This window comes from Onychomys torridus, chromosome 13, assembly GCF_903995425.1.
Source record: "Onychomys torridus chromosome 13, mOncTor1.1, whole genome shotgun sequence".
NCBI classification, from domain to species: Eukaryota; Metazoa; Chordata; class Mammalia; order Rodentia; family Cricetidae; genus Onychomys; species Onychomys torridus.
In genome coordinates, this window is record NC_050455.1 from 5,326,100 (window position 1) to 5,435,644 (window position 109,545).

Below are 109,545 nucleotides of genomic sequence, written 5' to 3' on the forward strand. Positions count from 1 at the left end.
ATGGGCAAGAGAAATGCGCAGGTCTGGATGGCTTCCAGGGTTTTGGCTGGGTTCCATTGACTCAGTAGCAGCTTAAAAAAAGAGGAATTAAAAAGAAAAAGAATGGAAGGAACATCCTAGTACATCTTGTTGCAATCAGAATTGGATAAAGATAATGTCATTCCTTGTAGTTTTTCTTGTATAGTGACCAAATTAGAGCAGCCTGGAACACCAGCTGTCAGTCACCTGAATAAAGCAGTGAGGTCATAGTTGTTAGCCGGGGGCAATTTAACATGGCACAAGCCATTATCTCAGAATACCAACCATTGAAAACATGTGAAGAAATTACCAAATAAATACGAAAACTCAACCTTCAGCATGTCGCCATGCAGAGTCATCCCTTTAAGGACCATTTAAATTGTCCATATTAAAACATAATGGCTGCCTGGCAGTCACTAGCTGAAATTCATTTCTTAACATTTTCTTCAGTGATGTAGCCACTGATAATGTTCCCACGCTCCTGTGAACAACCCTAACCCTTGCTCCTATAAGCAACCCTAATTGAATTCATGAGATAACACACACCAAAAAGCAGAGAGTAGAACATCTCATTGGGAATAAGGGGATGAGCAGATGAACAGATGAAAATATGTCATATACATTATGAAAAGGTCACAGTTGATATCCATTATTACATACAATCAATACAGGCTCATTTAAGAATTTTTTTAATTCAGCCTTTGAAACAATCTCATGGGCATTATCCTGGATCTTGTTGGAAATGCTGACTCTTAGAACTCACCCAAACTTACTGACTCAGAATGCACACACACTTCAGGAGACCCTGGAAGGATTCATGGCGTATTTGAGTTTTGGTGGTGGTAGGAAAAAATGATTTCACCAAGTAAAGGCCTCAGAATCATCCTCAGAAGGGAAGTTTCTGGCCTCTTTTTGCCCACCTCTCAGTTCCACTCTCCACTGAGGCAAGCCAAAGAATCTCAAAATCCTCCTCCCCAAGGCACAGCACTGGAACCAGAGCACCTATCCCAATCCAAAGCCCACCACAAACCTTGAAATAGTCCTCTTCCCTTGCCTGCACGCTTCTGTGTGGCAGTGGCCATAAAGAATTACAATCCTTATTCCAGAAATGCCTTGTCCCATTCCCAGGAAATGGGGGGTCTGGGAAGAATCTGAACACTGGGCATTGCTGGATCCACCCCACTTTGTTATTATATCAGACCCTTCGGTCCAATCGTATTTCTATACGGCTGTTCATGCCTGATAGAAACAAAACGTAAAAATGGACAGTTTTCCCTGAGTCTTTGATGTGAAATCTAAAGGCTCCCGAGTCTTACACTTTTCTCCTGCTACTCTGTCATTTGTTTAGGGTGTGGAGCACAGCCCTTTAGGATAGGCTAAAAAGATCATCTACTTTTTCAGCCCTACAGTTGAAGAGCTCTGAACCAGACCCCTTTCTCCCTGCCACACTTAACGGAGCATTTGCTCAAAAGCACTGACTCCTCCCTTGGGCCCACAAAGTGACTGAAAGCAGGTTAAAAGCCTGCACCTCCACCTTCATTCTGTGTCTGTCTCCTTTAAGTACCTTAGTTTTTATAGCCTGTATCCAGCTTCCAAAACACAGGCCGGAAGATGTCCAGTCATTTCCTCTAAATCTGCAGCCATTTTGCCCTCCAGGAAAACAGGATCGATTGAAAAATATCTTTACAAGTTGAGTGTGGTGACCCATGCCTTTAATCTCAGCACTTGGGAGACAGAGGCAGGCCTATCTCTGAGTTCAAGGCCAGCCAGATCGAGTTCCAGGACAGCCAAGGCTACACAGAGAAACCTTGAAAAACCAAAAGAGAAAGAGGAGGAGGGAGGGAGGGAGGGAGGGAGGGAGGGAGGGAGGGAGGGAGGGAAGAAGAGAGAGAAAAAAGCAAAGGAAAGGAAGGGATAGGAGGGGAGGGGAAGGGAGGGGAGGGGAAGGGAGGAGAAGGGAAGGAAGGGGAGGGGAAGGGAAGGGAAGGGAGGGGAGGGGAAGGGAAGGGAAGGGAAGGGAAGGGAAGGGAAGGGAAGGGAAGGGAAGGGGAAGGGAAGGGAAGGGAAGGGAAGGGAAGGGAAAAACATCTTTATGATAAGGAACTAAAACCACCCCCAGGCTGTGGTGTGGAATATAGGACAGTCCACACCCTAGAGGAGAGCAGTCGTTGGTGATAAGCAGGCCACACTGTTGAGTAGGAGCCCTCAAGCAATAAGGACTTCCTTGAACCACCTTGCAAAATCAGAACCCAGATAACAATCAGATCAGTCAGACATCTGGACTAGTATCTTCATTATACTGTTGTTCCCTGCCCTAATCCTTCCTTGACTTAAACTAAAGCATTTGAGGTGGGCTGAAGATGTACTTGGGGTCACCGAGCCTCTCCAAGTGGGCTTCCCATTGTGGTCACCTTGACTAATCTCCTTTCTCTCCTCTTCACCATTACTGGTCTCTTTGATTGACATGTTGGGACAAGTGGTTCAGCCTAGTCAATGAGGAATCCCAGAACCTAGCTGTGCTCTAAACCTGTTACAGGTACATAAATTGGTATAATTTTGAAAAGTCTCGAGTCACTGAAAAGCAATATCTATATTGTGTCCCCTCTCAACTCTTACAAGTGGCTCACCTTCTGCTTTCACAATGTCTGATCCCCCAAAAGCCACACACCATTTTGTCAGCTTTCCAGAATTCTCCACTAACACCCTCTGGACCAGGATTGTACAGCTCCACACTCCTCTCCAAGAGCGGCCTCTTGGAGCAGTGTTGACAAGATATTGATGCTGTGCATTTTCAGCCTACTGCTTGGACTGGCCCTCTTGCTTGTTGGATGGATGGCTTTCCTCTGCACACCTGACATTTGTCTCCCATCCTCTGGGTTTGCTGTCTTCTGACAGCCCAAGCTGATGAAGGTTCCTATTTTTCATTCAGTTTTTCTTCTCCACTCACTATTTTATTTTTCTCATTCATTGGCCTGAGTTTAATCCATTTTGAAGTGCTGGTCTTTACACAAGGGAAACGCTTGTAAAGGAACATTTATAAAATGTTGTAAATGTATAAACATGGCCATCTTATAAATGGAGCCCATCAGTAACGTGTCTTCCCTAGAATAATTCCACACACTTTCTTCCTCTGTGGCGTCTACTTTTTCATTCTTCTCTATCAAGGTGATGGGAATATGTCTCACACTCTTCGATTCTCTTGGAAGACTAAAAAGGACTTCAGCATATTAAGACATAGAGCAGGCATGATGACTCATCAGTAAAGGTGCTTGCTGGTCTGAGTTCAATCCCCAGGATCCACACAGTAGAAGAGCACCAACTCTAGCAAGTTGTCCTCTGACCTCCACACACACACCATGTATAAACATGTGTGCGCACACACAGAGAGACATAAATAACTAAGGGGATGGAGAGTTGGCGCCACAGTTAAGAGCATTTATTGATTCCCAGACCTCACATGGCGGCTCACAATCATCTGTAACTCCAGTCCCAGGGGACCTGACACCCTCTTCTGACCGTGTATCAGGCATGCACAAAGCATACATACATACATGCATACATACATACATACATGCTGGCAAAATACACATACACATAAAATAATAAAAAAATTAAAATAAACAAGAGTGTAGTTAAAAGTTTAAAAAGTATATAAACATGTGTGAGGCATGTCTCCTGCGGTGATCTTTAAGACAAAGGACAAGAAAACACAGGCTTAGCTACAAAGGTCTTCAGCACATAAGGACAGCTGTGGACACTACTGCGTGAACAGAAAGGTCACAGTGGGCTTTGAACTCAAGGCCCATTGTTGAGGTAGATATCAAACAGATGCTGTTTCTACTCACTGAACAGGCTTGCAAGTCAGTAACCGCCTCAGTTCTACTCAATTCAAGATTTTGCTTTACACAGACTTGGCTTTTCTTTCCACCTGGTAGTTTCAAGGTAGCTGTGACTTCCACAGGCTAAAGATCATGAATCACTTAAGCAAATAATGGCTCAGAAGGCTCCATCTCAGGGAAAATCCACTCGCTCTGGATGGTAACTCTACTCTCACTCAGTCAAGAGTTTCTTGTCATAAGACAATCGTCTAGAAATATCTGGCCATACTCACTGCTTTCAAGTTGCTTATCATTTCATTATGGTAGAACAAACATCCTTGGATGAAGAAAATAGTATTGAGTATCTACTACCTGCCAGAACAAAAACTTCCAAGCATTTCCTGGGACGTTTTCTTCCTTTTTCCAAGTTTTTCTCCTCAAAATGTATCACAAGAGCTTCTCACGCAGGTGAAAGTTCCCTGTGGCTCGCTCCACCCTTGAACAGTTCACAGCAGCCCAGGGAACACTATTGCTTCAGGAGCGGCCTCAGACACAGCTTTTCATCTCCCCACAGAGGCATTCTCCTATGCACCTGAAAGAGTGGAGCTCTTGATGGCAAATCAAACATCATTTTAGCTTAATATGTTTCTCAGTCAACTCAGCTTAATTTTTGTCCTCCCTCCACACAAACCGTTTTTCATACAACTTCCAAAGGCAGGAACGGTTTCCTGGCCTCTTGAAACTCAGCGTGCTCGGCACTGTGGGATTTAATCAAGTTTTCTGAGCAGCTCCACGCTGAGCCTGCAGCACTGGGTGGTAAGGGAAGACGGTTCGCAAAATGAACCGGGAGAAAATACGATTTTTCCCTTTCTATTTCCAAGTCTATATTTAGCTCTCAACGTTTGCTTCTGCTCTGTAGCCAGTCCTAAAGGGTGATCATCCCACTGAGAACCACTGTCCCCAAGATTCCACTAGAGACGCTGACAGACATGTGGGGCCAGACAGGGATCCACAAGGACGAGGACGGGAGTCTCTGTGCTGAGCGCTCGTTTGGAATTGCGTTGACTGAACATAGAAAATTGCACGCTGGGACTCCAGTGATGGCTCGGTTGGTAAGGCACTTGCCATGCCAGCATGAGGTCCTGAGGCTGGGTCCTCAGAACCCGGGAAAAACTTGGCACTGTGGTGCACATCTATAGGCCAGTGTGGGGCCAGGAGCAGCAGGCAGATCCCTGGATCTTGCGGGCCTGCCAGTCTGGTCAACTGGTGAGTTCCAGATTCAGTGAGGGACCTTGTCACTAAAAATAAGACAAAGAACAACTGAGATGCCCAAAATTAACCTTCCAACGTGTACATGCACATACATGTACACCTGTATGTTCACAAGGAAATACATGAACACATGTACACACATGCACACACAACTGCATATTGCAATGTATTTCAGCTTAGACTCTGCCCAAGTGTCAGGAGGCTTTTAAATAGGATTTCTCTTCAGTCTAGTCCCCTAAATGTTCCCTGGTAAATTCTCTTTTGCATGTGGCAAAGATCTTTTGTTTGTGTATTTGTTCCTGGGACCTTTCCTTGTGAGCTGGCCTGCAGCTCCCACAACCTCCTTTAGACAGGAAATACCGTGAGAGACTAAGCAAACAGAATTATAAAGCACAGACAAATGGTGCCTGATTCTGAAACTCAAAGCAAGTCAGATTTGACCATCACCCTCCAGGAAAACGAAGCTTATCAATAATAATACGTGGCTCCACTTTATACTTTGCAAATTAGTCTGCCAGTCTCACCAGCCACCCCTCAGGGTTGGCAAGAAGAACTGGCGCCCCAGGTAATATTTTTTTGGCAACCCCTCCCCAAAACAACAAAGCCAGTCTCCCACTGCTCTCTCCTCTCCGTTCCTCAGGTTGCCCTATCTCTCTAATTGGTATTCATCCAACGCTGAACAGTAGCTCTCAGTACTTGTGATTAACAGCCTTGTGAGACCTTGTGCAAGCAGCGAGAGTTGGCTCTTGTACCCACCATTTAAAAAGGACGCTGGAATATGAGACTCTTGTTTCAAAGAGGTGCAGATGGATGGCACTGTGTTCCCACCATCTGAATGGGTCACAACAGCAAGGGATATGTGGCTCAGTCAAGTGGAGGGGATGTCTGAGTCCCTCTGCAGGGCTGCTCCCAGCATCTCTCTGCACTGGGAAACTTTGAAAGCTGCATCTGGGCCTCCATCACTCCACATAAATAAATCACCTGCTTGTTTAGTGTTGAGATTCCCTTTGCTTGTCATTTTTATTTTAATGTGTGTGTGTGTGTGTGTGTGTGTGTGTGTGTGGCCTGTGTGCCTGGGTGAGTGAATGACACCCGTGTATGAGTACCCTCAGAAGCTAGAAGAGGGTGTTGGATCTCCTAGAGATGGCGTTACAGGTAGTTGGGAGCATCCTTAAGTAAGTGCTGGGGACCTAACTCCAGAGTTCAGGAAATCAGGGCAGCAAGCATTCCCACACACTTTTGTCTTTCAAGAGCCCTGGGATATTCACTCCATTTGCTTTTCTTCCTATATTCTGGTCTGTGAAGCACCCCTTTCACCACCACCTTATGGCAGCTTCTGTGGGTCATAGAAAGCTGCATACTCTTGTGTATTCATAGTCTTGCTAGAGAGTAGCCAGGTTTCATGCACAACCCTCTACACTAAGTGGCCCAAAAGGTCTGTCGCTAGGAAGAATTTTGCATGTCAGAGTCTGATCCCACCATATGGGGCTCTTTGCTCTGTACTGGAGCTGGGCATGGGATTTCAGAAACATGTTTGGAGTCTCATGGAACCACCAAGTATGTTTGGATTGCACCAGATTTTACAAGCCGTGGAGCAAATTGTAAATACTTTTTGGATACTGCTGCACATTTTATAAATAATTCTGGCAGAGTTTTAATTCTCTAGGACCTCAGGGGTCTGTTATATTCAATTTTTCATTATTTGTTCATTTCCATGTGGCCTTATTTCTGCAAACATGATTTCTTGAAAAATGGAATTAGGTCCAGATTTAGCAAATACAAAAGGATGGTTTGTAGCATCTCTCTCATCAACTGGTTCTGAGCAGAGGCAGAATGAACTCATCTGTACTTAGTGAAGCATAATTGAGAATTTACACGTAGGCACTGAAGGGAGATTGAGATTCCTAATCGCACCCAGATTCGCAGCTGCTGTCCTAGCTTAGGGTAACTGGGTCTCTCTCCCTCTCCCTCCCCTTCATTCTCCCTCCTCTTCCTCTCCCTCCTCCTCCCGCTTTTTCTCTTCCTCTCTAGTCCTACTCAAAGTCACCATCCTCACCCTGCCCAACCCAAGCACACTTGATAAGAGAGATCAACAACAAGTGGCCCCAGTGACAAGTTCGCTCATTGCTTTGCAGAGCGTTTTGTGCTTAGCTGCACTGGTCCTTAGCTGTGCTGGTCCTGTCCCTGATCCAAGGAGAAAGAAACAGCTCTACCACCTGCCATGATCATTCTTCTCAGCTGTGAGCAAATACCCAATAAGAAGCAGCTTAGGAGCCTGGGGAACCAGCTCAGTCAGTAGGTGTTCTTTGCAATGAAAGTGCGAAAACCTGAGTTTGATCCTCAGCACCCATGGTGTGTGTGCTCTGTAAAGGGAAGACTGGGACAAACAGGTCACTGGGGTTTACTGGCTGGCCAGCCTAGTTAGCAAGTTCACACACACACACACACACACACACACACACACACACACACACACGAGAGAGAGAGAGAGAGAGAGAGAGAGAGAGAGAGAGAGAGACAGACAGACAGACAGACAGACAGACAGACAGACAGACGGAGACAGAGAGAATGGAAAAGAAGTCTGGACACGAAACTGCTATGATGCTTACCTTCCCTGGGGTAATTGTGGAGCTCTTGAGACCCACTTTTCTTCCTCATACTTCTGAGCTCCAGGTACATCAGCTGGCTCCAAACTCCCAGAGGCATTTCCATGGGATTCAATGGCTGTGGAAGTCCTGGCTCAGTGTAATTTTAAGTTCAAGTCTTGTCAGCACATGTGTACACAGGACTCTTAAGAGAACCAATGTCCTGACAGGCCCAGGTCTATGATCTTCCCTTCCTCTCAAAGCTGAGCATTAAGTCAGCTCCATGAGGCTTGCCACAGACAAGAGCTGGATGTTTTTCCAAAAGTAAAACTCATCTTATAGTTAGAATAAGAAGACATAGTAACTAACACAGAATAAACAACCCATAGCATCCAAACTGCAGATCATTCCCTGAACCCTTCATTTTTACAGTTCTAGTAACTAACGCTCATGGAAATAAAACCCTTGGCTAGCTAGGCTAGCTGGCTTTGGAACAGGTGCTGTCTAGCGCCTCTCTGGGTCCTTCAGCGGTCTTGTCTCCTCAGCTGTCTAACTCCAAACTGTTCTGCACCACCGCTGAAGTGTCCCTTGCCTTTGGAAGCCTGTATGCTTGCACTGCCCCCCTCTACCACACTGATGAAGCAGTATCACATAGAATGAACCTTGCACGCCCTAACTTCCTGTGATCTTTCCACCAGCCTCCATTCACCGTCTTTACCGGCAAACTGTATTGTCCATGCACCCCAGTGCCACACAATCCTCCATAAATCTGATGAATAAAACTGAGCCAACAAAATGCTTGAATTTCACAAACCACTTGGTCAGTTTTATATATGATGAGGAAACCCACCTCTGGTACTTTGTAGACAGCTCCCATCCTCAGAAGAGTGAGGCCATCGTGGACACAGGTCACCAAAGGTTGGTGCCAAGGCCAGAGGGCTTAACTTTAAAAAAGCAAAATAAAGGGCAAGAGTAACTCTGAGTAGCATGGATGTGATCCCAAATGTAAGCCCTGATGAATGTGGGGACTGAACTAGAAACAAGGCAGAAAAATAGGAGGCTTGGGCGTCAGGAAGCATAGACAAGGGCAGTTCTAGATCCTGTTCATGTGCCAGAGAACATAGTTATGCAAAATACAGGGACAGTACGATGGCTCAGACTTGAATTCAGTCGCTGGAACCCATAGTGGAGAGAACAATTCCGGAAAGTTGACCTCTGACCTTCACATAGATGCCATTATGCACATCAGCACCAACATTCACACCACACATATACAAAATAATAGTAATAATCATAATAATATGATGGTCATAGAGTAGGATGACCTGGAAATGTTGATGCCAGGACACAGGTTGAGATCGACCCCCCCTCAAAGTCAAATATTGTTTACATTGGGAGTTTTGTTAATTTGCTTTTAGATTTTTAATTTTTTATTTAAAATTTTCCATACAGTATAGTTTGATCATGTTTCCCCTCCTCCAACTCCTCCTAGGTCCACCCCACCTCCCTACCTACCCAACTTCATGTTCTCTCTCTCTCTCTCTCTCTCTCTCTCTCTCTCTCTCTCACACACACACACACACACACACACACACACACACACACTTTGCTTTCTCCCTCTCTTGCCCTCCCTCCAGGACTTATGTACGAATCAATTCATAAACTCTGTGGCTGTACACATAGGATTTGTACAGGTTCAAGCCAGACAGGGTCCCAGTCCTGAGAGGGGGAAATGGGCAGCAGGCTCCACCAGTAACCAGAAGCTATTTGCTCTTGAGACCTGTTGTCAAAGAGAACATCAATTTTTTACAATGCAGTGTCACTGAATTTACATTTTTAAAGGTATAAACCTTCTCTTGTTTCTTTAATCAACTCTAATAAATTGTAGATGTTATTCTCATGTAAAAATTTAACAGTAACTTTCATGTGTAACACAATGTTGGAAAAGGATTTGAAATCAATGGAAATACAGTACCCACTGAAGTAAGCTGTCTGCATTGTGTTAGTGGCGAAGGACTGGGAAGCCGCAGAGAACTGGGAACAGCATCGCTTCTAACACCAGGCTGACAGAGTGCGCCTTGGATTTACTCTCTGCAATCCAGCAGAGGCATCCCTGCTGCCAGGTCTAGCTGGGGATGGGGGAAGCCAGGACTTGGAGATCTCCTGGAGACCTAGCAGTCAGGGTCACCTCATTTCTATTCACCTTTCGGGAAGGAGCTGACACTATGAGCAAGAATTTGCCTTTCAAAAGGTGGAGTTGAGCAGGGGGAATGATATTGGGAGAAAGTAAAAATTGTTCCCTTGGGTTCCATGTAACTGTTCTATCTAACCCAATCATAATGTTTGACCTATTGAGCATATGATTTGGAGGGCTTTTTATATATATATATATATATATATATATATATATATATATATATATATATATATATATATAAAATTCTCATTGGGGAAACTATTTTCAAATCTTTTTTCCCAATATAGACCTAGTATCTTTCGCTAGACTGATTCATAACACAAATAGCCAGCAGGAATAGTATATCCAGATTACTAAAGTTGATGAACAGCAATGCAATTAATCTCTGAGTACTTCGGAGAATGTGCTCTCTCCCCACTTGTACCTCACTGTAGTTTTACCCCTGCACATGACCCCAGAAACAGAGCTTCCATTCGCAGGCCCCTGGCTTCTCTGTAAAACAGATAGATACCTTTGAAAACCAAGCTCAAAGGTCGGAGTCCAGTCTGTAGTGTCGCAAACATCGTGAGATTCACTGAAACTCTGACCCTGGTTTAGACTTGGAAAGGGTCCTCCTAGGGATGCCACCATTGCCATTCTGCTGAAATCTGGTTTTCCTCATGGATTTAGCCTGAGACTAGCACCCTCATGCAGGTCAAAGCTGATTGAGCACACATGTATACACTCACACATATTTTAGTATCACATTTCATTAGTGACTTTAACATTCAGTTGAACACTATTTATAAAGACTAGGAGACTCTTAGGCCCTCAGAGATGATAAAGATGAATTAATTATAGTCCTTGCCCCCAAGAAGTTTAAAATCCAGCATGAAGATAAGACAGTAGTCTGATAACTTACATGAGAGAGCTTCAAACAAAATAGAGTGTGGATTCAAAAGAAAAAGATAGGTAAGGAGATAGAAGTTGCTGCCACTGCAAAGGGCCTTGAAGGGTTTCTAACAGGAATCTATTAAGCAGGGAGGGAGGAAAAGAAAGCTGTGGAGACACCCAAGGGTAAGAACACAGAGACTCACAGCTTATCTTCTGTGCAAATTTACACCGAATATTAAACTGCAATGTAGGTTTTTAAAACTTGGCTTGGTCTTCATCATCGCTGATAATGATCACTCACCAGCAAAGAAATTCTTAAATATTGAATGCAGCACGAAAAGAACTGAAATAATTCACTCTAGTTTAATGGCTAGTGTGGAGGTGCAGGGTCGTCCATCAGTCATTCAGTCTGTTTGCGAGTGGGGGCTCCAGGGATAACCAGTGGGAAAGGAATCCTCAGAGGTGGAACTTCCCCAGTCCCTGCAACTGTGTTCTCACATAATAGTAATAGATGCCTGCCTACTGGGTATCTCCCCACACCATCTACCCTCAGAGACAGTTGCACAGTGACATTGTGGAATTTCCTCACTGGTCATGTATCCCTTATTTCTCATCAATGTCCTCCCTTTGAGAAGAAAGCATAATATAGTACACATTATAATAACTCAGTAGGGACTAGAGGGATGGCTCAGCAGGTAAAGGTGATCTCTGTGCAAGCCTGATGACCTGAGTTGAGTCCCTGGAACCCACTCATGGTAAAAGGAAAGAACTGACACCTGAAATGACCTCCACAGATGTGCCAGGGCACACACACACCACCACCCACAACGATAATAATAAATGTTTTTAAAACACTCGGCAGAACTAACTACACCCCACATCAAGGTTGCACATCCTCAAGTGGCTCTCTGTAGGTTGTCCTGCTTGCAAAACGAGGCCAATTCAAGTCACCTAGATAACTTAAAGACGGAGAAGAGTAATCATTCAGGGTTCATCAAGTGCTTTTATATGAAAAGCACGGTGTATGTCATAAACAGGGCTGTGACTTCGGGGGACACAATAACAACAGGCAGAAATGAACTTCTAAAACAAAAGCCCCATTCTCATGTAAATGCTCAATAATAAAGGCTATGGGAGAAAGCTGCAGGAAATGTTAAAATATAAACAAGTATTTTCCATGAGGAGTCAGCAGATTTTATCAAGTTAATAAATTATCACAATAGTTTGTATAAAATCAGATTCATGCAGAACCAGCCCTGAGAATAGAGTGTGTGGCTCCTGGCATTATCTGGCAGGAAAATTTTATTGATTTTTGGAGAACATGGGATCTGGGAGATTTTTGAATTAGGCAAGGGTGATGACCCAGTTTGGGAGGGAAGGCTTAAAAACAATCCCAAAGAAGAATAAAGCCCAAGGAAAGGTCTCTGAATGTTGCTATTTTTAACCATTCAGGCCTATATGACAGAAAGAGAATTCCAGAAACTGAATGCAACAGGAAACGTGCGTGTGTGTGTGTGTGTGTGTGTGTGTGTGTGTGTGTGTGTGTGTATGCGCACATGTAGGTGCACACATATCCATGTGGACTCCCAAAGGTATCTTTCTCAGTTGCTCATGACTTTATTCCCTTGAATCAGTAAATAAGCAACCTGAACTCACCCTTTTGGCTCAGCTGGCTGGCCAAGAAGCTCCCATGATCCACCTGTCTCTGCCCCACCCCCCAACAGTGCTAGAGTTACAGGCACCCCGCTGACCATGCCTGGCTGGCTGGGGTGCTTCCCTTTCCCCCTTTTTTCTTTCTCGAGTTGGCTGGAGATCCACACTCAGGTCCTCATGTGTGCACAGGAAGTGCTGAGCCATCTCCCCAGCCCCCCAAAGAAAACTTAAGAACTCCACTATCCCCCTCTTTATCATAAACTTAGCATCAAATGTAAATGGACAAAGTTTATTTATAATTAAATATAAGTTTGAGGAAAATAAATGCATTCTGATTTTTATTAGTGTATGAGAGAATCAAGCTGTTATATTTTTTCTAGGGTTATGGTTTGACTTAAAAAATCCTTATATGAAATAAAGACCCCAGCATTGAGTTATAATATATTAGAAGCAGATGTGCTGAACTTAAAGATTGGTGTGACATTTGTACAGTCACTAAGAATCCCAAGGGGGAAAATATGTATCAATTAGCTATTGCTAAAATAACATTGTATAAATAACCACAAAATAGTGTCACACAGAGAGAAGTGCTTGTCTTCATCATCTTGGGAATCCGCTGGAGTATTTCTGGTTTGCATGTGACATTTTACCTGATCTGTGCGTCTATGTCCTCCTTAGACCACTAGCCTAGCCAGAACTTCCATTCACTTACAGCAGTCAGAGCAGAAAATGTGGCTAAGACCAAAATTATGATCCTCACTCGTGCCAGCCAGATCCAGTGAAGGGTGCTGCAAAAGAGGAGGAACTGATCCAAGAAACAGACGTAGTTTTGTTTCAATGTTACAGATCAGAAGGGGTTGTGGCAGGAGTGGACCACAGATAGACAGAGGGAAGGAAAGCCGACGTCTTTGAGATGCAGCTCACACTTCTAACAGAGTATGTGGTATAAAGAAGTGGAGACAGAGCGGCTCTTCCTAAGGCTGTTCAGTGTGGGGTCAAGCATCCCCCTAAACCCTGTTTAAGACTGCTAATGGCAAGTCTCATTGTAAGCATACCTTTATGTATTCTCCTTTCAAGCATGGTAAGCTGTGAGGAACCAAGCTGATTTGACATTTTATTTTATTTTTTATTTTGTTACATTTGTGAATATGTCTGTGTTTGTGTGGGTGTGTCCACATGGAAATTGGAGGACAACTTGGAGGAGTCAGCTTTTTCCTTCTCTTATGTTAGTCCTGAGGATAGACCCAGGTCACCAGGCCCAGCTTAAAGCACCTTCTTCTGCAGAGCCATCTCACCAGCCCTAATTTAACTTTTTCTTTCTTTCTTTCTTTCTTTCTTTCTTTCTTTCTTTCTTTCTTTTCTTTCTTTCTTTCTTTCTTTCTTTCTTTCTTTCTTTCTTTCTTTCTTTCTTTTCTTCCTTGCTTTCTTTTTGGTTTTTCGAGACAGGGTTTCTCTGTGTAGCTTTTGTGCCTTTCCTGGAACTCACTTTGGAGACCAGGCTGGCCTCAAACTCACAGAGATCTGCCTGGCTCTGCATCCCGAGTGCTGGGATTAAAGGCGTGCTCCACCACCGCCTGGCTTAACTTTTTAAAAAAGATTTTCATTTCAAGTATGTATGGGGAGGTTGACGTCTTGTGGACTTGAATGAAGGTACCCAGGGAGGTCAGAAGAGAGAACTAGATACCCCAGAGCTGAAGTTCCACATGGTTGTGAGCCACATGTTGTGAGTGATGGCAGTCTAACTCTGCAAGAATGGTGTGTACTCTTAGGACTCTGTAGATAACTCAGTGATAAAAGCACTTGTTCTCACCGGGGACCTAGGTTTGATTTCCAGCACCCAAATCGTGGCTCACAACCATCTATAACTCCAGTTCCAGGAGATCCAACACCTTCTTCTGAACTCCATAGGCACCAGTCACACGCATAGTATATATACATACATGTAGGCAAAACACTCATACACATAAAATAAAATAAATCTTTAAAAATGTAAAGCAAATAGTACAGCTCTTAACCACAGGCACTTTGACAGCCCTGGTTTGACTTTTTAAATGATAGCTATCAGGCACTTCTGTGGAGCTGACTTGAGCAGCTCCTGTTTGGGTGACTCATCACCCTGTCTTTCTGCAGTCCCGTTGTGCTTTCCAATTCCTGAATGACTTGGTGTTCCACCACAGCAGCGGGGAACAGCTCCCACTCCGGACTCCACTCCAGCCATGACTGCATCAGACAGCTTGCCCTGGCTCCAGACATTAGGAGTCTCAGTGACTTCCTAACGACCCAGATTACTCCCAGGTGCCTCACAGCAAACTTCCTGTTGGTGCAATGAGAGGCCTGTTGATTTTACTGGGGCTTGTGACTGGAACAATGAGAAGCTTTGTTGTGATTGGTCACTTCGTCCTGGCTACATACTCCAGCTACTCAGTTCACTTTTTAAGCCAGCTAAGAAACACAACCTCGGCTGCCTCCTCATGGTGTCCAATAGCCCAGGAAAGGGGTTTGCCCAGTAGTCTTCTTTCTTCATTCTAGTGATCTTTACAATGGTGGAGCAAGCTGGGCTGCTACAAAGGAGACAGCACAGGCAGTAAGCAGCGGCCGAGGTTGCTGCAGCAGCACGGGTGAGATAGGGATGAAAGAGTCCCAGAGAGCAACTGGGGCAGGAACTTCAGGGAGCAAAGGCAGAGAGGGTGATTGACAGTTGTAGATACAGAAAGAGATCAAAGAAAGAGAAACAAGGTAGGCAGCCATAAAAAAGGATGGCAGGCCCCAGTTGCTAGAATGATTTCAGGGATTGGTTGATGGCAACTCTGGTCTGGTAAACAAGCATTCCTCTACATTGGATAACTATGTGCCATTCCTCAAGCACCACTTTTTTCCCAGAGATAAGGTCTCTCACTGGACTGGGCTTCACCAAGTAGGTTAGACTCTATCACCTGTCTTAACTTTCCCAGCGCTGGGATTGCAAACACACACCATCACGCCCAGCTTTTTATACAGGTGTTTGGGGGGAAGATTTAACTCAGGCCCCCATGCTAGCAAGGCAAAGACTTTACCAACTCCTCTATCTCCCAGTCCCCAGGAAGCAAATTGCGTTTGTTTTTCTTCTGTTCCTGTAAGAAAGAACTCTGACAAAAGCACTTGTGGGAACAGGTCTTGTTCCAGCACAGACCAAAGGTCCACCATGGAACCAAAGCATCAGGAGCCTCACGCAGCAGGCTCCATAGCATCCATAGTCGAGGAGCAGAGAGTGGGGGATGCACAAGCTTGTTTAGCTTCCTGTCTCTTCCACAGTCCCAGGTCTCATCCAGGGAACAAGGCCGGCCATGATGAGTGGATCTTTTAATATCAATCAATGAAATCAAAATAACCCCCTCCAGGCATGCCCATCTCCCAGATGACTCTAGAGCCTGTCAAATTGACAATTAGCACTAACCATTATATTTATACAAAATTTTAGAAGGCCCTCTATATATGTCAGTTAGTTAACTGGTGTTTAAAAGTACTATACATTCTGACTCAGTAACTCTATTTCTGAAAACATGAAATAATGTGTACACATTATATTTTTTAATGATCGTAAGGAAGAATGTGGTTCCTTATGCTATCTTCACACATGCAGCATGTACTTTGTAAATATATATATATTTTGTTTTTGTTTTTGTTTTTCGAGACAGGGTTTCTCTGTGTAGCTTTGCACTTTTCCTTGAACTCGCTTTGGAGACCAGGCTGGCCTCGAACTCACAGAGATCTGCCTGGCTCTGCCTCCCAAGTACTGGGATTAAAAGTGTGCACCACCACCACCCGGCCAATATTTATAATTTTAATATTTTTTCCAGCTAAAATTTACCCTTTCAGTTGTTTTTGCTTTCTCTGTCAAATCATTTAAAAAACTCCTCCTTACCCAAATCCTACATTTATAGAAACCAAACATTCGATCAAGTAAAATATATTATTATAAAATCAAAGAAAGTTTGAGGGAGTCTGCAGAGCTTGCCAAAAATAGTTCTGGGGCAGATGCCAGATCCAAACATGGTTTGGTTGTGGCTTGTTTGTCTATGAGTGGTGTGTGGACTCCGATTTAAATATTATCATTGATAATTCTGGGCTCCTTGGCTGGCTGAGACTTTAAAGGCAGTGCCAATAAACCCACTTACTTCCTGGTTAATTGGCGTGCATTTCACAGATATGGGGACAGTCTGGAGGTTGGCAGGAATGCAGTAAAATGCTTTTGCCTTCCTGCTTCCCAAGATGGACACACCTGGCCCTTCTCAGGCCAGACTGCCATTGCAATCCACAGCCACCCTTCTGGGCCAATAGAAGCTCAGCTTCCTATCACTTGGAAACAGGGGTTGAGCAAGGCTGAGAGGTAATGCTGACCATTCTGCCTTATTTTATTCACTTCAGTGCGTCATGGTAGGGTTTGCTTTCATGTGTCTTCTCCCTTCTCCTTCATATTCTCCAGTGAGTTCCTTTTTCTCCCATGCCTGGCTCTTCAAGGGACAGTTCAAATAGAGCCTCCACATGAAGTCCTAGAGACATCTCTCCTCTACCCTGAGAAAGGGCTTGGCTCTCTTCCCTCGAGTTCCCATTGCTTTGTACTTACACCACTGCACTAAGTACACACTGTGTTTTGTTGTGTTTCTGCCTTCATTCCCAAAATGAATTCAGACACTTCAGCAAGTGTCCCACCATATGTCTTTTTTGGTGACCCTATACAACTGAGCAAAACTTCAGGACTGGGTCAGCCAACCAACTTCATTTCCCTACTACACTGGGACTATTGAAGGATATTTGACTAGGAATACAGGTTTCTGCCATTACCTGCTTCATAGCAGCTAAACACTAAACACTTCCTTCCCATTCTCTACTTACAACAGAGCTGTCCCAAGCCTTCTTGCCCTAGTCACTCTCAGTAACCACCACTTTGTTCCTCCCTAGATTCTGCAGTTAGTTTGGATTTCTTCTTTGGGAGAGAAAGACCATTCTTCTAGAACTGTATCAACTCCTTCTCCTCATTACATGATCCATTTGTGATGAGTGATCATCATTGTCAGTTTGACTGGATTTTAAATCACCTAGGAGACACACCTCTGCATGTATCTGTAACGGTGTTCCAGAGTGACTTGACTGAGGAGGGAAGACCCACTCTGAATATGAATAATCCCATCGTGGACTGAATGAAATGGGAAAAGGGAACAAGCCAACTGAGTCCCAGCATGCATCTCTGTCTGCTTCCCAATTGGTCGGTGAATTATGACTAATCACCTGCCACCATGACTCCCCACCATGATGGTCTATACCCTTGAACTATGAGCCAAAATAAACACTTCCTTCCCAAGTTGTTTTCCATTAGGTATTTTAGCAGACACAGGTAGCTATTTATACGCTAAGACTTAGCTATGTAGTATCCAGACTACCGTGGATACTGCTACTGTCCACTCGGATCCTATTGAGGGGCAGACACACTGTCTCAGCTGCTCTGCTTAAACTTCATGGCTCTTCCCTGTGCTGGAGCCTGGTCCTCAGCCAAACAGTTCCAGCCCACCTAGCTAGACGTCTATATGCACTCCCTTGGAGGGCCAGCTTCAGCAAATGAGTGACCAGCACAGGTGGAATGCCTTGTCTCAAGGTGGAAATACACTTGTGTTGTGGTTCAGGATTCAGCAGCACCTTTCAGAAAATTCCAATCAGGGTCATGCTCAGCTCTCCTCTCTTCCTAGCCTACTTCCTCATTCCCAGAAGCATGTTCTCCACAATCAATTTAATAAAAATCTCAGAGCCAGAAATGGCAGCACAATCTGTAATCCTAGCTACTTGGGGGAGTTGAGACAGGAAGATCGTAAGGTCAATAGTAGCCTGGACTACATCGCAAGTTCAAGTTCAACCTGGCCTTCATAATCTCATCTTTAAAAAAAATCTGTTCCAGGCTCCCCTCCCAGGGAACTCATACTGTGGTTATAGGGAGAGGTCTGAGTCCAGAGAATGCCTCTTCCAGGTCCTTATGTTTCTGAACAACAATCTGGATAGAGACACATTGATGGCAGCAGGAACAGAGATGGATAAGCTAGGAAATAAGTCAGAGATGGAGTCCTGTATAGGCTACAAAGGAGGTCCAGGGCCCTGTGACCTTTCATGTTCATGATGCACTCTCTGCATTCTGAATTATACATGCGGGTAGTAGTTGGATTCTCTAGTCCTTCTCTGTCTTTGACTTCTTTCATGTTGATATTGGAGCCTTTCCAGGCTCCCTTTGCATGCTATTCTGCTTCACTAGGACACAGGTGTCAGGGTGCAGGTGACTCCTCTTTGTCCATAGCCAAGGCCCTCTGAGACCCTGTCTCCCACCTCATCAGCAATCTAGCCTATGACCAGTAACCCTCTTCTCCCCTGAGTGTCTCATTAAGTTCATTGCTCTCTGTCATAGATGAGTCTGTGCAAGGCACTCTTTTAACTAAACCAACAAACAGCCTCACTCATCCAGGATCCTCCACGTACCTCCTTTGTGGCCTCCATAGAAAAGTCCTAATGCCGAAGTAATCTGCAATTGCAGTTCCCACTCTCTCACCTCCTTAGAGTAGTGTAATTCTTCAAGATCCAGTAGACCAGAAGAGGAAGAAATGTAGGAGAAAACACACTCCATTTATGACGTGTCTGAGATACCTATCGTTTTAAATGCAAATTTTCTGTTAAGGAGTTGGTAATGAGGGTCTCAAGCCATGGTGTGGTGGTAAATATTTACCTGGCTCTCTGCTGGAAGCTGGATGCTTTAGTGTATATGTGTATCTAGTTTTGCACTTATCACTTACATGAAGGATATAATTTATAATAGCCAATTATACAACACTTTTATGGCAAATTGCATTCTACCGATAGATTCTCAAAGTGTGTTTTCATTGACTTTTGCTACGCTCTTGTATCCATAAAAAACCCTGTGGTTGTAGGTGATGAATGAGTCTGATAACAGAACTTTTGAGGGCAATGGACTGACCTTTTTTGGGCTAGATGTGTTTGACCACAGGGCCTAAGGTGTCAGACTCTCACCATTGTTAAAGATCAACCAAGGGCGAGGGTATCAAGTACATTGTCTTACACCAGGAAAGGTAAAAAAGACACAGACTCCCATGAGTATATGTAAAGCAGAAACAAATTTTATTTAAAAAAATAAAAAATTTTAAAATTTTATTTTTAAAAAATTACAGAAAAAAATGAGAAAGTAAAAGTTGAGAAATTAAAGAAAGAGAGAGAGGGGTTTCCAAGAGAGGAAAAGGACATAGACGTTCCTTGTCCAGGATTTTTATAGGGCCATGGAAGAGCCTGGACAGAGGCTAAAGTAATTGCTGTGAGATTAAGTCTCTGGACTATTCAGAGATACTAGAAGGCCATATGCACTGTGCCTGCCCATCTACTCCATCCAGGGAGGTGTCCATGCTCTATCCACATGCTGACCACATAGCTAGGACTAGTCACTGTCTCCTGTTGCTACCTCCAACTTTGCATGTGTTTCAAGTGGTGCTGATTATACTGAATTCTCTTAGTTCCCACGGCTTCCACGGAGGACTCCCAGTGGTGCTGGTGAGTGACCCCTTGCCTGTACCATTGTCTGGGATCTCTTTCCTGGAATGGGAGGAAGCTTTTAGAAGCCATTCTTACAATTTATTCTGTTATATTAGCTGCATTAGAAGCAAGGATATGTGAAGGGGCAATGGCTTCTAGCATGTGTTCCCTAAGGGGTCTTGTGGATGCTGTCTGGCTGACCCCCCAACACTGGCCAAGCTTGCTTCCTAGGGTCTGTGCCAGCCTCTTATAGGGTCCACTCAGCTATCTCATACCCAACTGTGGCTCTTTGTTTCTCATCCCTGGTGTTCCTAGCCTACTGACAGCTTGTGGTTTTCCCCCATGGGCCCTTCTTCCTTGCCGTCTCCTGTGAGATAGCTCCTGCCTCAAGCTCAGGTAGAACATCCATGTTGGCTGATGTCTGTGTTAATGAATAAAGGAGAGTAAATCAATGAAGATGTAACCAGAACTTCCCTTGTTCACTGAAGACACAGTCTTTCCGCTGTTGTTGTTGGCTGAATCATGCAGGTAGATTTTTTTTTAAATATTATAATACTTCCTTAATTTTTCCTATTAACCACAGGATAATACACTATTCAGCTTAATCTGCATTGTCAACATTTATACATTGATTTCTAAACTCGAAGCAATCAGTATCTAAATCGAGCCCTGGTTTGTAGCATTTCCCAATTCCCCAGGTATAAATGTTCCCACTATGGCAGTTAGCTTTTTGTTTTTGTTTTTTTAGATTTATTTATTTATTATGTATACAGTGTTCTACCTACATGTCAGAAGAGGGCACCAGATCAATTATAGATGGTTGTGAGCCACCATGTGGTTGCTAGGAATTGAACTCAGGACCTCTGGAAGAGCAGCAGTGCTCTTAACCATCTCTCCAGCCCAGCAGTTAGTTTTTAAGCCTTCAGTAACAGCATCACTTGGTTGAGATGGAAGTAGCAAACTCTTATAATGAATTTCTACTATTCAGATATGACAAACACACATCATCACCTCAACAGCATAGATATAAAGGAATGTAGTAAAAGAAAGTGATACATTTTAAGTATGTATTATCTTTAAAATCCTAAATTTAGCAATGCCTAGATTTGGCTCACAAAATTCTTGAAAATGCGCAGACTGGTTTTCACGAGCTGGTTCACTATCCTACTGGTTTAAAGTAAAATGAGGAGCTCTGGGGTGGAACGGTGAATGGATCAACATTCGTCAAAACAGAGCTTATGCGTAGTTAAGTTCCTGCAGGAAGAATACAATTACAACAGTTAGTAACAGAAGGTAGCTGAGGGTGAAATCTTGAAGGGTACCAACATATAAAAGTAGGCAGTTTAAAAAGAAAGCAATAGGGGCTGGAGAGATGGCTCAGACGTTAAGAGCACTGGCTGTTCTTCCAGAGGTCCTGAGTTCAATTCCCAGCACCCACATGGTGGCTCACAACCATCTATAATGAGATCTGGTGCCCTCTTCTGGCCTGTGGGGATACATGCTGTATACATAATAAATAAATAAATCTTTTTTAAAAAAGAGAAAGCAATAATATGAGAACTAGCAGGTGGAGACGTAGGAGCAGAATTAGAAGAGAAGGTGCTCAGAGCGGCTGCTGGTAAGAAGGAACTTGGGGAAGGGGAGGTAAGCAGTGTCAATAATAATGAGGGGTGATGACATCAAGGACATCAACAAATGACCCATTCCTTCAGGAGGTCATTTATTCATTCATGCGCCATATTGGATGAGTATTCTTATGTTATTGTTTGAATATGAACTGTGCCCTGCATGATAGACACTTGGTCCCCCGGCTGATGGTACTGTTTTTAGAGGAACCAGGTCACTGGGGGCAATGCCTTTAAAGGTTATACCTGGTTCCCATCGCTTTACCATCCTCTGCTTCATGTCTACCATAATAAACTTTTCCTGGGGAGATGTAAATAAACTTCTCTTCCACACAGATGTTGTTACAGACCAAAGTAACAATTCTATTAATCTCCAACTTGGTGAACCAATGAATATATTGGGATTACATATAAATCATGAACAAGAAGTTTCTTATAGGAGCATAGTGATCCCAAAACAGTTGCAAGGTCCTACCCCAGCCTAGATGACAACCCAGTGGGAGCTGAGACCCCTTTCATTTAACTATCTATTTCTTACAGACTCCAAATCTCCCAAGGCCACTTGCAGCTGGAGGGGAGGGGACAGGGGAAAAAAATAACTACAGTCTCAGCTCAGGATAATGTGACCCTCTTTCCCTCCTACCACTAAGGGTCAACAGCTGCATTGCCATTGCCATACCTCGGTCAGTGGCTACTGGGCCAAGGAAACCGCTATTCCAAAGTGAGGATGGGATGGTCCTGTTATGCCTTGGCGGGGGGGGGGATGGCGGGGGGGAGCTACATGAGGAGAGAAACCTCATTTACCTGCTGCTACCATGCTGCTCTGCCCAAGACACAGCTAAGCTCACATGGGCCAAGCCCTCTGAAACTGTGGGAAGATCAAACCTATCCTCCTCCAAGTTGTTCTCTTAGGCGTTTTGGTCATAGCTATGCAAAACTGACTAACATGCCGGATTTCTTGTCAATCAAGTGTATTAATTTTTGTTTAAGTGTTTTGCCTGCAAGTATGCCTGTGCATCATAAGTGTGTATCATAAGTGTACCTGGTGTCCATTGAAACCTGAAGAGGGCATTGGATCCCCTGCGACTAGAGTTACAGACAGTTGTGAGCCACCATATGGGTCCTGGGAACAGAACCTGGATCCTCTGGAAGAACAGTCAGGACTCACTACCATCTCTCCAGCCCCAAGGAAATCAAGTATTGTATATAAGGAGTCCATGAGTTCAAAGCTGGCTAGGACTCTAACGTCTATCCCAAGAACATAAGGGAGCAAAAGCCAAAGTGATGTGGTGAGAACTTTGAAAATTTAGGAGGCTGTATAAGACAGTCTCATGTCATTCTGCTTTATCCAAGCCCAGGACGTCACCAAAAACTCCTTGGAACACCCCCCCCCCCCGAGGTTTCTGGAATGCTGAGAAACACTACATAGGTGTTTGGTCATTGCAGAAAACAAGAAACACCCCACATGGTGTGACAGATAGCCTCAGAGTAGAAGGCAATGTCTGAGAAGTCACTGGGTCACTCTAGCAGGAAGCATAACCTAAGGGATTTGTGATGGACACTGATTAAAAGAGTTCTGAATGTCTGGGTCACCTCTGTGGTAAGGCTGCAGGTACAAGTCTGTATGTTCACACTGAGGAAGAGAAGAGTCAAAGAAGGAGTTCCCAGGCCTGGACTCGGACACAGCTGCCCACTTGCTGCATTAAATTATCTTCCAAAGAGCCAGGTGTGGTGGCACACTCTTGAAATCCCAAGTAGGGAAGCAAACCCAGCTTAGCCTGCTTGGTAAGTTCCAAGCAACTGAGAGACATTGACAGGCAATTTGTTACAGCTACTAAAGGTCTAACACAATAAATACCAGAGCATGCTTTTGACGTGTAAGTTTTCAATTGAAGTTTTTAAAATTTAGGTTGTTTTAGACTCTAAACAAACAGTTTTCTAAGACAAAAATGAAAGCTTTTTTTTTTTTTTTTTTTTTTTTGAGACAGAGTCTCACTATGTAGACCTGGCTGGCTTTGAACTCACGGAGATCTGCCTGACTCAACCTCCAGAGTGCTGGGACTAAAGGCATGTGACACCACGCCTAGCCAATAGTTTTGGGGGTTTTTGTTTTTGTTTTATGACAATGACCTACTTCATCTAGTCTAAAGCACTACTTAGTACAGGAGTAAGACATCAGTATTTCATGTTACAAAGGAAAAATCCCTCCCAATGTCAGAAATATTTAAGTGTGAGCAAAAATCAGCCTCAGATCATGAATATATCTTATTCTGTCTTCCTGAAGATAGCATGTGGGGGGGAGGAGTGTAGGCCAGAGGCTGATATGTGGTGTTTTCCCCTACCATTCTCCACTTTATTTTTTAAAAATACATTTGTACTAAATTTTTGAGAATTTCATACATGCATATAATGTATTATTTAAGATCTTATTTATTTAATTTATTTTTTGGCTTTTTGAGACAAGGTTTCTCTGTGTAGCCCTGGCTATCCTGGAACTCACTTTGGAGACCAGGCTGGCTTCTAATCTGGAGATTCATCTGCTTCTGCCTCCCAGGTGCTGGGATTAAAGGTGTGCACTACTACCACTCAGCTATTTGTTTTTATTTGTATGTGTGTTGCTTGCATGTATTCACACCACACACGTCTTGCAAGAAGAGGGCATCAGATCCCCTGGAATGGACGTTGCAGAGGGTTGTGAGCTGCCTTGTGCGTGCTAGAAACTGAACCCAGGTCCTTTGGAAAAGCAGCAAGTGCTCTTGAACAGAGACATCTCTCCAGTGCCCAGATGACGTCTTCTGATGACATTGACCCCAGCTCGCCCTCTAACTCTTTCAAGATCTACCTCCTCCTGGCTCTGTGTCCTTTATAACCTTTCCTTTCCTTATACCATCCACTGACTCCAATTCATGCTTCCCATATACTTTTGAGTGTGGGGCTCCCCACTGGAGCATGGTCTACCTACATAGGGTGAAAATCATAAAGAAAACTGACTCCTCAGCAAGGAGCGGGCATCATGAGCCCCTCTCTCCATGCTGGGATGCTGACTGGCTTGTTCTAGCTCAGAAAGGCGTGGCTGCCGGGAGTTCATGAATGCTACTGTCCTGCCATGTCTAGAAAAACTGTTTTAGTGGTCCACCCTGACCTCTGCCTCTTACAGTCTCTTTGACCCTACTTCCACTATGTTCCCTGAGCATAGGGGACAGGAGCTACCTTATTTTTGAGTCAAGTTCTCTCAGTGAACCTGGAGCTCACTGAATTGGTAAGGCTAACTTGCCAGCTGGCTCCAGGAATCCATCTGTCTCTGTCTCCCCAGCCCCGGGATTACAGGTGGGTATCATTGTGCCTGGCTTTCCTGTGGGTGCTGGGGATCTGAACTCAGATCTTGATGCTTGCACATTAAGCATTCTCCCGATGAGCCACCTCCCCATGCCCTGAAGATAACTTTTAATTTTTAGTTCCAACTGTGAGTTGATGTAACATGGCTAATCTTTCTCCGCCTGAATTTTTGTTCATTTTCCCACACCATGGCAACGTCATCAAGTCATTAGCATAGAGGACGGTAAAATTCCTCACACACTAAACAATGAACTCCTGCTGTTTGTTCTGTGGAGAAAAGGAGAAAATGTTGCTAACAATCACACATGCCAGACTGGAAGCCTATCACCCTGAATGTCTACTACAGGAACGTGGAAATTCTTAAAAGCCATAAAATGTTTAAAAAGGGACCAGTTTAACAGGTAGCTTGATTGAACATGGTTGAGTGAGTATTAGGCAGTAAAGAAAGCCATTTGAAATCTAACAATGTGTGGGGAGGATTCTATAAAGGGCTGAGAAGCGGGACAGCCACAGCCATGACGTGAAAGTGTGTGACAAGGGAAAGCACAGAGCGGCACACATAGGTTGGTGGAGCACCTTGACGGTTCAGTTCCAGTGCTAGACACAGTACCAAACTACAACCAGACATAGCAAGAGATGGGGCTGCAGCCAGGAAAGCCAGCAGGACAGGCTGGCCACCCGGAAACCGGGGGGCCCCAGTCACTGCTCTGGAATATGTGGAACTTCAAGTGGATTATCCTGTTGGGCTTTAAAGCTGCTTGGCACTGTGGGCTTCCTTTTATCCCCTTTATTTCCACCTTTGGAAGGGAAGCATCTCTCTGCCTGTCCCATCATTCTTTTGGAGGCAGTTGATTTATTTGATCACAGGCACACAGCTGGGGAGCAACTGACATCCTAATGAACTGTAACTTGAGTCCCACCCACATCCCATTTAGATGACACCCAGTTGACACTCAGGGTTTGAATTAATGCTGGGATGACTCTAGGGGCCTTTGAGACGTACTCCGGGTCAGGAGGCATGTGTTCGGGCAGCACTGAACAGGATAGACTCTGAATGTCTGTGCCCCTGCCCCAGTTCATGTTGAATCCTGGTCCTGGGTGACCCATTAGAAAGCAGTGACTAGGCCACCTTTAATCCCATCACTCAGGAGGCAGAGGCAGGTGGATCTCTGTGAGTTCAAGGACAGAGTGAGAGAGAGAGAGAGAGAGAGAGAGAGAGAGAGAGAGAGAGAGAGAGAGAAAGGAAGGGAGAGAGAGAGAGAGAGAGAGAGAGAGAGAGAGAGAAAGAAAGAAAGAAAGAAAGAAAGAAAGAAAGAAAGAAAGAAAGAAAGAAAGAAAGAAAGAAAGAAAGAAAGAAAGAGAAAGAAAGCAGTGGGGTTGGGGATTTAGCTCAGTGGTAGAGCGCTTGCCTAGTCCTCAGCTCCAGAAAAAAAAAGAAAGCAAGCAGTGACTAGGTCATGAAGGTGCCTGGGATTTCTGCTTGGATTGTGGTCTTCTAAAATGAACCTCAGAGAGCTCCCTTACCCCTTCCACCATGTGATGGCAAAAGATGCTGTCTATGAAGCAGACACCTCATCTACCTATGCATTACCTGGGACTTTGTGCTTGCAGAACGTGGGGAAAAATTTCTGTTGTTTCTAAGACACCCGGTTTCTGTATTTTGTTTGGGGACTCAAGGCTTTGTGCTGCAACGCTTTTGTGTTCGTTTAAAACACAAAACTGCTTTTGGCTCTTTTGTGATTCTTTCTGTAGAGCAGGCTAGCCTTCACATTTCAGTCTTCCTGCCTTCATCTCCTGAGTGCAGGGACTATAGGTATACACCATCACACCTAACATTATCCTTTTTTAAAAAATAAAAATATTACAAGTATGTATGTGTGTTTACGTGGTGTGCACTTGCCATAGCATGTGTGCACATGTGAGGTTAGAAAACAACTTTTGTGAACTTGTTCTTTCCACCGTGTGGGTCCTCAGACTTAGCTGCACTGAACCATCTTCCTGGTCCTTGTTTGGTTTTAATGCTTGTTAATTCCTGTGTGTTCGTGTTATGTGTGTACACACATGCCATGGCATGATTGTGGACATCAGAGGACTAGCCGGAATGTCTTCACCTTCTACCATGTGGGCTCCAGTAAGTGAACTCGAGTTGCCAGGCAAGGCAGTAACCACCTTTATCTTCTGAGCCATCTTACCAGTTCATGATCCTCCACTTTTTAAATTGCTTTATTATTCTTATCTCCTCAAAAATATCTCCAAATATTCCTAACTATCTGAATTTAACTTCCTCATGTACACTCACAAATTGAATTTCAGGCCCTTTTGATTTTTATGTGTGCTTTGCCGGCATGTATGTGTGTACAACACATGAACACCTTGGATCCCTTAGAACTGGAGTTATGGATGACTGTGAGTGCCAAGCAGGTGCTGGGGACCAAATCCAGGTCCTCTTCAAGAGCATGTGCTCTTAACCAGAGCCATCTCTCCAGCCCTTTTCTGTTTCAATAAAGGCGTTTAAAAGCTATCAATTCCCTGAGTTCAATTCCCAGCAACCACATGGTGGCTCACAACCACCTGTAATGAGATCTGGTGCCCTCTTCTGGCCTGCAGACATGCAGACAGAGCACTGTATACATAATTACATAATAAGTAAATCTTAAAAAAAAAAAAAAAAAAGCTATCAATCCATTTTTACTATCATCTCACTTTTCCGCTCTGTCTCTCTGTCTCTGTCTCACACACACAGTGTATGTGTATTGTCTATCTGTGTGTTCCATGTACGGGGGCATGTGTATGCATGCCTGTAGAGGCCAGAGTTTGCCACTGGGTGTCGTCCTTGTCATCTCCTGAAGTAGTGTTTCTTGTTGAACCCCAAGCCTGTGTATCTGGCTAGTCTCATTAACCAACCTGCCCTGCCCACCTGGCTTTTTAGACCCAACTCCCAATTCTCACATTGGCACAGCAAACACTTTATCCACAGAACCATCTCCCCATCCTCTCCCTCTTAAAATTTTAAGTGTGCAGTACATTATCCTTGCCTACAAGTGTAGGTTTTGACCAAGAACTTTCACTGTAGCTCATTTCCAAATTTTCTAAATTCTTGATTTTTCTTTAAGTATAGGCTGCTGAATAATACATTTTTAAAATTCCTGGCATGTGTATTATTATCAGAGAAAGTGGCTTATATCCTACTGAGCCTTTGAATTGTGATCAGGCAGCTTTTATGTCAGCAAGAGGTCAGTTTAAAAACTATGCTCTCTATACTTGAGAAGGCTGTGCAAGTGCAGGTTTCTGCTTGACCCAGAAGATTTTCCAAATCACCCTCTCCCATATGCCACACCCACTGGCCAGATGTGGCTGCGGAGCACCTCAGCTTTGGCTAAAGACACCGTAAGAAGAAAATACTGATGGGACTTAAATCACACAAAGACAAAACAATGTTTCATAAATTTACATGTTGAACTAGCACTGTGACTATACTAGATAAAATATATCAAAATAGAATGTTTCCTACATTTTAAATGTAGTTCCTAAAAATTTAAAAATTCCATCAGCATGAGATGTGATTTTTTTTTTCCTTCCCTCAGTTCCAGGGTCTGAACCTGGGGCCTCACAAGTGGTCTGCAAAAGGTACACCTGAGTGTGAGTGCACACACACACATGCAAATAGACACACACACACACATACACACACACACTTTTCTAAAATTTTGAGATAGGGTCTCAGTTGCTCAGACCTTGTGATCCCCCTGCCTCAGCTTCCAGCACACCACCAGGCCCAACTGATGTATTTCTATTAGAACCACCCTATGCTGTCATGATGTTTCATCTGAGTTGAATTCCACCATACGTGGGTTCATCCCCCCCCCCCCCCCCGCCCAGTTTCATGCTCTTGCGTTATGTGACAGTCACATCTCAGTGGGCATGTTGACTGGGCTCCCTCTTTACTCCTCTAAGGAGGTTGCTCTAGATCACACTTGAGCACTGGAAGGCCTGATGCTCTTTTCTGCAGTTTTGCTGCATTATTTTAGGAATCTCAATAAAAAGTCTTCCCTGCTCCAAAGCCTTTCAGTGAATGAGTTCAACCTGGCTACAGTTGTGCCTACTGATGTATATGAATAGAATTCTATTATTTTTATTAGTGTTTTCACTTAATTTTGAGACAGGGTGTAATTATCCCAGGCTGACCTTGAAAGTCTAACCCTCCTGCCTCTACTGTGGAAGGCTGGAATGACAGAGTATATACTATCATGACACTTCTCAATATGGGAATCAAACCCAGGGCTTTGTGTATGCCAGATGAGCACTCTACCCACTGAGCTACAATCAGCCTTCTGTATCTTTAAAGATCCTTCTACCACTTCCCATCATTCATGGCTTCCACTGGACGAGTACATTTTCTTTATTTCTTCTTTTCTTCTGACTCTAACTTTCTGAATTTGCCTTTTAATGATAATTCTTACATTTACATTTCAACATTACTCACACTCTCACCTGAAAAACTGCAAGAAAAACCAAAAATTTTCAGTGATTGTTCTGCTCACAAATACAGTTTACCCGTCATACTCCAAACTTGTCACTGTACCGTTTCAACGTTATTTATTCCTACAATAATGCTGCAAAATGAAGAGACACGCTCACAGTTCAGTGGCTTGTACAACACACGACGCATAGGAGCCTGCAGAATCCAGTGAGGCTAGGAAGGCTGGCCAGTGCATCTTTGGTACGTTTGGCTGAGTGGTGGCAGCTTTTGGTAGGGAGTTGACTTCTTCTGGCTGTGTCCAGTTGTGTCCACTGGCTTCAACCTGTGTGTCTGTCTAGTCTACTCCCCTCCCACACTAGCCTGAGCAGATTGCCATGGCAACGGCAGAGTAACAAGTGGAAACAGAACTTGGACAAGCTTCAGCTGGCATCTGCCAACATCCCACTGGCCACAGCGAGTCACACCCAAATGTGCCTGTAAAGAGCAGAACCCCCAGCTGTTCCCTCCGGTCAAGGGGACTGGAAGAGGTCCACCCAAGGGGCGTGGCCTCAGAGGGATGAAAACATGAAGCCATTAGGGTGACCAGCTTCTCACACTTAATGCTACCATTTTTTCAAACCTAAAATAGTATCCTACTAAGAAATTATATTTTACCAATTTCATATAATCTCTAGTTCTAAAGTTCTACACCTTCCCTCTGGATAACCTTCAATTTAACTTAAGTTCACCTTCCATGTATGAATGAGGTATCCTCATCACTAAGCCCAAGATGTCTTTGTCCTCACTGCAGAATCCTAACAGCTGAGCTGACAAGCTTTTCTCTTCTGTTTGCTGACAGTTCTTATCCAGGTTTTAGTTCATGGGTAATACACTCTTTGAGGTAAAGGCTTTCCCTCTCAAACACAACATAATGTCTGCACCTAAACCAAATTCATTTTTATTTGACCCCAATTGAACCACAGCAAGCTTACTTGTGTTCTTGGACTCATTTGTAGGAAACCATCAGCTTTTCTTCATGTCTTGCTTTTACCAACCCCCTCTGGAGGTTTTGTATCAACACTCTGCACTCAGCTTTCCTATGTCTGAAATGTTCCTTCATATTTTTTATAAGAATGTTTCCTGGTGCTCTGGAACAGGACAATTTCTCATACTATCATCTAACACCCAAATTTTCTCCCCACGTTCGATTTGTAATTCACACCAATTGGGCATTTTTGTAATGATTGTATTTTTTACTTACAAGATTTCCAAGTGGAGTTCCTATGTAACTATGTGTTCTGTCTTGTAACTCCTGTCTATTTGAAGACTTGTGTGCACTGATTCCACACCGTGTGGCCGTATGTTTTGGGTCTGACACAATCTGAAGATGCTCATCTGTGTAATAAGGTTGTACTTCACACTTCTCCAGTTTCCTTCCATGCTTGCATCTGTCTCATTCACCCCGACACCAAGTGCAGACTCAAACCTTCGAGAACTTATTCCCTAATGACTTTTAGGAATTACTGCACCCTCCCCCCATACCATCAATACAAATGTTCACGCTTTCTGAATGAAGAGCAAGACACAATGGCAGCTATGGTTACTACTTTGCACTACTATCACTCAACTCAAAGACATCCCAGTTCTTGCCGACACCTCACAGCAACACCCAAGGCCCAGGACAGCTTGCTTGCATCCCAGATCTCCACCTTCTACCATCACTATGCTCCACTTCCTCGAAACAAAGCTCCAGGTATTGACAACTACTTCCTCCTTTGAAGGGTTAGAACGCTGGAGAGCCACAGGGCAGCCCCAGCCTTAGTGCAGCAGCCCTGGCCCCAGCATCAGACCCCAAACAAGGATTTCAGTTTCTATCCAGCTATAGAGGACAACTTCCCAAGTGCCACCAGCTTCATACCCCAGGAGGATGACTATGGCATGACGTTCTCGCTGTTTCCATCTCCATGCCTCTCTGGGCCACAGGTGCTGAGCTTTAGTTACACACTGTGTTAGAAGGCACACACCAATACAAGAACATGTTCTCAACCAACACCTCCATGAAAAATTCACATAATTATATACATATCCCTAGACAAGCCAAAACATGGCTGCAGGCTTCTTGTTCTGTCTATAAATTAAGCCCAAAGGTGAAAAGTGCATTTTTGGTGACAGAGATTACTGAACATAAACTGGAATCACCTAATGAGCAGACTCTGTTCAAAGGCATTTCATCACCAGCGCATTTACGTGCCATCGAACCAGAGCTAAGGGTTTCGGATCTGCCTGAATGTGACTGTTTTCTATGAAAACCCAGTTATGTCTTATTAAAACTCCAGCTTTTTAAGGGGGTGGCGTTTGTGAAGAGGATGAATGATTTTGAGAAGAGCCTGAGCGTCGTGAATAAAGAAAAACATCGAGTGTTTATTTAGAGAGTATTACCCCTCGGAGCCAGCCTTGGTACTAATGCGTTCTACATTAACGTGCCGCATCAGGAAATCCTGACTTTTTGGTGCCAAGGGGGTAATTAATATCAGTTCATGTTTTCAAAATGGCTGTTTATGTGGGAATGAGGACTGAGGACTAACGTGGAGGCTTCACGTATGAAAGGCTTGCTGTGAAGCGAGGTCTTGGGAGGGAAAGGAGGACTGAAATTTGTGAAGAGAAACAGTGTGACTGGATGATATCAGGGCAGGCACAGTTCCTCAGTACAGCCACAAGGAGAGGAGAGAAGGGAAAGATGTGGTAACCACGAACAGTAAGACTCTTAAGTCTTAAAACGTTGTAAAACTTAATCATGTGTATAAAAGAGTGTATGAAAAATGATACTATTTCAAAGTGTTTTTCTACCTTAAGACACCCCCCCCCCCCCAGCTACATAGACAAGGCCTCTTTCAAAGTTGGGATCCTCCTGCCTCAACTTTATAATTTTTCAGACCTTAAGCACCTCACCCAGCTATAAAATTAAGTGTTAGTAATCTGTTTTTTTTTTTTTAACCAAAGAAAAATTAGCGTGTGCTCTACAATCAATCAAAACATGCACACCAATAGGAAAGCCAAAAAGTTAAAAAACAAACAAGACGACATGGAAGAGACTAAGAGTGTAACAGAAGCAAAAGTAAAATGGAAAACTTGACAGGTTTGAAGGTCTCGCACAAATCTCCAAAGAAAAACAGACTGCTCACGAAGTTATATCAAGTTACCAAACATCCTGTAACTATTAAGTATACTATCAGTATTATATCAGTGTGGGTAGTGTGTGTGTGTAGGGGTTAGTTGTGGGGGGGAGTATATTGTGGTGTGTGGGGGTATGGTTTTTCAAGACACAATTTCTCTGTGTAGTGCCTGGCTGTCCTGGAACTTACTCTGTAGAAGGCTGACTCTGAACTCAGAGAGATCACCTGCCTCTACCTCCCAAGTGCTTTTTAAATTGAGTGCACCAATGAAGTGAGGCATCTTTCTCTCTCAGATGACGGAGAGCACAGGATGGTCTTAGAAGGCACTACAGGGCTCTGCCCTCTTTGATGGTCCACACTATGAACTTCAAGACTATGAAGCACACAATACATGTCAACTTGTCATTCTTAAAAAATAATTCTATAAATAAAGAGCATGTCATAGGGAAGTATGATGGTCATTGTACTGCACAACCCTGCACTGGGGACTGTATAGTAAAAGTGCTTAGTAACTGAAGTGTCATTTCCTCCTGTCACAGTCTCAGCCGTGAGCTGGAGAGAAGGCATCACAGAGTCCATTCTGGGGACCTGACCTGACTCTGCCTCTCAATGCTGCCCCCCCACCTACACACACACACACACACACACACACACACACACACACACACACACACACACCATGCATCAGGTTCCAACCAAGGAAAAACTGAAACGAGAAAATGGGAGAGCACATTCACACATGTGCTCAGCTTACATCCTACAGGCCTGAGTCACATGATGATGAGCGGAAATAATGGGGCAATCTTGTTAAAGATGAGAAAATAATAGTGGGAAGTCAATATTCTCTAGCAGGAACATGAATGATGGTAAGTCAGAATATTCTGGATTTCTTACTCACCTGTTAAAGCAATAATTTTATTTTGAAATGTACTGCCATGAAATGCCTCACAGTACGCTAACACAGTTAGTGATGCCATCTTACAAACAGAGCATTTCTGTCTCAGGACTTTCTCTGCCATAACCACAAGCAAAAGCAACTTGAGGAGGAAAGGGTTTGCTTCCCCTTCAACCAGCTGGCCACCATCCAGGGAAGTCAGAGAAAAACTTAATTCAGGGACCTGGAGGCAGGAGCTGATGCAGAGGCCGTGGAGGGTGCTGCTTGCTGGCTTGTGCCCGCCTGGCTCGCTCAGCCTGCTGTCTTACAGAACCCAGGACCACCAGCCGGGGTCATAGAGGCAGTTTCTCCGAGAGTCCCTCTTCCCAAACAACCCTAGCTTTATAACTCTATCACAATTACCCACATTCTCCAAATTCATAAATTATGGGGCTTTTCAGGAAAACATCACAATTCTTCAAAGACTAGTTTTTATTATGATTAGTTTTTTTAAGCGTATGTGTGCATGTCTGTATGAGTGAATGCCCTGTGCATATCGGTACACACTGAGACCAGACGACGTCAGATCCCTTAGAGTCAGTGATACAGACAGGTGGTTATGAACCACACGACAGGGAGGTTGGGAACCAAACCTGGGTCCTTTGGAAGAGCAGCAAGTGTTCTTGTTAAGCAGCCTTTCTGGCCCCAAAACATTAAAATTTTAAAACTTATTTACCCATAGAGGAACATGTGCACATTCATAACACAGGCATACACATGTGTTTATATAAATATATGTATATATGTAAAACAGTCCCCCTCACCCTGCTTACTGGATTCCACTGAACTAATAGAAATTATATTCTATCATCTTCTTTTGAGACTCGAACCAATAAACAATAAAACAAGATTTTCTATCTCAGACTAGGACTAATAAACAATAAAAAAGGATTTTCTATTGATTTCTTAATTTTTCCCCATGTAATTCAATAGAGGGCAGGTACAAAAAAAAAAAAAATCAAAGTGCTTCTCAATTTCAACAAGTAATACATTAATTAACATGTTCTAGACAGTCCATAGTAAATATCTGAATGATTCTTACTATAAGAAGCCAGTAACTTTTATCCAATAAAAAAATTCGGAGGAAAAGAAGACCTCCTCTCTGTGGCAATTAAGTAGTTCTATTTAAATGACTCTATTTAGTCTTTGAAATGGAATATTTAACATACCATACATATAATTAAATTATTAACAAAAGCAATAAAATGGAACCCAAATCACAAGACAATGACTTTTTTAATGAATGGCTAAACAGTTGGCTACTTGTATAGGAAAAAAAGTTAATGCCCTAAATCATAGCAAGTAAATTTTTAAGATGCAAGCAAATAGGATTACTTAATAAATTTGCTACAGGAAACCTTTAATATGGTGAAAGACATCATAATGCAAAGTTTTGAAAGTGACAGATAAAAAGATCTGTAAGACACCGAAGAGACAAAAGACCAACATATGCACAGAGCTAATGCCCAAGACATGAAGTGTGCATAGGCAGCCCAGAAGCACATACAAAGAACTCTGCTGCGCATTTTATGACAATTGTTTCTATAATAGTAAAAAAAAAAAATGAAAAGGAAAAGTAACTTAGAAAGGAGCATCCTAAATTCAAAACCAAGAAAGAGAAAAAAGACATTACAAAATGGCAAAGCACAATTCTTCTCTTGTTGAAAAGAAAATGAGAATATGTACTATGTATCTGCTGACTATGTCAAAACTCAAGCAGGGAAAACCTACCAGATCCTTAAAGATTATTTTTTATGGGATAAAGTTATATAAAACATCCACTGTTTGTAATTTGCTTGTTAATTTTTTATTTAATGTGGAAGGAAAGGCAGCCATCTGAACATACAGGTTCTGAGATGGTGTCTAACTGAACACTGCTATTGAAAGTAAAGAATTTCAGGAACAGAAGATTCCTCCAAATCGAGAAGTCACTCAGGTCCTTACTGAACTATTTATGAGCTACATAACAGTGTTTGCCTCTGCTTGTGAGATGGGGTACAGACATCGGAAGACCAGCCCTGACTGCGAGGTGGATAAACTAACTGGGTTACTGCACACAGGAGCACATGACCCCGCTCTGCAATCTGACTTGAACATTTATTAAAGCTCCAACAGTGTACCACCAAATGAAGCTACAGAATAATGCTAACAGTTGCACACAACAGAACTAGCACACTTGATTATTCTGAAAAGCCTTATCAATAACCACACTACTCCTGTTAGGATTTTATGGGATGCTATAATATTTATTCATTAGAATTCATTTGCTAACATGAAAATTTTACTTTTTTTCTGTATGAAAATGTCAACTTTGGTAGAAAAGCTACCGGTGAAGTTATTGTTCTTACTAGGTACCAAAGGAGTAAGGTAATCTTTGTCACCACCAATTAAAAACTTTTACGAAATAGGACTGTTATAAAACAATTAAACCTTGCAAATGCACCAGTCTCCAGGAGGAAAGTCCTGGAGGAAATTCTGCTTATTAAAATTGCAATTTTAGTTTCCATTAAAGGAGAATAAGACAACAGAAGATGGGATGGCAAGACAAATTATTTCTTAATGTCAGCTGAGCTCATTTCAAATGAGATAACGTATATCCACCAGGTTGGGATCAGCACAATTTTGTCTCCTCAACTCATTTATCTAATTCAGTCATCTTGATTATAGCCTCATGGACTTCATTTTCAGAGAAAGAATTCTGCAACAAACAGCCTACACAACACGCTGATTACTGAACAGTTAATTCTAATTAACTTGGGCATGGCAGGAGAATTTTGATCAAGTCCTAGAATACAAATATAGTCTATTCGTACTGGACGAACTTACATAAAAACCCAGAGTATGGTCTCCAGACAAAACAGTAGAGTCAAAGAGATCTAATTTAAAGAAACAAATGAGAAAATTAAAATCACAAATAATTTATTCTTTCGTTACAGTTGATACAGTTTTAAATAGCAACAAAGTACCCAGTGGTGGGGAGAACCTGGTACAGAAGCTATAAGCATTTCCATCACTGTAAGGCTTCCCATGCCTCAACTGTTCAGACTTGATGCCTACGTTCTGTGGACCAAGTTATTCTGACCTTAAAACACACACTCTCGCTTACACAGACACACGAGCCCCTCCTTTGATTACAGTATGTTGAGAACAGTGTGCTTTGCTTCTTGAATTTACAGCACCCTTCTGTTCTGTTTCCAGCTAGAAGTGGCAAAAACTAAGTCAATTACAGAGTATGTCATAGTCCCTGGACACAGACAACTGTGAGGACACAGCAACTTTGGGCTAGGTGTTTTCAAAGGATGCGTAAATAGATGTGTTTAGTAATCTCTCAGTGCATGCTTTCCTGACCAGTGCAATAGCCCAAATTTAGCTAAAATAACAAGTCTCAAATAATCATTATGTACGACATGCTTAAAAACAAGGAACCATAAAATGCAACCTCAAGGCTTTCCATACAGATGAAAAATGCCCCATCAAAAGCATTTTCGTGTTATAGTAACTAAGATGGAGAGAGGAACATGAAGGAGCCCCTTTACTTATATCCAATTAAGAAAGTTAAAATACAAGTGTGTAAAGTCTCCTGGACTTCTCTGAACCAATTTATTTACTGCTTATTTATTTATTGGTTCCATGAACCAATTATACTAACGTTAAAAAAAATAATATGATGAGATCACCACTGAGTCCTCTTTGGTGTGGTTCAAATGTGCTGACGGAACTCACTAAGCTCCCTGATTGCTCAACCAAGGTAAAAGCCAGTGCCTTTTTTCCTCTGCAGTTACTGCTGTATGAGAGAGAGGCTTCACACATCATCTACACAAACCTGCACATTCACAGACGCAACATAATTATTGCCTGCGTTTGAAAACAGTATAGAAATCATCTTTACAAAAAGGCTTTAATGCACAAAACTGGAAGGCTTTTAAAAAATGTCTTTGTACTCAAAAACTGTATCACAGTGCCCTTGCTAACCTGGTAGGTAAGAGAGATGTGACTTTCCTCTACGAACTAACAGTGCATGCGGTGTGCTTCTGTCCTCCCCTCACCCGGGTCTTCACAGAACACAACCACCAAGCATCTACCACACTCCACATTTACAGGGTTCTTGATTCTGCCCAGCGCGAAGTGTGCCGCCTTGCATATTCATCACATGAAATAAACATAATATACAAAATATTGCTGCTGTAAAAAGTGTACATTCCCCCCTTCCCCTTACAAAATAATCTGTGGAAAAGTATGAACCCCCTCAACCTTCGTAAACATACAAAGCTGCTGACACCTCTCAGTCTGTGACAGTCCATTTGGAACACAGTTCCGAAATCGCTGCAAATTACTTCCTGTCAATGCATTTTCTGTCCAATGTTGCCATCTAGAGTAGAACTTTGAAATCAGGTATATTTGGTAGCTACTGAGCCTTTAGAAACTAACCCACAAAGACTGCTGATAAAGCAGCCACTTATCCAAACATTTTCCCAAAAACCAGGCGGAATGGAAGGAGTCTTCACAAGGAGGTGTCCACAGTGCAGAAGTTGTGACAATATGGCTACTAATAGACACTGGCTATTGGAATGTAAGGACATTTTCACTGCTGGTAATTTCCATATTGTCCCTAAAAAAGAAATTTAAAAACAGAATTAGTTAAGAGCTTGACCTAAGTCAGTTTAAGACAGAAAATTACAAATGTAATTTGTAATGTCATGATATCAGGAAAGCAACTATACATCCAATAAGTTCAAATGTTTATGTATTAGGTATTATCACTCTAATTTTCCTGGTATTATATTCAATTGCAAATACACCTTACAGCCTAAATTATAGAAAGGATTAGTACTTCAGAGCTAGACCTGGTATCACATGCCTGTAACCCTAGGATTTGGGGGAGAGAGCGGGGGCAGAGTGAGCAGGTAGATCTAATGGCCAGTGTAGTCAAAATAAAGAGTTCTCGGTTCTATGAGAAACCCATGCACAGACCCCCACAGACTTGCATGCATATATATATATAACTAAAACATAAACATTTTTTAAATGTAACTGTTGGTCTCCCGTAGTTAACTGCCCCATGTTACAGAACCTAAGCTCAACACTGAACTCAAGTTCTAACTGCTGCTACCTTTATCCTTGCCTAAAAACAGAGACTTAGTTCCCTTCACCAAGGCAGGACATGAGAGAGTTTTCATAATGAGCAGGTGCCACGGTTTGTCTGCAAAAGCCACTGTGGAGGCCGAAGAGAACTGCTTCAGCCTAGAAGTCTGAGACCAAGACTATGGCGAAACCTTGTCTCAAAATAAGTGAGTTACCTTATTAATTGATTAACTGTAACACACCTAGTTTCAACATTGATGGGAAACATTCCCCTGTGCAGGTGTGATGTGAGATGCTAATGAAGAGAGTATATTGCACACAGTTGCTGGAAAGGAGACTGGTGAGAAGGCTCAGCTGACTTGCCAGGAAGCCTGAAGACTGAGTTCAGGATCCAAAGTTAGGAAAAGAAAATCACTCCCGCAATGGTCTGACTGCTACTGGTGCGCCATGGTGCTGGTGTGCACATGTGGGTGTGTACACACCAGTAAACGTTTAACAAGGTTTTTGTTTACACTTATCTTTAGGGAGTTCCTTTTCTATCTAGGAAAAGACCTTATTCATTTATTTCTGCTACATTCACTAACAGTTTCCAAAGGGCTCACCTAATTTGATTTTCATATCTGAGACTGCTGTCCTGTGTTGCCTGTGCAGTGGTCCTGAATACAACCCTTCTTGCATCTTGTGTGCCTGGTGTGTACAGGCCTGGTGTGTTTCAGGCCAGGAGGCAAACCTATCTATCTCCAATGGAAAAGCGCTCGGCTTTTTCCAACTGTTCCCAATGTCCTCTACTGCCCTCAGGGCGAACTCTGGAAAGGCATCACTTGGTCTGTTTTGTCACACTGAGTTGCCATCACCTACAAAGCAATGACACCTAGTAACTATCTAGAATTCCAGGACGCAGATGCAGGAGGGCAACAGTCCACCCCATCATGTGACCTCACACCTACCATGTGACCTCACACCTACCATGTGACTTCACACCTACCATGTGACTTCACACCTACCCTGTGACTTCACACCTACCGTGTGACTTCACACCTACCATGTGACCTCCACCCCATTATGTGACTTCACACCCACCATGTGACTTCACCCCACCATGTGACTTCACACCTAGGTATTTAGATGGAAAAAATAATAATAAATGTCTGTGTCCACAGGCTTAGAATTGGCTGTTCAGATACTTGAACTGAAACTGGATAAAAAGCCTTATCACAGAATACTTGTTAACTATAAAGAATTGTTTATAATCATAATATGAGCAAATACTAAAACAATCATGGCCAATAAAAGAAGACCAAGCTGAGTGAAGAAGGCCGGACCCACAGACAGAAGAACCGACTACCACAAGCTGTCCTCTGACCGCCACACATATGTGCACATACACACACGCAAAATAAATAAATAAAGTATGTAAAAAAGTAAAGGACAGCCGGGCAGTGGTAGAGCACGCCTGTGATCCCAGCTCTTGGAAGGCAGAGGCAGGGGGATCTCTGTGAGTTCCAGGCCAGCCTGGGCTACAGAGTGAGTTCCAGGAAAGGTGCAAAGCTACACAGAGAAACCCTGTGTAAAAAAAGAAAAAAAGAAAGAAAAAAAAAAAGTAAAGGAATCAGATACATGTAACTCTTCTACAGAGGCAAGAAGCCTATCGCCAGATGTCTGGGGGGTGGGTGCATCAGATGACACATAACTCTTCTCAGGGGGATGGAGGCAGCAGGTGGTTTTAAAGGCAGCACAGGAACTTTGGGGCACATTGAATATTTTGGTTTTGATGATGATTTCATAGGCATATACAGTTAAAATATATTAAACTGTACAATTTTAATGCGCGGTTTGTTAGATGTATACTATGTAAATTAAGCCACAAGAAAGCTTTTCTGTTTGTGTTTTTTGACACAGTCTGATGTAGATCAGGCATCCAACTTACTATGTACCCAAGGATGACCTTGAATTCCTGTCTCAATCTCCCAGTGCTCAGATAATAGCCATCAGTCACTACCCCTGGCTATTTCAAAATATAGAAAGGAAGACCACCTAATCCAACGACGAACATTCACAACTGCAGCCATCTGACAAAGCCAGTTGGGAGGGACTGCAGGTAGAGAGGAGAGTTCCAGGAGGAGGGGGCTGCAAACAAAATGGCTGTGAGGTAGCCAGGTGTGTATCAGAAAAAGCAAGAGGCCCATGTGATCCAAGAGGAAGGAGAGGGAGCAACTGGTGGTGTAAATACACAGTGCTGACCTGTGCAGCAGGGGACTGGAAACAAGTCATCCTTCCTGGGACCAATGCGAGGTGGAGCCTTAAACCTGTGATACTGAAGCCACCCCCGAGGGAAGGGCTCAGAATCTGGCTGCGGCTGCTGCTATCAAAAGATCACTCCAGGTCCTGTGGACAACAGCAGGATGGAGTCAGCTAAACTCAGGGGGCAAATGGGTGACAGCTGGGTACTGACTTGAGAAAGAGAAGGTTTTGAAAAACAGCTAGCTACTGGATATATTATTAAGAAAAACGTTATGAGATTTGTTACTTGGCTCAATGTTCAAATTACCAAAAGAGGGGTCTATAAGCTAAGGACGATTCAAGGTTGTCAACTCAAGGAACTGGTTACAGAGATGGAGACCATGAACCCACCATGAAGAAGTGTTCGTTCTCAGTTCACTGTAAATCTATCTGTCTGAACTACATAAACTGCCGGGACAATTCCGTCACTAATGGGCTGAGGATTTGCTTTGGTTCTCCTTCCTTCTTCCACCCTCGAAGATAAAAATAAAAATAAAGATAAAAATAAAAAAATCAGAGGCTGGACAGGCACAGCAGCCCACCTGGAACCCCAGAGCCAGAGGAACAGACATGGGATCCTACAGCGAGCTGGGTTTAAGTGAGAGACCCTGCCTCAGTGTAACAGCACACACGACTACACACCACACAAATTTTAAAATCCCAACAGACAACAAGTATAACACTGCTCAGTAACTTCCTCAAACACCTAAGCTCTCTGATCTGCAGGTCACAGATCAGCAGGTGTTGTGTGTGGCTTGTTCAATGACTTACTAAACAAACACCTACACTCTCTGATCCAGCAAGTCAGCTAGACTAAGAAGGAAGAGAAGTAGGTGAGTGATGTAGATGCACACTAATGACCCCAAAGTGTGAGATGGGAGCATGAGCCAAAGCTGAAAGAAGGAAGAGGGAGTCAGCCACTCGTCAGCCTCAGCATCCGGCTCCCTGCCCAGCATGTGGAGAACAACAACCACATGACTAGAGTCTCACCTTTTAACATGTGAATGTAGAGTTTAGAATCAATCAAGTTATATAACCAGATTTTTAGTTTTTAAAAAACTATCTTAAATGATGCGTGTGTTTCTGTGTGTGGGTCTCGGCACATGCATGCAGGGCCTGTGTGGCAGTGGGAAGGAATGCCCTGGAGCTGGAACACAGCTGGCGGTGAGCCATTGACTGGGTCCTCTGCCATTGCAGCAAGTGCTTCCACAGCTGAGTCATCTCCTAGTCCCTCGGCAGACCTTAACTAGTCAAGAGTAATTCTACTTTCCATACTCTGCTCGGCAGGTAAGAACACTGGCTGCTCTTCCAGAGGACCTGGGTTCAATCCCCGTGCTAACATGGCAGCTCCCAGCAGTCTTTAACTCAAGTTCCAGGGAACTGAGTGCATTCTTCTGACCTTCACAGGTACTGCACACACAGTGTGCACAGACACACACATGGGCGTGACACAATATAAGCCAAACAAATAAAGTGAAACATAATTTCTGTCTTCTCCTCCAACTCTGCTCGTCTTAAAAGCAGGCAGAGCTTACACCCCCTTCCCCATTCTGGGCTAGTCTCTGCACTCTGCACCTCACTAAAGAGAGAGTGTAAGCACAAGGGGGCTGGGGGTGTGACGGACGGACGGACGGACGGATGGACGGACAGATGGCAGGAAGTGCTGCCGGTGGCTCCACCACCAGCTAATGCAGCACCTGGGCTGTCCCTCAAATAAGAACATCCTCTCCAGTGGCCTCAGATCCCGCATTTAAAATATACACAGTGCCATGTTCAAAACTCCCCACTGTAGTACCTTACAAGTTGTAAAAATATCAAAATGTCCTTACCGCACAAACCTGAAACAGTCCGTGGCCAATAAACTATTCCTGTAACAAGTGAGTGAGAACAGGGGCATGCATGCCTAAGTGCCTAAGACACACACTGCAAGGCTGAGAAGTTTGGTTAAAAAGAAAAAAAATGTAGATGAGTACTACTAGGTCTCAGGGACCCTTATCTCAGGATAAGATACACTTCAACATTTGAAATCTAAGGGCAGAGAGAAACACTTGGTGACAGACACGTGGGGAAAGCTCACGTGCAGGGCAGTTCAACGCAAAGAGCTCTGACAGCAAGGGTACACGTGCCAGGTGAGCTCACTGGGAGCGAGAAGAGCGCAGGCCAGGAGCACTCTCAACAAACAGGAGGGCAGCAGAGAAACACAGGCGGACCCAAGGACGAGCAACTGTGACTGAACTGTCAGATGACATTCTAAATACTTTAAAGTATTTGTACTGTTTGGAGTGGGATATTGGCTAGCAAACAAGATGGGGTGGGGTATGTGTAATGGCCTATGCCTGAAATTCCAGTTCCTGGTGGCTGGATCTGGAGTTGAAAACCAGTTTGGGCAACATAGTGAAATCTTAACTGAAAAATCAGTAAAACAAATGCAAGAGTCCATGCACATGAAGAACAATGTGGTGAAGCCACAGTGGCACCCACTCACCTGGTCGTACCCATAAGGCCTCTGCTGGGGTGGCTGGGGTGGTCCCGGCTGTGCTGCTCTGTAGCCTCCATACTGCTGACCTTGACCCTGAGGATAATTAGGATACTGAGGACCTGGACCGCCCTGAGAAGGACCTGCAAGATAGTTAATACCAGCAAACGCTCAGGTAAAGCTATACTGAGTCTTCACAATTTCACAAGGATTTCAAATGAGATGTCACATCTTGTGTCTAAACTAAAAAGGACAGTTTAGTTTGACTTTCTCAGGATGTGTTGTGAAATAAATGTTAATGGTTGTAGAAGTGAAAACACTGGAATGCTGCTTCAATGAAATAAGTATGCTAAATGTACACATTGGGGGCTGGTAACACAGACTCAAGAAGCAATAAACCAGAGCAACTCCATGATAATAACAAAGTTAATCTCTGCATCTATCTGTGTTTAACCAGTATAACTAAGAAGCTGGTCCAAATAATGACATAATTTCTGAATAAGTTGGGGAACTAATGACATTTCTAACTGTGTGCCTAAATTCACATTTGAAATCATCAAAATGGTAGGATTACAACAGCATCAACAAACTTATCTCCACAGTATTTTAAAACAAAAACAAAGACTCAAAAAGCCACAAGCTGTATATGAAAAAAGTTGATTAATTAAAAAGTTCCACTCTGAAAGCTGGAACCAGGACTCAGCAGTTCAGAGCTCTGTCTGCTCTTGTAGAGGACCCGGGTTTGTTTCCCAGTACCCACATGAGAGCTCACAACCATCTGTAACTCCAATTCTGAGGGATCCCATGCCCTCTTCAAACTTCCTGAAACAGCAGACATACATGGTACACATTCACACATGCAGGCAAAACACTCATCCCCATGTAATCAGACACACACATAGTGCACATATATGCAGGCAAAACACTCATCCCCATGTAATCAGACACACACATAGTGCACATATATGCAGGCAAAACACTCATCCCCATGTAATCAGACACACATATGCAGGCGAAACACTCATCCCCATGTAATACAACTAAGTTTTAGAAGAAAATTACACTCTGAGAATCAATCACTGTTAACACCTTAACTTTATCTATAAACCAGGTAAGACCCAGAAACGCCAGGGACTGACTCCGCCTGCTGAGCAGGTGCTCTACTTGAGAAACTCAACTAGTGACTCCGGGGAAGGTTTTCTCAAGCGGAAGCTGACAGCTTGGACACTTCAATGTCATTTCCCACAGCCACTTGAAACCTACCATAGAGGGTTGGGGATTCAGCTCAATGGTAGAGCACTTGCCTAGCAAGTACAAGGCCCTGGGTTCAATCCTCAGCTCAAAAAACAAAAACCAAAACCAAAACCAAAACCTACCATAGAAACAGTGACTGTAGAGAATCTCAGAAGAGAACCATCAATTTTCAACCTCAAATACATTCTTTGAGATTATTCAATTATTGAATATTCAGTAATTAAACTCTGCATTAGAAGATAGTCTGACCATGGGGCCTATAGGGTGCACAATGGGGAAGGTGTCCTCTAGGGTTCCTGGTACTCAACTAAACAGTATTTAGTGAAAACTCTTCTGTCTCCTCCCAGTGAAAACTATTTTTCACAAGTCAGTATATTTAACTGATTTAGTGACATCAAACTTGTTCTCATACAATTGCAATAAAATTTATTTGACATACAAAAGTCATGAAAAGCCCGGGCAGTAGTAGTGCCTTTAATGCCTAGGGAGGCAGAGCCAGGCAGATCTCTATGAGTTCGAGGCCAGCCTGGTCTACAGAGCGGGCCCCAGGACAGGCGCAAAACTACACAGAGAAACCCTGTCTGGAGAGAAAAAAAAGAAAAAAAGAAAAGGAAAAAAAGTTATGAAAAGGAAATGCCATTGAGGAAGGGCTCTAACTTCTCGTCATAAGCAAAGCTGGTGCCAGAAAACAGAACACACCAACAGTCCAAAGTAATTACTCAGGAGAAAAGAGAACTTGTTAGCACTGGGAAGCAGCTGCTGGGCACCATGCACACACCTCATTCTCTACATGCAAAATGGTGGAAGTAGCCTAGCCTACATTTAAGACACACACAGACAGATAACCAAATAATATAATTTAAGGTCCAATTACTGAAAGTTCTAATAGACTTTTTGGTGTTGCAAGTATTAGAGATTAAATCCAGGGCCCTGTGCACACAAGGCAGAGGAAGTGGACAGAGTTATGACTAGTTCATAGGAAACACCCTGTACTTCCCTAAACTCGGTATGATGCACAAATTCAGTCAATATGCTCCCTCAGATGCGGGCAGTGCTTCTAACTACAATGACATATTGTCTTTATGGATGCTGAGTAAGCTTCCCTTTGCACTAAAGAGGTAATTTTATATACCTCTTTATATATATATATATATATATATATATATATATATATATATATATAGTAACAGTTTATAGTAACAGTTACTTGTGTACCTACTTATCATTTATCTAAGCTCATACAAAGCTAATTCCTGTTCATACATGTCAAACAGACACACAAATTCATTCTTGTTTTTAAAGTAACTGCCACCTTACCGCTAAACAATAAACCATCTTTAGTCTGTAGTTCTTTCTGAATGGATTATTAGTTTATCTAAGGAGAACACCTGCATGTTTGTGTCTGTGATTACGGTGTGTGTTCACATGTCTGTGGATACTCATGCTAAGTCTCTGCTTTCTTTTTTGAGACAGACTCTCACTGGCTGATGCCCCAGGTAAAACTAACTGGCCAGCAATGCTGCCCAAGCGACCCTCCTATCCCTGCCGCTCCAGTGCTGTGACTAAAGATGTGTACCCTTAGGTAGGTGGGTACTGGGAATCTGACTCAGGTCCTCATGCTTGTGTGGTAAATACTTTGACCAACTCATTTATTTCCCCATGCATTTAAATGGAATAATCTAAACAAACACGTAATAGTAGACGAGGCTAAAAGAATGCTTATAAAAATATAAGGACTGGAGAGACAGATGATGAAGTGGGCAAGGGCACTTCCACCACCAGACCTGACCACCTGAGTTCAATTTCCAGGCCACACACGGTGGAAAGAAGGGACTCCTATAGGTTATCCTCTGACTTAGACACATGCACTGTGTTCCAAGTATATACACATATACAAAATAAATGCTTAAGAGCTAAAATAAAATGGAAGTTAAATACCACTTGTGTATTTTAGAAAAACCACCATGACCCCCTTGTGGTGGGGAAGCAGAATAAAGTATCTCTCACCATAGCCCTGCTGCTGCTGCCCTGGGTACTGCTGCTGCCCTGGGTACTGCTGCTGCTGGGGCGGGTAGCCTTGCTGTGGAGGTGGTCCTTGGTAAGCGTCCTGCTGTTGGCCGTACTGTGAGTTTCCTACAGGACGGAGAGAGGAGGATAAAGCACTGAGAAGTCTGCCTAGGGAACGCTGGGGTTTCCCTCTCAGATGCACAGCCAACAGTACAACAACAAAATGAAATGCCATACTGATTTTTAAAGTTAACAAAACAAAGGAAAACTCAAACCAAACAGAAGGATTTCGGCCAAACAAACTGCAGTTAAAGCCAACTGTGCAAGGCTGGACTGCAGCTCTGTCAGCGTCGCTGCCACACGAGCATCAGTCCTAAGATCAAGACTACGCTAAATAAAATAAAAAAGACAAAATTAAAGACAGCTACGAGAGCACACACTAGCTACACAACACCAGCAAGCTGTTCCCTAGAGGCACTATGCTGAGATGTAGTAATACACAAATACAAACACACACGGGGGAGGGGGAGGGGGCCGATGGATTTATGTTCAAAGGGGAAATTTCCACGGAGCAAAAAAGCATTTTTAAATGTTTTAGTCTTTTTACTGCTGTTAGAAATGACACATCGTGGTTACATTCTAAATATCTGTAAGGCTGTTTGGGGGGCCCTGAAATTTCCCAGAAAGCCAGCAACTAGTACTCTACAAGAGCTTTGCATGGGAAGACACTGTCCTATGCAAGAACTGCCATTCCTGTAGAAGGGGTGTGCATGTGTATGTGTGTGAAGGTATATAGATACCTCCTTCGTAGTAATGTTGTGAGGAATCCTCATAAGGCCTATCGTAGCCTTGTTCAGGATACGACGGTTGCTGATAACCGTAATCATTATGACCTACATCAATTCGACAAGAGACAGGAAGAAACGTTAATGGCCACTGAGTGAAAACCCTACAATTAAACTTTAAAGATAAAACTGAAGAAAAAAAAAAAGAAAGAAAAAGATGGAAATACATAAGAAAATTTTAATTGCATTAGCAAGTATTTACCAACGTGAATGCTTTCACAGTGTGATAACACACACACTTTTTCAAAGCAAAGAGCAATAGTTTTAGAAATGTTACACTCGTTCTCTTAACTTTGATAACCCTCACTGAGGGCAAAAACCAAAAACAAAAACCTTATATTCTACTTTTAAAAAGAAAATGAGAACATTTAGGCCTCTCGCATGTGAGTAAATCAAGCTAAATCAGAATGAACATTATACAATTATAGTATTTTATCAAACCCCTGTTCTGCTGGTCACCATTTCCACAGCATATACTAAAAACAACACAAATTATATAAGAGGTCCTTAAGTTTTTCCCCTGAAAGAAGATGAAGTGAGTTTTTAACACTCTAAAATTTTACTGCATCAAGTACAAGTGTTTTACACAGTATTTTCAGATGCAAGAAAAAAAAATTAAGATAGGGTCTCTCACTCCGGCTTCTTTGAACTCTATGTAAATCAGACTGGCCTTAAACTCACGGGGTCCACCTGCCTGAGCAGCACAAGCAGAAAATGTATTTCTCGATGCTGTCACTTCAGGCATCTCTAGAAGTATTTCTAGAGTATCCTGAATAGAAAAGTTCATAAAATTTGTAATTTCTGAGTTAGAGAACACCTTAAGGTTTTTTGTCTGTTTGGTTGGTTGGTTTTTCGAGACAGGGTTTCTCTGTGTAGCTTTGCGCCTTTCCTGGATCTCACTCTGTAGCCCAGGATGGCCTTGAACTCACAGAGATCTGCCTGCCTCTACCTCCTGAGTGCTGGGACTAAAGAACACCTTAAGTTTTATGACACAGTAACTTTTCACTGGTAGACTAGATTATTTTCTCATTCTTTGAAGTTTCACTTTTCGGTTGCTAGAACATGGCACTAACGTTCTGAGAATACCTAGTCAGGAGGAAGGGCTATAGTTACACTCACTGTGTTAAGATTTGAAGCCCCCAAGCCACTTGAAGGGTTGGCAAGATGACCAACCAGCTTACTAGGCCAGTGGGCTGGTAGGTCTGCGTTTCACTGAGATCCGATCACGTCCATTCCCTGAGCACTGTCTACAGCTGCTCTCATGCTTTCGCTGAGGATTGTTTGCATTTGCAATCAGAGAACAAGACCATATGGCTTAAAGACCAAAGCATTCACTGCCTGGCCCTGTGCAGAAAACCTCAGCCAGTTACTCATCCAGGTATTTATGGGCATGGCTATATCTGGACATGGACACAGATGCTCAAATTTGCCTGAGAACATGTAATTGTTGATATAAATGGAATACTTTGTACATGTCAAGACATACTTATACACACCTGTGAAAACACGATACCATTTAAATTGAAAACATACTAGCACAAGTAATTATAATAACTTTAAGTTTTAATAATTATAAAAGTAGTGGGTCTATTTTTTTTTAATAGAAAGGTTTAAAATAAGACCAATTTCACATCTGAGGAAATATCCAGGACCAAAAACCACCAAGTTCAACATAATTGCTTAAGATGTACTTTAAAGTTGATTTAAAAATTCATTTATTCTCAGATTACTTATATTTAGCAGGTAGATGTCAATCTTTTAAATTTTTCTGTAAACATACTATTATCTTATTAAAGTTTCTAAATGTAAAAAATTGAATATATCTACATAGAAATAAGGAAAGAAAGAAGAACAACATTCTGAATATTTCATGGCAAGAACATCTGGCATAAAAAAATACACTGTTCTGACCAGAATTACCTAGATACACCATGATTAATAAACGTTTATTGTGTGGAAAGTTCAACAAGGGCCTGCCTCTTCTCTCTGCTTCATCAGGAGCTCTGTGGCGACAGTCGTGTCTAATGCAGACACACCTTCATCCTTCATACACTCATGAAAGCAGCAGATGAAATGCCTTTGCAACAAACAGACCAAACTCCATCTTCTTGCTCGCTTGCATTAGGTTTTAGCCAAGGGGTCCTAACATTTTATCCTGAAGTTTCTTTGCTATATAATTTACATTAAAAATAACAAGAGAATTTACTATATAGAACAATATTTTGGCAAACCATTTCATTATAAGCCACCTACCACTTTACCAGTTCTATATATTTAGATAATTTTTTAACATTAAGATACAAAATTTTCAAACAAAAACACTTTTTAAAATGCACAGTAAAAGTCTACTGTGTGCCTGGATTATCACTGTATGTATTTTCTCAGCCATTCCTCAGTAGAGTCAACTTCTCATGATTCACCTTCCCTTCTAGAGGGGGCTGGGGGGAAGGCAAACTGGAAATCCAGAAGCCTTGTTTATTCAGTACTAGTCAGGCACCTGTCTACTGTTGTGTTGTGGATACATCTTTTCTCAAAGGCAAGCAAGCACATAAGCTACCGTGCCTTCACAAGAAGGTAACATTTGATAAAGTAAAAAATACTCAGGAATTCTAGTCTCTATGGTTCTGCAGAGCCATATTCTTTAAACCAATGAGTGATACTTTATAGCAGGTGAATTAAATCTCTATAAAAATATTACAAAAAAAAAAAGAAAAAGAAACCAGTAACATTTGTTCCAGATTCAAATGAACAATCCTAAATATAAAAGGAGCCTCTTTATGTGAGACATGAGTCTGGTGACGGAGCGCAACTCCTGTGGCACTAACAGTGACTATACACACACCATGAGTTAATTACAAACAAACGCGCTAACTGCTGCCACTGTACAATACCCAAATGCCTCTAAAGGAAGAAACAAGAGGTAGTTTCTTCACCCTTCATTACAAAGCTATGAAATGCTGTCTACATCAATACTGGGCAGGGATAGAGAACGGGAAGATTACCATCAGGGTAATACTGCTGGTTCATGCCTTCTGGAGGACCTTGTCCACCATGACTGTACTGGTCCCCATAATAGTCTTCCTGGCCTGAGAACTGCTGTGGAGGGCCTGAAAAACCACAACCAGTCAAGACGTAAATCATTTGTCCTCGAGGTCATCATAGGCGACCTTTCTATCTCACACTAAGAGGCTACTCCTCAGCTGTAGACTCCCTCCAACACTCTGCCCTTCTAACGTTTCCATTATTTCCACACACACTTACACATACACACAGCAGGTCCACAAGTCACATTTATAAAGTTAATATAAGACCATACCAATAAATAATAGCAACTCAAACAACCTCTGCAGAAGGGGCTGAAGCTGGTAGGAAACTCTTTTTACTTTAGTATTAGTGCATTTTGAAGGAAAATTGACTTTGTCCTTGGTCATATATTTAGTAGCTTCTTTTTTTTTTTTTTTTTTTTTTTTTTTTAAAGGCATTTTCTATTGTAAATGAGTAAATTTTGATAGAAAACTTCATGGTGTAGTATTTTCCTAGAAAATAACAGACAAAAGGAAGCTGTGTGTTGGGAAGCTCCTATATGCCTCACGACCTTCTGTACCCTAAACCCTGCTACCTTAGGGGATGTGAGGGGAATCAAAAAAAAAAAAAAAAAAAAAAAAAAGCCCTGTATTTACCTAGATAAAAAGTTCATTACAATTTAAAGCCTTTCAATCACTGTTATTTACATTAAGCAAGGAACTTTCCAAATGGCTCTCACCCTGCTGTGGTGGTCTATATGGAGGCATCTGTCTCTGGCCCATCATGTGATTGCCTTGGTTAACTTGACCCATCATGCCCATGGGAGGCTGCTGTCCTTGGTAGTGCTGACCACCTCCAGGTGGCATGTTGTACTGCTGGGAAGGAGGTTGCTGATGCATCATGGGACCTGAGAACACATAAAACATTAATACATAGTATTCTCGTAACACTTCAACATCCTAAGACAGATGCAAGAATTTTTTTAAATATAATACACAAAATGTGCAGTCAAACAGGGGAAACAGACTTCAAGTATAAATGAGTTTTTGCATAAAGCTCATATGCCAGAGTTCATGTGCAAGTAAAAAAAAAATAAAAAATAAAAAAATAAAACCAACCAAATCTCAGGTCCACCTAAAGTCATTTTTTAAAAAGTCAAAATGGAGACAGTAACCTCATCCTGAACATGGGCATTTTCTACACCATATTATCTATACCATCTCTCTAGACAAAATTATCTTACTGCAGTATTAGAAAAGCCATGATAAGTAAACTCCACAAATATTCCCTATCAAATCAGTAGTCAAAACAACACAAAAACCAAACTTCTGGATTTCCATTTCATTCTTTTTTGCGGAGGGGAGGATAAAGATTTATCTATTTGTACATAAGTACATAACCTTCACAATTCATATACATCATATGCATGCAGGAGCCCAATGAGGCTGGAAGAGGGCATCAGAGCCTCTAGAGCAGGAGGTGCTGGTGCTCCTGAGCTGCCCAGAATGAATGCCGGGCACTGAACTCAGGTCCTCTGTAAGAGCAGTGTTCTTACCCACTGAGCCATGTCTCTGACCCTACCCTTTCATTCTTTTTAATGGACATTCATTCAACAGTGGTAGGTAGAAACCTATAACAGCACTTCACAAACAGATCAGTTGAATTTTATAAACTTCAACTTGAGGACAAAATTTCCCAAATTTTTTATAAACTTTATAAACTTGAAATCAAAGGACCACAATGCTTCTTTTTTAAAGAAAAATTTATTTTGTGTGTATGAGTGTATCATGTGCATGTATGCCCACAGAAGCGGAAGAGGATCCCCTAGAACTGGAGTTACAGACAGTGGCTGGCTGCAACGTGGGCACTGGGAATTGAACCAGAGTCCTTCCCAAGAACAGCTGAACCATCTCCCCATCCTCCAGGGTGCAGAGCTTCTTAACCAATGACTAGACCTATGCATTCCACCCTTTGTCTCCCCACCCTTTGTCTCCCCACCCTAAAAGCTCCCAGGAAAAGGACTGTAATAAAGCATGGGTGCTATGGGTGATTGGTAAATAAAACACTGATTGGCCAGTAGCCAGGCAGGAAGTGTAGGCGGGACTAACAGAGAGGAGAATTGGGAGAACAGGAAGGCAGGAGGGGACACTGCCAGCGGCCACCAGGACAAGGAAGATGTAAGTACTGGTAAGCCATGAGCCATATGACAAAGTATAGATTAATAGAAATGGGCTGAATATAAGAGTAAGAGCTAGACAATGGTAGGCCTGAGCTAATGGCCAAGCAGTTTAAATAATATAAGCATCTGTGTGTTTATTTTATAAGTGGGCTGTCGGACTAACACGGCTTGGCAGGGGCTGGAGAGAAGGTCTCCAGCTACACATGGGCTCAGAAAACAGACCTGCACCATCTCCAGTGAGAACCCAGAAGCAAAGTGCAGAGCCGCAGTAGCTCACAGTGATGATCTGCCCACACAGCAGTGGGCAGCCCAGCCCATGCTGCCACCTAGCAGGGTAAGCTGCTCCCTCTGAGGCTTCAGAGCCCCTCACTCCGGCACTCTTAACACTGCCCTCACGGGAGTGCGGCAGCGCCAGCTTACATAGCACCCCTCACTCTTCTGGGGTCACCTCAGAGACAAGACCAGGGAACTCAGGAAAGTTCATCAGGCAGAAGAAGGGACAGAGCTGGGACAGAGGCTCATTAACAACGTAAACAAACATCTAAACACCAAGCAAACCCACTCCTCTAAGTTCTAGGAGATAACAGGAGCCTGGAACTTCACCTCCTTGACAATGTGACCAACTGTTTCATCTCAAGAAATGCTTTTTCAGAGCTATTTTCTTCCTACCCACCTTTGTCTGTTCTGCTTTGTTTCAAATTCTTTTCTCTCCAAACTTTATTATCATAAATATAAACTTCCCAAAGCTTACCCTGGGGCCCTTCAATGTGGAAATGAAGTCTTCACAGCAGAGAGAAGAGCTCAGTAAGAGCAATAAGGAAGCAAACACTGGGCACCACAGGAGCCAGTCAGCCTTCACAGGCATTTCTCATGAGCTTCTGGCAACCAAGGAATCCCTAGACCCAGACCAGACAGCTAACAGTACTCAACAAGGGGACAAACCCACCTCAAGTCTGCATTCCACGTGCATGCCTGTTCCATCATTTTTCTCACTTGCACTTCTCAAAAGTAAGGTTTAACAAAGTTCACAGACTCAAAGCAAACTCTGCCATAGGAAAGCTCTAGAAGTCTAGAAGAATTTACCATAAAATAGATAAATTTTTTAAATTTGTGTGTTTGAATGTTGTGCCTGCATGTATGTATATGCACCATGTACATGCCTAGAGTCCAAGAAGAGCATTGGATAGCCTGGAACTGGAGTTATAGACAGTTGTGAACTGCTCTGTGGGTGCTGGGAAGCGAACCTGGGTCTTCTGGAGCAGCAGCCACTCTTGAGTGTTCATGAGTATAACGTTATCCCTCTATGCTCATGAATTTACACCTTTAACTATATTTCCTATATGATAAGGTATTCACAATGCTATTACTTGTCATTTTATTGTCAACCTATCTGGGCCTTTGTATAACTTCATTTTCAAGAAATGGAAGCCTGAAAGCTTTCTCACCTTAGGTCTTATGAAATGGCCACAGAACTCTTCACTTAGCAGTAACAGAGTTAAAGCGTATCTGTATACTGGAGCCAAACTAAAAACGGTAAATATAAAGGGGGGTGGAATCCACAAACATCTAGCACAACCGAATTCTCAGCCGCACTTGAAAGCTCTCTCTCCGGGAGAACAGTAATCCAGCAGGAGCCACTGCCAGGCAGACTGTGCCATCTGAGCATGCTGGGACCACCTTCCTTAGTCTGTCACCTCCCTCCTGGGACCCAGACACCATGCAAGATCAATTTAAAACCAGAAAGAACGAGACAGGATGGTACTGCTCAGACCAGGGGCTCTGCACCACCTCCATGAGGAGCTGAGAACCTCAGTTCTGTTCACAATGCGTGGTGTCCTTCCTACACACTGATGGAAAGAGGGCTGCCCACTCTAGGAATGTACACTACAGAGTAGGGTAGGCTTGCAAATCAATCTAGTACAGATAATCACTTCCTACAAATACAGCCACACACGTTATTATTCACTTCAGATATTCCTTGTTTTTACATCAATTATTTTATGTAATGAAAACTAGCCAGTCAATCAACACACATTATACAGTGTGACCAAAGCAAAACAAAGCATCTGACACTGTCTTCAACAAAGAATATGGAGGAAAAAAAAATAAACAATTGTGTAACGAAAACTACGAAGATTTCTGTGAACAGCCTAAGTATGCTACTGTACCTGTGGATATGCATAAAGAATAATTCAAAACATGTCAAGTCTGGAGGTGATTCCTAGCTTGCATTCGATGCTTCATATATCTTCCAGAGTGTTCAAATTAAACAGAGGTTAACTTTTATAACTAGAAAATGACATATTATAACACAGTTCTGAACTGCAACTGAAAGGCAGCAATATCCCTCAAACTCTTTACCTCAGCAACCATGGTATCCGCAATGGAAGAGCAAAGATGATGTGATTCAGTCACTAAAAACATGTTACCAAACAAGACACTCCCATGGAATGCTTCAAGTAGCTCTTTCATTTGCTAATTTTCTACTCTCAAAATTTAGTAAGTGACTTGGGATCTACCCCCAAAGCAGTGAGGCCAGTACTGGAAACAGTCCTCTATAATCCCATATACTACAATTATTTTCATTTCTATATTAGAGTCCTACAGTTCCTAAACTTGGTTTGAGTTTGGAGTCATGGAGCAGGAGTAATGATTAAAGATGTAAACTAACCATGTTGGCAATCCATTAATCAAACCTACATTACGAAGCCCACAGCACAGGTAACTGTGTATGCATTTTGTCATATCCGTGCCAAGTGAGCCCTGCCTCCTGAGGCTGAGGGAGAAGACAACAGAGGCGCCACCCCAGTGCTCTTCTGGGTGCTGCAGCCTACCCACACTTCTTCCACTTCCTGATGTCAACCTGTAGACCGCAGAATGGCATGCAGTTGAGTTCCATAATTCTCCCAGAAAGTCAAAACCCCTCCGATTTGCTCTCCACTCAGAAGGGAGGAGTCTTGGGCTGGAAATCAACTAAGGGAATGTGGCTGCAATAGGCTAAGAGCAATGTCAGTTTTTTGTGTTCATCTATCATCTAAAAAGAAAAAGTTTGAAAAACTCCGGCCAAATGGTTTCATATAAATTATGCAAATGCTTACTGAATCAGAACTATTACAGGAATCACTTTACTTAATTTTTTATCACCATCATTAGTAATGGTAGAAATGAGTTGGTGGGGGTTGGGGAGGGGAGTAGGCCAGAGACAATTTTTTTTTTTAATTAAGGAAGTTTTTATTCACTTGACATACCAACCGCAGACCCCCCTCTTCCCTCCTCTGCCCCCTAGCCTACCCTCCCATCCCCACCTCCGAAAAGGTAAGGCCTCCCATGGGGAGTCAGCAGAGCCTAGTACATGAAGACAATTTTTTTTAAAGTTCATTTGATTTGTGTTTTGCCTGAATATATGTATATATGCATCAGACTCCTTGGAACTGGAGTTGTGGATGGCTGTGAACCATCATGGGAGTGCTGATAACTGAACTCGGGTCTTCGAGAGTGACCCAGTAACCACTGGGCCAACTCTACAGCCATCCAGATGACAATTTTGGAAATCAGTTCTCCCCTTCCGCCACGAGCAGAAGAAGAAACTCGGGTTCTCAGGTGTGTGCAGCAAACATTCCTACCCACCAAATCATCCCACTGGCCCACGTCACTTAATCTTAAAGAATTTTAGTCGATTTATCAAAGTAAACACTGGTATCAAGACTTGAATCTAAGTCCAAAGAATTATTATGTACATGGAGCTTATGAAGCACATTCTTAATTCAAAATAATAATTTGTGAAACTCTTTATACCTGACATTTAATTAATAAAATTCTATTAAGGAAAGCTACAATTAATGTTTGGGAACAAAAAATACACTGCTTCTAGCAAATGTAACTGTAGGTCATCTCCAGAAGGCTTTTCTGTTCTAATTTGGCGTTTCATTAGCCATCTTTCCAGATTATACCAAGACATTTATTTCCAATTCCTAGTCATCAAAGAAACAGACTGCATGACCTCAAGCACTGTAACGCAGGCCGGGAACAGAGCAGCCAAGGTCCCTGCCTCTTGGCTTTCAGTGCTCCTGCCCCTCTCCATGCAGGTCTGTATGTGTGCACACGGCTCCCGCAGCTCGACACTGCCACAGCTCGACACTGCCACAGCACGCCACTGCCACAGCACGCCACTGCCACAGCACACTGCTCTCTCCCGCAGCACACACTGCTGCAGCACACACTGCTCCGTCCCGCAGCACACTGCTCTCTCCCGCAGCACACACTGCTCTGTCCCGCAGCACACACTGCTGCAGCACACACTGCTCCGTCCCGCAGCACACTGCTCTGTCTCACAGCACACTGTTCTCTCCCGCAGCACACACTGCTCCCTCCCGCAGCACACTGCTCCATCCCGCAGCACACTGCTCCGTCCCGCAGCACACACTGCTGCAGCACACACTGCTCCGTCCCGCAGCACACTGCTCCGTCCCACAGCACACTGTTCTCTCCAGCAGCACACACTGCTCCGTCCCGCAGCACACTGCTCCGTCCCACAGCACACTGTTCTCTCCAGCAGCACACATTGCTCCCTCCCGCAGCACACTGCTCTCTACCGCAGCACACACTGCTCTGTCCTGCAGCACACACTGCTCCCTCCCGCAGCACACTGCTCTGTCCCGCAGCACACACTGCTCTCTCCTGCAGCACACTGCTCTCTCCTGCAGCACACTGCTCTCTCCCGCAGCACACTGCTCTCTCCCGCAGCACACACTGCTCTCTCCCGCAGCACACACTGCTCTCGCAGCACACCGTTTTTTTGTGTTTTTGTTACTTTAACTTTTGTGTCAATTTAAACTTTTTCACAAACTATTAAATGGTAAAAACAGTTTTTACTCACGAGGTCCAACTAGAAAAGAGACCATGACAGGGGGCTAGAATCCCTACAGGGAAAGAGCACTCCTGAGAGGAAAGGAAGGGGACCAGCCGGAGGGGTCAGGCCCAAGGGTGGGCAGTCAGGAAGGTGGACAAGTTAAAACGAAGTGTAATAAAATGCATATGACAATATCATAATGGAGCCCAGTACTTTATATGCTCATTTATAAAACGAATTTCAATATTTTTCAGAGAATTAAAAGTCCAAAGGAATTCCACAATTCTACCGCTCTTTCTATCCCACAAGGCCTAAGTACATCAGCGCCAGTGGTATTTCTCTACTTCTTAAGCAATCTAAAAGCTAAAGATGAATACAGTACACATTAGATTATTTCACATGGACTATTAAAAATACAATGTAAAAAGTTTGGGAGTTTGATTTTTCCCCCATTAATTTCACATTCAAAGTAGAGGTGTGGGAAGGGGGCAACAGAATTCTTATAGCAGCTACTAGAACAAGTGCATTTAGACTCTTTCCTGCAGAGTCCTCATTAGAAAACACTGCTACTGGAGGTGGAAGGGGCAAGGTGAGATGTAGCTTAGTGTAGAATACTTGTGCTGTATGGATGCACCTAAGAGTACAAACCCAGCAAGAAAATCTAAAGGGAAACTACAAGATAATCAGTCAATTCATAAGAATATCACTAAGCATTACTTACAAATATGTTAGTAAATGATACAATGCACTAGTCACCTGCCATTCAATTGTACCTCTTTTTTTTCTTGCAACACAACTCAAGTTGTTATTTTTTCTATTGTGCTCAGTCACTTTACAAACCTTTATTCCTTTCCTTTTCTCAAACCCAGGGTGTTGCACGTACAAAGCACTCATTCTACCAATGAGCTACATTCCTGACCCCTAACATAAGCTGAATCTTAAAACTTCACTAATATTCAGTTTCCATGACTCAAAAACCCCATTTAAAAAATGGTAGCACATGGCTGTAAGCCCAGAACTGAGAAGGCTGAGCAAGGGGGGGGGGGGGGGGGGGTCTAAGCTTAAGGCCAGCCTGGAGTTCACAGAGAAACCCCATCTCAAACAAACTCAGGGGTTACAAGCACTTGGTCTTGCCAAGGACCTGCGCTTGGTTCCCAGCATCCACATGGTGACTCACAGCCATCCACTGACTCCAGCTCCAGGGGCACCCTCTTCTGACCTCCAAAGGCAACAGCACACATGGTGTACATGCATCCATGCAGGCAAACACATACATAGAATAAATCTTAACAAAGCACACCACCCCGCCACAGCCCCGTGGAAGACAAGAGCAAGTACTTTTAAAGTTTTCTAGTGTTCCTTGACACAAAGATAATGTGTAACGATGGGGCTTGTCTAAGGATTCTTGCCATTTTTAGTGCAAAATAAAACAAAACCAGAACATAAGAGCAGCCTTATTAAATCTTAGCCCGGAAGCAGAACAGCACCTAGAACTGGACCCAGGACTTTGGGTCCTGTGAGAAATGCTTGAGAGGTAAAAATGTGACAAAGTTCTTTTTCATTTTCAGAGTTTTTCAAGCTTTCTAAAAAAGAACTATTTGCAAAGCAGTATGCTTTAACCACTGCCGTGTTTTTATGTCTAAACAAAAAAATGTAAAGCATGTGGCTTATTTTTATAAAAACTACCTAAAAAAGAACTGTTTTATGATGACACAACAAAAAAACTTCTTGACAAAGCTTTCATTTACCAGGTCAGCTTACCATCCAATAGATCCCAAATAACTAACCTAGGCTTGTCTCATCAAAATGGTAAAAAGCCCAGACTGTATGAGTATTTTGAAATTACAATAATTCATCATAAATAATATGAACACAACCAGTTCTTCCTTTATCTGAGTACCTTTGCGTGATCTGAGGTTTTTTTTCTATAATGAAGATCAAGGCTCACTACATTTTGTACTTGAAATATCTTTAAAAAGGCCATGTGCCAAATCTTTAACACAGCAATTAGCAGATCAGAGCTCCATTTACTGGTTTTTAGTTATTATTGACAGGATACTTAAAAGAGGAACATGGTAAAAACTTCACTGAGCCTGGCAATAAACGGTAGCATGTTCCAGTATGCTACGTAGCTGTGGACACAAAGGCACACCCTGTCTTCAAAAGGACCATCCCTGCCTCAAACACAGGAAAGTCATCACAAGTGCCCCCAGCAAGTGAAAGGGACCAGGCTAGTGATTTTTAGGATAGTGTGCTTGTGAAAGCAAACTGTGCACTCCAGTGTTCCAACATGAAACAAAATGCTGCCTTATCCAGTACCAGCATTATGAAACAATTCAACAACAGAACTCCAAATAAAATGTGCAAAAGGCAAACAATCTTGAAAAGGCAAATTGGGCAATTTAATTTCTAAACACAAATAAAAAGACAATTTCAACTCAATGTTGAAGACTCACTTCACACTTGGACAGAGACTCTGTCTTAAATCACCAAAGCAAACCAACAAGCCTACAGAACTCTAATCAGGAAAAATAATAAGTTCAAGGCTGGGGCTTATGCATACAATCTCAGCAATGGAGAGGCCGAGGCAGACTTAGGAAAGCTTAGGCCAGCCTCAATGGAAGAGTGGGAACATGTCTTTAAAAGCACCCCTTCTCAACAGAATGCCCTAAGAGCCAACCAGGGACCCAGGAGAGTTGGTGCTAAACAGTGTCTGTTAGACATAATGAAAAATGTACCCATGAAATCTCGGTAACACAAGATGGCAGGACACCACCAGCTGACATGCCAACATGCACAGAGGAAATTCCACTAGGTCTTACACCTAGATGAAGAATTTCAAGTGGTCAACGGCTGCCCAGAAAGGGAGACTCAGGCTGCTCAGGAACAAGCTCCAAAATTGGCTATCCGGTCACATATGGTTAGCCATAAACACAGCAATGCAAAATGGACTCAAGCTGTATATGCATGTGTATATATGTTCAAGCAAACACACGCATGGGCACGCACGGGGGCGTGGGCGCGTGCACGCGCACGCGCACACACACGCACACACACACACACGCACACACACACACACACGCACACACACACACACCCCAATAATAACTAAGGAAGAGATCATGAATTGAGAGGAGGGGCGTGAGGGGGACAGAGCTCGGAAAGAGGAAGGAGTGACGAGCAGTTACCTTGATTTGGTTGCATATTCATGTTTGGTCTGGGACCATAGTTTCCCATCGGCTGCCCCTGACTCATTGTCATCTGGTTCTGCACAGGCATGCTCTGGGATGATGGCACGGAATGGTTGTAACCTCCCATGGAGCCATGGCTACTTGAAGGCATATTCATGGAACTGTTTGTCATGTTGAGCTGACTGGGTCCAGGTCCCTGCATTGGCATATGGTTAGGCCCTTGGAGGAGAAATAGTCAGAATGGAAAATGAGTTCAAGAGATGTACGGCACAAGTCTTTTTCATTACTGTAGTAACAGCCTAAGCAACAACGTGAACATTTAGTCAACAGGAAATAAGTAAACAGTTTAAACAGGGAACTCTGACAAGGTACATGCTGATATTTTCCCACTTTCGAGATGAGGAAATTGATCTTGAAAATCCAGGAACTGTCTGAGATGAATAACGAAGGACCACCAACTTGTTAGGACAACTCAAGGAGTAACTAAGGGTGTGGTAACTAGCAGACACAGACAGGAAAGTGGAGCACAGGACTGTAAAAACATTCCTCAACGCAGCAAACGATAAACAACAATGTAACATGTAACGTTAAATCACGGGCAACACAGAGTTCAGCAGAGGGCGGGGACAATGGGACAGCCATTCGGAAAAAACATCCAGTTGGATCTGTACCTCATTCCTTCCACTAAAGCAATTTCATGTATAAAAACTTTACATATTAAAGGAAAACAAATCATTAATGATGATTTCAAAATGAGAACTTAGAAATAATCTTGGAAGGGGAAGGCCTTAAACATGCTTGAAAGCTCAGAGCCATAATAAATGGATAAATGTAGCTACATAAAAATCAATTCGAACCTAACAAAAACACTAAACTAGAAGCTGTGGACATGGCTCAGTTGGTCAACTGCTTACCATGCAGACATGAGTCCGTGGGTTTGAGTCCCAGAACATGTGTAAAACAGAGAAACGCACACCTGTAATCTCTGGGGCCTGCTGGCCAGCTCGCCTAGCCCAGTTAGTGAGGTCTGGGTTCAGAGGGACCTTTCTTAAACACTGCTCCAGCACATCATGAAGAAACACTTTCATGCACTGCTGAAGGAGTACTAATCTAAGTACTGTTTTTATACAGAGCAATGATTAAAGTGCCCTGGTTTATGACAACAGAATGTTCTGTAGCACAGACCAGCCTCAAACTGACTACACGGCAAGGGATGGCCTACAACTCCTGACCCTCCTGCCTCCACTTCTGAAGACTGGGCTTACAGGCATTCACCACTACATCCAGGTTGAAATGTACTTGTAATCCAATAATTTAAGTTCTAGGAATTCCACACATAGAAAAGTTTTGGGGTACACCTAAGTATGGATGTAAAACTATACGCATATGCATAGACATACCAAGACACTAGAAACTTCATTTCTATCATCAGAAAATGGTGTACAGATTAGACACATCCATAAAGAAGGTGTGAGGCGGGAGAGATAGCTCAGTGGTTAACTGCACTGGCTGCTCTTCCAGAGGACCCGGGTTTGATTCTCAGCACCCACCACAGCCCACAACTGTCTGTCTATAAGTATAGTCCCAGTGGATCCTATGCTCTACTGGCTTTCTGGGGCACCACAAATACATTTGGTGCAGACATACAATGCAGGCAAAACATGTATATACTTTAAAAAAAAATGTGACATGGGCACCGAAGAAAATGAAACAGCTGTTGTCAGTATTCTGAACTGCCCCTTGGGGACCCACTGAGCTCTTGATGTCATCTTATATAAAGTCCCCTGCAAGAAAAAAACTCTTCTCCCTTTGCGCTAGCCTGCTCGCCCTCTCCCTCTCCCTCTCCCTCTCCCTCTCCCTCTCCCTCTCCCTCTCCCTCTCCCTCCCCCTTTAATAATAAAAACTTTCCACATGGACATGGGTCTGCATGGTGTGAGTAACTTCCCAATGATCAATGCTGCAGGCTGTGGCAGCCAGCTGGGTCTGCATGGCCTGGCTCCCTCACCTACTGGGGCACCTTGGCCCAACCAGCCAGGGCCTCCCAAGGGCTGGATGAGGGAGAGAGGGAGAGGGGAGAGGAGGGGAGGGGAGGGGAGGGGAGGGGAAGGGAGGGAAGGGGAGGAGAAGAAAAAGAAAGGAAACCAGAAATTATAGGAGCCCCTTTTCCTTTCTCCCCAAACCCAGAACTAAGTGTCTGAAGAAGCAAGGGAGCAGAAACATCTGTGCCTTTTGATTTGGGTTCCATAGGCGTGTGAAATTACTTTTACTTTCTATGCTTACCAAAAGCAAAACAAGCAAAAGATTGTCATTAACAAATTGTTATAAATTTAAAAAAAAAAAAGCTCTGACTGAGATTATTTGGCTAAGATCAAATGATGTAACCCAACTATTAAAATATATATATATAGTTTTAAATATATAAATGAACTATTAAATAAAATTATTAAAACCATGCTAGGGGCTGGCATGGTGATGCAGGCTTTAATCCCAACACTTGGGAGGCAGAGTCACAGGTAGATCTCTTTGGGTTTGAGACCAGTCTGGTCTACAGAGCAAGTTCCAGGACATCCAGGACTACACAGAGAAACTCTGTCTTGAAACAACCAACCAACAACAAAAAACACTAGGAAATTTAAAACAGATGAAAGAATATATAAGTCTTCTACTTTCTCTTATACCATACAGTAAACTGTCTTTTAAGACAGTAATGGGTATTTAGAAATTACTGTTTTAGAAGCTGTATAGTATTCTAGACAATTTCATCATTAGTTGATAATCTTTGCTCAGAAAACTTTATGGGTGTGCCTTAGCAGGTAAAAGTATTTACTGCAGTGCAAGCCTGTTGATCTGAGTTCCACACTTGGAATCTACATAAAGAAGCCAGACATGGTGGCACACATCTGAGATCCCAGCACTGCTGAGTGACATGAAGAGAGACAGAAGGGAGTCCACATCGAGCTAGCCTGAGTACACAGTGGACCCTTCCTCAGGAAGGCGGAGAGCCACTTCCTCAGTTTTCCTCTGACTCCATATACATCCACATACATAAGCATTGAAAATTTTAATAAGAAAGAATTTATCTCTATTACATATAGCTTTATAAATAAACCAAGATGTCAGGTTAACAGTAATTGTATGCTTCTCAGCTGTTTCCTTGGTCTTAGGCCCCGGAGACATAGGTACAAGTTCTCATCAAAGGTTCTACCACAGACTCACAGAGCTCCCACTTGGGTAACCTGGACTAGCTCTATGTCACAGTTCTAAAACTGTGTGTCCTGGAGAGCCACACAGTGACTTGGCAGGCAACTTTCTCTCCACTGCAGCCTAACTGCAAACTAAACAGTTTGCCTGCACTCCTGCCTCCACGCTGTGTGAGGGCCATCCATGCTGCAAGCCTTAGCAGGAAACAGGCGAGAACCAGAGAAACACATTTACAGCCTGCATCACCAGCAGCACATCAATCTTCTAAACCAGACTACCTTGTCTCTTCTACTCAGTGTTCCCCTCTGTTTCTTTGACTAAATCCATCATCCTTGGGTGTCAACACAACCAACCACACAACCAGGCAAAGGAGAGACTTGTGTATGTCTATTATCCAGGTTAATAAGAAAAATGTTATTGTAATTTACTCCACTGCTAACTAAATAGTGCTCTTTTCTTTTTGGCTAATGAAAATAACCTTAGTCTTCAGAAAGTAAAAATTTTCTCAAATTAAAGGTAGAGTATGCTTTAGCAACATTTATGCTGTAGATACTGTTTTTACAAAAACAAAATAGTTTAAGGACACTCTGTGGCAAAAGGTTAAATAGATGAACACCCATAGCCTAAAAAGGTTACCATTATACTGATACTAAAGTAAAAACGGACAAAGGGAAAGGCTCAATATGTGAGAGCTTGTATTACTTTTCAGCTTTTAACACTGCTTCTAAATCAATTTCCATATTAATGATATCTATAAACATACATACTAATAAGAATCTAGATTTGGCTTCAGAAATATCTGCAAGGAAATACTAAATACACCAGCACTTCAGGGACAATTCTGTTCCTGTCCCCCGATGTTCTTTTGCAGTGTTCCTGTTTCTGAGATCAACACATTTTTAGGTAAATAAACGCCATGGTTCTTTTTCATGAACAGGTTTGAATTCTTAAGTCATGGCACCATCCCTTTCCCCTCAAAAGCTCCTAAAGCCAACTGTGCTGCATAGTTTCAGACAGACTAAATTTAGCCAGTTCTGTTCATCAGAGGAATGCTGTGTGTCAGCTACACCAAAGCCCTAGGGCAGCCTGATAAACACTGAATACAGGTCACGTAGCTCTGTAGCTAACAAACTCGAGGAGAGCTTGGACTCGGGGGCATTCAAAGCAGTTTTGTCATCAACAATCTAGTATCCCCTGAGCCCCCATGTCGTTTCAGTTGCTAAGCAACTCTGGTGTTAATGTCTTAGAGGAGAAAACTTACCAGGCATCTGGCCGTTCATCTGGTTCTGCATGTGTGGGGCAGGAGGGCCCCCACCCACCATTCCATCTGAAGGCATGTTGTGAGAGCGGGGAGGGGGCGGAGGGCCGCTCTGACTCATCCCTCCAGGACCCATAGGCATATTCTGTGTGGGCGGCTGGAAGAGACAGCTTGGTAAGACAAGAGAGACAGTGGACGAGTGGATGAAAGATTCATATGGAAGGGCTGCTGTCTGTCTTATTAAACTGGATAAAAACAAAACAATAAATGCATTTCAATGCCTTCTAAAGCTTTTTAATGTTAAACTTACTAATATCATATTTAATATCCCTCATAACTTCAAGTGCATTGGAAAGTAGACTACAGTTAAAGTGTGTTCTAACTTAAAAAAAATCTCACAGTAAAATGAAATTTTCTAATAGGTTATCCAAACAGAATTTTTCATTTATTGATGATCTCTAACAGGTCTACTGTTATTTAAATTACATTTAAAAAATTAAGTGTGCTTTCATAATGAACATATTTGCATGGCTACTAATGGAAGACTTTTCCCTGCAAAGGTAACAGCACAACACATAAAAGGAGCGAGAAGTGTCCGAGAGTGCTGTCTTTAGACTCGCAGCATTAGTACTGAATGTCTAACAGCTCAGCTTACTTCTGGGTCCGTCACTGGTAGGCAGTGTTACTGATGGCCTGGAAGGGTACTCAGACAGTGGCCTCTAAAGGACGCCTTTGGCAAGCTTCCTAATGAAATTTTGAAGAAAACTACTCACTACATCTGAGAGTTCACAAAAGGGTGAAAGACACAAAGACACACATACACACACACACACACACACACACACACACACACACACACACACACAAATAAAAGATGGTCTTCAACACCTGTCTTATGGTGGAAAAGGCAAATGGTTGGTTAGTTTCTCCCAAACCCTCATTTTCGGTCTGCAGGTTCCGAAGACTTGGATATATGCGCTCACTATGCTCCACACATCTCCTGCCTTCTTTCCCTCCTCCCTCCAGACCTTACTCTGATGTCCACTTCAGCAATTCCCCGTACGTGTCACCTCTAATTAGTTACTACAGAGCTTTCCAGATGTGAACACAGCAGCACTTGGCAGGCATCATAAATACTCATTGCTAATGAATCCCTAAGTTAGAGAAATCTTTCTTTTCTTGTAGACCAGGCTGGCCTCAAACTTTAGAGATCCAACTGCCTCTGCTTCCCGAGCGCTGAGATTAAAGATGTGTGCCACCGCCACCACCACCCTGCAATATTGGTTATTTCTAACAGCACCATTTGAAAAAAATACAAAAACACAACTTTTAATTTATTAGTCAATCCAGATCACTAATCTTTAGTAAGAATTTTAAAACCTCATCTTCAGGTCTTTGTCTAGCTTATATCTTTACACACTTAATAATTTAGTTCTGATTAAAAAAAACAGTCACACATCTGAGTTTTAATTATATACATCACCTCCAAATCTGATTAACTCTTTGTAATCCAATCTATAACACATCCTGGATCACTCTTATCATTACAAGGCATAGCAAACAAGCACTCTTGATAGTAAGTCATCACGTGCTGGGAAACAAAAGCACACTGGAAGAGGAAGGAAGGCCATCCCTGCAGGAGGCCGAGTGTGAGACCGACCACAGCCAGCGCCTTTGGCCTTTTCCACTGAGCCGGCTCCTGCTGCAGACAGGAAGTTTCATGGTTTGGGTTTGGGTTTTAAGTGACACATGGTAATGGTACTAACGTAGTGGCTGTTATATATGAATTTTATTTCAATCCAAAAGGATAAACAAATGAGATGATAATAGTAACATTAAATTTTTAAAGCTTTATTTTTCTCCTGTGTGCAGTGGGATGCAATTTGAGGGAGTTGGTTCTCTCCTTTCATGATGTGGGTCCTGGGGATCAAATTCACATTGTCAGGCTTGCCAGCAAGTTCCTCTGCACAGGGAAAGCATTCAAATTTGGGGGTTTTCAAAAACCTAAAAATAACCATGTTTGAAATTAGCAAGAATAGGAGAAAAAACAAACAAATAACAACAACAAAACAAAACAGGAAAATAGAGAATTTCTGTAAAGTCCTGGGGATCTTATAAGGGAATCAGGTATAAATTTGTGAGCTAGAAATAAAATCATAGAAATTAAGAAAGCAATAGCTAGAAACAACAAAACAGGGCTGGGAAGTACTTTAGAGAAATACAGAGATGTAAAAGAGGGAACATACAAACAAACAGACCAAAGAAAGTGCACAGGGGCCGGGGACCACGCTGGTGTGAAGAGCCTGTGTAGCATGCACAGGACCCCGGGCTTGAGGCCCAGCACAGGAAGCACAAAGTACAAGAGGATATACAACATCTGCCTGGAGTTACAGAACACAGAGCGAAGAGCATCCAAAGCTATTACATGACTCCTTTAAAGCACTGAGACAACACACGAAGAGACAGCAAACCAGCCCAGAACTCTACACTAAGATAAAACACCCTTCTCTCCGGCTTGAGGATGAAATACAAATTCTTTAAGGAGAGCAAAAAGCTAGAATTTGTTACAAGAAAGAGGTTAACTGAAAAACAACCAGGGTAGCTCACAACCTGCAAACTCCAGCTCAGGAGAATCTGACAACTTTTCTGGTCTCTGAGGACAACAGATACACATATTAGTGCAGACATGAGGCAAACTCTCTTTTAAACAGCAAGTAACTATATACGAACACATCTGAAGAGTACAGAGAATGAATCAATAAATAAATACATCAGTTAACATAAATTACTATTAACATTCACAGTAACAATAGCATGCAAAGGGGCTGGGAACAATAGTAAGCACAAGGCCCTGGGATGAGTCATCAGTACCAGAAGGAAAAGGATGCTCTCCAGGATGAACCCATAAACTCAACAGCAAGGGTGTGTGCACTTCCTAACACAACTTCAAAGACCTGAGAAGAAAAAAACTGAGAGAATGACAAAGAGGAAACCACAGAGAAAGAGTCAAGAGATTTTTCAACATACTTCCCTCAGTAATTCAGAAAAGGCCAAAAAACAAAAAAATAAAAAAGGCAAATCAAAAGAGCCAAAACCAGAAGGCCAGCAGATTAACTACAAATCACTAACAAAATGATATCATTCAAGGAAGCAACCACATGAAATCAGAAATAAATTTTAATTGAAATAATTAAAATTTATGGTAGACCAGCATAGGGTACACACACAGAAGTCTAACCCTTTGGCAAGGTGAAAACTGGGGAAGCATTAAGTCTGAGACACCCTGTACTACCCAGCAAGATCCTAGTTCAAAAAAAAGGGACAGAGAAGCATGAGGTGCAGAACTATTATGTAGATGATAGTCTGTAGTTTAAATAAAGTCAAATTCTGGTTCTTTGAGACTACCAATAACCAACAACCCTTAGCAGGAATTACCAAGAAAAAAGAGAATATAAAATTCCAGAGAAATTAAGGGAGCAAGCAGCAATCAATACTCATGGGACTGAGTAAGAGACAGTAAGAGGCCGTTTGGGACAACTTTAAACAGGCACCTGATAACTCAGATGAAACAAAGTAAACACAGCATTGGAAATATAGAGCTTCTGGAAAACAACACAAAACCCAGCAAGTCTAAGTCTGAGGGCGAGGTGTGGCTCACAGCAGGACAACCTTGAGGGCTTGGACTCAACTCTGGGCACCAAGAAAGGGAGGGACAGAAGGAGGAAGGGAGGGAGGGAGGAAAGGAGAGAGGAAAGGAGGGAGGGAGGGAGGAAAGGAGAGAAGAAAGGAGGGAGAGAGGGAGGGAAAGAGAGAGGAAAGAAAATTTAATTTCTCTATTAAAAAACTTGATCCATATTTTTTAATCTTTCCTGAGGAAATCTCTTGTGGGCTTTTACTGTGGGTTCATATATAAATCACTCAGGAATAAAAAAAATACCAAATAGAAATCCTTATGTAATTTTTCAGAAATAAAAACAAGAGAGCAGTTTCCAGTTCTTTACAAGGCCATCACACCCTGACAAAGGTATTTCAGAAGAAAAATTACAGGACATGTTTTCAGACACTAGAAACTTCTGAACAAAACACGAGCAAATCAAGTCTAGAGTAGTGAACAATGGCGCACCACATCGTAAGCAGGGGACTCTGCACTCTGGACACGCAGGCCAGCACCACTGAGAAAATGGCATCAAATTACCATGTGGAGTCTACAGAAGGCTCATAAGAAGTACTTGAAGGATTTAATTCCTACACATAAAAGTCCTCCGCAATTCAGCACAGAGGTGGACCTGGCCAGGTGGCTCAGCAGGTTGGGGTGCTTGACACCCCACAACAAAAGCCTGGTGACCACAGTGCGACCCCAAGAACCCATTCAAGGTGGAAGGAGAAAACACCCCACAAGGTTGACCTCTGATTTCCACAGCGCACCACGGTGCTCACAACCCCATCAGTGCACCACGGTGCTCACAACCCCATCCACTAACATAGAAAATAACTGAAGAACAAAAGCAGCATCATATCCAAACAAAACTAATTTACAAAACGTTTACAACCAACACCATCTTATGAATGAAATGCTGCACTCATGCCGTGCAGTTCAGGAACAAGACAGAAATGTTTACGAACACTGATATTCAGTGAGATAAACCAACAAGCAAATTAACGTCAGAAGTAAACTGGAAAAACAGCAACGAAGACAAAAGACTGGGAAAGGAAACCGCACCGAGTCTCCTCAGATGTATGACTGAGCACACACATGTGCACACATGTAGAATAAGTAGACACATACGTCAACTATGTGACTGTGTATTTCCAGCCAACTGAAAACCAAACTGTCAACCAGCAGCACTGAATCTAAGAGAAATGAGTAGCATCTCTAGAGAAACACTGCTGGGGACCACCCAAGATGGCAACAGAAGGACCTGTCATCTTCAGTCACTGCATACAGATAATGGATTCCCCAATGTTAACCTACAGATGCCTCGAAACACATATCAAAACCACAACAGCGGGTTGGGGATTTAGTTCAGTGGTAGAGTGCTTGCCTAGCAAGCACAAGGCCCTGGGTTCAACCCTCAGCTCCAAAAAAAAAAAAACCAAAAAACCACAACCAGCTTTTCCCATGAACTCACAAAGTCGTTCTAACATTTACAAGAACATCCAAAGGATTTAGAGTCACCATGGCAATCTTAAGAACAATTATTAGCAAACAGGAAGAAGGTCTTAACTATAAAGTACAATAATAAAAACATGTGGTTGGTACAAGGACAGGTAAAGAGACAGAGAAAAGAGAATTGAAAACTCACACACACACATACATTAAGAAAAAAAAAACAACTAACGTTCATTGGTCAAGGAACACTTTACAATAAATGGTGCCGAATTAATAGAGTGTGATATGTAACAGATCATGAATAAACTTTTCCTCTTGTCCCTACCAGAAACTGAACCTAGGAACTCATGCATGCTGGTCAGCTGCCACTAAGTCACATCCACCAACTGTTGGATAAACTTTTAAGAATATATAGGCATATCTTCCAACCTTGCTAAAGGAAAATGAACATGCATCCAATGCTGTTACAAGCAGACCAAGGCAACTTTCAAAGTAGAAGGTCTGTGAAAGAGATACAGAAAACAAAGACTGACTTTATGTTCAGGGCCCTAGCTTTGAGGCTCAGTGTTTTTAAAAAAATCCTTAGAATCAATTATAAAAAGTTCAAGGAAAAGGGACACTGGAAACTCTGGGGATGACAGCGTTGTTCTGACAAGTAATCAACACACGGGTTTATGGAAACTCATCTAAACAGGTGAAAGGATGGGTTTACTGCGGGTGAATTATATGTCAAAGGTTACTGCATTTATTACCTTTCCTGGCCCCCACTGCTTACTCCCAACATCCCAGATACTTCTCCATTGCTGGGTCCAGTTCTACTTCTCCAGGTCTGTTACTGCTCACTATCTATAACTTTACTATGTAGTAGGTTAAGGAAGGAAGGGCAATGGCCATGATTACATTATTTTATTTACTAATGGTTGACGCCTCCAATTATCCAGTATCAACTTGATAAATATTTGGGAAATGATTATGGATATACACTTGGTCCTGTCACTGAATGTCTGTTTTCCCCATGTCGGGGATCTACTGAGCTGATTCAGGGTCTTGCATGGTCACAAGCACTCTTGCGCTGATCCTCCCTCCTCCTAGTCCTCACTGTTTCTTGTCCTCTTCCGGAAATGTCCCAGATGTGAATCCTTGATGCCCTCCCATGCTCAAATCAACGGACCCCAGGTCTCAGTGAAGGCAGTTCCACCCAGAAACCAGGAGCCACCCCTAACTCCTCTCTTTCTCACCCCCACTGGCATTCCTGTCTCAGTACAGCATCTGGCCTCTACTTCACACCTGGGATGCGATCACGTCTATCTATCGCTTCCTGGGCCATCATCATCCTGGACCATCATCCTGGTGTGGCTGCTGCCATCTCGGATGTAACAGTTGCCTCCTGATTCCATCCACTCCACCCTCTTCTGTATCATACTCTCCAGTCTGCACAGAATCTTGTTAAACTACAACTTCTCAGGAGCCTCTAAGAGCTTTAATTTTCAGAGCAGAAACCCAAGTCCTTAGAACAGTCCACAAAGCAATCTTCCGTTGACATGCCTCCTCACTCATCCTGTTCCCTTAGTAAGAGACAGCTTCCCATCAGCCACTTCTCAATGGGGAGCAGCCTCTTTCCATCTTGCATATCCCATGACACAATGGCTGTCAGTATCCCCAATACATGTTTTCTGCTCTTTGCCTTCCCTCTCCATAGCTTACCATCTTTCAACACCCTCCACAACCTTTGACTACACCTGCCTAGCCTGACGGAAAACAGAACCCAAGATAATAGGGGTCTCTGGTTGTTTTCTTCACTGACACTTCAAAAGAACTAATTACCACAGCCTGACATATTGTTAAATAAGATATAGTCAACAAATTAATGAGCTCAAATTTTCAGAGTTTGCCACAAAACTGTAAGTCAGTGTTATCAAATTACCTTCAGTATCTCCTTAGACTATAAATAAACCACAACAAAACAGAATCTTTAGCCTCCTTGTCTGCAGTATAATTGGCATTAATAAAGCTCCCCACAAGGAGGCACCAAAATGACACAGAAACCTAAGAATCAAAACCAGCAACAAGAAGAACATGTGTACACATAAACCTGTCTAAAGCTGATAAAAGCTAAACCCATAAATAAGACCTAGTCATGCACTGAGACAGGATGCATGCCACAGCCTCACCACTGGCACATTTGTTCACCACTGGCACACCTGCTTTACATTTTGGCCCTAATTCAATCTCTCAAAAGTGAATATACACACACATATATGTATAACCCACACACATATGTGTGTATACTCATCATATATAATACATACATACACATTAACAACTTAAGAAGGTCTCTCAGGCTCACTCATTCTCACAAGAGATTTCAGGATGCCATCATAATCAATACTGAATTTCTGTAGGTGTTCAGTGTCATCAATTAATTTCCATAATTGAATCATCCAAACTCCCCAACTAGAAAACTAGTTTAAAACAAACAAACAAACAAACCCTCAGCACTAACCACAAGAACGGACTGGGTGACCTTCCATAGTTAATGCCCCCACCTATGTCTTCAGGATGACCATTCTCCAAACTTCCTAGGAACTCAGTGTTTAACTCAGTCCAGTTAAAACCTGGACACTCCCCAGTTTTAATGCCAGGTTCCCAATCAACTCAATCTTTCTCATTCATGAGAGCAAGTATTTCCTATATAACAAACTGAATATTACACTTTACCCCAGTTCTGACAACCCAAGTTTATCCAACTCCAACATTCTAATTACTGAAACACTCATTCCCAACCCATTTTGTAGGCCAGGTTGTCCTGGATCCTGTGATTCTAAGTAAGGCTCCCAAGTGTTGGGATGTTTGAATTATAGGCATTGTGTGCCTAAATTTTATATAAGGAAAGCAAATAAGGGGGAAAAAATTCACCTTCCCAGGAAAAGAATTTTCTAGAATATACTTTAAAACAATGGGCTGAGGACACACTTATGGGAAACATACGCTTAGCATATTTAAAGCTCTGGGACTGATCTCTAAGAACACAGAAATTAAACAGAGGTGTTATCACTGTACCTGTGCAAGCATTACAACTTGGATGGAAAGGTATCCTGGCATTCAGGAGCCAAGGAATACCACAAAGTCACACCACACAACAAACCTCACACAAGAGATTTACTGAGTGGAAAAAGACTGGAGGGTGGCTGCCTCTGCTCAGGTGAGAAACAACAGGGAACTGAACAGAAGGAGGCAGGGTTTATATGGAGTTTCTTGGGGGTAGGGAGTAGAACTTTCCATGGTGAAGCTTTCCAGGTTGGGGATTGGTGGGATTTCAAGTCCAGAGCTTGGGCTTTTGTAGGATGGAGACTGACTGGGTCCAGCTGTTAGGAGAGTAGAGTGTTGTGTGGGTGGAACCTGGCAGTTAGAGGTTCTCAGGTGTGTAGATGTAACCGTCTTGTTAAATAAGAAACACAGAGCCAATTGCAGAGTTAAAAGCAAGAGGTCAGAGCAATAGCTGAGAGCTGAAAACCTTACCCTTCACTGCTGTTCTGTCTTTCCTCTCCACAAAAGACCTACTTTCTGTGTCCTGTCTTTTACATACACTTTCTGTTCTGCCCTCTCATTGATTGTAAACCCAGCCACATGACCTCCTCGTCACTGCCTGTCTGTACAGACCTCCAGGTCTTCTATGGTTGGTATTGAGATTAAAGGTGTGTGTGGCCATGCTGGCTGCATCCTTGAACACACAGAGATCCTGCCTAGTTCTGCCTCCCAAGTGCTGGGATTAAAGGCATGCACCACCACCGCCCACCTTCTTTTATGGCTTGCTCTGACCCCAAGACAACTTTATTAATATACAAATAAAATCACATTTCAGTACAAATAAAATATCACATTTCCCCTTTTCTATAAAAAGGGAAAAAAGGAAAAAAGCTATAACTAAAATGTCTAGTCCACTTGTAGTTGACAAATTCAGAGAAAATAATTCCATTATCTATCCTATTTGGTAAGTCCAAAATGTACCTGATTCACTTTCTATCCTAACTTACATTACTAATGGAACTGTCTTATAACGTCTTTCAAATTTATATACTTACACCTTTAGTGAGTTTCTTTTCTGAAATTGTTAACAAGAAAAACTATAACTTCAACTCCCTCAGAAACCCAAGAAGGAAGGAAATAATACTACCTAATAAAAAAAATAAAAATAAAAACAGGAAGTGCATGCAAGCAGCAGCCCCCCCCCCCCGCCCCCAAAAGTGAGTTGACAGAAACAGCCAGCTTCCTGGACAGTCACCTGAGGTTTCTCTGCAGTGTTGGGGAATCATCTTCAGCCTATAGGCTTAGTGTATCTGACAGACTCACTTGTGAACTAGGATGTACACAAGGTCAACAGTTCGACCTCACATTTGGTGAGAGCGGCCCATGTACCAGGAACACCTGAATTCCATTAGTGTCATGTAATGATTCGGGATTTTAAATGCTGGAAACTATTGATGTTTCTTTGTTTTGTTTTGTTTTGATTTTTAAATTCAGCTGTCCATTCTTCTTGGCTGTGTGTGTGTATGGCTTCATCTTGGCATCCTGTTCTTCTCCACATCCCTCTATTAAATGCCAGTCTACTATTGAGAGGGGTAAGCTTAGTTATTCTTCAAGAAGAACTGTTTCATCTGCTGTTCCATTGCACATCAGAAGCCATCAGCCCACTCCCTGTTCAGCTGCCTTTGAAGAAAAGGGCACAGTACCTTTTCCAGATTACAAAGGCCACTCACTTCAGGGATGGTGCCATATTGCCCTGGCCTCAGAAGATGCCTTTTGTTAAAACCATAACCACACTTGTTTTGGCAAGAATTGGCAGTCCTTTGTTTCATGTCCTGTCTGTCCTGTTTGTCAGCAGTTGATTCAAGGATACTTTGTTGTCCAGTGGCTAACTTTTGCCACAATGAAAGTTAACTCCATATACAGTTTTTTCAATGCCCATATTTTCTCTGAAGTAGATTGGTACTGCCAGGAGCCGACATGTCTCATAGTAATAACAAAAAAGAAAAATTCCTAAGTTATTAAAACATTTTAAATGCCATATTCTGTAGATCTCTGAAGGGTTTGAAGATGACCTATCTATCTAAAATATATCTGTTCGATCTTGAAAACACACCTAATATGACTACAAGTTCGATTGTAATGTCTAACTACTAATTTTCATTTCTATACATCCTAATAGTTGGTAATAACAACATTCAAGGATCAGCAAATTGTATACATTGTTAAATGAATGGTATAAGTACAATATCTTGGGCAAGATTAGAAATATGTGTATGGCACATTCTAACAATCTCATTATATATATATATATTGTATACAATATAAAACAATCCAATCCAATGTAAAGTATTTAAAACTAGTAATTGTCTTTTTCTTTTTTCCTCTCTCTTTTTTTTAAACAAGCACCTTAAATCTAATCTCCTTTGCCAAGCCCTTTTCCTAACCCTTAACAACTTGTAACCAAGCTTCCTAAACAATGAAACTATCCCAGACCCAAAACCCATTAAAAGACAAAAAAAACCACCTGCCCCACACCACCCCTTTGGGAATGTGGGCGTCGTATTCTTAAAATTGCTTCCTGCTGGATATGGGCGAAGGTATCTTTATTCTGAAAAGAAAAATTTGGGGTTAATTGTTAAATTCTAGGAAAGGTAACTATATTCTTTGTTATCCATAATGCCAAAGTTCAGGGTTTATCTCAAGTCCTTATTCAAGTAGTCTTTGAAACTGGATGTGGTGGTATTGTGTTCCCTGAAATATTGTGTGTTCCCTGAAATAAACTTATCTGTGGTCAGAGAACAGGACAGCCACAATATTAAACATGAGGATAGGCAGTGGTAGCACACACCTTTAATCCCAGCATTTGGAAGGCAGAACCAGGGGGATCTCTGTGAGTTCAAGGCCACACTGACACTCGCCTTTAATCACAGGATGTGGGGGCAGAAAGAGAAAGATTACATAAGGCGATAAGACCAAAAACTAGAAGCATTTGGCTGGTTCAGCATTTGGCTGGTTCAGCATTTTGGCTGGTTAAGCTTTTAGGCTTTGGAGCAACACAGTACAGCTGAGATTCATTCTGGATGAGGATTCCAGAAGCTTGCAGAGTCTGAGGAAACAAGACCAGCTGAGGAACTGGTGAGGTGAGGTAGCTGTGGCTTGTTCTGTCTCTCTTATCTTCCAGCAGTCACCCCAATAATTGGTCTCAGGTTTGAGTTAATTAATAAGACCTTTTAAGATTCCTGCTACACAGGGGAGAGGCCTGGCCACTAGTGGGCCCCGAGGGGCTTACTCCTGGAGTTAAGTGAGCTGCCACCAATCTGCATCTCCTCCACTATAGCACTTGGGTTACACATGGGTGCTGGGATCCAAAGTCAAATTTTAACGTGTGGCGGTCTGAATTACACTGTCCCCCACAGGCTCATATATCTATCTGAATGTTTGTAGCAGTTGGTGAACTGTTTGGGAAGGACTAGGAGGTGTGGCCTTATTGGAGGAGGTGTGTCACTGGGGGTGGGCTTTGGGGTTTCAAAAGCCCATGCAATGCCCAGTTAGCTCTTCCTTTGCTGTAAGCTCTCAGCTACTGCTCCAGCACCATGCCTGTTCTCATCTCCCTACCAGGGCGGTCCTGGACTCTTAACTGTCTACAACCATAAGCCCCAATAAAATTCTTATTTAAGTTGCCTTGTTCATGTTTTATCCCAGCAATAGAAAAGTAACCTAAGACACCATATTTGGACAGCAAGCTTTCTTACTCACTGGGCCACCTCTCCAGGTCCAAGTACTTAGGGATGTATATGACCTCATATGCAAAAGCTAGAGTCAATCTCATGGCCTTATGACTATCAGACCATTAAATGCTCAACCAACAAGCTACACTTACACTATGCATTTAAAAAATGAAAGATAGTATGTATGGTAATTAATCCTGAATGTCAAATTAATGCCCTGAGTGGAGCCTAGGAAAATGTAAAGCACACTTCTGGGTGTTTCTGGAGCTGTTTCCTAAAACCACCACATCATGATGTTTCATGACCATCCACTTTAATCCACTGACAGACTGCAATTTTGAGTAAACTGTAGGAAGCAGTAAAACAAGGGAATGTGGGGGACTAGCTGGAAGAAGCTGGTCACTAGGGGTCACGCCTTTGAAGGGTCTACCTTGGCCAAGGCCCCTGTCAATTCTCTGCTTCCTGGCTGCCAAGAAGAGAATGGTGGTCTTCTATGACCTTCCCCTAATGTTGAGAAATCCACGGAGTCTGCTTAAAGGGTAAAGGAATTTATTAGGGAGGAAAACTCACTATAGCGTGGGAGATTTATCCTGGGGTCCTGGAAATCAGAGTTACAGTCCCACACTAGTCTTCAGGCTGGTCTGTCTCAGCATACAAGCCCATGAGGGAGAGCATAGAGCAGCTGACATGTATCTCAGGTCTTAAGGGTAGCCCCAAGCCACGCCCAAGGGGTAGGTACTTCAAGGTCATAGGAAGATAGGACAGTTACTGCATCTCTAGGGGAGGTACTTCAAGGTCATAGAACAGCTACCTATTATATTTCTCCATGATGTTTCTATCTTGCTGGAAAAGTAATGGAGCCAGTTGACCACAGACACATATTTCTGAAAACTTACTGCCAAAGTAAATCTCTAATTCCTAAGTTGTTTCCTCGGGTATTGTCACAGCAACAAAAATAACTAGTGCATTTATATTCACTCTTTATATTATTTTTGCACCTATATCAATTTGCTTAAATTACAGAAGCATTTATAAACATGGTAAAAAATAAATAAGGAAATCTAAAAGCTTAGTATGCACATTTCTTGAAACTTAAAACAAACCTATAAACATATGTTTAATTTTTAAAACTAGAGCAGCACTATTTACAAATTTATTTATTATTGTATAAATCAACTTTATTGAAGTGTAGAATTCTACTAAACAGCTGTACCTGTTTTTTAAGTCATCCTCAGTTGGTTTTATTAGTAGAAACAATGCTTCACTAAACAGCTTTATACAGACACTTTTGTGCATGTGTATAAATTACAGGCTATGGGCTGGGGAGACGACTCAGTTGGTAAAGTGCCTGTCACCCAAACATGAAGGCCTGACTCCAGAGCTCCAGCACCCAGGGAAGAACTGGGAGAAGGTAAGTGGTAGCAGACACAGCAAGGTCCTGGGGGCTTGCTAGCCCCACCAGCCTAACCAGACCAGTGAGGACCAGGTTATGCAAGACACCGTCACAAAAAGACCAGAGAGCAACTGAGGAAAATACCCAAAGTCACCCTGTCCTCCATACACAATACCACATACATGAACACACACATATACGAACATGCATCCAATACACATGCATATGATTTTTTAAAAGTAAGTTGTTCATTTTCAAACATCTAGGTTCTTTCCTTAATCATATATAATACATATGATATATATATATATATATATATATATATATATATATATATAAATGTGTGTGTGTGTGTGTGTGTGTGTGTGTGTGTGTATGGCATAGTAATTCCATTCCCTATAGGGAAGAATGAAGCATTATTTCCAATTAAACTAAAAAAAAAAAAAAAAAATCCAACAATCCTTTGCAAGCGCGCGCTCTCTCTCTCTCTCTCTCTCTCTCTCTCTCTCTCACACACACACACACACACACACACACACTTCTATTCACAGAAAGATTCAGCCAATCTCTTTACATATCTAGATTCAACTGCATAGGCTTCTGAATTTTATAAAGTCCAATATAGCGGTGGCAGTGGCACACACCTTTAATCCACGCACCTGGGAGGCAGAGCCAGGTGGATCTCTGTGAGTTTGAAGCCAGTCTGGTCTACAGAGCAAAATCGAGGACAGGGACCAAAACTACACGGTGAAACCTTGTCTCAAAAAACCAAAAAGTCCAATAGACACCATGTTTTTGTTGGTAAAATGTTGCCCATGATATTAACACATAAAAATACATGCACACAGATCCAGGCCAACTCCCTTGCGGAGTGGTCCCTAATCTCATCTGCTGTTTTAAACATACTTCAATATACACAGCATTTCTATAATACTACATAGTAGTCTATATCAAATATGCATGGAAGCTATCTTCAGTTATAAGCATTTAAAGCATGTAAAATTCTTTGTTTTACACTTTTTGAAGGAATCAAATCAATCTTCCTACAGTGTTTTCTTTTTTATGCTAAAAAACAAAATAAAAAAAATACCCTTCACCCGAAGATCAAAAGATTGATGCTTTTATTTGTACTGAATCTAAAACACCCTTCCAAGAGGCTTCATTTATAGGTCTGCTCCCTGTCCATTCTATCAGATGTTTCCACTGGTCATCTAAAGAAGGCAGGAGGCTAGCATACTTGCTTACTCGCGGTAGAAAATGGCTGTCGAGGTTTCTTTCCTTTCTATCTCACTGTTGTGGAGCAGGTTCCTTGGTTAAACACATCATCTTGGAGGGAAACTTATTAAGACACAGAATTTAAAGGAAAGTCAAGGACAGCATGTTTCAGGACAGGGTATTTATAAGGTCAAATAACAGGATGTTCTAGGAGAGGAAACACCTGTGCTGTGTGGATGCTCTGTTAAGACAAAAACAACTCAGAATAACTTCAGGAACTCCCTGAAACTGATCAAATTCACTAAGTCCCTTGTCCCCAAGAGTTTATGAGCAATGAAGACTAGAGAGAGCCACTCTCAGAACAGCTAGGTTGTAAGGAAGACTCTGAGACAACACAAGCAACCCAGATGGGCTGACAGACCAGCTAGCTTCAGAAAAAAAAAACAAAAAACAAAAAACAAAACCAACAGAACCAAAGACCAACTGAGCTGCTTGGAAGAGGCTTAGACCAACTAAGTCACCTGGAAAGGGCACTCTCCAACCTGTTGAGCTGCCTGTAGGCTGTGCAGTGTGCTCCAGGTACCCAGCTTTTGTAAGCTGTCACCCAAGTTGGGGTGGGCTTTGGTGATGCAGCTGTCTTGAGTCATTTCTGATTCTGCAAGTAACCCTTCACTCATATTCCCGTAAGTAACTCCAATAAAACATGTTGGTTCACCAAGTTAGACTTTGGTCGAATCTGTACCAAAGTCTGTGGGCTCCCTTTCTGGGGTGAACAGGCAAATGTGTTGCATCTTCCCAGGAAGTCTGTCCCATAACAGTCACAAACGAGGTTTTTGTTTGTTTTTCATATTGTGTTCAAAAGCCTGTGGACACACAAATAGTCATGTCTAATGCAAGCTAGATTCCTGTCTCACACTCAGCAAGAAAATCCTTATTTGGAAACTATTTCTAGGCAAAACTGTTTAAGTCAAGAACACAGGAAACTAAGAGCATAAATGAATCCTCCCTGAAGAACTGTGTGCGCCAAGATGCTCAAGAATGAAGTCCATTCAGGTCACGAGTAGTCAGAAGATAAGATGAAAACTAACGGATGAAAGAAACAGCTCAGTGATTGAGACTGCAAAGTCCTCACAGAGGCCCGGGTTCAGTTTTCACACTCATGTTAGGAATCTTATAAAAAGACCTCTAACTCCAGGTCCAGGAAATCTGACACCCTCTCGTGGACTCCATGGGTACCTGCACTCACACGCACAAATCCATACATACACATAATTTAAAAAGAAGAGAAATCAGGGAAGTCAAAGAACAAATACATCAGGAAAAATAGTATTTTGTTTAACAGATGCCATGACTTAATGTTCATACTTCAGACTTTGTTCCATAACTTCAGACAAGAATGCAAGCCTTTCATTTAAATATCAAATTAAACAGGAAGCATGAAGTCCCAGAACACACATGAAACCTGAATGCATAGCATGGGTATCTATAATCCCATCTGTCCCATGGGGAGGTGGGAGGCAGAGATGGGAGAATTCCCAGAAGCTCACAGGCCAGAGAGCTTACGACTGATACCTAAGGTGAACCTGACCACCACATATGCACCCTGACATGTACCCACATGCAATGCACAAATGCATCCACAGGCACAAAAGCAAGTGGAAGGGAGTGTGGAGGGTGCCATTTCAGCAGCAGAGCGCTGCCCCTGGACTCACTACAAAATGGCAGAGGGAAAAGAGCAGATCAATAGATGTGTCACAGCAACACACACACACACACACACACACACACACACACACACACACACACTGCAGTCTTCAGAACGCTCTACAGCAACAGATGTTCTTTCACTTTACTTACTGTACTTAGAATAGTTATATTAAATTTTAGTCATAAAGGACTTTAAATGATGCTCTGACAGAACATTCATTGAACTTAAAAACTAAAATCAATTTTGCTAAAGCTTTTGGAAAAAAAGAAAAGCCATTAATTATCACCCACGGGCTTTTCATGATCTTAAATGTAACATCACCCAAAAATTACAGACTAGAAAATGAAGGTATTATCTAAAATGTAAGACTATGTACTCTGAATCAATTTTTATTCATAGACAAATCTTTCATTCTTTGTGTATGTCATTTACAATTACAACTACCTTTAATAAAGTTAAAATTAAGACACATAATTGGTTAAAGTACTATTGCACTTTTTGTTGTACTATTTGAAATTCAGTATCCAAAATAAATTAAATGAAAAGCAAGATAAATAAATAACTGCCAGCAGCCTTCTTGATCCCAATGTGCTTTTGTGTGCTTAGTCTTATTAAATGAATATCCGTTCCAAATCCTCTTCCCCAACTCGGCACTGAGTCACTGCGCCCTGAGTGCCCTACTCCAAACTCTTCTGGACTCAATGCCTTGTCTCAGGAAGGCTCCAGCTCTACACTACCTTCACCTTCATCACCGTCATCCCATCAACATTTACCAACTGCTCTCCTAGATGCTAACACTAGGGGTTTTTAATTAACCATCATAGTAATATTACATAGTACTCTTTCTCAGGCTATGTAAATGATTCATAATTTACCTCATCAAGTGAAGCTGATACTGCAAAAGTACAAACTCTTATTTTTCTTAAGTTTCATATACCATAATATCATTGAGTGCTTCATTTTAAGAATCATGGAAATACAAGGCTCTCGACCCTTACTGCCTTCAGAATCACCTCAGGCCTTTAGAGCACAGAGACACATCCCATCACCAGACAACTTAGCTACTGATAGTTTTAAGTAATTTTCTTTTCTGGATGATTCTGAGATGCAACCATGTTGAAAATATTAGACAACATGATATCCAAAAGCTTTCCCAATACTAGAACTCTTGATTTTATGGATTTAAAATGAACTAGTGCAACAAAAGACTATTTTCCTCATGAAAAACCAATAAAAAATTGAAACTTATAATGAATTAAGTTGGTCTCTCAAAAATTTTAAAACCATTTAATTGTACACAATGTGTGTATGTGTGTAAGAGAGACATACTGAGAGAGACCTACAGAGAGAGACAGAGACAGAAAGAGAGACAGACAAGGCTTCACACAGCCCAGGCTGGCCTTAACCTCTTGCTTCTCCTGTCTGCATCTCCCAAGTGCTGGGATTCCAGCTGTGCACAGTACCCGTCTAGGAGGAGCTACTGTCCTGTTACCACAGCCTTCTCAAGGTCACCCTCCCTCCTGCGACACCTCCAAAGCAACTGTTCACCTTCTGAGTATTTTTTCATTGGTTTGTCTGAATGTTTTCTGAGGTCCCTCTCTATAGCTCTAGCTGTCCTGGAGCTCACAATGTAAACCAGCCTAGCCTGGAACTTGATGCACCTGCTTCTGCCTCCTGCCACCACACCCGGTGTCTGGATGGTTTTTAATTACTTTCAAGTGTCCTTTTTTTTTTTTACAGGCTTAACCCTCTGTTGATTTCTATTAATGATGTACTCATTTCTACATTTCCCCAAATCCTACCCCACTTTGTGAGCCCCGCTCCCTCCTGTCCACTGTGAGCCCCGCTCCCTCAGGTCCACTGTGAGCCCTGCTCACTCATGGCCATAAAGAAAGGCAGACAACTTTATTTTCATCTTTGATGGATGTTAGGCAAAATTTTATTTTGAAATAATGAAATATAGCAAATAGCAATGTAGATAGGAAATTCATGAGTAAAACCGAATATGGAGTGGTGAATCCAGATAAATGGATCTGAAATGTCTTTTTTCCTATTTTTAAACATGCATTATTAGTTATAATAATTAGATTTGATAATACATCGGTAAATTTTCTATACTAATTGAACTATAAGGAAAAATATAAACTTTAAAAACAAATGCAAAGAAAAGCATTTATAATTTAGTAACAGATGAACTATAAGTTAGAGATTTACAGCAAAAACTTCAAATTTGTCCCAGTAGTTTCTCATAAAGTATTACATTATTGTTTCTCTTATTCATTCATTTTATGTGTATGAGTGATTTACCGACATGTATGCACATGTATGTTACATATTCATCCTAGATTGAAACACGCCATCCTACAGGGAAGCTCTTTAATAGGCAGGTAGGTAAACCTGAAAATAGATTCAGGAAGTCCCTAAAGCCGAGCAGATTCACTAACCCATTCCCTGCCAAAGTACACAATAAAAGCTGAGAGACCCTCTCTGACTAGAGGAGACAAGACAAGCTATAAAGACAACTTTAAAGACAAGATGAATTACAAAGAGGACTCTGAGCCCAGACCAGCTGCATGGAAGTAGCAGAAACCAGCAGAGCTGCCTGGAAAGGACACTCTCCAATCTATCTGAGCTGCCTACAGGATGTGCAGTGGGTTCCAGGTCCCTAGCTTTGTAAGCTGTTACCAAAGCTGGATGGGCTTTGGTGATATAACTGTCATTGAGTCATTTCTGCTCCTGTACATAATCCCAATAAAACTCACTGGTTCACCAAGTTGGACTTTGATGGTGTCCACACTTCGGTCTGCCGTGGGGTTCCTCCCCAGGAAAATCTGTCATGTAACAGTGCACTGTATGCATTCCTTGTACCCAAGGTCAGAACAGAGTGTCTAATTCCCTGGCCCAGACCTATAGACAGCTATCAGCCACCTAAACTTCACAATGAGTTTGAGGCCAGCCTAGACTCCATGAGAACTGATCTGCAATAATAACATGATGATGATAATGCAATGGGATTCTGAGTTTTAAAAAAGCTTGAAAAAATACCTCAACACAGAAAAATCAAAGCCAAAAAACTGATTCTTTAAAATCAGTAACCTATGTGTGTCAAGAATGACAGAAAATTCACAAGAGGATATACAAATAAATTATTCTAAAAATAAAATAAAATAAAAAATAATCAAGATTCCCATATATCCTGTTATTAGAAAGATTATTTCAACTTTATAGAAATAAATTTAAAATGCTACTAAAATACCAAAAGCCACATCTTACCAAAATAGACAATGTACAAAATATAAAAACATGAATTCCCTATCTCCTTAAAAAAATACGAGAAACTAGATTCAGATATTTTTCTATAGAAGCCTATCAACCATTTAAAAAGTCACATTTAACACATTGTTTCAGATAAGAAAAAGCAAGAAAATTCCATTTCATTTTATGAAGCCTACTGCAATCAATACACAGAAAAAGCACTGTAAGAAAGGAAAATCAGAGGTCAGTTACAAAGATGCAAAAAAGGATACAGCAGGTATTTTAAAGGACAGGGAGTAACCTGGGTGGGGGCGCGCGCGCACGCACACCTGTTAACACAGCACCTTGGAAGCAAAAGCAGGATTCTTAGTGCCAAGGCCACCCTCTGCTACAAAGCAAGTTCCAATCCAACCTCAGCTATAATCAGATGTCCCATCTCAAGGAAAAAAAAAAGGTAAAGGTGAGTTACACACAAGAAAGTTCACTATGAAGCAGGATTCACTGGTGAGTTTACCAGTGTAATTTACCACACCGACAGCAGATTAAAGAAGAAAAGCACAAGCTCACCTCACTAGATGCAACACAGTCAAGCTGCACACTCCTAATCAGCACACAGAAACCAAAGCAGACCCACCCACTCTGAGCAGTTATCTATGAAATACTAGAGCAAGTGTCACATGTGACGGTCAGACAGTTAAGTCTCCCTCTAAGATCAGGAACTAGACAAGGACGTCCTGTGTCATCACTTCTAAGAAGAGAAGGTGTCAGGACTGGCAGAGAACAAACAGAATTCCTGTTCACAAACAATAGAACTGTGAATAAAATTAAAGACAATGCCCAAGAGGCTAAGATTCAAAATCCATCACATTTCCATGCAGATGGCAGATGCAGTTAGAACAAAGCTTAAAAACCACAAAGACAGGCAGCTAGAGATGCTCACCCAAGAGCACAAGCATGGGACCTCAATTCCAGCACTGGAACTCACGGAAAGGTGGAAAGTACAGGGTTGTCCTCTGACCTATGTTGTGTGACATTATGTTTTGTATTTTGACAAATAAAGCTTGCCTGGAGATCAGAGGGCAGAGCTAGCCACTAGTTAACCATAGAGGTCTGGAGGTCTGTACAGACTGGAGTCAGTTAGTGCAGGGTGGAGATCGGATCTAGGCCTTTTTGATCAGAGGATTTGGAGAGGTAAGAAGTCACTATCGGCTGCTCCTCTGGTCTTTCCGAGTTAATCCCAGTATCTGAATCCTGGTTTTTATTGATAAGACTAATTGGGAATACACTTGGGGCATGAATTCATGAAAAAGCCACATGCCTGAGTCTTTGCTGCTACTGGCACACAATGGAGCTGCATATGGATGCTATTGCCAGTCACTGCCCCGCAAACTGGGTTTTCCTTTTTCCCCCCACAAGCCCTCTGAGAGAGTCTGGGAATTTTCTATTGCAGTTTCTCTGGAGCAAACTCCATAGGCACTTGGTCTCCAAACACCGCCAGAGTTAGCCCCTCACCACCTGTCAGCTCCCACCCCACGTGCTTCTTCCGAACGCTCCCCTGTGTGTATTTTTCAGAGAGACAGCTCCCTCTCCCAGGGGTTGTGGGCTTTCCCTGGACCTCCTCTTCGGGCTGCTGCCACACTAGGTAGCTTGTTCTATGCAGCAGCAGTCAGCCTCACACTTCACCATCCTCTTCAGCATCACTGTCAACTGGGAATTCTTAAAGGGGGAAATAGTTTTTTTTTTTTTAAAAAAAGTTTTTTCCCATGTTGAAAAATGGGAAACACTATTATGATGGAGGGAGTTAGGTCTCTGTGTGATTGCACAATGGATGGTTTGAAATGGAACAATTAAAAGAAGGGACAATCACATTAACTGGGATTGACATGATGTTAATTATCATTCTGGTAATTCTTATCCCTAAAAAAGTTGGTTGATATGAGTGCCAGGTTACAAGCCTTAGAAAAACTTATTAAAACAGATCATAGAGATATCCAGACAGGAATTTAAAGGAGAACCAACCTCACCATTACATTACAAAATTAGAGAGGAACAGCCCAAGGCTATCAAGCAACCAACCTTAATTAATTCAGTCACCTTACTGAACAACTGCCAAATAAAAGGAATCTACAAGGTTATGCAAGAGCTGACTGGATTCCTGTGGAAATGTCAGATTTGAGATTTAAGGAAACAATAGTCTCATATGGCATGCATCCACCTTTTATGAAGCAGATGTTAAATTCATGATTAACTAGTAACAGAACTGTCCCACAAGACTGGAAGGACTTGGTTACAACAGTATTGGAACCTGGTCCTCAGTTACAGTGGAGGACCTGGTGGAAAGATGAGACTAGAACCACTGAACAACAAAGTAGGGCTAGAGATATGGAAATCTCTCAAGACCAACTTCTTGGAGGGCAATTATGCTGACATACAGAGACAGTCACTATATGATGACTACAACCTGGCTTTATGTCACGCAGCAGCTTCATATGCTTGGGACAGAAGAAGTTATAAAAAGAACTGTCATTTACTAAAGTTACACAGGGCCCAAAAGAAACCTTCACTAACTTTTTACAAAGATTGACTCAAGCTGTAAACCAGAATGATACTAAACTCAGAAGCTACACAAATAGTAATTGAATCTTTGCCTTTTGAAAATGCTAATTCAAAATGCAGAAGGGTAATTAGGCCTTTAAAGGCAAGATCAGCACCCACAGAGAAACAAATCTGAGATACAGTCAGTATTGAATTTCATAACCATGAGTATGCTTGGATAGGAGAGGTGATTTCCAAAGACTTGAAGAAAAAAAAAAAATCAAACATCAGGTATTTTAATTGTGGCAAACAAGGTCACTTAAAAAGGGATTATAGACAGGGTATTCCTAGAAATAATGTTTTTTCTATGAAAATGCAAACAGAAGGTCCCTGCCTTCTGGAGTATGCAGAAGGTGTGGCAAAGGCCAACATTAGACCAATGAATGCAGATTAACAAGGGACAGACAGGGTAACCCTTTGCCATAGAGAAAACACCTTGTGAGGGGGCCTCTCACATGTTCCCTTGTCAAATTTGGTTCAGTCATTCCCTGTCACTGTGGGGGAAATTCCTCCCCAGAGCAATTTAAGGACCTAATTAATGCCTATTGTTAAAAAAAAGAAAAAATAAATAAAAAAACATATTGCCCTGGATGATAGAACAGCTTTAGAACTTTAGAAGATGAAACAAAAATTTCAGGAGAAACCATACAGCAAATATTTTCGTAGGCTTTTATAAATGATCAAAGAACAAAGCTAAAGGTACAAATAAATGACATTATGATTGAAGGTCCTGTAGACAAAGGGGCAGATATAACAATAATTGCACCAGAATCTTAGCATCCAAATTGGTCTCTTCAGGAGGTAAATATTCAGCTTTTAGGGGGTAGAATTTTATCTAAGGTAAAGCAAAACACCAGATGGGTCAAATGTATAGGCCCAGAAAGACAAAATGGAAAATTAAAGCCTTATGTGGCTAATACAACAATGAATTTATGGGGACATGATTTGTTACAGTAATACCCAAATTAACATTCCTCCAATCTCAGAAACAAACCATAAACTAAAGTTTTTGGAAAAACTAATAAAATGGTAATATAAATAACAATCACCAACCATTCTGTTGTTATTGGGCTTTTTTTGTTTGTTTGTTCTGTTTTTTTTGGGGGGGGTTGGCTCTTTTTTGGGGTGCCTGTGACCCAGCTCCCAAATAAAACATACATGGAGGCTAATTCTTAATTATGAATGCCCAGCCTTAGCTTGGCTTAGTTTCTAGCTAGCTTTCCCTAAATTAACCCATATATCTTTTGCCTCTGGGCTTTTCCTGTTCTCTAACTTCTGTGCATCTTACTCTGTGGCTTGCTGTGTAGCTGGGTGGCTGGCCCCTGGAGTCCTCCTCCTCTGGCTCCTAGATCAGATCCCTCCTCCCAGATTTCTCCCTTTATACTCTCCTGCTGGCGAGCTCCACCTGTCCTTACTCCTGCCTTGCTTTGGCACAGCTCTTTATTAGACCATCAGGTGTGTTAGACAGGCAAGGTAACACAGCTTCACAGAGTTAAAGCAATGCAACATAAACAAAAGTAATGCACATTAAAATAGTCTACTACACCATTTAGGCTGTACAAAAAGAGCTGTTGATCTTTCAAAGGTACCAACAGCCCTACCTTTAAAATGGTAAACTAAATAACCTGTCTGGGTGGAACAATGGCCTTTGTCATCAGAAAAATTACAGGCCCCAGAACAGCTAGTACAGGAGCAGTTAAATGCTCAACATATTGAGGAATTGACAAGTCCTTAAAATTCTCCTGTATTTGTTATTAAAAAGAAATCTGGAAAATGGAGAATGGTAACAGATTTAAGAGTTGTTAATAAGGTGATTCAGCCAATGGGCTTTTTATAACCTGGAATTCCCCTGCTTTCTCTATTACTTAAAGGATGGCCTATTATAGTTGTTGATTTAAAAGACTGTTTATACACTATACCTTTACAAGAAAAGGATAGAGAAAAATGTGCCTTCACAAGTGCCTACTTATAATAATTCTCAGCCTGTTAAGAGATATCAATGGAGGGTCCTCCCACAAGGGAGTGATGTTAAACTAACAGCCCCATCCTATACCAATATTTTGTACGTCAGCCGATGGAAATGATTCATGTACAGTTTGTTCAATCTGTAATTTACCATTATATGAATGGCATCTTTTTGTTGTTGTTGTTTTTAGAGAAAATGTTTGAAGTAAAGAAAATTTTGCCTGGTTGAAAATTACAAATTGCTCCTGAAAAAGATGCCAATACACAGAGACTATATAACAAATGATACAGCTAGCTCTCCAGGACTTGATATTATCCCAACTTTTTTTTTCCAGGATGCCTAAAAATGTCGTCAGCTCCAGACAGCAGGAATAAAACTTAAGAGCAGGATGCCCACATTCCCAAGAAGTGGAGTGGGTGGTTTTTGGTCGTTCAGTGGGTATGGATAACTGTCATCATTTGGGGGAGTTGATTACAAGTTGCTATTGGTAATGGTCAGGAAAAAAGCTGAACAAAGGCGATTAGATTCAAAGATCTCATTCTAAAAAGAAAAAACAGGGATACAGAAATGATGGGATAAAAGGGTAGATTATCAAATCTACTTTTAAACCAAAAAAACAACTACTAGTTTTAAATATTTTACATTGATAGGGATTTTTGTATATTGATACAAATTTAAGGTTATTTGTTATACTGTATATATGTTTCTATTCTTGTTTAAGATATTTTTGTATACTGATACAAAGGTTATTGATACTAAGGTCATTTTTGTTAGGACATACTGTACATATGTTTCTACACTTGTTCAAGGTATCATACCTATACAGCTCATTTAACAATGTAATATAAATTTCTAGTCGTTGAAAGTTATTATTACAAAGTAAGATAATAAAGAAATGCAGGTCAGTAGTTAGTCACCTATTACAATCAAACTTGTAGTCATGTTAAGTATATTTTCAAAGTCAAACATATATTTTAGACAGGCAAGTGGTCTTCAAACACTTCAGAGATCTACACAATAGAGCATTTAAGATGTTTAGTAACATAAATTGGTTTTTTTTGTTTTGTTTTTTATGACAATGCAACATGTCTGCTCTGGGCAGCACCAATCTACTTCAGAAATAATGGGCATCGAAGAAACTCCATATGGAGTTTACTTTCTTTGTAACAAAAGTTAGCCACTGGGCAAGGAACTGCCCTTGCACTGACTGCTGACAATATGCTGTCCAAATTGGACAAGTGGGACACAAAAGAAATTGACTGTCAAACCTTGTCAAGACAAGGTGGGACAATCCTTTCAAAGTCCTGCTTCACAGAAAAGTCTGTCAGATATTCTAGGCCTGCAGGCCAAAGATGGATGCCCCCAATGTTGAAGAAGAACCCTGGGTGACTGACCAAGCAGCCAGCTGTTTCTGTTATTTTTTCAATTTTGAAAGTTGTTTGTTCTGTACTTCCTGTTTACTTGGGTAATATTACATCCTTCTCAGGTCTCTGACAGAGTTGAAGAATAGACAGTTATAGTTTTCTTTTTAACAAATTCAGAAAAGACACTCACAAAAGAGGTGTAAAGTACATAAGGTTGAGAGACATCAAAAGATAGTTTCGGGTTGATAATGCAAGTTAGGGCAGAAGGTAAATTAGGTACAACACTTTGGACTCACCAAGATAGGAGAGATAATGGAGTATTTTCTCTGAACTTGTCAAATGCTAATGGACTAGACATTGTTAATGTAATTATTGCCTGTATATATTTGTATATAGTTATTATACTTACTATATATAGTTTTTCTATGCTTGTTAAAACCTTTGCTTTTCATTTAAACAACAAGGGGGAAATGTTGTGTAATATTTTGCTTGTGTTCTGACAAATAAAGCTCACCTGGAGATGAGAGGGCAGAGCTAGCCACTGGTTAACTATAGAAGTCTGGAGGTCTGTACAGATGGGAGACAGGATCTCGGGCCCTTTTGGTCAGAGGATTTGAAAGGTAAGAAGTCACTGGTGGCTGCTCCTCTGCTTCTCTGATCTTCCGCTTTTACCCTGATATCCTGGGTTTTATTGATAAGACTAGTTAAGATCATGCTTCAGACCTCCACGTGAGTGTTGTGGTGCACATGCATGTATACACACACTCCTGAATGAAGTGCCTAGCACTAGACCCAATGAGAAGAGAAAGATGCTTCAGGAGAGAAATCCAGAAACTTAACTGACAGATACGAAAGGAATGAAAAAAGAATGCATATAAATGCTCTTGATTTGGAAGACTCAATTTTTTTTAAGGTGTCAATTCTTCCCCAAGTGACTTAAAGTCCAGGTAATAATGAAAATCCCAACAGGATTAGGCAGAATAATAATCTGACATGCTGATGTTTAAGTTATATGGACATTTGAAGAGCTCACTGTATCCAGGGCATTCTTGAGGAGGGAAGAGTGAAGAAATGTATTATTAGGTATGACAAGATTATGGAATTTATTCAGAAAGACCAACACAACAGAGGTCCAACAGATCCACACATACACCAACACTTGATAAATGATACAAGCGGTCAGACAAACCAGATAAAAAAATCATCTCCAAAGATGCTAAGACAGAGAAGTAGTTGTTTGGAAGCAAACAGAAGAAAGCCAACTCCTCCCACAGTCCACAGAAATCAACTCAAGGATAATGAAGTTTAAGGCAATATCCATACAAACTATTTTATGTTCAAAACTAAACACATTAAATATGCCCAGGAGGATGCAGCTTAAGGCCAAGAATCTTATTGTCAGGGTACTCTTATGTTCTTATACAGTGCACTATAAAGCAATCAACTACAAACTTGTATGAAGACAAGAGATATCTACAAAATCAAAATTAGGTAAAAAATAGTTTCTGAGGGTGAGCATGGTGGTGCATACCTTTAGGAAGTAGGGGCAGGTGGATCACTGTGAGTTTAAGGCCAACCTTGTTTACATAGCAAATTATGTCAGGGATACAGTGAGACCCTGTCTCAATAAAATAAAATAATTGAAATAATTTATGAAAGTAGAAACACCACTTAGATCTCAAATTCTTAACATTTTGTTCTGGTTCTGTCTACTAAAAATGTTCAATATCCATGAAAATCTTGTAACAACAAATGTTCCAAGCATTCAAATTGGTCTCTGGGTACTAATCCCCAAATAAATGAAGAGGAAATGAAAGAAAACTCCTTGAAAACTCCATTTCTTAGACATAAAAGTAACTAGACTGCTATCTCAGACCTGAAAGCACCATATTGTCCTGACAGGATCCAACAGGAAATCCACAGCACCTAGAATATCACCAAACCAGCTCTGAGTCTCTACCTAATTATCAGTTTGTGCACTGAGATGGAGGAACGTGGTATAAAACTGAAAGACAGAACTCAGAGCATGACAAAATCTGCACAACACGTGGCTCAGTTTCCCCAACAAATGAATGGAGATATAAAAGGATAAACTGTTAGATACACCAACCAGAGCAACACCAGGATTTTGTCTGGACATGAGGTAATCAAATAAAGTTGAACTTGTTGAGTGAAGAGATAAAACTTGAAAAGCAATTGGCATTCATTGATGTTGAGAAACTCGTTTACTTTGTTATGAAGAATAGCAGTCCTGACAGCTAAAGATTCACATGCAAGTGTTTAATACTCAAATGATAGGCAACCCCAGATACATTAGCAATTAAAAATAAACTAAATAGCTAGGTAGACAGGTGAATGATACAACTTCCCCAGGGAAGGGAGTGTTTTAGGTGAATTAATTCAAATACTCAAGCCCTGCATTAGAAAGTACAGAATAGGCTCGTGTTCTCGAGGTAATTCAGAGCTTCTGACACAAAATTCAAAATCACCGAAACAAACCACGTTAAATCACATAGCTACAGACTTCACCGCACACTTACACACACACACACATTGACCTCACACTTTCAATCACATACAGCTACAGACATGGACCTCACACATTTTCAAACACACATACACACAGCTCACATGTTTCAAGGCACTTACTGCTGGCAGCAGAGACTGCATATTTTGATTAGAATCTGCTATTGTAGCGAGGTATACCAGGTTCGTATGCAACATCTGCTGATACCTATTAAAATAAAACAAATACCAGTATTAAAGAACATCTTCCTAGCTACTTAAATACAAGCAGCATTATAATTATTATTAGAGCTTAACGAAAGATGTGTTAGCTGAACATCAATAGCACTTTTCCTATTTCCTCTGCAAAATAATTCCAAATGACACACAACACACTTACGGTATGGGAACATGGTGACTCCACCACGTGCTAGAGAGGCTCCGTTACTGTCTATGTGCACATACCTCACTTAACAGAGGCAGCAGCTCTCGCACTCCTTACCTCTGAGGAGTCATGGTTGAGAGACTGCTGAGTTACACACGATTTCATGGCTGCACAAGGAATAACCGACATCCAGCCTCAGACATACAGTATATTAGGGTTTCCAAGAACTAAAATAAAGAAATTTAATAAAATATGCTCACCACCCCACCCCACCCTCACTTCCTTCTGCTTTTGTTGCGGTTGGTTGTTCTGAGACAGGGTCTCATTATGTAGCCCTGGCTGTTCTGGAACTCACTATGTAGGTCATAGGTCTCAAAGACACAGAGGTCCACCTGCCTCTGCCTCCCAAGGGTAGACGTGAGCAAAAGGACGGAACACTGAAATCATTAACAATTCACTTTACAACAATAGAGCAAATTCTTAATACTTGGGCTATACGGTTAAATATAACTACAAAAATGGCTTTTGGTAATACTGCTTAATAATTAAAATTGCTTTATAATTTTTGTTTTTGTTTTTGTTTTATGAGACAGGGTTTCTCTGTGTAGCTTTGCACCTTTCCTGGACTGGATCTCACTCTGTAGACCAGCCTGGCCTCGAACTCAAAAAGATCCGCCTGGCTCTGCCTCCCGAGTGCTGGTTAAAGACATGTGCCACCACCTCCCAGCAGCTTTATAATTTTTAAAGTTAACTCATATAAAACCCCAAACTGGCAGTAATCTAATTACTGTCTGGTCTCAGTGCACGAACAGAGCAAGTTCCATACATACAAATTTAAAACCTACACCAAAATGTACCACTGTTTTAAGACTTCATTTTCCAGAGGCCAGGCCCCAACACTTGAGAAGCTGGTACAGAAACACAGGCTGGTCTACGAATATAGCAAGACCAGGTCTCAAAAGACAAAACATCATTTATTATGGATACTAGCTATAAATTTAAAATGAATGTCAAACAAATTTTATTCAAACAAATGAAATAGTCTAATTCAGGTCCAAATTGGAATACTTCTCTAACCTTGTCATAAATCGCCCATTTCACTTTCCTAACACGGGAAATCCTGACTCTTACTGATCACAAAGCTTCCTTCCACACTGAGAAGCCTACACTTTTAGTTCCGTTCTTCACATATAAATGGTCCTAGGATAAACAAAACCAACAAGTAATTATTACGGTTAATTGTGTTTTTGAAATTCTTCGAACCCTGACAGCAAACAGAAGCTGGGACTGCTTCACACCTTTCTACGAGTCTCACGGGGCACTTAACACTGCTCTAGACACAAATAATCAGTCTCCTTTTTCTTTCTGTTTTGGAGACAGGGTTTCTTCGTGTAGCCTGGCTGTCCTGGAACTTAATCTGTAGTCTGCAGATCAAGTTGGTCTGGAACTTAAGAGATCCACCTAAATTCTGGCCTCTGCCTTCTGAGTGCTGGGGTTAAAGGAGTGTGTCACCATGGCCAGCCCTCAAGAACATCTTTTTAACTTTCTTCGTGGTGGGGGGCAGTATGAGGCCCCGAGTTGTAACCAGAGTCGCTTCTCTCCTTCCACCATGTGGGTCCTGGGGGTCCAGATGAAGCCAGGCTAGGTGATGCCAGCACCTTCACCTGCTGAGCCAGCTAGCAGGCCCGAGCTGCCACTTTTAATTAGGACACACACTGATTTCAATGAGTACACTTTGAAATCCTCCTTTTTCTTCTCTGAGTTTTCGTATGCTGTATGATCCCTGAGTGTGAGCTTTCTAGGGACTACTGACTACATCATGGCAAATAAAAATGCCAACCTGAAGATTTTGCACACACATGACCACAACAAAGCTTAATTATTACTACGCTGATTAGCCCTAGCCAGCCTTAGAAAGTCACAAAGTATCCCATGCTTAATCTAACAGGAGTTAGAGCAGGCCTTTAAAGCTCCTTGCAGCTTTAAGTATCTATACACAAATATAACTCAGTTAAATTTTCAAGATATTTACCCAACTGTGCTCACCATCAAATCTAACTTTTAATTAATTTGAACTTACTTTAAATTTCCAGAAGTTTCAGGAATGGGTGGAGGGAAAGCCTTTTACATCTCTCTTCCAGATTTCCAAATAGTATTTTCTAGCATTTATCCCATCATTCTGTCTCATGTCTATGCACACATACTTTCTGCCACACCATGACACTTCAATACTAATCTCCCCCAAATAAGACACCCCTTAGAACCACCACAAGGGCACTAACACCAATCACAGTACAGAGAGTCTATTCCAACACACCCTAGTGCCTCCATCTCCTTTTCCTAAAAGAAGAAGGTGGGCAAAAGCAAGTTTTGGTTGTGGTTGATTTTGTTGTTGTTGTTGTCTTGCTTTTGGTTTTTGAGATAGGCTCTCAATTTTCTAGTCCAGGGTGACGGAAACTGTGGAGTAAAACTACAGTGAGAAAAATCAGGAATATCCATCAGAAAGTTTATTCTAAGAAAAAAACAAGTATCAAAAATGATTAACAAAAACTTGGTTATTTATATATTTTCACATCCTCTTCTGAGTTTGTATGTAAATCACTTAAAATGGAATTAAAAACAAAACAACAGAAACCACAGGAGAATCTGAACTCAGCTCAGACTACAGAATAAAAACAGAAACATTTCCAGAGACATTTCATTTTCTAGTCTATAAATGCCATTCCACTTGTCCCTGCGCTCTTCTACATTAGTCAACCGTGGGGTGGGTGCGCCTGGCCGCAATACCCCATACCCTGCCAGCCTGCGCAGTGTGCCCTGCAACGTTTACAGACAACATCAGCTGACAGTGCCTTTTATGCTGTCCCCATCTTTAAATGTAACTGTACCTTGTTAACACAGGAAGCTGAATATACAAGCTAATGGGAGATTAGCAAATATATTCAACATCTTATATTTGACCATGGTGACTGCTGAAAGCCAGCCCAAGGTACCAGATCCATCAAAATCTTGTGTTTGATGATTGTATGGTCTTAACAAGTTCTGACAGATACCTCCAAATGTTTATGATCACGTTAAAAGAGAGCCCAGCTTCTAAAGAGGCCACTAAAAGCCACAACACAGTAACTTGCATAAGGCAAAATAACCAGTCCTGAGTTTATTAATTAAAAATTAATCTGAAAAGCTTAGGTTTAATTTTAAAAATAACTTTAAAACAGCACATTTATTGGATGGCGCTATAGTTTACAGAATAAAAGTTACCTTGATAAGCAGTAATTTAAACTAAAATTCCATTAAATGATGACAAATACTAATTACTTGCTTTAAAATTTATAAAGCACTCTGAAATATAGAAAATACCCAAACAAGGCTGCTGACTAAAGCAAAGTCTGGGCTGATTTAGAAATAGTCAAACCACATAGAAGGAAGCAATGTCCCAAGTATGCATTAGCAAGCGTGAGGACCTTGAGCCTTGCGCACAGCGCTTCAGACCCTGCCATAGAGAATGACACAGGTCAGTTTCCAGAGCTACAGAGAGGAGAGAATCACTACGGGAATCTGTTTGACAAGGATGTGTTTATTGTCTTGTTTTAAATGTATTTGTTTTCTCTCTCTCTCTCTCTTTTATAAGACATATACTTTTAATGGTCAGAACTCAGTAAGGGTTTGTTTGGTTTACTTTTTTTGAGACAAGGTCTCATTATATAGTCTAGGCTGGCCTTGAACTCATGGCAATCCTCCTGCCTCAGCCTTCAGTGTGATGGAATTACGGCTTCTTTTATGTGTGTGTGGGCAGCTTGCCAGCTTTACACCACTGAGAACAGAACTCGGCACCTCCCCGCTGAGATTCTCCCAGTACCACTAACTGCCTACAGCCCTCGAGAGGGTGGGGCCTCCAGAGGTCTGCTCTCACCCACAATGGAGGTAAGTGATTTTTAATCTAAGAAATTGTATTCAAAGGAAATATTTAATCAAAGCCAGACTATCAATTCCCAGATAGTTGGCATTTACTGTATCTCTACATTTTCTTTGCACTTCCACCATGAGGGACAGGAACATCTGCTGAGAGCAAGAGATTTTTTTCTTTATTCAAACTGCACTGACAACTTAAGAAAGGATGAATACCAAAAGAACAGTCAAAACAAAGGCAAACCCATCAAAGCAGGCCCGGCTGCTTAGACCTGTTGATCAAGTTCTTCTAAGGCTGAAACAGAAGGAACGAACACACACACACACACACACACACACACACACACACACACACACAAGTAGGGGGACTTGGGGAAGAAGTGTTTGGTAGGCAGGGATAAGAGAGCATAATGGTGGAGAATATCATTATGTATAGGTATGAAATTGTGAAAGAATACATGAACTTGAAAAACATAAAATTCCAAACCCTAGAATTCGGGGCAACCCTAAGTGACATAGCAAAGCCCCCTTAATTAAAGATGAGAGTTATGAAATTCATTAGAAAGGGCAAAATTTAAGTCTCTTCTTTAAAACACTCTAAGTCCTAGGTGCATCAAATAAGAGATGAGAAGTTTCTATGAGGTCTATCCTGATGTGCAGAGGAAGAGGGGATTTATATATTTTGATTCTTCAATAAATTCTGCCTATATGTATCTGAAATTTTATTTTTAAAAAGTAGTGGATCTCTCTCTCCACACACATAAATGACGAAGCTGCAAATGTAAACACTGCAAATCACCCACTATTGATTCAGACCAGAACAGCTGAACAGCTGGGAACACCTCGCTATCCGTAACACAGGTCACCTGTGAAAACAAAACCTGTCCTATACCACACAACCTTCAGCTCTGGCAGGTTCTTAAATGCCTCAGGTGATAGACAGTCACTCCACTAGCGCCTCCACACCTGGCTTCAGGGGTGATCTCACAACTGAAGATTATGCACTATCCACAGCCAAACCACAGAAATAGATCCACTACTTTTTAAAAATGGAATTTCAAATATATACAGACAAAATGTACTGAAGAAACAAAATACATAAATGGAAATGGTCATGCAAAGTGTGGAAGTGATTAGGAAACAAGACAATCTGACAACAACAATTTGGTTTCTACATTTCAGCCTATATATTTAAACAAACAAACCGCCAATCTGGTCTTAAGAGAAATGGATGATTCCAGGTTCGTACAAGAAAAACTATAAGGCAAAACTAAAACACTTCACAGTACAGGAAAATGAAATGCTCAAAATATAAGAGGCAGGTGGTGGTGGCGCACACCTTTACTCCCAGCACTCAGAGGCAGAGGCAGGTGGGATCTCTCTGAGTTCAAGGCCAGTCTGGTCTACAGAATGAGTTCCAGGACAGCCAGGAATACAGAGTGAAACCCTGTCTCAATAAATGAAGGAGGGGGGAGGGAAACGAAGGAAAAACTTGAAAGATGTCAAGAAGCTAGATAGAAATGCTCCCAGTAGTCAGATCTAGAACAACCTGAGAAAGAAAACAAAGTATCAAAGCAAAAGGTAAGACAGAGAATACAGAGGGATATACAAATCCGTTTAAATATAAAACCCTAAAATAATGAATGGAGGGAGGTGAAAGATGACTTCCTCACAGCAGAATTCCAAGTACGTTTAGGGTGGGTGATGGAGCTGGTCATCATTTGACAACCACAACAGCAAAAACCACTGTGCGGAATTCATTAGCTGGTGGGGAATGTCTTTCTGTATGTTGTGAAAATACGTTGCTCTGATTGGTTGATAAATAAAGCTTTTTGGCCAATGGTGAGGCAGAAGAGGGTTAGGCAGGACATTCTAACTAGGGAAGAGGAAGGAGAAAGGTAGAACAGAGGAGACGCTGCCAGCCACCCCTATGAGAAGCACGATGTACAGATACCTGTAAGCCACGAGCCACGTGGCAAAGCATAGATTTATAGAAATGGATTAATTTAAGATGTAAGATCTAGCTAGTGAAAAGCCTGAGCCAGTAGGCCACACAGTTTGTAATTAATATAAGCCTCTGTGTATTCATTTGAGTCTGAGTGGCTGTGGGCACAGAAAAACTTTCAGTTACAATTAGTGGATATTAAAATTAGTAGATTGAAGAAAAGGTACATGTGTGTTTCAAGGTGGCTGCCTAGCGTTATGCATAGGAATTACAAAAGAGAAAATATAACTATGGTGGAGGAAACAGCAGGCACCAGCTTAGGAAGCAGATCAAAGCAACCACCAGTACTGAACCACCAGGGAGGACGCAGTCAAAAGGGCATCACTTCACAATGTGACACCAATGCCAATGTGAACTTCGTTCTGCAGAATCGTAAACTGGGTCTTAAAAGAGGACATTCCACAGAGTAGCTGCATTCCGCAACATCAACACCACGAAGCAGTAAGTCTGAGGAGAGCTGCAGGTTAAAGCATACCACAAGACGTGCCCATTAAATGCAAAATGTGACCCGCAGTGGGATCTGAAAAGAGCACACTGAAAGCCTGAAAATGCTGGGCATGACAGTGTTGCACTAGTCACTTCAATAATTTATGCTCAGGCAATGTAAGAATCCATGCCCAACTTCAGGGAAAGCTTGGGCCACCACTAACAGTAAGAGAATCATATCTGCAATCATTCTCAAATGTCGATGTAATAAAAAGCTATTGGGTTATTCGGTTACGGCCAGAAGAACTTCAGTAAAGGACATACAGTAATTTCTATTATATTACTGAGCCCTTTGAATTAAGTAGGAAATGTTTGGAAAGAGCATTTGTTTAAAAACTCGTAGTTTTTACCAATCAGATACATGGAATTTTGTAAAAGATGGCCATTGCTGGCAGTGAACACCAGCACAGGACTGAAGTAAAGCCAGGACATTTTTGGCAGGGTAGTCTGGCAATTTAGCATGGTCTCTGACCTAGTAATCCATTTAAGAATTGCAGCCTCGGACTGGACATTCACTCAGCAGGGATAGCACTTGCCAAACAGAGACAAGATCCTAACTGAGAAAGAGGGAAAGATGACTTCTATGAACCCTAGAACGGCATAATCTCTATGTGTGCTGACATGCACACAGAGGGAAGGAAGGAAGACTGTGAGGACTAAGGTAACCATCACATTTCTCTAACACTGAACATGAGATCTTTATTTTAAAATTATTTAAACAGAGGGAAAGAGACCTAAAATCCAGAGGTGAGTGCATCACTGGAGGGAAAGAGCCCAACAAAGATGGAAAAGCCAATCACCTGGTCGCTGGGACCATCCCCCAGAGCAGGCCAATGAGACCGCTAGGAAAGGATGGGCCCTAGAACAGGGTTGAGTGAAACACTCTAGAGCCGTGTTCTCCAGGGCAGCAGCCACTGGACACAGAAATGGCACATCTGGTTCTAATCCGAAACACTGCCCACAACTTGGGACGGGCATGGAGTGTGAGCTCTCTCAATGCTTTGATGTAAGTTATGTACCAAGGTGTCCGTACGTTATAAATAATGAACTGAGTAAAGCACATTCATGTCATTTCTTTTTTGTTTAGGCGTCTACTAGAAAATGTGACTTGTATTTACATACAGCTGCTGGACACTGCTGCTCTGAATGAATGCTTGACAAAATAGACAATTCCACCACATCCAATCTTCTGTTTGGGGGTTTTATGGTTGTTCTCTTAAGTCGGGGTCCTAAACCAGGTGGTGGTGGCGCACACCTTTAATCCCAGCACTTGGGAGGCAGAGCCAGGTAGATCTCTGTGAGTTTGAGGCCAGCCTGGGCTACCAAGTGAGTTCCAGGAAAGGCGCAAAGCTACACAGAGAAACCCTGTCACAAAACAAAACAAAACAAAAAAGACAGGGTCCTGAAGTGTGGCTCAGGAATTTATAATTCACCTGCCTTAGCCTTGAAGGTGCTGGGGTTCTTAGCCAAGCCTACCTTCAAATCTGAGTCTATTAGGATCTATCACTCACTTCAGAGAGACCACTGTAAAATTAAAGTTTGGCCCTTATAAATGACAATCAGTTCTCTAGGACATAAAGTTTTGCTCTCTCAGTATTTAGAAGTAACTAAATACAGTACATACATGAAGAGTTTATTTCTCTTTTTCTTTTCTTTTTTTTTTTTTTTTTTTTTTGTTTGTTTGTTCGTTTTTCAAGACAGGATTTCTCGGTGTCGATCTGGCTCTCCTGGAACTTGCTGTCGACTAGGCCCGCCTCTGCCTCCTGTGAGCTGGGATTAAAGGTGTGTGCCACCACCACCAAGCTAAGATTTTACTTTTCTACAGATGAGGCTCTGTACAAGTTCAAAGTCATTATTTTATACTATAGGGTAAGAAACGGGGGGGGGGGGGGGGGGGGGGCACCTACCTCCCACCACAAAGGGCTTTTCTTTCGTAAAAGAATCAATAAAAGACAGTCAAAACTGGAAACAAACCAAATAACAGAGTACAATGGAAGATCATTTGGCATTATAAGGAAGTACCAGTATCAATCAACCTTGAAGACATCATGCCTTTCTCTGTGGAAAAAAAGTCAATCAGAACTGGGTGTTTGGCACACCCCTATAATGTGCACTTGAGAGGCAGAGACAGGGATCATGAGTTTGACAGCAGCCTGGGCTTCATGAGACCCCATTTCAAAAAGTACAGGGGCAGGGGGAGAAGTCAGTCAAAACAGACCATACATTGTTGGAATCCACTTACAATAAAGGTCCCAATAGTTCAAGTCTACACTAACAGATGGGAGGCAGAGGCAGGCAGATCTCTAGTTCAAGGCCAGCCTGATCTACAGAGTGAGTTCCAGGGTAACCATGGCTACACAGAGAAACCCTGCCTCAAAATAACAAAAACAATTCCCAATGATGCCTAATAGACAGCTATTTCTCTTTGGGGAGATGAAAATTTCCTCAAACCAACTCAGGGGACAGTACCACAACTCTACAAATAAAATTTAAAACTGTTAATCAAAAGAAAAGTAAAACCCCACCACCCAGATACAAGGGACTTGTGGGTCTTACTGAGAGCACTCTGACGTCTTCCCTTTATTCTGATAGTCCATTATACACTGAATAAGATGGTTATTTTCATCCAGCATCTAAAATAAAACAGAAAAAGGTTATTGTAGATCTAGTGCACATCAAGTAAGATGAATGACCAAGAGGTCTGAGGACAGAAGATATTTATGAATATTACATACAGAAGCACTTCTAGGCAACAAACAGTTTCCTCAAAGCCATCATTACAGATAGCAAAATCATCCAAGCGACATGGAAAACACCCTCTTCAATTACTTTGTGTTAATGTTTCTACCTGCTGCTACAAAATACTTCCAAGTTCACAGTAATAAGAAATCATGAAATTGAATTAACTTAAATTTTTTCATTACTGTTAAAATGTATAAATACTTATAAAATATGCTAACCATGATTCATATAAGTATTTCTGCAACTGATTTTTGTAATTTGGATTTTTCTAGAAATGTCTCATCTACATAGAAACTGAACCTACTGGGGTCTTCTGTTAATATATGGATTACACCTTGTGACACACACATAAAAATCTCTACTTTATATATTTGGAATGATACCACATTTAATCAACTATGTTTATACCTATTTCAATTACTCTCCTTCTTGAAACCCAGAAGGGAAAATTGGTGTTTCTTTTGACCAGTTTTATTTAACATTAGTTGAGTGAGTGTGCTCTCTCCTCTCTCTCTCCCTCTCCCCTCCCCTCCCCCCCCCCCCCTCCCTCCCTCTCTCTCTCTCCTCTCTCTCCCTCTCCCTCTCTCTCTCTCTCTCTCTCTCTCTCTCTCTCTCTCTCTCTCACACACACACACACACACACACACACACACAAGTGCCAAGGTGCACATGAGATCAGAGTTAGACAACTCTGTAGCATAGTTCTCTCCTTCAACCCCAATGAGCCATCCTCCAGACCCCATTTTTTGTTGTTGTTTTTTAATACAGAAACATTTATTTACCTATGCTATCTGTAACTATAGTTTCAACTAGCTGAAAGTTAAATCTCAATTGGTTTTGGAGCATTCTAATGCTTTGTAGTATGTAGGGGGAAAAAAAAAATCTGTCCTACCCAGACTGAAATAAACACATGAATATGGATGCCCAGGAACTTGACGTAACAAACAGGCTACCTTCTTTTCTAACTGTATAGATTTGTGACTCTCTAAAACAACACATAATGACAGTTATACATTTATAGTAATTAATAAAATTTGAGTTTATAATATACAATTAGGTATCTCTCAGAATGCATAAAAAAAGCTAAGATACATAAATTATCATTTTATCATCTGACAACAGTCTAAGCAACCTTGGCTTTGAAGGCTAAATAATTTATCTATAACAATGATACTACACAAAAAGACCAACAGAAGACTGTTTAGTGCTGGCATGCTGTCCCTAGCACACCACCTAAGTTTGTAGGAGCTTAGATTAGGGTAATGCTGATCCTGAACCCATCTTTCAAGAGTCAATGAATGACCAGGCAACAACACCCAAACCACCATCTTCTCTAAGGTGTGCTTCTTAAAAAGATCACTACTAGATGGACACCAAGAATATTCTCTTTTTTTGGTTTTGGTTTTGCTTTTGTTTTTTGTTTTTGAGACATGATTTCTCTGTATAACAGCCCTGGCAGTATTGGGACTCACACTACATAGACCAGGCTAGCCTCAAATCTGGAGATTGTCTGCCTCCTGAGTGTCATCAATTCAATACTCAAACCAAGGAATGCATGGCACATTAAACAACCCTAACCATCTGTCTGTCTCCTGTCTAATACCAATGTTTGATACTGTAAACAAAACTAAACTGGAATACACTTTTGGGGCTGGAGAGATGGTTAATGTTCTTGCTGAGGACTTGGGTTTGGTTCCCAGCACCCACAATGCGACTCACAACTGGCTGTTAACTCCAATTCAAGGGAATCTAATGTTTCTTCTGCCCTCCCCAAACACTGCATGCACATGACAGATACACACACACACACACACACACACATACACACACACACACACACACACACACACACACACTATAAAAGATTTAAACCGGGCGGAGGTGGTGCACGCCTTTAATCCCAGCACTCGGGAGGCAGAGGCAGGCGGATCTCTGTGAGTTCGAGGCCAGCCTGGGCTAACAAGTGAGCTCCAGGAAAGGCGCAAAGCTACAGAGAAACCCTGTCTCAAAAAACCAAAAAAAAAAAAAAGAAAAAAAAATTTAATCCATTTTTCACTTCATATCTGAGAATGAAAAATAACCAGTTAAGACCTCCTAGATCACCCACAATAAACAGTAAGACATGGAGAAAGAGCTCTGCTGAGAAAAAGGAAAACGACACTTTTTCTAGAGTTCAAAAAGAAAGCGCGAATCCCTTCAGAAACATGCTTTCTGCACGTGTGTAAAGGAAGTTGTTCGCCAGGCTACCACTAGAGAAAGCAACTGCGTTCCCAGGCACTGCCAGGCGGGTTTCTTCAAAGAAAATAAAGCAACAGTTGGGCAAATGTCAGACGCCACCCTACAAAGACCCTGACAGTAAACAGAAACGATGGTCATTAACCCACAGATCTGCAAGGTGGCCCGATTGGCACTACAAGTTGACTTTGTCCCCTCAACCTTGCTCCAGGGCAGGGGACGAGACAGAAATACTCAAGGCAAACTGGTCAACTTAACAAGCGACTTTTCAAAGTCTACCACGCCGAGATCTAGAATAGTGCCCTGCTTTTAGACACAGGCTCAGAGGATAATAAAGAACCTTTGTGTCCCCAGTTGGCAGTCCCAGAGCGGCGACTGGGGTGGCACTCTCAGCTCCCTGCGCTTCTACCCTGACTTAATGCAAACCGCCCGCCCGTCGGTGTAGACGGCCCACTCCGGCCGGCGAGGAGCAGGCTCGCCCTCCCGAAGCCCAGCGCTTGCCCGGCGCTCAGGCGCATCTATCGGGGCAGAGGGGAGCGGATCCCGGTGCTCCTCTGGGGCAGCCCGGTGCCCACTGGCTCCTTCCTCGCCTGCTCCGAGCCTCTGCGGAAGGTTCCCAAGTTCTCCCGGGAGGGCCTCAACTCCGCGGAGTTTGCGGCGCAGCACTCCGGGCTCCGGCTTCCGCGAGTGGGGTCCGCGCGGGGCGGGGCGACGCCGGAGTCTCGCGGGCCGCTCCTCTCCCGGCCCCGCGCCGCCCGGCCGAGCACACCGGGCCCGCGGGGAGATCCGGCGGCGGTTGCCGGCGCTTTTGTGCGGGCAGAGCAGGCGCCAAAGGGCTCCGCCGGCTTCCCGGCGCCCGCCCCCACCACCGCCCCGCCGCTCCCCGGCCCCCGCGCCTCGGCCCGCGCTCGGACGCCTCTCCGAGCTTACCTTCTGGATGGCGGCGGGCGTGATCTCCCCCTTGCCCCGCTGCCTCGGGGCTGCGAACGCCACAGACATGTTGCCGCCGAGCCCGCGATCGGCGAGTCCGGAGCGCTCCGGGGGCCGCGGAGCTGGGGGCCCGACGCCCGCCTCCCGGGCAGGCCCACCTCACCGCGCACGGCGGGGGGGAATGCCCCGGGGCCGCGCGCATCGCCCGCCGAGTCGCGCTCTGCGCGGAGCTGCGGCTCCCAGCGAGGCGTCCGGAGAGCTGCTCGAGGCTGGGGAGTCTCGAACCCTGCGCCCCGCCACCGCCCGCACGTCTGTCCCTGCAGGCTGTCCGGCCGCACCCCCGCGCCCGCGCGCTGATGGTAGCGCCTCGCCGGCCGCCTCCGCCCCGACGCTCAGGAAATGGTCCCGCCGCCGCGGGAGGGAGCGGCCCGGCCGCGCTGTCACAGGAAACGCGGGGCCCGCCCGCCAAACTGTCCCCAGCTGCTCCCGCGACCCTCCCGGGAAGAGGCAGCTGTCCGGAGTCGCCCGGGCCGCCGCTGAGAAGGAAACAGGACAGCCGGGACTCGGGAGCGTCTGCCGGGTCAGCACCGAGAACGCGGATTCGCTGGTTTAAATGGCTCCTGCGCTCCACGTGCGCACCTCGGAGTCGCTTGCAAGCTCTGCAAGTTGAAAGGAACCCCACCCGCAGCTTACCTAGGGATCGCGCCTTCCCACACTTGTGGATCACTTGATCTGACTTAGAGCCTTTGAAACGAAGCTATGAAAAGGCTCCCTCTTTTCCAGTCAAATACTTAGTGGTTGTTAATTAGGCCCAAGCTGCCAGGCTTCAAGTCAGTGTGAGGGGAATAAAACCAACAGCTGCAAATTAATAATGGAACACACTGCTGCGGATTAATTCTGCAAACTTAGACTTCCCAATCACAGAAACGGGAGGTTAATATGCTGTTACTCATTCAGTGATGCTCCAAAGTTAGTACCTAAATTACGAATAAACTGAAAAACAAACGTATTTTTTAATGTTACATGTAAATCTCACAGGTCAGTTAAATTCATTCAGTGGTTCTGGGTGTCGGCCCTGCTGTGTGGAAGTACCAGTGGTAGAAGTGAGCAGCTGGACAGGAATCTCTCAAGGACATTATGCTGTTATAGGAAAGACAACAAAAACAAATATGCATATATGTAAAGTTTAAAAGTTAGCAAGCAAGGATGGAACTACAGGGCTGATGGTGTGACAAAGTAGAAACACCCTGTTATATTTGAAGAGATCTAAAGGGTGAAGACCGGGCTTTCAAGATGACTCAGCTGGTAAAGGTGCTTGTGGCCAGACTTGACATCTGAGTACAAACTGTGGGACCAACAGGGTGGAAGGAGAACCCCCTCAGGCAAGTTTTATTCTGACCTCCACATGTGATTTCCCCCCCCCCCCCCCTGTGCATGTAAACACCACACACACACACACACACACACACACACACACACACACACGCACGCATGCACACACACACACACACACACACAGATGAAGACAAGCCATTCTAAGAATAAAGATGGAACCTTCTTCCTCACAATGGTAACTGTTGGTGGGAATTAACTTGTTGCCCTTCACTGTCCTCAGGAAAGCACTATGATACAAGTGGATTCATGTAATCACACAGCTGAGAACACTACTGAAGGCGAAACAGTAACCAGTTATTGTCCACCGGTAACACTGTCCTATCCGATGCTTGGCATAGTAATTAGGAACAGTATTTCAGAGGAGAAAGCGAATCTGAAAGAGTTGCTGCTCCATCTGTGTCCTTTAATCCTACCACTCTGGAGGCAGAGATCTGTTTGGATCTCTGAGTTCAAAGCCACCCTAGACTACATGAGATTGACTCAGTCTAAAAGAAACAGCCAGGCAATGGTGGCACATGTCCTTAATCCCGGCACTTGAGATCTCATGCATTTGCTACCAGTATTTGGGAAGCACACACACCATTAACCCCAGCACTAGGAAGGTTGAGACAGGAAGTGAGATGGCTGGATGGAGAGGGGCCTATAAGGTGGGAGGAGACAGGAACGTGAAGCCTTTCTGCTAAGGACTCGGGCATTCAGTCTTAGGGTTCCTGGAGGAGTTGGCGAGGTGAGAAGTGGCTGTGGCTTGTTTCCTCTGATCTTTCAGCATTTACTCCGATATCTGGCTCTGGGTTTTTATTAAGACCATTTAAAAATTGGGCAACAGTTGTCACATTCCAGAGAGTACTCAGACATTTTAAAGCACAGCTTACCGGTAGAAGAGGGAACCCTACAGGCCATAGGTTATAAGAGGGAACCCTACGGACTATAGGTTATAAGAGGGGACCCTACAGACCATAGGTTATAAGAGAGGACCCTACAGACCATAGGTTATAAGAGGGGACCCTACAGACCATAGGTTATAAGAGGGGACCCTACAGACCATAGGCTATAAGAGGGAACCCTACAGACCATAGGCTATAAGAGGGAACCCTACAGACCATAGGCTATAAGAGGGAACCCTACAGACCATAGGCTGTAAGACCATGTTGTAAGAGGGGACCCTACAGACCATGGGCTGTAAGAGGGGCCCCTATAGAACCATAGGCTATAAGCTATTGAGTGTTTGGAGTAGTGGTATAAGGCCCCATGCAGGAAACAACAACCATAGCATTTTCTGGGGTTTTCCAATTGACACTAAAGCATTTTCTCCATGTTGCTTTGTATTGCATCTGTTGGAAAGCATTGGTGAAAAGGGCCAATCAAAATGCAAATGATCTCCGCACCTAGAAAGGGCGCTCCTTCACCTTCAGACTTCCTTGATAAAAGCCCAAAGTAAAGAATTCAGAGAGGCACTGACCTGGAGGATACTAGTGTTGCTAATGCTATTATTTTTATCATTATTTCTGCAAGAAATTCTGGGGCAGTGAATGGCAGAGGAGTCAGGAGTAAGCGACTCTAAAGTTTAGCAGAGGAAGGAACCAGCCATGAATCTGGGAAGTCTGCCTAACAAGAAAAATGGCAGCTTTGAGGGCCTAAAAAAGAAAGGTTTGCTGTCTAACTCTGCCACATCCGGAATGGGTCAGAGTGAGGAGGCTGTCAGCAGGAACAATTAATTCGTGATTATTCACACAAACAAATGCAGACAAAAATGAAACTCAAAAAGTAGGCTAGTCTGACACTGCACTAACAGGAAACTTCTGTTTATTTTCAAATGTTTCACTTTTTAATGGTTCTTATGAATTTGTTTGTATCCTTTAACTATATTTCAGTGAACTGAATAAATGAAGTATTTCCTAGAATATGCTCAATATTTAGTGAAACTAATATCATGGGATTAAAATTTGTTTTAATCTCCCTAAAATAAATCTTGTACATGCAGATGTCAGAGATAACTGTGCTTGCCTAGGAGAATTTCTTTAATACTTAATGTTTTTGTAATTAATAGAACATCTTTTAAGCCTCTGTGCTCCTGTAAGTTTTTAGGATGTAATAAGAAGGCAGAGCCCAAGTCTGTCAGCTAGTAATTGTGCTCAGAGCACAACCCCTCAGGGGAGAGCCTTCCAAATATTTCTGCTCACAGCCTCTGTTGCATTTGACTGGGGTGGCTTCCAGAGATTTCAAAACTATAAAAAGAACAGCATATATCTTTATGTGCAATCATTATTCTAGTCAGAACAAACCACTTTTCCCAATTCTCCGTTAAAAAAGAGAGAGAAAGAAAGAAAGAAAGAAAGAAACCTATAATCCAGAATTTTCATTCAAAATAGATTCTAATAAAGCCTATCAGGACATTTTCACTTTTTCTTATGTTACAAACATTAAATTAAAGGATTGTTGTAGGAATTTA

At 42.3% G+C, this 109,545-nt stretch overlaps 1 protein-coding gene across 3 annotated transcripts; it reads right to left on the reverse strand.

Annotated features, from left to right (window-relative positions):
• Positions 1-36,399: 36,399 nt before the first annotated feature.
• Ss18 (SS18 subunit of BAF chromatin remodeling complex) lies at positions 36,400-105,949 on the reverse strand. Of its 3 annotated transcripts, XM_036204842.1 has the most exons (11): positions 105,702-105,949; positions 102,351-102,427; positions 93,154-93,238; positions 65,147-65,300; positions 60,682-60,903; positions 51,205-51,372; positions 50,444-50,548; positions 47,397-47,489; positions 46,597-46,722; positions 43,345-43,478; positions 36,400-38,106 (listed from the first exon to the last, which is right to left on the reverse strand). In XM_036204842.1, the coding sequence occupies exons 1-11, from the start codon at positions 105,768-105,770 to the stop codon at positions 38,080-38,082; spliced, it is 1,260 nt and encodes a 419-aa protein (XP_036060735.1). In that variant the 5' UTR covers positions 105,771-105,949; the 3' UTR covers positions 36,400-38,079. The 3 variants fall into 3 exon arrangements, with proteins under 3 accessions (XP_036060735.1, XP_036060737.1, XP_036060736.1); XM_036204844.1 differs by lacking the exon at positions 47,397-47,489 and having other exon boundaries at positions 105,702-105,842; XM_036204843.1 differs by lacking the exon at positions 50,444-50,548 and having other exon boundaries at positions 105,702-105,824.
• Between the last annotated feature and the right edge of the window lie 3,596 nt (positions 105,950-109,545).

Excerpts from the sequence above, each read along its gene's own strand:
- Ss18 (XM_036204842.1), bottom strand. The coding sequence starts at position 105,770 with ATGTCTGTGGCGTTCGCAGCCCCGAGGCAGCGGGGCAAGGGGGAGATC. Across the intron at positions 43,479-46,596 it reads GCAGCAGCAGCAGGGCTATG|GTCCTTCTCAGGGCGGTCCA; the intron begins GTGAGAGATACT and ends ACTATCTTGCAG. Across the intron at positions 38,107-43,344 it reads GGCCTTATGGGTACGACCAG|GGACAATATGGAAATTACCA; the intron begins GTGAGTGGGTGC and ends TTTCTTTTTTAG.